We start from the raw sequence: 137,180 nt of genomic DNA, 5'->3' as shown, positions 1-137,180 counted from the left end.
TATTGAACCTCTAACATTACTCGATTTTTCCACGAACTCAAGTTCAAGAACCTAGCAGCCACCATGAGAATTAATCAATTAATGTATTTAAGACCTGAGAAGGGATCTTAATTTTAGTGATAACCCAAGTTTTAGATTGTATTCTTGCAATTTTGTGTTGGTGAAGTTTGCAGAAAAAGCAAGCAATATTTAACTCATAACTCATCAGGCAGCAAATCATAAGTGCAAAAGCAGGCCAATTTAATATCATAACAATACTAGTTTTTTGTGACATAATATTAATCTTTAAAAAAAAATAACACAATTGATGTTCCTTAGCGACACACCTTGACATGTTTCTGAATGACTGCAATCGTATTACCTTAGTAACAACACTTCTATTTGTTCTGCACTGCTGTTTACTGAAGCAATAAAGGGTGTTGTTGGTTGTGAGACTTCTCAAACAACTCAATGTTACTGCTGCATTTGTGACCGCATTGTCTGATCCCCATTCCCAGTCTGACCTCTCTGTCATGGGCCTCCTCCAGTGCCATAGTGAGGCCCGCCGGAAATTGGAGGAGCAGCACCTCATATTTCGCCTGGGCAGTTTGCAGCCCGGTGGTATGAACGTCGACTTCTCCAACTTCAGATAGCTCCTCTGTCCCTCCCTTCCCCTCCCCCTTCCCAGATCTCCCTCTATCTTCCTGTCTCCACCTATATCCTTCCTTTGTCCCACCCCCGACATCAGTCTGAAGAAGGGTCTCGACCCGAAACGTCACCCATTCCTTCTCTCCCGAGATGCTGCCTGACCTGCTGAGTTACTCCAGCATTTTGTGAATAAACCCCATTCCTAGTTTCCGCTTTTCTTGAGGTTTCAAACAATGTGACCACAGAATAACATTTAGCTCTGGAGACTCATTGAATCTTCCTCCAGCTGCTGCCACATCATCTCTGGATCTTTTTGTTGTTCTCTGCAGTTAGAAACATAGAAACATAGAAAATAGGTGCAGGAGTAGGCCATTCGGCCCTTCGAGCCTGCACCGCCATTCAATATGATCATGGCTGATCATCCAGCTCAGTAACCTGTACCTGCCTTCTCTCCATACCCCCTGATCCCTTTAGCAAAAAGGGCCACATCTAACTCCCTCTTAAATATAGCCAATGAACTGGCCTCAACTACCTTCTGTGGCAGAGAATTCCACAGACTCACCACTCTGTGTGAAGAAATGTTTTCTCATCTCGGTCCTAAAAGACTTCCCCCTTATCCTTAAGCTGTGACCCCTGGTTCTGGACTTCCCCAACATCGGGAACAATCTTCCCGCATCTAGCCTCTCCAACCCCTTAAGAATTTTATATGTTTCTATAAGATCCCCCCTCAGTCTTCTAAATTCCAGCGAGTACAAGCCTAGTCTATCCAGTCTTTCTTCATATGAAAGTCCCACCATCCCAGGGATCAATCTAGTGAACCTTCTCTGTACTCCCTCTAAGGCAAGAACATCTTTCCTCAGATTAGGAGACCAAAACTGCACACAATACTCCAGGTGCGGTCTCACCAAGGCCCTGTACAACTGCAGTAGAACCTCCCTGCTCCTAAACTCAAATCCTCTTGCTATGAATGCCAACATACCATTCGCTTTCTTCACTGCCTGCTGCACCTGCACGCTTGCTTTCAATGACTGGTGCACCATGACACCCAGGTCACGTTGCATCTCCCCTTCTCCTAATCGTTCACCATTCAGGTAATACTCTGCTTTCCTGTTCTTGCCGCCAAAGTGGATAACCTCACATTTATCCACATTATATTGCATCTGCCATGCATTTGCCCACTCGCCTAATCTATCCAAGTCACTCTGCAGCCTCCTAGCATCCTCCTCGCAGCTAACACTGCCACCCAGCTTCGTGTCATCCGCAAACTTAGAGATGTTGCATTCAATTCCCTCGTCCAAATCATTAATATACACTGTAAATAACGGGTCCCAGCACTGAGCCTTGCGGTACCCCACTAGTCACTGCCTGCCATTCCGAAAAGGACCCGTTTATTCCTACTCTTTGCTTCCTGTCCGCCAACCAATTTTCTATCCATCTCAACACTGAACCCTCAATACCGTGTGCTTTAAGTTTGTACACCAATCTCCTATGTGGGACCTTGTCGAAGGCCTTCTGAAAGTCCAGATATAACACATCGACTGGTTCTCCCTTATCCACTCTACTAGTTACATCCTCGAAAAATTCTATAAGATTCGTCAGACATGATTTGCCTTTTGTAAATCCATGCTGACTTTGTCCGATGATTTCACCACTTTCCAAATGTGATGCTATCACATCTTTAATAACTGACTCTAGCATTTTCCCCACTACCGATGTTAGGCTAACTGGTTTATAATTCCCCGTTTTCTCTCTCCCTCCCTTTTTAAAAAGTGGGGTTACATTAGCTACCCTCCAGTCCTCAGGAACTACTCAGTTAGTTTCAGGGCCGTTTTCAGGACCCATTCAAAAGTAAATTATTATGTAAGCAAATTGAGGCTACAATATAGAAACATAGAAAATAGGTGCAGGAGGAGGCCATTTGGCCCTTCGAGCCAGCACCGCCATTCATTGTGATCATGGCTGATCATCTACAATCAGTAACCTGTGCCTGCCTTCTCCCCATATCCCTTGATTCCACTGGCCCCTGGAGCTCTATCTAACTCTCGTTTAAATTCATCCAGTGAATTGGCCTCCACTGCCCTCTGTGGCAGAGAATTCCACAAATTCACAACACTGGGTGAAAAAGTTTCTTCTCACCTCAGTTTTAGTGGCCTCCCCTTTATTCTTAGACTGTGGTCCCTGGTTCTGGACACCCCAACATTGGGAACGTTTTTCCTGTATCTAGTTTGTCCAGTCCTTTTATAATTTTATACGTCTCTATAAGATCCCCTCTCATCCTTCTAAACTCCAGTGAATACAAGCCCAGTCTTTCCAATCTTTCCTCATATGACAGTCCCTCCATCTCAGGGATTAACCTCGTGAACCTACACTGCAGTGCCTCAATAGCAAGGACGTCCTTCCTCAAATTAGGAAACCAAAACTGCACACATTACTCCAGATGTGGTCTCACCAGGGCCCTATACAACTGCAGAAGGACCTCTTTGCTCCTGTACTCAAATCCTCTCGCTATGAAAGCCAGGATACAGAGGCACCGACTGTCATCACCATCGACGACGATGAACTCGATGCCGTCCATCAGTTCACGTACCTCGGCTCCACCATCACCGACAACCTCTCCTTGGACACAGAGATTAACAAGAGGATCGGGAAGGCAGCTACAACTCTCACTCGCCTCACAACTTGAATGTGGACCAACCCAAAGCTGACAGTGAAGACAAAGATAGCAGTCTACAATGCCTGTGTTAACAGCACACTGCTGTATGGCAGTGAGACATGGACTACATGTGCCAGACTGGAGAGAAGACTCAACACCTTCCTCCTTAGAAGCATCCGCCGTATCCTGGGTATATCCTGGCAAGACAGAGTGTCCAACGCCGAAATTCTGTCTGGCGCTGGCCTTCCGAGTATGTACTCTACTCAGGCTGCGGTGGCTGGGCCATGTCCACCGCATGGAGGATGGCCGTATCCCAAAAGACATCCTCTATGGAGAGCTGACATCTGGGAGGAGAACCATCGGCCGCCCCCAGCTACGTTACAAGGATGTCTGCAAGAGGGATTTGAAGGCGCTCGACATCGATGTGGAGTCCTGGGAGAGCCTTGCAGGTGACAGCACGAGGTAGAGAGGTACCCTGAACCAACGTCTCAAAACGGGGGAAGAGAAACTGATGAACGCAGCGGCAGACAAGCGAGCACGCAGAGAGGAACGCAGTAACTTCAACAGACCAGAGACCACACACAAATGTGACCTTTGCCACAGAGACTGTCACTCCCGCATTGGTCTCTTCAGCCACAAGCGACGCTGCTCTAGCCGAGGTGTGGAGCAAGCAGCCAACTAGGATGCATCACCCATGGTCAGCCATGACCGAGGGGGGCCTAAGAAAAAGATGAAAGTCAACATGCCATTAGCTTTACTGCCTGTTGTACCTACACGCTTACTTTCAGTGACTGGTGGACAAGGACACCCAGGTCTCGTTGCATTCCCCCTTTACCTAATCTGACACCATTGAGATAATAATCTGCCTTCTTGTTTTTGCTGTCAAAGTGGATAACCCCACATTTATCTACATTATACTGCATCTGCCATGCATCTGCCCACTCACTCAACCTGTCCAAGTCATCCTGCAACCTCCGAACATCCTCTTCGCAGTTCACACTGCCACCCAGCTTTGTGTCATCTGCAAATTTGCTAGTGTTACTTTTAATCCCATCATCTAAATCATTAATATATATTGTAAATAGTTGCGGCCCCAGCACCGAGCCTTGCGGCACTCCACTCACCACTGCCTGCCATTCTGAAAAGGACACGTTTATTCCTATTCTTTGCTTCCTGTCTGCCAACCAATTCTCTATCCATGTCAATACCCTACCCCCAATACTTGCAGTACAAAAGATCTGAGTTTTCTAGTGCATGAAATGCAAAAGGTTAACCTGCAGTTAGATAAATTATTAAACATGAAATGAAAAGCGAATGAAATGTGGGCTTTTATTGCAAAGGTTATGAAATATGAAAGTTGGAAAGTTTTGATGCATTTTGAGAGTGTTTAGTATGCTGCCAACAGTATTGGTCCTATTTAAGGAAGGATGCACATTAATTGGACGCAGTGCAGAGAAGGTGTGCAGGGTTGATTTCTGGACCAAGGGACCACGTGAGAAGTGGTCGAGTGGCATGGGCATCCATTTTTAGGAGTTCATAGGAATGAGAGGCAACCTTATTGAAATGTCAAAGACCTTGAGTTAGATTGGGTGTGTTGATGTTCAGGTAATGTTTAGGTTTAAACCGAAGATAGGCACAAAATGCTGGAGAGTATCTCAGCGGGCCAGACAGCATCTCTGGATAGAAGGAATGGGTGATGTTTCGGGTCGAGACCCTTCTTCCGAGGCATAATGTTTAGGCTCATTGTTGTCATGTGCGCTGAGGTACAGTGAAAAGTATTTGTTTGAATGCTGTCCGGTCAAATCGGAAAATTGTACATGAATCTTTCTCTTCACTCTAGAGGGTGAAGAGAAAGATACATTACAGAATGTAGTTCTCAACCTTGTAGTGCAACAGTTCCAGAGAAAAACTCCTGGTACAATAATGAAAGAGTAATAAAGCAGAATCGACCTTCATACCAGTATAAATTAAAAATATATATATATTAAGTTGAAAAGCAGCACAAAAGGAAACCTAATTGAAAAATAAATGAAATCGTAATCTTTAACAATGATTAACTCAGTAAATAATCCAATAATCCCATTTTATTGGTGGGAAAGGTGACTTTATTTTCTTACTGCACGGTTGTGTAACTAACTGAGGGGCAAACTATCGAAGGCTATGTGGCGCGGTGGCGCAGCGGTAGAGTTGCTGCCTTACAGCAAATGCAGCGCCGGAGACCCGGGTTCGATCCTGACCACGGGTGCCGTCTGTACGGAGTTTGTACGTTCTCCCCGTGACCTGCGTGGGTTTTCTCCGAGATCTTCGGTTTCTTCCCGCACTCCAAAGACGTGCGGGTTTATAGGTTAATTGGCTGGGTAAAATGTAAAAAAATTGTCCCTAGTGTGTGTAGGATAGTGTTAGTGTGCGGGGATTGCTGGGCGGCGCGGACTCGGTGGGCCGAAGGGCCTGTTTCCGCGCTGTATCTCTAAATCTAAATCTAGAGGGCAACTCATCGTCACGAGAAAGCCAGAAATAATATTTTGTTTTGATTACAGTTGAGGCTGAGGGGCCTGACTTTATTAGTTCATGAAAGAGTAATGAGCTGTACGTGTTACCGTGTTAGCTCACTTCCCGTGATGTCCACATTTCCTCAACCACAATTTCTGAAGATTGGTTTTGCAATTCCCTGTTGCTTGATATTCACCGTGGTTTTCCGTGCACATCTGGATAGTTATAACAAAACTTCCCCAACTGTTGTTGCATGACATATTTTATTGTTGGGAATGTGCCATTTTTCTTTGCATTCAATACCTGTCAGTGACACAAATAGCGCGCAGGCTTGCTGATGCCTTGATCCACCGTCTGCAGTGCTCCTCTGGTCATTTTTGTTGTAAATCCTAATGCAGCATCGCCAGTCAAGGTTATATCAACAATTTTGAAAAGAATGTAGAAGGAATCCTCTTCTTCTTGCGTTTGAGGCAGCAGAAGTTATGAAGCTGCTTTTGCTTCTGCTGTCTCTGTTTGTTGTCGGGCGCCTGACTGAGGTCGGTTGACAGGGCTCACCACGGGGAGGTCGACAACGTGAGCCCCTAGAATGAATGATTCAGTCCGAAGAAGGGCCTCGACCCGAAACGTCACCCATTCCTTCTCTCCAGAGATGCTGCCTGACCTGCTGAGTTACTCCAGCATTTTGTGATACCTGCGATTTGTACCAGCATCTGCAGTTATTTTGCTTATAGAAGGAATGATTAGTAAGTTTGCAGATGACACAAATGTGGGTGTTATCATAGACAGTGAAGATGGTTATCAAAAATCACAACAGGATCTTGATCCGTTAGATAAGTGTGTTGAGGAACGGTTAAGAGAGTTTAATGCAGACAAGAGCGATATGTTGATCATCCAAAACTAATAACCCGTTCCTGCTTTCTCCCCATATCCCTTGATTCCGTTAGCCCTAAGAACTAAATCTAACTCTTGAATACATTATACGATCAATAAAATTAATCAGGAGGACAGTGGAACGAGAGAGAGAGAGAGAGAGAGAGAGAGAGAGAGAGAGAGAGAGGGGGGGAGAGGGGGAGAGAGGGAGAGAGGGAGAGAGGGAGAGAGGGAGAGGGGGAGAGAGAGAGAGAGAGAGGGGGGAGAGAGAGAGAGAGAGGGGGGGGGAGAGAGAGAGAGAGAGAGAGAGAGAGAGAGAGAGAGAGAGAGAGAGAGAGAGAGAGAGAGAGAGAGAGAGAGAGAGAGAGAGAGAGAATTTTGGTTTTAGAACAAGCCTTAAAAACAAAAGAAAGTGGCAGAAAGAACACCTGGGAGCATAAGCTAGTCTTTCAGCTTTGCTTTTCTCCAGAGAGGCAGATTGCAAACAGCTGCCTTAACAACGTTTTGATTTTTCAGATCAATCATACTCTGAGGTTTGTCCTCACAGCCAGTCTGTCATTTCCTGGATCATTTCCAAAGAAAGTAATACATATAATACAAAGTATAATATAGATACAAAGTAATACAATATTGGCCCGCTGTGAACCTTTCACCGTCCGACGCAGCCTGAAATAGGCCGCAGGATTTTCTCCGCCCGGCGGGGGCTTCAATGTCGGGAGCCACGACTGCCCCGACGTGCAGCGGCGGCGTCTTCGCCAGCCCCGGATCGCAGGGCTCGGGTCGGCCCGCTGCGGACCTTTCACCGTCCGGCGCGGCCTGGAACGTGGCAACTTCAACAGCCTGACCGCGGGAGAAGACGGCAGGGGAAGAGAAAAGACATTCTGGCCTTCCATCACAGTGAGGAGGGGACTGGAGGAGACTCACTGTGATGGATGTTTCTTTTTGTTTTTGTTCTGTGTGGGTTGTGATTGTGTGTGGAATTGTTTATTTTTATTGCTCTATTGCTGGACTCTGGGTAACCTTTCATTTCACTGCACATCTTGTGACAAATAAACTTGACGACTTGATTTCTGTACTTATTTTTCAGAAACTCGAAGACCTTTCGAGAAGCTGCGATTGAGTGCAAATATAGTTTGGGGTGGCAGGGAGCGGGGGGGAGGGGGGGGGGGGGGGGGTGGGGGGCGTGGGGGAGTGAGAGGAGAGGTTGTCCTGTAAGGACAGGGAGAGAATTGAAGTCATGGGTGCTTCAGAAAAAGCAGTCATGTGCAATCTATTTCGTATTCCAGAAACACACCCTGCATCCTGCAACTAATGTAAGATCTTTCTTTTTGAACGAGCTGTATTGCATTGTCCCTGTGAAGGAGTGCAACAGGGAGTGATTATCGTGTCCCATCATGACATCTGGAGAATATACCCCTCGGATATATTATCGAGGTCAGGTCTCTCAGATGCCTTTGAATCTAATCAGTGCAATGAGCCGTTCTGCTGCCCTGACTTCCCGCTGTCTGATACAGCTGATGACTTTTTCTCTCTCCCACAAAGTCATGGGATTTTGACAACGCAGAATGCACCCGAGGTCTCTGCGTCTGATAAACTAATCCCACCGTCCCACACCACATCTGCAACTCAATGCATTTACACTGCGATGGTGATTTCTGCCTCCCCGGACATTTTTAGCAGTGAGTTGCAGACCCTCCTCTGGTTGAATAATATACCCCCTTCCCACCCCCCCCCCCCCCCCCCCCCGACCCACTAATCACTCTTCCAATCAATGACCCCCCCCCTTCACCAGTTTTTGACTAAGGAAATAGTTCCTTCCTATTTACTCTGCCACGTTCTCTCACAACGATATACTCCTCGATTAAACCTCCCTCAGCTACTTTAAATCATCCTTTCTTCAGAGTTGGAGTCAGTCCCAGCAGTACACCCCGCGCACTTCCTGACCAGAACTGTAAGAGGAACACAAACTGTGAGCTAACCAGTGTTGCGTACAACTTTAACTTACTCTCATTAGTCTATCATACCTTCTGTTTTTTTCCCCTAGCCCCCCTCGGTCATGGCTGACCATGGGTGATGCATCCTAGTTGGCTGCTTGCTCCACACCTCGGCTAGAGCAGCGTCGCTTGTGGCTGAAGAGACCAATGTGAGAGTGACAGTCTCTGTGGCAAAGGTCACATTTGTGTGTGGTCTCTGGTCTGTTGAAGTTGCTGCGCTCCTTTCTGCGTGCCCGCTTGTCTGCCGCCGCGTTCATCAGTGTCTCTTCCCCCGTTTTGAGATGTTGGTTCAGGTTACCTCTCTACCTCGTGCTGTCAGCTGCAAGGCTCTCCCAGGACTCCACATCGATGTCGAGCGCCTTCAAATCCCTCTTGCAGACATCCTTGTAACGTAGCTGGGGGCGGCCGATGGTTCTCCTCCCAGATGTCAGCTCTCCATAGAGGATGTCTTTTGGGATACGGCCATCCTCCATGCGGTGGACATGACCCAGCCACCTCAGCCTGTGCTGCCTGAGTAGAGTGTACATACTGGGAAGGCCAGCGCCAGACAGAATCTCGGCGTTGGACACTCTGTCTTGCCAGGATACGGCGGATGCTTCTAAGGTGGAAGGTGTTGAGTCTTCTCTCCAGTCTGGCATATGTAGTCCATGTCTCACTGACGTACAGCAGCATGCTGTTGACACAGGCGTTGTAGACTGCTATCTTTGTCTTCACTGTCAGCTTTGGATTGGTCCACACTCGAGTTGTGAGGCGAGCGAGAGTTCTAGCTGCCTTCCCGATCCTCTTGTCAATCTCTGTGTCCAAGGAGAGGTTGTCGGTGATGGTGGAGCCGAGGTACATGAACTGATGGACGGCATCGAGTTCGTAGTCATCGATGGTGATGACAGGCGGTGCCTCTATATCCTGCCCCAGGACGTTCGTCTTCCTCAGGCTGATGGTCAGCCCGAAGTCCTTGCAAGCCCGATAGAAGCGGTCCATCAGTGACTGTAGTTCCTGCTGGGTGGGGGACACAACTGCTGCGTCATCGGTGAACAACATGTCTCTGATGAGAGCTTCACGTACTTTTGTCTCGGCTCGGTGGCGGGTGAGGTTGAAGTGCTTGCCGTCTGGTCTAGTACGCAGGTAGATCCCCTCTGTTGCGGTGCCGAAGGCATGTTTCAGGATCAGAGAGTGTGGAAGCGAGGACGCAGTCATGTTTGACGCCACTGCGGATGTCGAAGGGCTTCGAGAAACTGCCATTGAACTGCACTGTCCCCTTGGTGTTGACGTGGAATTATACCGTCTTGGTTAATAAAGAAGCTGCATGCTTTATTAATCAACGTGTCAATCTATCCTGATATATTTATCAGATCTATGGGTGTACTTAGAAAAGCCCACTCCATGCACAGGGAGCTATGGACTTTGACCCCAAGATCCCTCTATACATTAACGCTGTTAAGAGTCTTGCCATTAACTGTATACTTCCCCCTTGGATTCAACCTGCCAAAGTGCAATGCCTCAACACTGCTCAGATTCAATTACATCTGTCATATTTCTGCACATTTCTGCGACTGACCAGGGAGGAACTGGCCCTTCGGCCCACAATGTCTATGCCACACATGATGCCATGCTAGACTAAACTGATCTGCTTGTACATCATCCATTCCCCTACATTCCCTGCAGATCCAAGTGCCAATGTAAAAGCCTCTGAAACACTATTATTGTATAGTCTCCATCACTACCTCTGGTAGCCCATTCCAGGCACCCCCCACCCCCTGTATAAATTCACTGGCACCGCTCATCTCCGTCATACTTTGCCCCTCTCACCTTAAAGCCATGCCCTCTAGACTTTGATATTTCCACGCTGGGAGAAAGGTTTTGACTGTCTTCCCTATCTATGCCTCTCACAATTTCATATCCTTTTATCAAGGCTTCGCTCAGTCTCCAACACTTCATCGAAAACAATTCAAGATGGTCCAATTCCTTGTAGCTGATACTTTAATCCAGGAAGCATTCTAGTAAACCTCTTCTGCAACCCCTACGCCATCCTCATGTCCTTCCTGTGAAGGGGCAACCAGAACTCTTACAGGGGCGGCACAGTAGTATGGCCGTAGAGTTGCTGCTTTAGAGTGGCAGAGACCCGGCTACGATCCTCACTGCGGGTGCTGTCTGTACGGAGTTTGTAGCTTTGTAAGACTTACAGGTTTGTGGGTTCATTGGCTTCTGTAGAATTGTCCCGAGTGTGTCGGGTAGAACTATTGTACGGGTGATTGCTGGTCAGTGTGGACGCAGTTAGCCAAAGGGCCTGTTCCCGCACTGTATCTCTAAACTAAACTGCACATCTATATACTAAAACTCTCGTTTGTTTGTTTGTTTGTTCCTGAACTACAGCCAAAACGGTACACGATAGCGCGACAATTTTAGGCCCACCTTACTCACCGTCGTCCCTTTGGTGTTAATGGAAGAAGTTTCATTGAAATCGGAGTTATATTTTTTAAGTTATTCACATTTTAAAGTTTAAATCTATCTCTAAGGGAGGGAGGGAGGGAGGATAAGGGGGGTTGAGGGGGATGGAGTGGAAGGGAGGGGGGGAGGGGAAGGGAGGAGGGGGAGGGGAGAGGGAGAGGGAGAGGCGAGGGGGGTGAGGGGGGGAGGGAGAGGGGAGGGGGAGGGGAGGAGGGCGGTGAGGGGGGGGAGGGAGAGGGGAGGGGGAGGGGAGGAGAGGGGAGGGAGAGGAGAGGGTGCCGCACCAATGCAGGAGAGGTTTGAGCCCAACGGGTCCACTTGGTCTAGTAAAACTCTAAATGCAGCCTACCCAAAAGTTATAAAGCGACATTGTGACTTTCTGACTCTTACTCTGACCACTCCATGCACAGTCAGCTATGGACTTTGACCCCAAGATCCCTCTATACATTAACGCTGTTAAGAGTCTTGCCATTAACTGTATACTTCCCCCTTAGATTCAACCTGCCAAAGTGCAATGCCTCAACACTGCTCAGATTCCTGTCATATTTCTGCACATTTCTGTGACTGATCATTATCCTACTATATAATTTGACAGCCTTCCTCGCAGTCCGCAATCCCAGTAATCCTGGGGTCATCCGCAAACCTACGAACCAACCTGATTACATTTGCATCCAAGTCATTTATATACTTCAGAAAGGGCAGAGGTCCCAGCACAGGTTCCCGAGAAACCCCACTGGTCACGGGCAAGCAACCTGGATATTCCTCTTCCGCCCCAACCCTCTGTCTCCCATTAGAGAGCCAGTTCTGAATCCATACATCCATTCACTGTGAATCCCGGGCATCTTAATCTTCTGGTTCAGCCTGTCATGGAGGACAGTATCAAAAGCCATACTAAAGTTTGTCTATCTTCAATGTTACTCTTCATCCATTTTGCATCTCCCCAAATGCATCACCGTGCTTTCTGATTAAATTTAATTTGCTGTACATCTGCCCAACTGACCATTCTATCTATACCTTCCTGCAGTCTAAAGCATTCCTCCTCTCTGAACCTCATCAGCTACTTTAGCAGGGAGGAAGCCCATGCCTGCTTTTTGGAAAGGGTAGTGTCCTGTTATGGCAACCGCAGGAGATGCAACACCTATCCCTTTACCTCCCCCCTCAACTCCATCCCAGGACCCAAACAGTCTTTCCAGGTGAGACAGAGGTTCACCTGCACCTCCTCCAACCTCATCTATTGTATCCGCTGTTCTAGATGTCAACTTCTTTACATCGGCCGACACCAAACGCAGGCTCGGCGATCGTTTCGCTCAACACCTTCGCTCAGTCCGCCTTAACCAACCTGATCTCCCAGTAGCTGAGCACTTCAACTCCCCCTCCCACTCCCAGTCTGACCTTTCTGTCATGGGCCTCCTCCAGTGCCATAGTGAGGCCCACCGGAAATTGGAGGAACAGTACCACATATTTCGCCTGGGCAGCTTGCAGCCCAGTGGTATGAACATCGACTTCTCCAACTTTAGATAGTTCCTCTGTCCCTCTCTTCCCCTCCCCCTTCCCAGTTCTCCCTCTATCTTCCTGTCTCCACCTATATCCTTCCTTTGTCCCGCCCCCCTGACATCAGTCTGAAGAAGTGTCTCGACCCGAAATGTCACCCATTCCTTCTCTCCTGAGTTGCTGCCTGACCTGCTGAGTTACTCCAGCATTTTGTGAATAAATGTCCTCTTCATTAAATCATTATCAGATCAGAAATGTTCTCTGCACATTTACACTATCCTACACCCACTAGGGACAATTTTTACATTTACCCAGCCAATTAACCTACAAATCGACGTCTTTGGAGTGTGGGAGGAAACCGAAGATCTCGGAGAAAACCCACGCAGATCACGGGGAGAATGTACAAACTCTGTACAGACAGCGCCCGTAGTCGGGGTCGAACCCGGGTCTCTGGCGCTGCAAGTGCTGTAAGGCAGCAACTCTACCGCTGCATCACCATGACCGCTCTATTTCTTTTTTAAAAAAATTTTTTAAATTAATTTTTAAAATATATATATTTTTTAATTTTACACAAATTTACATAGGACACCAATAAACAGTACAGGACATATATACCTCCCTCCCCAAGGCTAAAAAAACCTAAGAAGTCTTTGTGTTCAAATGTTACATGTTAGCAACAGCAGCGTACAAATATAAATAAATGATTATGACTGTGTAGACAATATTTTCAGTTAAAGAAAAAATCTTTAATAAAATCTATAAAAGGGTTCCAGGTCAGAACGAAGTTTCCGCGGGCCTTGCACCGTTTATACCTGATCTTTTCCAGGGGTAAAAAGGAGAGCACCTCCTTTAACCACTGCAAAATGGATGGAGCTTTTTTTGACTCCCAGTTAAAAAGAATAAGCCTGCGAGCGAGCGATGATGCAAATGCTGAAGCATTTGCTTGTAAATTTGTAAGCTTACAGTTTGGGGGTGCTATTCCAAAGATAGCTGTGTGCAAATCAGGATTTATAGTCTGCCTGCAGATATGGGAGAATACCTCAAATATATTTCCCCAGTAGCTGTTGAGAGAGGGACATGTCCAGAACATGTGTCCTACAGAGGCTGGGCTATGGCCACATCCAGGGCAGCCAGGGTCTGTGATAGAAAAGATGCTGGCAAGTTTGTCTCTTGAATAATGAAGACGGCGAAGCACTTTAAATTGGAAGAACCCATAGCGTATACACAGCGACGAGGTGTGTATACGAATCAAGCTCTCTCGCCACGCCTCATCAGAAAGCTCTACACCCAGGTCCCTCTCCCATGCCGTTTTTGTTTTGTCCCAGGTTATCTGTTTTAATTCCTGCATTAATGTGTAAATTATTGAAACACGTTTCCTGTCAAAGGGGTCCAGCTCCAGAATAGTGTCTAATTGGCTTATTCACAAAATGCTGGAGTAACTCAGCAGGTCAGGCAGCATCTCGGGAGAGAAGGAATGGGTGACGTTTCGGGTCGAGACCCTTCTTCAGTCTAATTGGCTCTTAGTGGACAGATGAGGAAATGAGGGAAACACTGTTTTAGCAAAGCTAGGTATTTGAAGACACCTAAAGAAATGGGATCTGGGTATATTATGGTTTTCAGCAAGCGTTTCAAAGGAAGTAAACGTTCCTTCAGTGAACAAGTCACAAAAATATACCAGTCCATTCCTATGCCAATATGGAAATGCAGTGTCTCGCATGGAGGGTGTAAAAAATGGATTATTTGCCACCGGGAAAAGCCTGCTGATACCTTTCAATCCAAAATATTTCCTGAACTGTAGCCATATTTTAAGCAAGGTTTTAACCACCGGGTTTGTCATTTGTATTTAACGATTATAAGGTAGCGAGCAGGTAATTATCGGTAGAGGATCAGATAAGAGTTCCATCTGTGGCCAGTCTGTGTCCTGTTTACTCTTATATAAATATGTCCAATGTAAAAGTTTTACAATATTTGCAGCCCAGTAGTAATAAATAAAGTTAGGCAACCCTAGAACACCTGCCTTCTTAGGAATTTCCAAGTATATTTTCTTCATCCTGGGATTTGAATTGTTCCAAATAAATGATGAGATTAGTTTATCTAATTGCTGAAAAGTTGTCCTAGGTATAAATATGGGGATCATTTGAAAAAGATAAAGAAATCTAGGTAAAACCGTCATTTTAACGATTTTGATGCGGCCTACTAATGAGAGTGGTAGTGTTGACCACTTTTTGAAGTCCTGTGTTGTTCGTTCTAATAATGATTTAAAGTTATGGCTGTATAAACCTCCCATAGTATGGGTAACTTTAATTCCCAGATAAGTAAATACATTTTTCTCAAGTTTAAATGGGAAGTTTAAGTAGTCGCCGTCAGTGTGATTGATTGGGAACAGCAAGCTCTTTGAGTGATTTATCTTATAACCTGACAGGCGGCCAAAAATCTCTAATATATGCAATAGCTTTGGTATGGAGTCAGTTGTATTGGATATATATACCAGCAGATCGTCCGCATACAGCGATACTTTATGAGATTTACCACTTCGAAAGATACCCCTGATACCATCTTCTGTCTTAAAAGCTACAGCAAATGGTTCTATTGCCAAATCAAATAAGTAGGGAGAGAGGCTGCTGATATTTCTGACAATGACAGATGCATATTGCAGTGGCACAGCTGAGAGAAGCTCTCATAACTCGCTCAAAATCCTTTGAACACAGACACGTCTGTTTTTCCAAGGCTAATTGCTCCGGGCAAGACTGGCATTACATAAGTTTACAGTTCTGCATCATGGAAATGAAACAGTGTAAAATTAGCCCGACTGAATGTTGAATTTATTTGGGGGCTTGCACAATTGTTAAATGATAGAAATGATATGTTTTCATAGTCGATCCTTTCCCAGAAAATAAACTGTCCCGTGGAAGGCAAAGAACAGCTAATGCTGGATGATCTGAAATGACAACTTAACAACATGGATGAGGTGTCCTGTTATGGTGTTAGCACAATGTCCTCTTCATTAAATCATTATCAGATCAGAAATGTTCCATGTTTGACATCTAAATGTTGGACGAGGTAGCAGGTCCGGCAGAATCTGGGGAGAGAGAAAAGGAGTTCGTATTTCAATGATGCAGCCTTTCCTCAAAATTGGGAAAAGTGGGAAACAGCTGATTTTAAGATGCGGAGAAGTGGAGGCAACTAGGAGCAAGCTGTGTAGCAAGATGCCAGCCACTGCCACCACCAGACACATTTTCTTCTCGCTTCCGCTGCCAGCTTTCTGGATAGACCTTTCCCTCCGTGCATTCTTCCAGTTACACGGTAGCGCAGCGGTAGAGTTGCTGCTTTACAGCGAATGCAGCGCCGGAGACTCAGGTTCGATCCTGACTACGGGTGCTGCACTGTAAGGAGTTTGTACGTTCTCCCCGTGACCTGCGTGGGTTTTCTCCGAGATCTTCAGTTTCCTCCCACACTCCAAAGACGTACAGGTATGTAGGTTAATTGGCTGGGTAAATGTAAAAATTGTCCCTAGTGGGTGTAGCATAGTGTTAATGTACGGGGATCGCTGGGCGGCACGGACTTGGTGGGCCGAAAAGGCCTGTTTCCGGCTGTATATATATGATATATGATATGATATGACAACAATAGCTGCTCTTTTTCTCACAGACTCCCCATGCAAGTGTAGAAGAGGCAACTCTTCTTAACCCGTGGAGAGCCAAACTCTTCTTACAGGATTTACCTTCACTCCTTTCAGATTACTGCCGCTATGCATGTGTCAGGCCATTCTAGCGTTCTTTTTGAAAGGACTCTTCTGCGGTTAATCCTGTGCGCCAGTGGCCCACACACGTAAGGGAAAGCCCACGTCACAGCTCCTGCCCATGAACAGATGATTAGTTAGTCCCCATTGCACCGAAGGATCATTTATTTGATTTCAATTGCAAATAAGAACATTGTGTTGAGCCATCTGGCTGGTGGCAGCATGGGGATTCAAAAACACAATGAGTCTTAATCAGGAATTGATTCCAAAATGTACCTTGCAAATGTTAGAAAAACAAGAGAAAAACTTGGCATTCAGCAGGAAATTGTTGCTATACCAATCCAAATGGAATGGTAATCTGCTAAAGGATTTGTCGAGAACATCAAAGCAGTTTGTGCCGCCCAGTTCCATGTGCCTTATATAAGATGCCTTCCCCTGGGTTGTCACCTTGTCGTGGTGGAGAAGCTCGTGTGGTCCTGAGATCCTGAGAGCGATGCCGTCTGGAGCTACGCTCCTGGTAGGGTCACCCATGGCGGTAAGGTCGAGGGGGAGGTCCCTGACAAAGAGCGATCCAACCAAGACCTCAAACGGTGGAACAGGCAGGGAGGATGATGGCTGACTTTAGTGGAGCGTCACAACGGCTGGGAAGGCGGATGAAGGCCGCAGCAGAAAAGGGTCATCTTGGACTTCAGGGGAGGAGGAGGGAGGATAAGGGGGGTTGAGGGGGGTGGAGTGGAAGGGAGGGGAGGGATTGGGGAGGGGAGGGGGGAAGGGAGGAGGGAGGGGGAGGGAGGGGGGGTGAGGAGTGGGTGCTGCACCAATGCAGGAGAGGTTTGGGCCCAACGTGTCCACTTGGTCTAGTAATATTCTAAATGCAGCCAACTCAAAAGCTATAAAGCGACATTGTGACTTTCTGAGCCAGATCTGTCAAGGACCGTGTGGTGGCTGTCTGTCTGTGCAACAGTCTCCCCATGTTAAACAAAGTCACACACAGGCAACCTGCATGAAGACAGTCACACTCGCTTCCAGTGACCACCGATGATGATGACAATATGTCAACAATGGATTTTGAGGATATTAAACATTTAATCTGAGGCTCTAGGATATGTAAACTGATATTGCACTTGGTTTGTACACACTTAATGTGAGTGCAGGACTACTGCTTAGATAGAGTTATAGAGGCATAGAGTGATACAGTGTGGTAACAGGCTCTTCGGCCCAACTTGCCCACACCGGCCAACATGTCCCAGCTACACTAATCTCACCTGCCCGTGTTTGGCCCGTATCCCTCCAAACGATCGCCGAGCCTGCGCTTGGTCTCGCTTCGCTGAACACCTCCGCTCAGTCCGACTCAACCAACCTGATCTCCCGGTGGCTCAGCACTTCAACTCCCCCTCCCATTCCCAATCTGACCTTTCTGTCCTGGGCCTCCTCCATTGTCAGAGTGAGACCCAGCGCAAATTGGAGGAACAGCACCTCATATTTCGCTTGGGCAGTTTACACCCCAGTGTATGAACGTTGACTTCTCCCACTTCAGATAGTCCCTGCTTCCCCTCTCTATCCCCTCCCCATCCCAGTTCTCCCACCATTCTTCCTGTCTCCGACTACATCCTATCTTTGTCCCACCCCCTCCCCTGATATCAGTCTGAAGAAGGGTCTCGACCCAAAACGTCACCCATTCCTTCTCTCCCGAGATGCTGCCTGACCCGCTGAGTTACTCAGGCATTTTTGTATCTACAGCCTACAAATCAGTACGTCTTTGGAGTGTGGGAGGAAACCGGAGATCTCGGATGAACCCACGCGGTCTTGGGGAGAACATGCAAACTCCGTACAGACAGCACCCCACGTCGGGATCGAACCCGGGTCACCGGCGCTGCTTGCGCTGTAAGGCAGCAACTCCACTGCTGCGCCACTGTGCCGCACCAAATGATAACAAGGCAATGAAACTCAATTACTCAGACTATGGAAGATGTGACACAATGATCAATTCTACCATTTCTTTAATTGACAGTCAAAGGACTGCAATTGCTGGAAATCTAAAATGAAAACACAAAGTGCTGGAAATATTACTCACGATGTACGGTGTCCAAGGACAGTGAAATTCTAAGTTAAAAAGCTACCGTCAGAACTGGTGAGAAAACAAATATTTTTTTTATTGCCGGGGGGGGGGGGGGGGGGGAGAGATAGGATGAAAGAATAGAATGAAATATGCATTGTTTCTAATCCAAAACTGAGGGAGTCTTTTAAACATTTTCTATTTTCAATTTAAAACAATAATAGAATATAAAACTCTCTTTTAATCCACTAATGACCAAGTGTATTTCATTATCAAATTGCTCTTTCACTTGCAATTTCTAACCCTTTTAGTTTCGGAAAGCATCAACATTGAACACGACTGGAATATAGCATAAAACAATTATCTATTGTCTGTGGTAGTTTTAAATGCTGAGGAAATGCATTTAAGGGATGAGTTTGGCAGGATGTTGAAATTGTCATTCCATAATTTAAGTTGCTATAAAAAGCTTGTGCATTGTCAACTGGTGTAGAAAATGCAATTTCTAAAATACAATGACCCATCTGTTGTGCGAAGGTTACAGGATATCAATGCCAACAGGCAACTGATGCAATTCTGATGCACATCATCCAGTATAATTTAAGGAATGATTAAGAAGTTGAAAATAAAAATATGGCACTGATGTCTGAAGAAGCATCTCGACCTGAAACGTCACCTATTCCTTCTATCCAGAGATGCTGCCGCCTGTCCCGCTGAGTAACTCCAGCAATTTGCGTCTACATTGTAAACTTGTTCTTGTGATCACCATGTTGAATATTCAAAATCTCCTTGGAAACTCAGTTTGGTTCAGTTTAGTTTCTTGTCGCGTGTACCGAGGTACAGTGAGAAGCTTTTGTTGCGTGCTAACCGGTCAGCAGAAAGACAGTGCATGATTGCTATCGAGCCATTTACAGCGTATGGATACAAGCTAAGGGAATAACGTTCAGTGCAAGGTAAAGCCAGCAAAGTCCGATCAAGGATAGTCAAGGGTCTCCAGTGAGGAACTGATAGATTACTTCTGGGATAAGTATATTGAGCCTTTTGATGACCATTTAATTGCTTTAACAATGTAAAATCTTTGTGCAAGGTGAGGTTGGAGGGAAGGGAGAGAAGGGGGGAAGGGCAGGAGGGACTTGACAACCATCCAGCTGTTGTGTGCAGATGCTGAAAGCATATAAAATAATTTGCTTGATATGTCCCTTGAAAAGCTGCAAATTCGGACTCCTACAACAACAGAAGACCCCACGTGGGGGGTTGAGAACCATGGAGGGCCCGGTTCGGGAGGGGTGCGGGTAAGGGGTGTTGTGTTCATCAGGCTGCTTACCACATGTGGCAGTGGGCAGTAGTTAGGGCTACTTTGGTAACTTTGTCGGCTCTTGTGTACTGCCGTGGTGAGGTCCGCTGTATGATTTTACCGGGTTGCATGCGGAACTAAGCATTTCACTGCAGATAGACACAAAAAGTTGGAGTAACTCAGCGGGACAGGCAGCATCTTTGGAGAGAAGGAATGGGTGATGTTTCGGGTTGAGACCCTTCTTCAGACCCGAAATGTCACCCATTCCTCCTCTCCAGAGATGCTGCCTGTCCCGCTGAGTTACTCCAGCTTTTTGTGTCTATCTTCGGTTTAAACCAGCATTTGCAGTTCCTTCCTACACAAAGCATTTCACTGCACCTAGTAATAAAGTATCATTGAATCTTTGAATGTCGGCAGGCAGCAGATGAGGCGGATATGGCAGTGAGTTCCAGCTGTACAATCAGTCTCAGCTTTTCACTCTGTATCTGCAAACATTCGTGTGAGCAAGCAATGTCCTTGTGATGCCCAGTAAAATCACAGATTAGAGTAATGTAAAAAGAGGAAGGTGTAGAGGAAGCTCGTGTAGGGCTTTGTATGTGAATAGGAGGAGCTTGAAGTTGATTCTGTACTGTACTGGGAGCCAGTGGAGAGAGGCCAGAATCGGGGTGATGTGGTCCCTTTTACGGGCACCCGTCGGGAGTCTCGCTGCGGCGTTTTGGACCAATTGCAGGCGGGACAGGGATGATTGGCTGATCCCAGTGTATAGGGAGTTGCAGTAGTCTAGGCGGGAGGAAATGAAAGCGTGAATGATTTTTTCAATGTCGTCAAATTGGAGGAATGGTTTGATTTTAGCTATTGATGTTTGATGTTAGGATAAAGACACCAGCCAAAGTTGCAAGTCCAGAACTTTTCAGATTGTGGACTTGTTTGGCGTGCAGACCAATGAGTCAGATATTCAATCTAAATGGTTTCTCATGCTGGCCTTAATGTTCAAGGGATTGTGCGCAACAGTTGTCAGAATGGAGATGCTCCTTAAAAACATTGGCATTTTCACACAAGGCACAGTTCCAAATTGATAAAGATCTCCAGGTCAAAAGTGATAGGAGCAGAATTAGGCCATTCGGCCCATCATGTATACTCTGCCATTCGATCATGACTGATCTATCTCTCTCTCCTAACCCCATTCTCCTGCCTTCACCCCATAACCCCTGACATCCACAGAAGCCCACGTAAAGCACACAGAGACAGTAATCATATCATATCATATCATATCATATATATACAGCCGGAAACAGGCCTTTTCGGCCCTCCAAGTCCGTGCCGCCCAGCGATCCCCGTACATTAACATTATCCTACACCCACTAGGGACAATTTTTACATTTACCCAACCAATTAACCTACATACCTGTACGTCTTTGGAGTGTGGGAGGAAACCGAAGATCTCGGAGAAAACCCACGCAGGTCACGGGGAGAACGTACAAACTCCTTACAGTGCAGCACCCGTAGTCAGGATCGAACCTGAGTCTCCGGCGCTGCATTCGCTGTAAAGCAGCAACTCTACCGCTGCGCTACCGTGCCGCCAATGGAAGCAGAGTTTAATTTATTATCATTCCTGGGACAACCAAATGCTGAAAGTGAGTTTGTTGGGAAACCAGTGGGTCACATGAGTGCTTAAGGTACAAACAATGTGTAGGCAGACGGAATTAGTTTATACTTGCACCGTGGTCAGCATGGGCCGAAGGGCCTGTTCCTCTTCTGTACTCTGTTCTGTGATATGCGTTCAAGTATCCAAATCCTTGGAACTTGACTTTATTTTAGTTTAGTTTAGCTTAGTTTATAGATACAGTGCGGAAACAGGTCCTTCGGCTCACCAAGTCCGCACCAACCAGCGATCCCCGCACATTAACATTGTCCTACACACACTAGGGGCAATTTCCATTTACACCAAGCCAATTGACCTACAAACCTGTACGTCTTTGGAGTGTGGGAGGAAACCGAAGATCTCGGAGAAAACCCATGCGGTCTCCAGGAGAACATACGAACTATGTACAGACAGCACCCGTAGTCGGGATCGAACCCGGGTCTCCGGCGCTGCAAGCGCTTTAAGACAGCAACTCTACCGCTGCGCCACCGTGCCGCACGTATCGTTGTGATTATGAAACAAAGGCAGGTTTTGCTTCACTGGTTGCCGACAAAATACTTATATTGACTCAGCCATAAATTACTCCTTGAATTAAATGGAGATGCCGGGGGTTGAAATTCATCCTCTTTTATTGCTAAGTGCACAATGAAGTAAATAATGACTGGTATAAATCACAACGGTTGCAAAGATGGAGATGGGGCAGGTGAAAGCATGCATTTAACTCTTAAATAATTCCAGATTTCTCCTCTCAGCTACATTCCCCAGAAGGTAAATCATTCTTTATGTCAGGTGATGGCTCCTAAAACATGCAGGATAACGCTCATTCACTTTACATCTTGGTCTGAAGTCAAGATTTAATTTAAAAGATTACTTAGGATTAGACTTTCCCACTTCGTAACTCTGACCTACCTCTCCATTCACCTCCTCTCGTGGCCAAACAGTACGTGTTATTGTCTCTTAACTAATCTATATTTTCTTGTGTAGGAAGGAACTCAGATGCTGGTTTGCACTGAAGATAGACACAAAAAGCTGGAGTAACTCAGCGGGACAGGCAGCTTCTCTGGAGAGAAGGAATGGGTGACGTTTCGGTTTGTTTCGAAGTCTGAAGAAGGGTCTTGGTCCCAAACATCACCCATTCCTTCCTTCTGTATTTTTTGTGCATCATTTCTAGTTTGTAAAACTCCTTTGTGCAATAAACACAATACGTTCTGCCTGAGCACTGAGCTCCTGCCTACCCGTAGCTCTGCTGATAAGAACAAAATACCTAAGAGTATCTGAAGAAACAGGAGAAGATGAGGCTGTGTTGCTTTTCAATAAATCACGGCTGATTTGATTTTTGCTTCAGGTCCATATTTCTGCTTGTCCTCCATAACCTATGATTCCTCCTGCATCAAAAGCTATATTTTACGTGAATGTCTTGAATGATTCAGCTGTCAGAGTCCTCCAGGGTAGAAAGTTCCAAAGATTTACATTTCTCTGAGAGAAGAAATTTCTCAGCCTTGAATTCTTGATTTTAAATCCTTTATTTGAGTCATGGGCAAGCTACCCTTCAGAGTGTAGATTCGCCCACCAGGGGCATTGTCACAACATCTACCCTGGAAATCGTCCTCGGAAACTCATATGTTTCAATAAGATCAAATAAGACGTGGTGGCACAGCTGGTGGAGCTGCTGCCTTACAGCACCAGAGACCCAGGTTCAATCCTGACTTTGGGTGCTGTCTGTGTGGAGTTTGCACGTTTCCTCTGGGCGCACCAGTTTCCTCCCACATCCCAAAGACGCGTGGATTTGTAGGCTAATGGCCTCTGTAAACTGCCCCGACAGTGTAGGGAGTGGATGGGAAAGTGGGATCATGTAGTGTGAACAGGTGATCGATGGGCAGAAGCACCAGATCCCATGCCGTGTCTTTCAATCAGTCAATCTTTCAATCACGAATGCTCAACCATTCCTCATAAGCTTGTTCCCCCTCACTTCAGGAATTAACCTCATGAACCATCTTCTTATCGAGTCATAGAAACATAGAAACATAGAAACATAGAAAATAGGTGCAAGCGGAGGCCATTCGGCCCTTCGAGCCAGCACCGCCATTCATTGTGATCAAGGCTGATCATCCACAATCAGTAACCCGTAGCCAACTTCTCCCCATATCCCTGGATTCCACCTGCCCCCAGAGCTTTATCTAACTCTCTCTTAAATTCATCCAGTGATTTGGACTCCACTGCCCTCTGTGGCAGAGAATTCCACAAATTCACAACTCTCTGGGTGGAAACATTCCTTCTCACCTCAGTTTTAAATGGTTTCCCCTTTATTCTAAGACTGTGGCCCCTGGTTCTGGACTCTCCCAACATTGGGAACATTTTTCCTGCATCTAGCTTGTCCAGTCCTTTTATAATTTTATATGTCTCTATAAGATCCCCTCTCATCCTAAACTCCAGTGAATACAAGCCTAGTCTTTTCAATCTTTCCTCATATGGCAGTCCCGCCATCCCAGGGATCAATCTCGTGAACCTACCCTGCACTGCCTCAATTACAAGGATGTCCTTCCTCAAATTAGGAGACCAAAACTGTACACAATATTCCAGATGTGGTCTTACCAGGGCCCTATACAACTGCTGAAGAACCTCTTTGCTCCTATACTGAAATCCTCTCATTATGAAGGCCATCATGCCATTAGCTTTCTTCACTGCCTGCTGTACCTGCACGCCAACTTTCAGTGACTGGTGTACAAGGACACCCAGGTCTCGCTGCACTTCCCCCTTACCTAACCTGGCACCATTGAGATAATAATCTGCATCCTTGTTTTTGCCGCCAAAGTGGATAACCTCACATTTATCTATATTATACTGCATCTGCCACGCATCAGCCCACTCACTCAACCTGTCCAGGTCACCCTGCAACCTCCTAACATCCTCTTCGCAGTTCACACTGCCACCCAGCTTTGTGTCATTCGCAAACTTGCTAGTGTTACTTCTAATTCCTTCATCCAAATCATTAATATATATGGTAAACAGTTGCGGCCCAAACACCGAGCCTTGCGGCACTCCACTCTCCACTGCCTGCCATTCTGAAAAGAGTCCACATAACAAGATTTGAAATTGTTCAGCTAGAGCTGAACACACTTCTCGGCATCTGCAGACAAGGGCGTCTTGCGCTTCTTGCGCTTCTTGTGAGTGGTGGTGGAAAGATTGGTGGACACAGGGCTGCAACGTGAACACGCTTTCTTTGACCCCATGAGCCTTCTGATTTGCCCCCAATGTAACAAAGACCCTCCTTAAATAAGGAGACCACAATGTCAGCATTCTCCAGGAATTATTCACAATTACCCTGAAAAGACTTCCACGATTTGTTATTTTATTCCCTTTGTAATCAGGAATACATTTAGTTGGTCCATTTACTTTCCTGATAACTGACTGCACCTGCGTCCTAATTTGCTGAGTTTCAAGTGCAAGGTCACACAGATCCTCCTGTACAGTCGGTCTGAAGAAGGGTCGCGACCCGGAATGTCACCCATTCCTTCTCTCCAGAGAGGCTGCCTGACCCGCTGAGTTACTCCAGCATTTTGTGTCTATCTTCAGCGTAAACCAGCACCTGCAGTTCCTTCCTACACAGTCGGATTCTGTATTCCCTTTCCATTTAAACAATATTCTGGTTTACAGTTCTCCTTACCAACATGAATAACCACATATTTTTCCACATTATGCTCCATTTGTGCCTATTGCCTTAAATCTGTCTCCCATTTTAAGCTCTAAGTGCCCTCACAATTTACTTTGCCATCTATGCATAATCTGTTTTTCTGCAATACTTTTGTTCCCTTCATCTCACACATGAATATCAATTACAAATGGTTAATAGTTAATATTAATAGTTGCGTGACACCCCACTCCTGTGACACCCTGCTAGTTACAGCTTGCCAACCTACGAATAATACATTCTGGAAATAAAGAATAGGCACAAGGAACTGCAGGTGCTGGAACCTTTGCGTAAAACACAAAGTGCTGGAGTAACTCAGCGGGTCAGGCAGCATGTCTAGAAGACATGGATAGGAGATGTTTTGGGTCCCATCCTGCTGAGTTATTCCAGCGCTTTGCTTTCTTAAAATAAAACTCTTTTACCTTTATCATGGCAGTCAAAGTCCTTGAGATACTACCGGATGGTACCATGGTCATTCTGCAGTGACTCAATTTTCTCTCATTATTAATCAGGAATGGGCAATTAATATTGCTGTCAGCAACATGGAATTTAAAAAATGAATCTGTAATGGTGATTTATAAAATATCTAACTGTCTTAAACAATAGTCCTTGAGGGAAGAATCTCACAAATGCCCTGAAAATACTTAATAAGACTTCTATGGCGAGTCCGGAAACTTGTTCTTTGTTGAAGAAGTTTATTGCGACAGCAATATTCGAATACAAAGGTTTAACAATAAGATAACTGACAACCATCAAAAACTCACTGTCTTCTTCGAAGACGTCTCCGAACTAACTCTTTTCTGGCGCCAAAAGCACACATGACAACGCTGTCCAATCAGCGATGTCACTCTCTGGACCAATCCCTACGGTCGCGCCCACACGTGACCTTGCTGGCCAATCTGAGGGTTCGACGACCAGGACCACTCTCTATGGTCGCTACATGACCCCCCCCAGAACCCGAGGTACGGAACCTAGCAGGGAGCCGGATTTCGCGACCAGAACGAGTAAGGAGAGGGGCAGCCTGAACCACAGGAGCCGGGGATTCCGGACTTGGAGGAACAGCCGGAGCGGGGGGTCCTGGACTGATCGGAACTGCCGGAGGCCGGCCTCTCCTAGGGGGTTGGCCGACCAGGACTGGTTGATCCGGATCCAAGTGTGCAGGTTTAAGCCGGGACACCGAGACGAGCTCACTCCTGCCGCCCACGTCTAAGGTGAAGGTAGCCGTCCCCTTACGCAAAACCCGGAACGGCCCTTCATAGACCCTCTGCAACGGGGCACGATGGGAATCCTTTCGCAAAAATACAAACTCACAGTCCTTCAGGGAAGGCGGTTCGTGTACCATGGGACACCCATGACGTGAAGTCGGAACTGGGGCCAGGGAACCCACCCGTGCCCGGAGCGATGCTAAGACTGATGGGACTGGAGGCAGCTGGTCGGAGGGGTCCGGAAGCAAATCCCCGGGTACTCGAAGTGGCGAGCCATATACTAGCTCCGAGGACGAAGCACCGAGATCTTGCTTAGGAGCAGTCCGGATGCCCAGAAGGACCCAGGGGAGTTGGTCTACCCAGTCCGGGCCTTCAAGCCTCGCACTGAGGGCCGCCTTGAGTTGACGGTGGAACCTCTCTACAAGCCCATTTGCCTGGGGGTGGTATGCTGTAGTGTGTTGTAACTGGGAACCGTACAGCTCGGCTAGCGTGGTCCAGAGGGACGAAGTGAACTGCGGCCCCCTGTCGGTGGTAATAACCGCCGGAACCCCGAAACGTGCTACCAAATGGAGGGCCAAAGTCCTGGCACAAGAGGCTGCCGAGATATCGGACAATGGGAAAGCCTCTGGCCACCGGGTGAACCGATCCACCACCGTGAGGAGATGGGTGTAGCCCCGGGAGGAAGGCAAGGGCCCGACTAAATCCACGTGAATGCGGAAAAAACGAACTGCTGGGACCTCAAACTCCTGTACGGGGGGCTGGACATGGCGCTGGACTTTAGCGGTCTGGCAGGGAACGCAGGAACGTGCCCAACCAGCTACCTGTTTACGCAGGCCATGCCAGACAAACCGAGCGGCTACTAACGCAGAGGTGGAGCGGATGGACGGGTGCGCCAGCCCGTGAATGGCATCGAAAACCCGGCGCTGAAGGGAGGGCGGCACTACCGGCCTGGGACGGGGAAGGGAAACATCACACCAGACTTTTGTGCCTTCCGACCCGCAGGCTACCTGAGCCAACTTCAACCCCGAAGTGGTGGACTGGTATGCCGAGGCAGTATCCGCCAGAAGCTGTGCCTCCGCAAGCTCCTGGGGATCCACCTCGCGGTCCACCGCCGAAATGGGGGAACAAGCAGGCCTAGACAGGGCGTCAGCAACGGCATTAAGCTTACCCGCGACATGGCGGACATCGGTGGTAAATTCGGAGATGGCAGTCAGGTGCTGCTGCTGGTGGGCCGACCATGGGTCAGACAATTTGAAAAATGCAAATGTTAATGGTTTATGGTCCGTAAAGACCACAAATGGGCGGCCCTCAAGGAAATACCTGAAATGACGAACAGCTAAATAGAGGGCCAGAAGCTCTCGGTCAAATGCGCTATACTTCAGCTCGGCCGAACTCAGTTGCAGGCTGAAAAACGCCAAGGGCTGCCAAAGGCCACGACCTGCTGCTCCAAAACCCCACCCACCGCCACGTCAGACGCATCAACCGTCAGGGCCGTGGGGGCGGAGGGGCTCAGGTGGACCAACATGGTGGCGTCTGCCAAGGCTGCCTTAGCTGCTGTAAAAGCCGACTCTGCGGCCGGGGACCATATCAACTCTACCGGTTCACCCGCAAGGCACTGGAAGAGCGGGCGCATGACCCGCGCAGCTGCCGGAACGAACCTATGGTAGAAGTTAACCATACCTACGAACTCCTGCAGCCCTTTCACTGTGGTGGGCCTGGGAAATGCCCGGATAGCCTCCACCTTCTCGGGCAAAGGGGTGGCGCCGGCAGGGGTGATTCTGTGCCCTAAAAAATCAAGAGAAGAGAGGCCGAATTGACACTTGGAGGGTTGGATAATGAGCCCATGGTCTTGGAGCCGCTGGAACACAGTCCGCAAGTGGACCTGGTGTTCCTGCACTGAGGGGCTGGCGACCAGGATGTCGTCTAAATAAATAAACACAAAGGGTAAACCCCGACCCACACGGTCCATCAGTCTCTGGAAAGCCTGTGCCGCGTTCTTTAAACCGAAAGGCATGCGCAACCATTCGAACAACCCGAACGGAGTAATCGTGGCAGTTTTCTGTATGTCCTCCGGCCGCACAGGAATCTGGTGGTATCCTCGCACCAAATCGATTTTGGAGAACACCACCGCCCCTACCAGCCCAGACGAAAAGTCCTGCAGGTGCGGTATGGGGTAGCGATCAGCCGTGGTGACAGCATTGAGACGCCGATAAGCGCCACATGGTCTCCACCCCCCAGATGCCTTGGAGACCATATGCAACGGCGAGGCCCATGAGCTGTCGGACTGACGGACAATGCCCATTTCCTCCATCTTCCTAAATTCCGCCCGCGCCACCACCAGTTTGTCTGGCGGTAGTCTCCTGGCCCGAGTGAAAACGGGAGGGCCCTCAGTGCGAATGTGGTGGACCACGCCAAGCTTGGCCGAAGGGGCGTCAAAATGCTGGATGAGCAGCTCTGGAAACTCCGCCAGGGCCTCAGCATACGTCAGGGGCCGCGACGACGGCCTGGACAGTAGGGCTGAGCGGGGAGGCGATTGTCAGAGCGACAGGCTCCTCGCTGGCGGAGGGTCGGAGGTCGTTACCGCGGACATCAGGGACCAGTGAGAAGGCCCAGAAAAAATCTGCGCCTAGGATCACTTGTCTGACGTCTGCTATAATGAATGGCCATTCGTACGTGCGGAGGCCTAACACAAGGGACATCTTCCGCGTACCGAACGTGCGGATGGGGCTGCCATTAACCGTGATGAGGGTAGGACCTGTCTTACCCGATCTGGTCTCAAGGTCGGTCGGCGGCACTATACTGACAATGGCTCCCGTGTCCACTAAAAATTCTGTGTCCGTGAGTCGATCTCGGACGTGGAGGCGTCGGTTCTGGCCAATCGCAACTGCCCCTATGTACGATCGGCTGAGGCATTTCCCGCGAAAGTACAAGGTGAGCGGCAGTTGCGGGATTCTCTACCCCATCGTAGATGATAATAGCACCAGCCGCGCTTGTGCGGATCTTTTTGGCGGGCTTTTGGAAGACTGGCGGGAGACGTGGCGCCATCTTGATGTCGCTGTGGCGTGGTCACTGATGTCGAGACCTTGTTGATCGAACCGCTTCCCTTCGATTTGGCCGCTATGAGCGCATCAGCTTTTTCTGCATATGCTTCTGGGTCCTTAAAAGAACAATCCGTGAGCAGAAGTCGGACATCTTCGGGAAGCTTCTCTCGGAATGCCTGCTCGAACATGAGGCAATCCGTATGTTCACCGGCCAGCATCATCATCTCGGCCATGAGAACGGACGGCAGTCGATCTCCGAGATCCGGTAGGTGCAGAATTTTTTTGGCGCGATCATGCATATGGAACCCGGAAGTTCGTAGTAACAGTGCCTTCATGGCCTCGTACTTGCTTTCCGCAGGAGGATTTACGATGAACCGCATCACGCATGTGGTCGTCTCCGGTGATAGAGCGCTGACGAGGTAGTAATATTTCGTCGCGTCTGTCGATATGTTTCTTAAATGAAACTGGGCTTCGGTGTGGACAAACCAAGATTGTGGTTGATGTGTCCAAAACGACGGAAGGTGAACGCTTACTGCGCTTAACTCCGGTGTGCCATGCGCAGCATCCAACAACGGGGCGTCGTGTTCGTCCATGGTCGGTGATCGCCCAGATCACGTCGGGGTCACCAATATGGCGAGTCCGGAAACTTGTTCTTTGTTGATGAAGTTTATTGCGACAGCAATATTCGAATACAAAGGTTTAACAACAAGATAACGGACAACCATCAAAAACTCACTGTCTTCTTCGAAGACGTCTCCGAACTAACTCTTTTCGGGCGCCAAAAGCGCACATGACAACGCTGTCCAATCAGCGATATCGCTCTCTGGACCAATCCCTACGGTCGCGCCCACACGTGACCTTGCTGGCCAATCTGAGGGTTCGACGACCAGGACCATTCTCTATGGTCGCTACACTTCCACGATTTTTTACTGTATTCCCCTTGTAATCAGGATTACATTTAGTTGGTCCATGTTCTTCCCCTGTTGGCTGTTATGTGATTTTAGACCCACAATGTAGATGACTCTTAACTGTCTCTAAAGGGTTCAAAAGCAATTAGGCACGGCATTGAATGCTGCTGCTGTTGCTAACGCAATTTGCAAAGTGGAAATGAATAACAAAGGGAAACTGGTTCTGTGTGATATGGATTCATTACATTTCATTACTTAAATTCTCTTTGCACTCATTTTTCATCTTGGAAGCAAAGGTGTCAAAAATAACATTGATGGAGCACATAGTTTGTCACTAAGGCAGATTATTGGAACCGCATGAAATGAATTACATCTCTATCAAGTTTCCTATTCCCCTCACAGTTCAATGAAATTCTGACACAAGAGTCAGAAAAATGTCTCAATTATAAAGTGCACATAGCGACTGGGGAGGAATGGAGACTTTCCATTTAATTCCGCATGGGGAAATGTCCTCACTTTCATTTCCACATGTACCAGTGAGGTATTATTGTACACGGAACAACCGTGTTAATCAACTTAATAGTCCATTCTAGTTTCAGAAAAATCAATAGCAGGATCTCATTTGATAAGTTTCACAGTCTGTAAATACACATTTGGTAATGTTTAAATCAAAAAAGTTTCACAGGCTTCAGCAGTTGAAAAAATTTCATGCTTTTGTCTCACTTTTATTACTTCATCCTAGCTGAAAGAAAATATCTTTTACTCCTGGTGAATACATCAGTAATAATGAATTGCTCCTCATTGCAACAGTAAAGGTTAAAACTAAAGTGAGTTTGGGTAGTTTAAGTACAACTGGAACCACATTAATTGATCAGATTTATTATTTATTCATTGTTACACAGCTGTGGCACTATTTAGTTTAGTTTAGAGATACAGCGCGGAAACAGGCCCTTCGGCCCACCGTGTCCGCACTGACCAGTGATCCCCACACATTAACACTATCCTACACACACTGGGGTAAAATTGTACATTTATACCAAGCCAATTAATCTACAAACCTGTATGTCTTTTGGGGTGTGGGAGGAAGCTGAAGATCTTGGAGAAAAACCACGCAAGTCACGGGGAGAACGTACAAACTCCGTACAGACAAGCACCCATAGTCAGGATCGAACCTGGGTCTCTGGCGCGGTAAGGCAGTAGCTGTACAGCTATGCCACCGTGCCACCCTATCCTGCACACTGTTTCCTTTCTCTTTGCACTGTCGATTGTACCCATTTGTGCAGGAAGGAACTGCAGATGCTGGTTTAAACTCAAGATAGACACAAAAAGCCGGAGTAACTCAGCGGGACTGGCAGCAGGCAGGAATGGGTGATGTGGTGTATTTGCCATTTGAGTTTTTGTGTTTTGACAGCTGAGCCTTGCCGTAGTTCCGGGTATAAAGCATTGTGGGATACCTGTATTATCTCTCTGGTGGTGTTGAAGTAAAGCGGCCATATGTTGTATGCTAACCCATCTCACTCGTCGATTCTTATCATAATACACCACAGTTAAAGTTGGCGACGAGGATAAAACAAGCAGAAAATGCCTATCATAGGTTCCAGAGGGGAGTTCGCCCCGAAGACGGAGTCTTGGTCGGCGTATGTGGAACGTTTAGAGCAGTTTTTTGAGGCTAACGACATTGCAGTGGAGAAGCAAGTGGCTACTCTGTTAAGTGTGATGGGAGCATCTACATATGGTCTGTTAAGGAACCTGATGCAGCCGCTGAAGCCAAAAGATAAGTCCTACGATGACATTGTGAACATTTTAAAGACTCATTTTGAACCCAAGCCGTTGCTTATTGCGGAGAGATTCCGCTTTAACCGATGCAACCAGCGGGCGGTCGAGTCTGTGACCAGTTACGTTGCGGAGCTGAAACAGTGTGCAGTTAACTGTGAGTTTGGAGCGACGTTGAACGAGACGCTTCGGGACCGTTTTGTCAGTGGGATTTGTAACGAGGCAAGCCAGCGCCGGCTGTTGTCGGAGTCCAACCTGACTTTTGCACGGGCATTTGAAGTCGCCCTCAGCATGGAGACTGCGGAGAGAGACACGCAGCAGCTGCGGGGACACGAGGCGCGTCTGAACCAAGTGCATAAAGTGGATGCGCACACGGCTAAGCAAACAGGGAGGAACTGCCATAGATGTAACGGCAGAAATCACAGCCCACAGGTGTGTCGCTTTAAAGACGCAAAGTGTTACAACTGTGGTAAAACCGGGCATATTAAAAGGGCATGCAGAGGAAAAGTGGCGGCAGCACCGACACAGAGCAGATATAAACGACAGACTGATAAAAACACAAAGTATGTGGAGGCAGAAGAAATAGTGTTGCCCATGTTTTCATTAGTAAATGGCAACAACTGTAAACAAGCATACCGGGCGTGTTTTGTGGTTAATGGCAAAGAAGTCAAACTAGAAATTGACACCAGAGCTGCCGTGAGCATTATCTCAGAGGAGCTGTTTCAGACCACCTTTTTAAAGCAACCACTTGGGCTTGCTGAAGTCACACTGAAGACATACACAGGGGAGGTTATTCCTGTGTTGGGACAGTTTGAAGCCACTGTCAGCTATGAGAGTCAGAGTGAGCAGCTACCAATGATTGTGGTAAAGGGAGCAGGCCCAGCTTTGTGTGGAAGGAACTGGTTAAAAAAGCTCACCTTAAACTGGAAAGAAATTAAACATGCCAGTGACAAGTCTCATCAGGAAGACATAAAGCATATTAAGGAGATGCCTCACCTGACATCAATACAGGATGTACTGGAGTTACACTCTGAAGTGTTTAAAGATGAACTTGGCACTCTGCGTGATGTCAAAGCAACAATTCTGGTGCCCAAAGTTTTGCAAAAGCCGCCCACTGCCATTTGCCATGAAAGCACGAGTGGAGGCTGAATTAGACCGACTGGAAAAGGCCAACATAATTACTCCAGTCAAACATAGTGAATGGGCAGCACCCGTTGTTCCTGTTGAAAAAAAGGACCATCCCATTCGTCTGTGTGGAGATTACAAACTCACTGTAAACCAAGCTGCCACCACAGAGACTTATCCCTTGCCACGGATAGAGGAGCTGATGGCAACCCTCAGTGGAGGAAAGGTGTTTTCAAAGATCGACCTCGCCTCAGCGTACCAGCAGGTACTTCTGGAGGATGAATCAAAAAAACTGTTGACCATTAACACACACCGAGGCTTATTTGTCTATAACAGACTGGCTTTTGGTGTGAGCGCAGCACCCTCCATCTTCCAAAGAATCATGGAGAACCTCCTGAAAGAGCTGGATGTAGTGGTGTATCTGGATGATCTCCTCATCACAGGAAAAACTGAACGAGAGCATCTGCAAAACCTGCATAAAGTGCTACAGAGACTGCAGGAGAGCGGACTGAGAGTCAGGGATGCAAAGTGTGAGTTTGGAAAGAAACAAATCGAATACTTGGGTCATGTGTTAAACAGCCAGGGCATCCAGCCGTCACCGGAGAAAGTCAGAGCAATAAAGGATGCACCAGCCCCCACCTGTGTGAAAGAGCTGAGAGCTTTCTTGGGACTAGTGAATTATTATGGACGGTTCATGCCCAACCAAAGCACCGTGCTTGCTTCCCTGTACAGGTTGCTGAAAGACCAGGTGTCGTGGGAGTGGAAAAGGCGAGAGCAGAAAGCTTTTGACAAGTGCAAATCCCCTGCTCACAAGTGACAAGATCCTGGTGCACTATGACCAAAAGCTCCCTCTCACTCTGGCCTGTGACTCCTCAGTGTATGGCATTGGAGCTGTCATACAACACAAAATGCCTACAGGGGAGGAGCGCCCCATCGCCTTCTCATCACGCACATTATCCCCTGCTGAGAAGAAATATTCTCAGATTGAGAAAGAGGGACTGGCGCTCATTTTTGGTGTAAAGAAGTTTCACCAATACCTGTGGGGGAGGAAATTCAAACTTGTGACTGATCACAAACCCCTGCTAACACTGTTTGGAGAACACAAAAGCCTGCCCACCATGGCTGCAGCTCGAATCCAAAGATGGGCAATAATTCTCTCTGCCTATGATTATCACATTGAGTACTGTGCTTCAGAGAAACATGGTAATGCAGATGGCCTCTCAAGAGTTCCGCTGCCTGACACAAACGACGCAGGGACCACAGCCGTCACTGACAGCGTATACACACTGTTAACTGAACATCTTGAGCAGGCTCCACTGAACGCAGACCAAGTGGCACGTGCAACATGCACAGACAACGTGTTGTCAAAGGTGCTGAAATTTGTCATGGACGGCTGGCCTGCTGAAGTGAATGAGACTCTGAAAGCTTTCCACACGCGTAGATGTGAACTTTCAGTAGAGCGAGGATGTGTCCTGTGGGGCACCAGAGTGGTGATTCCTGAAAAGTTGAGAAAAACTGTGTTAAAGGAGCTGCATTCTGGCCATCCAGGAATTGTGAAAATGAAAGCACTAACACGCAAGTACGTATGGTGGCCTAAAGTTGATGCAGAGGTGGAGCAAGTTTGCAGAGCATGTGAGTCATGTCAATTGGAGCAAAGGATGCCTCGTCAGGTGCCTTTGCATCCATGGGAATTTCCTGGCCAGAGCTGGAAAAGACTACACATAGACTTTGCTGGTCCATTTTTGGGACACACTTTCATGTTGGTGGTGGATGCTTACTCCAAGTGGTTGGAGGTGTTTAAAATGTCTAGCATCACATCACAAGCCACTATCACACGACTGAGAAGACTGTTCGCAGCTTATGGATTGCCGGAGCACATTGTCACGGATAATGGAACGCAGTTCACGTCAGAGGAGTTTAAAAACTTCATGCAGCAGAATGGAATCCTTCATTCTACAAGTGCTCCTGGTCACCCTGCCTCGAATGGCCTGGCAGAACGGTACGTTCAGTCATTCAAGGGTGGAATGAAAAAGCTGACACACACCGCAATGGATGTGGAGGACAGGGTCTCCCTCTTTTTGATGCAGTATCGCACCACACCAAACTGCACTACTGGTCAGTCACCTGCTGACCTGTTTCTGAACAGACACGTGCGCACCCGTCTGGATTTCATCCGTCCGGACACAGCAGCCGCTGTTCGTAAAAAACAGTACAAGCAGAAGTTTCACCATGACCTCCGTGCAGCAGACAGGTGTTTCTCAGTGGATGACCCAGTGTATTTATACAATACGGCTGGGGGAGGACGCAAATGGATTCCTGGAGTCATAGTGGATCAAACAGGACCGGTGTCTTACAAAGTACAAGGAGGAGACACCGACATCACCTACAGGAGACATGGAGATCAGCTGAGATTCAGAGTCATGGGAGATGGACTGGATCAGGACACTGAAAACTCAACCACTGACACTTCTGCACCGAGCCAACCCGCACAGCCGGAGGACATGTCATCATGCAGCGAGCCAGGGACTGTGGACCGTACAGCTGCAGCTGCTGTGCCGCTGAGTCCACGCCGATCATCAAGGGTCAGGAAGCCTCCAGACCGCTATGTCCCTTAAGCTTCATTAAAAAAAAAAAAGGAAATGTTCGGCATGAAGGACTGTTTAGTTGTTTAAGTTGTTTTCATTAATATGAACAGACAGTTGGACTGAGACATGTTAAAACTACAAGAGGGTCTCTAGTGATAACAAGTAACTTTGCATAGTAGTAACTTTGAGAATGGTTATTGTCAGTAATAAGGCTAATTTCAGTTATTTATGATTACCTTCATTTTAAAAAGGGGGTAATGTGGTGTATTTACCATTTGAGTTTTTGTATTTTGGCAGCTGAGCCTTGCCGTAGTTCCGGGTATAAAGCATTGTGGGATATCTGTATTATCTCTCTGGTGGTGTTGAAGTAAAGCGGCCATATGTTGTATGCTAACCCGTCTCACTCGTCGATTCTTATCATAATACACCACAGGTGACATTTCAGGTTAAGGCCCTTCTTCAGACTAGTTAGGGAACAAGGTAACGAGGGATATAGATGATGATGTAGAGAGATAAAAAACAATGAATGAAAGATATGCATAAAAGTAACAATGATATAGGAAACCGGCCATTGGTAGCTGTTTGTTGGGTGAAAACGAGAAGCTGGTGCGACTTGGGTGGGGGAGGGATAGAGAGAGAGAGAGAGGGAATGCCAGGGTTACTTGAAGTTAGAGAAATCAATATTCAACTTGAAGTTAGAGAAATCAATATTATGTTTTTTTTAAACCTGGATAACATGCAAAAGAAAGATTTTCATTGTTTCTTTGTACAGGTGGTAATAACACCACTAGTAATACCAATAGAAATTGGTATGCATAAACAAAGTGTTCAGGGTGGGTGAGAAGACGATTCTTCTTCTTTCATGTCCGTCATCTATGTTTCAGATGTTGGGCCAGGCTCTTGCACAGTGGACAACCTTCTGGTTTGCCACCGCGAGATCTTCCAGGCAGCATTGCTCACCAGGAAGTGGGCATCTTAGTGGGTGTGGCCTGGATTGTACAGATGTTCCACATTCACATTCTGTGTCTGCCGCATCTGCACAGCCCCATTTGCTCATATTGGCCCATCCCTGTACGAAGCCAATTGAGGGACTCCCAGGACTTCCAGTCACACCTGTGACCAGGTGGTAGCTGGTCCTTGGTTGGGATTGGCAGCTTCTCGTGATGGTGGTTTTCACTGCGTTTCTTTTCCCACAAGGCTGGTCTGGTTGCTTCGGGAGACCGTGGCAGTGGCTGGACTGTGTGAGGGAGCTCTTCCTCGACTTCAGGCGGTTTGGGGCTGGGTGAGGGGAGTGGCAGGAATGGCGGGTGTCCCCAACTTGCCTGCTACGTTCAGTCCTACCGGCACCTGATTCCTGGTGGAGCAATACCGGCCAAGACATGCAAGCTATCCACATCCGTTGGTTTTAGGCGGCCAGTGATGCATCTGCAGCTGTCATTAAGGGTGGCATCAACTTTCTTCACATGAGATGATCTCTCCCAGAGAGGACAAGCATACTCTGCAGCAGAGTAGCACAGCGCAAGAGCAGTTGACCCTAGTGTGGATGCATTGGTGCCCCATGACGAGTTTGGCAGCTTGCGTAGGAGGCTGTTTGATATGAAGACTGGAAATATCACGCTGGTATGTTAGTTTTCACTGCAGTCTCGGATTTTACTTTACCTCTCAATGGGAGCAATTTTGATCGGGTGACAATGAATAAAAGGTTAATATTTTGGCCTCTCTGAACACTGAACATGAGACTGTCCCCATTATAAATTCTTTCTTGATCGTGAGAAAGGTCCAATCATGGCTAATGAGACAGTGGCTGTTTTTCTCAATCAACACATTCGTCCCGCCTCTCCAGTTGCTATAAACCCAAACAACTCAAATGAGGGAAAACAAAATAGGTTTCAGCATTGAGCATGGTTTGATATTTCAGCAGCAGTCTACGTTAAGGCAACTTTAACTACTTTAGGTTGAGTAGCCTGGGATGCTATTCCTTGGATGAGGGGTAGTCTTATACAAAGGATATGCTCAAAGTCATGAGAGGAATAGATCGGGTAGACGCACAGAGTCTCTTGCCCAGAGTAGGGGAATCGAGAACCAGAGGACATAAGTTTAAATTGGGGGGGGGGGGGGGGAGGGGTAGATTTAATAGGAACCTGAGGGATAACATTTTTACACAAAGGGTTGTAGATGTATGAAACAAGCTGCTGGAGGAGGTAATTGAGGCAGGTACTATAGCAATGTTTAAGAAACATTTAGACAGATACATGCATAGGACAGATTGTGGTTGATATGGGCCAAATGCAGGCAGGTGGGACTAGTGTAGCTGGGACATGTTGGCCAGTGTGGGCAGGCTGGGCCAAAGGGCCTGTTTCCACACTGTATCACTCTATGACTTTAATTTTTCTAAACAGTTGAGTTGGAAATGACTTTCAATTAAACTGCATTGAATATTAATGAACTATAACTTTACAGAGGTTGCACATAGAGCATATAATTACATTAATGTTTCATCAGTGAATATTGAAAAAATTGCCTTTAGAATGTACTAGAAAAGGGTGGACCCGTTGGGTCCAAACTTCTGCATTGGTCTAGCACCCTCCCCTCTCCCACTACCCCCTCCCCCCTCCACCCCCCCCTCACTCACACCCACTCCATCCCCCCTCAACTCCCCTTCCCCCCTCCTCCCCTCCCCCTTACCTACTCACCCACAACCACCATCCCCCCAACCCCCCATATTCCCCCTCCCCCGCTCCCACTCCATCCCCCCTCAACCCTCCTTCCCCCCATCTCCCCTCCCCCCTCACCCACTCCATCCCCCCTCTACACCCCCCTCCTCCCCTCCCCCTTAACCACTCACCCACTCCATCCCCCCTCAATCCCCCTCCCCCCTCACCCACTTCCCTCCCCCCCTCAACCTCCCTTATCCCCCTCCTCCCCTCCCCTTCCCACCCACTGCCCCCATCAACGCCCCTTAAAGCTCCCCCAAACCTCTCCTGCATTGGTCTAGCACCCTCCCCTCCCCCTCCTCCCCCTTCCATCCCACCCCCACTCACCCACTCCATCCCACTTCGACTCCCCCTTATCCCCCCCTCCCTCCCCCCACTCACCCACTCCATCCCCCCTTATCCCCCCTCCCCCTCCCCCTCACCTACTCCCACACTCCATCCCCCCTCAACCCCCCTTATCTCCCCCTCCTCCTCCCCCCCCCTCCTCCCCACCCCCCCTCACCCACTCACCCACTCACCCACACACCCACTCACCCACACCATCCCCTTCGATCCCCCCCCAGATTTGGTAGAGTTTCCATTTTTGAACAAAAGGACTACATTCATTCAAAATCATTTAAGCTTGGATAGTTTTGAGGAAATGTCAATTTGGTGCAAAGAAGGGAATTCAAATTGATAGTTTTTTTTAATAAAGGATAATAGATTTCAAAGCGTGTGGAGATAATGAGGGTGTATTCCTTGTATCCTACCTGTCTGTGTATTTCCTTCGAGATGATCAATTCTGTTCTGAGTGTACTTACTGTCCAACCAAGGTATAGATGCCAGAGAACTGAAAATGTGCATGGTTATGTGTTTTATAGAATAAAGAACTGCAAAATGGTTTGTTACAAATTGATTTACAGTTTCATTACACCGGAGAGTTCTTCTCTTCATTAAATCAAAATCCAACCAAAGAAACTCTTTGGGGATCTTTGTTTATTATTTCGTTTCACTAAGAAGGCGCACAATGTTCCATTTGGAGTATTGTGTGCAGTTCTGATCACTGTACTGTTGGAAAGATGTGATCCCATAGCAGAGGTGCTGTAGGGATTCACCAATCTGCTGCCTTAATTGGTATGTTTCAGTTATGAGAGGTAAGTGGTGAAGCTCGGTCTGTTTTCCCCAGAGCGGAGGTTGTTAAAAGAACACCTAATTGAATTATATAAATTATGAGGGGCATCGATAGGGTAGACTGTGGGAAACTGTTTCTGTATAGGCGACAAATAAAATTAGAGGACATGGGTTTAAGGTGAAGAGGTTTAGAAGGGATTTTTGGGAAACCTTTTTTTTCACCGCCCATGACGACTAGCTGGAATACATTGCCCGAGGGAGAGGTGGCAGCATTTAAGAAATGTAGAAACATAGAAAATAGGTGCAGGAGGAGGCCATTTGGCCCTTCGAGCCAGCACCGCCATTCATTGTGATCATGGCCGATCATCCACAATCAGTAACCCATGCCTGCCTTCTCCCCATATCCCTTGATTCCACTAGCCCCTAGAGCTCTATCTAACTCTCTTTTAAATTCATCCAGTGAATTGGCTTCCACTGCCTTCTGTGGCAGAGAATTCCACAAATTCACAACTCTCTGGGTGAAAAGGTTTCTTCTCACCTCAGTTTTAAATGGCCTCCCCTTTATTCTTAGACTGGGTCCCCTGATTCTGGACTCCCCCAACATTGGGAACATTTTTCCTGCATCTAGCTTGTCCAGTCCTTTTATAATTTTATACGCCTCTATGAGATCCCCTCTCATCCTTCTAAACTCCAGTGAATACACGCCCAGTCTTTCCAATCTTTCCTCATATGAGAGTTAATACTGTGGAAGACATTTTGTGATGACTATGACAGACATTTTAAGCTGAATATGCTATTATACTAAAAACAGGTCTTTGCAAAGTCGACCTTCACGGTACCAGACATCTGCAGATAAGAAGTTGTTCTTCAGGTTTATCGGGGACTGGACATTCCAATGTTCTGAACTAAACCCTACGGTGCCTCGCTAATCATATTAGCTATGCAACTCCCCTTTACTCCTGTTTGACTCCCTAACACAATTAAAGGAACTCTACTATGTTATTGTTAAGACTGGCTTATGTCAAGTAACCATGGAAAATTACTGAATGTGCTTTGAGTTGCTTTGAGCTGTATAAATACTACCTGTAATCTGGGTATTCTTTGAGAGGATGGAAGCAGGCGTCTGAGTGAACAACAGTACACTCAGGTCTTTGTGTCTTCTCCCACCTTGGTGTAAAAGTAAAAAGTTTTAGCTGAGTCTTGTGCTTTTTGAATTATTTCATAGTTAAGTCTAGGCGATTATCACATTTGGCGTAGTCAGCAGGATCTCGTTGGGACCGTCGACAAGGGCGAATAAGTGGAAACTTCGGAGTGGGATTCTGTGCGCAATCCCGGCCCCTCGAGTCGGGTCCCGGACATCCGACTCACTGGAACATTGTGGTCCCTCGCCCGAGGTTGATCTGGTTCCCAACCGAGAGTCCGAAACGAACAGGAAAATAAGGGAATTGAGGCGAGTGAACCGCCTAAGAGCCTTTATCGCATGAGTTTAGGTCAATTTAAGATTAATATTATAATGTGGTATAGTGATCGATTGTCAGGCCAGGAATGGGACAGGCTATGGATAAGAGCGACGGTGGATCGCCGGTACAGCACAGGTATTTTTTGGATCCGGGTAAAAGTAAAGATTTCAGACAATTGTCAGCGTTTCTGACTAAGCGACTAGGTGATGAGGCCTGGCCGGCAGGGGGAACATGGAACGTTGAGACTTTAAAAAGGGCAGAACAATTTATTTGGGAGCACGATGCGGGAAAGAAATGGAAAAAGCCTATTAAAGAATGGAAGGAGGAAGTGGTCAAACGCCATGAGGAAGCGGGAGATCGGAGTTGGATGAGCAATGCATATATCTGAGGGACTGCGGTGTGTGGCCCCACAGGGGCTAGGAAAGGTTGGGAGGTATTACAAGCCAATTTGACTTCATTGAAAAAATCATCCAGCAATTCATTCCCTCCCGCCTAGACTACTGCAACTCCCTATACACTGGGAACAGCCAATCATCCCTGTCCCGCCTGCAATTGGTCCAAAATGCCACAGCACAACCCCCTGCCCCACAACTAGCCCACAATTTGCCACCACCATATTCGGCAGCCACAGGTTCTGCCGCTGCCACGGCTTCTCCTGCCTCAGCTCCCCTTTCACCCACACCTCCACAACTGTACAAGGCACACATTACCGTAACCCTGCAACAGACCATTGGTGAAAGAATTAAAAATCGCACTGACAGAAAACAGACGATGCAATTCGGTACAACTAGTACTGAATACCCCCTGCGTATGATGCGTAATCCTCAGGATGAGCAACCTCCCATTCCACTGGCTGTCCCATAGAAGCCGGCAGATATGGCCCTCATGGTCCGGAAGGCCCCTGATTAGCACACACAGGGAGCACAGTTCACAGATTACTTTGCCACAATGAAGCGAGTTTACTCAGCCAGCCCTGAAGACCATTTTACGGCCCTCCCCGCACTATTAGATAACCTTGCCCGCACAGCTAGCGTCTCCCGTGGCAACCATGCTGCTGATGTTGCAGCACGCCGGGCTTCTACTGCGCGGACCCTTGTAGTGCCCCCCGGAGAGCTAAGTCTTTTCCACTCAGTCCTTGCCTTACCAGGCAACAGGGAAATCTTGAAAATGCAGGGGACGCCCCAGCAAGAGAAATTACCAAACGGCGCCAGGCGAATTGCCGACAACGACCATCCGACTCCCTAGGGGTCACCCCGACTGGCAAAGTTTGCGTTCCCGATGTTTTGTTACCTATTTTGCTACACTATGTACACTCCCTTACCCACGGAGGTAAGGGGGGAATGTTGGGTAATGGTGGCACCCACAGTTAACAAAAGCGGTATGAACATTGTGTCCCAATGTCAGATTAGCCAAAGGCACAACCCTGGAAGAGCCATGCGGACCGAACCAGGACGTACACCAGGACCACACCTTCAGTGCATACAAATCGATTTTATTAAGCCTACCTGGAGAGTGCAAAATTACAAGCATTGTTTAGTCATTGTAGATCTTTTCAGTCGATGGATTGAAGCAGTCCCTACTACTAATGCAACAGCCCAGTCTACTGTTGCTGTTTTACTACGCCAGATAATACCGAGGTTTGGACTGCCTGCTGTTATCAGTTCAGACAATGGGCCACACTTTACCGCCAAAGTAAATGATGAAATGTGTAAACAATTGAATATACAACAGCAATTTCACTGTGTTCACCACCCGCAAGCTGCAGGAATTGTGGAACGAGCAAATGGAACATTGAAAAACAAGCTTGTAAAGTTAACGGAGGAAACCAAGCTTAAATGGGTCCGTTCTTCCCATGGCCCTTTTTGCTCTGCGTGTTACTCCCCATTCTACTACACAGTTAACCCCTGCGGAAGTCATGTACGGAAGACCCCTCAGGACTCCCTGGGGGGCCTGGGAGAATGTTGAAATAATCCATGCCTTAGATGAGCGCCTGTTAGCGTACATGCAATTATTAACAGATTCCTTGTCAGTTTTGCATTCACAGGTACGCGGAGCCCAGCGGCCCATGGACGAGACGACTAAAGAAGGACGATTACAGGCCGGGTTATACGTCCTATAGACAATAGACAATAGGTGCAGGATGAGGCCATTCGGCCCTTCGAGCCAGCACCGCCATTCAATGTGATCATGGCTGATCATTCTCAATCAGTACTCCGTTCCTGCCCTCTCCCCATACCCCCTGACTCCGCTATCCTTAAGAGCTCTATCTAGCTCTCTCTTGAATGCATTCAGAGAATTGGCCTCCACTGCCTTCTGAGGCAGAGAATTCCACAGATTCACAACTCTCTGACTGAAAAAGTTTTTCCTCATCTCAGTTCTAAATGGCCTACTCCTTATTCTTAAACTGTGGCCCCTTGTTCTGGACTCCCCCAACATTGGGAACATGTTTCCTGCCTCTAACGTGTCCAACCCCTTAATAATCTTATACGTTTTGATAAGATCTCCTCTCATCCTTCTAAATTCCAGTGTATACAAGACTAGTCGCTCCAGTCTTTCAACATATGACAGTCCCGCCATTCCGGGAATTAACCTAGTAAACCTACGCTGCACGCCCTCAATAGCAAGAATATCCTTCCTCAAATTTGGAGACCAAAACTGCACATAGTACTCCAGGTGCGGTCTCACTTGGGCCCTGTACAGCTGCAGAATGACCTCTTTGCTCCTATACTCAACTCCTCTTGTTATGAAGGCCAACATTCCATTGGCTTTCTTCACTGCCTGCTGTACCTACATGCCTGATACGGAATTGGGAGCGGAAGAAGTTGGGTGACCGCTGGAAGTGTCCACATCTAGTGCTACTCACCACTCCAACAGCCGTTAAGGTAGAAGGACACCCTCGGTGGATAATTACTGAAATGTGCTTTGAACTGCTTTGAGCTGTCTAAATACTACCTGTAATCTTTGTATTCTTTGAGAGGACAGAAGCAGGCGTCTGAGTGAACAACAGTACACTCAGGTCTCTGTGTCTTCTCCCACCTTGGTGTAAAAGTTAAAAGTTTTAACTGAGTCTTGTGCTTTTTGAATTATTTCATAGTTAAGTCTAAGCGCCTATCACAGTCCCTCCATCCCAGGGATTAACCTCGTGAACCTACGCTGCACTACCTCAATAGCAAGGACGTCCTTCCTCAAATTAGGTGACCAAAACTGCATACAATACTCCAGATGTGGTCTCACCAGGGCCCTATACAACTGCAGAAGGACTTATTTGTTTCTGTACTCAAATCCTCTCATTATGAAGGCCAACATGCCATTAGCTTAATTCCCTTGAAGTATCAAAGCAAGTGCCTGGATCGCCTTGGCATGTAAGACGATGGGCCAGGTGCTGGAGGATGGGATCAGTACAGATGGGTGGTGTGGACATGGTGGGCCGAATGGCCTGGTTGCATGCTGGACAAACCTCAGACCGGTTGACACTATAACGATGTGAACTATTGCTTCTTATCTGCTGGGTTGTGAAATCGTCCTCTTTCCATGCTGGGAAGGACTGCAGAGCTTACACACAGTAACAACAGAACACAAACTATGCTCAAAATAGATCCAAACTCAGGGACAGCTGCTTGGCAATTTGGAGAAGGACAACAGGCCAATAAGAGACCATTTTTAAACTGCTCCTTTTGAGAAAAGAACAGTTTAGTTGTCTAGAAATTCTCATGCACCTCTTGGATTGGCGGGAACGAGAGTAATCAGAGCCTGGTTGTTGGACTGTTGGGGATGAGGGAGATGGGTCAAGGTTGGCAGTGTGGGGTGATGTTAGTGCATTGGGACCCATAGAATCAGCAGTTCCATCTGGTTTAGTTCAAAAGTGTCTCTCAACACCCATCATTCAGTTCTAAGATTCACATCTGTCAGGGGGAAGCAAAGACCAGGTACCTTTGAGTCATAGTTACACAGTGTGTGGATAGGATTGTTGCACCATTGAAGGCATCTTCCCCCTGGAGTATATTGGCAGCGGTAACACGTTCATTATCGTAAGTAACACTTGGAAATCTATGGGCCCGCTCCACTGCAAGGGGAGTCTGGATCTTGCCTTCCCCTGTCCTTGGAGCAATCCAGTAGTGGGAGGATTTCCATGAAAAGTTTGGTCAGGTGGGAAACATTTTTCTGTCTTCCTGCTGAGATACAAATGTGGTTACATCTCCATTTATAAACACAAAGAAGGACTTTGCTAGTGTTAGGCAACCTATCAGAAGCCTGGAGGAAGTGATCACCTATTCAGATGACAAGTAATAGGCAATTTGAACTCTGCTTTCTCTTGATCCCTAGTTATAATCAACTCCAAATTTTATGACTAAAGACCGAAAGTTTGATGTAGAATCTTTAGGAAATGATAAACTCTTACGAGAAATTTGAAATAAAAGCCTATTCAAGATAAGGAAACAGTGTTATCTCACATTATCTAAATGTTTAAAGAGGAGTCCTTGTAGAAATTCTTTAATTACTGGAGATAAGGAATGGGTGAGGTTTTGGGTTGAGATCCTTCTTCAGGTCACCCATTCCTCCTCTCCAGAGATGTTGCCTGTCCCGTTGAGTTACTCCAGCATTTTGTGTCTATCTTCGGTGTAAACCAGTGTCTGCATTTCCTTCCTACACAATCTTTTAATTACCCAGGATAACAGATGGCCCATGATTCAATTGTGTTTTGTTCATTTGATTATCTTGTTTTCTAAAGCTAATCAACCCCTGTCATCCTCTTAGCCGATAAACCAGGAAACCATACACTCCTGCTTTAAATAATGAAATGCCAACCTTGAAAATAATATTATAATTTTACAAATTACATCAAGATATCTCTGGGAAAGCAGATGCCATAACTATCTTTGTGCTTGTGTTGCTAACTATCTCTCAAACCAGTCTATTATCTATGGAAATGACAGCACATTCAAACTGGCTGCTATGGAGAGGAGACGGTGTCCCACCTCTTCACAGAGTGTGGATTTGCCAAGAGAGTCTGGAGAGTTTTGCAGGGGTCCCTGTCACGATTTATTCCGAGCAACTCCGCCACAGAGGACTCTGTGATCGACGGACTGTTCCCAGGGACGCATTCAGAGACTGACATCGAGTGCTGCTGGAAGGTCATCAACTCAGTGAAAGACGCTCTTTGGTCTGCCCGATCCTTGTTGACCTCCCAGCGGAGCGAGCTGTCCGTCGGGGAATGTTGCCGTCTGGCCCGCTGCAGACTGCAGGAGTACTTGCTGAGGGACGCACTGAAGCTTGGTGCAGCCAACGCCAAGGCCCTGTGGGGGAGGACCACAGTCTAGGGTCCTTCCGCTGTTGGACATGGGGGGGCAGGGTGTGGTGGAGACGCCCCTCCAAATAAGGGATTCTGTGTAAATTTCTGTGTAAATTTGGAAATGAATATCTGCAATGAATGTGTAACCTCCGGAAATGTCGGATGGAGTTGCTGAAAAGAAGATGTTTTGTAAATATTTATTACTTGAATAAAGTCTTTTTTGATATATAATTTTTAAAAATTCAAACTGTGCTGAAACCTAACATTGGCTTTTCACTCTAATAAGGAAATAACACATGTTAGGAATAATAAAGAAAGGAAGACGATTTTGAAAAAAATAATCTACGACTGTACATCAGTATTGTTGGTTTATTCATTATTGTAGCTTCTACAACTATTTAAATATATGTGCATTTACTTTATTTAAATCGAATATTTTCAACGTGAAAACATTTAAGAAACACACACAAGATTAACAGAATTATTCAGTTTGGGAAGGAAAAGCTTTTGCAATATTCCACACTTGAACATAACCAAAGGTTGCTTCATATTGTCAATGTGAAGGAACATTTTCAGTCTACTTTGCGTTTAAGCAAATATAAATGTTTTGGATATAAGCCTCCTGGGCCTAGAAATTCTGACGTACCGAGTGAAATTCAAGTACAACACTGGAAACACCTAGAGTGCTTGAAATTCAAGACTTCAGGTGCTACTTGGCAAAAATATGTGGGGGGCAAGGGAAAGATGGGTCGAGGGAGAAACACTTGGTGACTAGAGTCCTCAGATTAGGAAGATGTGCAAGGAAAGTGGTTTACGGATGGGGGTATCTCAAGGAAGAACAAGGCAAGAGAGCTAGGAGAGGTTGATCTGCTGGATGGATTGGGACTGGTAAGTTGTGCAAGACCTGGAATGCGGTGGAGGTGAAGATTGATCAATCTGATCAAATGACAATATAGGCAACGCAAAACTGGGCAGTAGAAATAGACGTCACCCAAATATGCCCTACGTATCCGTTGCCTCACCATTTCCACGAAGTCAGGGGATCATCCCTTGTTCAATGAGCTTTGCAGAAAGGCCAGCTGAGATAACTAACTGGTGATGATTTAAAATAGGATTCCTGCCACGGAACAGTAACGTCATGCAATGGACAGAGCTGATTGACCTTACAACCATTGGATCAGATCAGAACCCAGCAATGGCAGGACCCAGCAGGTGGGTGCTGGAGCTGGTGTACTTGCAACCATGTGCAGCTGGGAATGCTGAGAGAATGACCCATCTCTTCCTCCAGAGATTCCCTCCATTGCAGACTTTGAAAATAATATTGCAATTTTGCAAATCACATCAAGATATCTCTGGGAAAGTGATATTTGTGCTTCTGTTGCTAACTAACTCTGCTCTCTATAAAAATGACAGCACATTCAAACTTTGCTGCAACCTATCAGCTAGAACAATCAACACCATCAGGAAATGGCTGAGACCATTGGATGGAGCAAATGGCCCCAGACAACATTCCAAATTCAGCCCTGAAGACTTGCACTTCAGAACTAGACATGCCTATGATCAAGTTGTTCTTGTACAATTGCAACACGGGTATATTTCAAACAAGACAGGAAATAGACCAAAAAGCGAATGAAATCCAATCTGGCTAATTACAGTGTCTGAAAGAGGGTCTCGACCTGTCACCCATTCCTTTTCTCCAGAGATGCTGCCTGCCCCGCTGAGTTACTCCAACATTTTGTGTCTATCTTCGGTGTAAACCAGCAACTGCAGTTCCTTCTTACACTGACTGCCCAATTAGTCATCACTCGATTAACGGCATTGTGATGGAAGGTATGGTCGACAATGCCATGAAACATCTACTCACTGGTAACCTCATCGATGCCCACTGCGGGTTTCACCAGAACCATCCGGCTTCAACCCTCATCGCAGTCTTGGTCTAAACAAGGACTAAAGAGCTGGTCCAGAGGTGAGGTGAGAGTGTCAGCCCTTTTAGATGGAGGCAACATTTGAATGGGTGTTTCATGAACGAGCCTCAGTAAAACTGAAGGTAACAGACATCATAGCAAATGCACCCCAATGGTCAGAGTCCACCTCCCTCAATAGAAGGTGGTTTTGTTCGTTGGTGGTCAATCCTCCAAGCCAAAGTTCATCACTGCGGGAGTTTCTTTGGTCTGTGTGCTCTCAGCCCCAACCATCTTCAACTGCTTCACCTATGGCATTCCTTTCATATCATATCATATCATATCATATCATTAAAACAATCAGATGTGTGGATATTTAATAATGATTGCCCAATATTCAATTCCATTTTTAACTCTTAAGTCAAAAGAAATGAAGCATACATGCACTCAGCAAAACCTAAACCACATTTAGGCAGAGGCAGTTAGCTAACCCTAAAAATACCAGCCAGTGACCATCAATAACAAAACCAGATTCTAATCATCGATTCATGCCATTCAATGGCAATACCATAAATTCCCCTCCAACTTGTTCATCGGCCTGTCTTAGAGATATACAGTATTTCCATCCTTTCATTGTTCCTGGTCTGGAACTCCCAGTGCAACCCTGTTGGGCCAGGGCATCTCAAGTAGGAGGCTCAAGGATAATTAAGGGCAAGCAATTAATGTTAGTTTGGCTAGCAATGCCGAGATCTTCCGAATTGAACAATGAAATGATGGCACGTGTTGGGAGTTTGTGTACGCCATCATGGACCTGGGCTCTGGGAGGCTGGAAATGAGATTTGGGATAGGGTGGTCGGAGTAAGGGTGGAGAGAAAGTAGGATTCATATTGTATTTGGTTGTTGAAGGGAACGTGGTTGGTGGTGGGGGTGGGGGGGGACGGGGGGAAGGGGGAAGGGTTTGCCTACAGATCACAAATGTTGCTAAAACATGCTTGTCCCAGGAGAGCCCAATGCCAGGGCATCCAACCTGTTTCAATGTTCCCACATTGTCCCAAATAACCCCAGCATGGAAAATCATCCCATTCATGAATGGTGAAGAAAATGTGCAGACATGCCATTGTGAAGCACCCTGGTTGCATTCCTAGAGTGACACAAAACGCTCCTAAGATGGTTGTCTTTGCATTTCACTCTGCTGTCAGTTATGAAACATTGAAAAGCAGTGTCAAGCAATTGAATATCGAGGCCACATTTCTCTACATTTGAAGAATATCAAGCAAAAGAATCAGTCACAGAGCTGTCCCACTGATCGGTGTGCTTCAGTTTTAATGTAAAAATATCACTACTGGTAAGAAATTTACATGAACAATGTAAATCTGTGATTTTACTGGGCACAAATTTAATGGAAAATGGGATCTGACCTCTATTTTAGCAATAATTTCATTACGGTGGTTAGGATTAAGGGAGATTAAATGTTAAAATCCCAACTACCAATATCTTTAATTAGTAACATCTTTCAGACTTAATTTAGCAAGTCAAAATTCTGAGAAATGCTCTTCTGAACTCGGTGTTGAAGGTAGTGTAGATGATGGGATTTATTGCACTGTTGACATATCCAAGCCAAGTGGTAGCACTGTAGAGTTCTAGTGACACGTGGCATTGCTTGCAGTGGGTGTTCAGAATGTGCGTGATAAAAAATGGCAGCCAGCAAATGAGGAACATACCTGTGAGCAGAAGAGATATCATAGCATGAGAACAAGCATTCACAAATATTCCTTAGGATAGACCCAAAAGTTGGAGTAACTCAGCAGGACAGGCAGCATCTCTGGTGACGTTTCGGGTTCGACCCGATATTTAGAGTATTGTGTTCAGTTCTGGGCACCATGTTATAGGAAAGATATTGTCAAGCTTGAAAGGGTTCAGAGAAGATTAATGAGGATGTTGCCAGGACTAAAGGGTCTGAACTATAGGGAGAGGTTGAGTAGGCTGGGTCTCTATTCCTTGGAGCACAGAAGGATGAGGGGTGATGTTATAGAGGTGTATAAAATCATGAGAGGAATAAATCAGGTAGATGCATAGAATCTCTTGCCCAGAGTACGGGAATCGAGGACCACAGGACATAGGTTCAAGGTGAAGGGGAAAAGATTTAATGGGAATCTGAGGGATAGCTTTTTCACACAAAGGGTTGTGGGTGTACGGAACAAGCTGCCAGAGGAGGTGGTTGAGGCTGGGACTATCCCAACATTTAAGAAACAGTTATACAGGTACATGGATAGGACAGGTTTGGAGGGATATGCACCAAACTCAGGCAGGTGGGACTAGTGTAGCTGGGACATGTTGGCCGGTGTGGGCAAGTTGGACTGAAGGGCCTGTTTCCACACTGTACCACTCTATGACTATGACTCTTTTTCAGTCTGAGAGTCAGGGGAGAGGGAGACTAGAGATATAGAAGGGGAAGGTGTGAAAATGACAGATCAAAGCAGATGATGCTCAAGGAAGCGTAGTGTGGTTCATTGTTAGCTATGGGGATGGTGACAACAAGGCAATAGTCAGTAAATTTAATCAGCTCAGTGAAACTAATTGGAAAACTAGGTTGGGGAAGGGACAGAGAGAGAGGGAAAGCAAGGGTTACTTGATGTTAGAGAAGTTAAAGTGGTTGCTGAACACTTTAACTCCCTGTCCCGCTGAGTTACTCCAGCATTTTGTGTCTATCTTAGGTGTAAACCAGTATCTGCAGTTCCTTCCTAAATATTTCTTAGGTGCCGTCCTTAACTGATTGTCGCTAAGCATTTAATTAAAATCCCTTTATTTCACCCCATACTATTCCCTACATGTAATCTGCAATCATGCACATCAACATTTTCCAAGACTGTAAAGGATGTTCCATCAATGCACGATAATTATGAGAGTACATGTGATAATTTCTCCGTCCTACATTTGGATTTGGAGTGTTAAGAAGACACGCGTAGACTTGGAGAATCAAGGAATTTGATTCTTCATTATGATAGCAATCACTCAGCTAACATCCACCAGGTGACATGCAATGCAGGTTCCTAAAATAGTGACAGTGACAGTGTAAAAATACTGAGTGATCACACTTTACATTGGTCAATATAGGTAGGTTATACCCACATCCATGTCAGTTTGGCTGACAGTGGTTGTCCAGAGAACAGATGACAAAGGGACGCAGGTTCAGGAACAGAAATTACACAGGCAACTCCCAATCACTCTCCAAAAATCTGAGAATTTAAGTGAGAAATAAATAAATAAATAAACAAAATATGAAAAAGCAGCAACAATGGCCCTTTTAATTTTAACTCACAAGCCCTAACTATGGGTGCTGTCTGGAAGGAGTTTGTACATTCTCACTGTGACCCGCGTGGGTTTTTCCTAGGATCTCCCGTTTCCTCCCACACTCCAAAGACGTGCAGGTTTGTAGGTTAATTGGCTTGGTATAATTGTAAATTGTTCCTAGTGTGTGTAGGATAGTGTTAGTGTGGATCGCTGGTCAGCATGGACTCGGTGGGCCAAAGGGCCTGTTTCCACACTGTATCTCTAAACTAAACTAAACTAAACTAAAACTAATGCATATCCTATTCCATGCACAAAACGGCTGAGTTTATAAAACTATACAGATTTGAATGCCTCTTTTATAGAAAATAAAATTAAATTTGGGACCTGAAGATGTCAAATCACATGGAGCATCAAATGGAAGACTGGCCTACACAGCTAAAACTGTGCAATAGTCAGCAGATGCTGCACCTCAGTTCATTTAGATCACGTCTTAAATGTTCTGTTCCGTCCTGCTGAGACTTTTGAAGAGACAGGACTGAGAAACTTGCAAAACTGATCTTTGACATTAGAGGGCTGAGTTATGAGGAAAGAGTGTTATGATATCCAGAGCTTCTCTTCATTAAAAGGTATTAAGCGTATGATGACAGTAAAGAGACAACATGCAGAAAATGGCATTGATAAAATTCCCAGCACCTTTTCATAATGGATCACAATAGAATCAAACTGATGTGAATTAAGAGCAGGATTTTCATACAGTGATTTATTCTTTAATGATCTAATAAGCAATTGTATTAGTGTGATTATAAATAACCATCTTCCAGATTCTCTTGAACACTTCCATTAAATAATAACAAAAGTAATATAAATTGTAGCTGTCACAATGTGTTCACTCCCTGAGCCTTCTAATATTCGTTTAGTAAAGCGTACAAACCATACAGGTCAAAGATATGGAATGGACCTACAACAGAGGCAAGCAAATTGGAATGAAGATATCAGTCTTACTTCTGATGTAGAGTCTTCAACCTGAAACATTAACTCTTTATATTTTTCCAGCGATGCTGCCTGATTACTGCGTGTTTCCAGTATTTTTTCCCCAGTTTTTATTGCACTGGGGAAGGGGATGGGGTTATAGGACTGTAGAAGCTAACTTTGGGGAAACCATTTTGTGGCAACTTTGGAAGACATTTTGGGCTGGGAAGTTCAAAACCTTAGCAGCTTGTGGGAAAGTTCTGTACAAAATCTTGTTTTGGGTATTGTAATGAAAACAGGCTTTTGCTAGATAGTCCTTCACAGTCCTGGACACCTGCAGATAAGAAGTTGCTTCCCAAGGTTTAGAAGTTGTTTTTCTGGGTTAGTTGTTGAGTTCTGGACATTCCAATGTTCTGAACTAGATGCTATGGTGCCTCCTTATCGCCTAACGGTGCCTCTCTAATCATCTTAGCTATGTGACTCCCTTTACTCCTTTTTACTCCCTAACACAATTAAAGCAACTCTATTATGGGAACTACTATGTATCTGCTGAGACTGCTTTATGCTATGTAACCATGGAAAAATTACTGCATGTGCTTTGTGCTGCTTTCAACTGTATAAATACTGACTGTAATTGGTATATTCTTTGAGAGGACAGAAGCAGGTGCTTGAGTGAACAACAGTACACTCAGGTCTCTGTGTCTTCTCCCACCTTGCTGTTTCAGTAAAAGGTTTTAACTAAGTCTTGTGTTTTGCGTACTTATTTTAATGATAAATCGAGTCAACTTTCACAGGACTGTGCTTGGAGGACTGGGTCAATGACAAGAGGAAGTCCCTGTAAGGGATTTCCACACAACACTTCCCTGAATATCTGGGTGAAGTCAAACATCGTGGAAGCAAAACCAAATGGAACCTATTCTGATGTATTTGGAATGTTTCTATAGTTGCACAGAAATGTCTCCCTTTTTTGCTTGTGAATAATTTAAAAAAAATGCATACACTAAGTAACTACAAATAGTATCTGTGGCCATGTGCTACACAGCTTACACGTATAAATCCATGCCACTTGCTCACATCATGTACATACATAAATCAGTCCTGGATATTTCTTTCCATTTATTGCAATTGAGAATTTGAAATTGAAACATACAAAATTCATAGGCTACATACATTGGCCTCCGTAATACATGTTCGTTTGGGCTACAGCACTGCATCAGTTTCAATGTTGTAGACAGAACATCCTTCTCGGTACTTTCCATCCTTGATGTCTTTACATCTTTAATTCATTTTCTAAGAGGGGAAGTAAATGACTGGACACTTACCCAGCACAACAACCAGCATCCGTGTAACTTTCCTCTCTCTCGTGTGCACATTCCTGTGTTTTAACGCTGGTCTCAGGGAAGTGGCAGTTTTTCCGCTGGGCATGTTTTTCACTTCCGATGCACGCTTTGTTGAACAAGCGCTCTTCTTGTCCGAATTCTCAATTCCATTCTCTGAATGTGCAAACAAAGCCTGGCTGATGGTGCAGTAATTTGCAATTCCCATGGGGGAATGCAGCTCGTTGTTTGGGGATAGACCTGTTCGCTTGCTAACGTTCAAACAGGCCAATGAATGCAATCTTTTGGGAAAATGCTCTTTCTTTTCCTAGTAATAAAAAAAAATGTCAGATTTAAATAAATCATCTAGCATCAATAATTTAAAATGGTCTCAATTAAAGCAGAAAACAAAAGCCCAACACCAAATAACTAAATAACTAACAAACTAAATAAATAAATAAGCAGAAAGTAGTCTTGTTGGATATACAGCATTGCAATGCTTATTGCTGAGAAATGCATGGAAACACAACCAAGAACATTAATGTGACTTTATTTATATTTACAAACCTATTGCTTTTCTTAATTTTTAGATCAAGGATGTCAGGGACCAATTTCACCCTAAAAACTCAAAATAGTTTCCATTTTAGCGCAACATTTAACTTTTATTTTTACTGTACAGTGTTCCGAGGGAAAGTGCTCTTCATCAAGGGCTAAAATAATAGCAGACGTCAGCAACAGTAAGAAGACGAGGTAATACTTGAAGCCAAGACAGACACATTCTTTGGATCATTTGAAAATAAAAAACTTTATAGAGCAGTTCCCAAGATTTCAGGATGTCTCAAAGCTATTCAGAATGGATATATGACTGCAGTAACAATTTCCATTAACATACATCACAACTTAAATGTTCTGTGCCAAAGTGGTTCATGGTACGTTCGACAAACAAAGAAAACTGACATTAGCCCCTATGAAGAGCCATTAAGGTAGATGAACTAATGCCTAGTCAGAATGGTTATTTTTGAAGCATTTTAAAAGAGAGACAGATAAATATTTAAGGAGGAAACTTTCAACCTCAAGTCAGCCAAAGGTATGGTTGTTAATGGTAGCAAAATAAATTCTGGAAAGATCAAGACTCTTGAAGTAGATGAGCATGAAATATCTTGGAGAATATAAGACTGGAGGAGCATGAAAGCAAAGGCAGCATGAAAAGGTTTGAAAGCAGGAATAGTTCTACAACTTCACCCCCTTCCCAATTGCAATGGAGATATTTTGAAATCCCTTAAAAGAGCAATCAAACCCTTCCTCTAAGTTTTGAACCTGGAATAATTAATTGTCTGCTCTCTTCAGTGCTGCCTTAGGTGCTGAATATTTTCTTTTCAAAATGGCTTCCATTGATGAGTTTCTCTTCCTGGTGGGGTTGGAGTGATTCAGTACACATCTAACCGCAGGCCTAGCTGCACACTGTTTAGTTTAGTTTACAGATAGAGCGTAAAAACAGGCTCTTCAGCCCCGCGAGTTCATGCTGATCAACGATGGCCCGTAGACTAATTCTCCCCGACACACGAGGGACAATTTATGGAAGCCAACTCACCAACAAAACTGTACGTCTTTGGAGTGTGGGAGGAAACCACAGCGACAAAAGAAAGCTCATGCGATCACATGAAGAAAGTACAGGCTCTGTACAGACAGCATTCTTAATCAGGATTGAACCCGGGTCTCTGGCGCTTAAGGTAGCAACTCTACCGCTGCACCACTGTGCTGCCCAAGTTGCTTAACCAAGCTAGTCCCACTTGCCTGCACTTGGTCATCTCCCCCCAAACCTTTCCTATCCATGTACCTGTCCAAATGATGTTTAAATGCTGTAAGTGTACCCACCTCTATCACTTCCTCTTGCAGCTCATTCTATATACACAGCACCCTCTCTGTGAAAAAGTTGCCAATCAGGTTCCTATTAAATCTTTTCACTCTCATCTTAAATCGGAGCCCTGTAGTTTTTGACTTCCCTACCTGGGGAAATGACTATGGGTACTTATATTAGCCCTCAGCCTCCTACACTCCAAGGAAAAAAAGAGCCAGCCTATTCAGCCTCTCCTTTTAACACAAACCTTCCAGACCAACAACATCCTTGTAAATCTCCACAGCTTCCTTTTCAGCTTAGTGATATTCTTCCAATCAGTGTGACCAGGCTCCAAATGGAGGGAGTACTCCAAATGTGACCTTACCAACATCTTTTACAGCTCTAACATGACACAAGGTCATAATAGGAACAAGATTAGGCCATTTGGCTCATCAAATCTACTCCGCCATTCAAACATGACTGATCTCCCTCCTAACCCCATTATCCTGCCTTCTCTCCATAACCCATACTAATCGAGAATGTCTCTATCTTTGCCTTAAAAATATCCATTGACTTGGCCTCCACAGCCTTCTGTGTCAAAGAATTCCACTGATTCACCACCCTCTGACTAAAGAACCCAGACTAAAGAACTAAACTTTCCAACACCTGTACTCAATGGCCTAACTGGTGAAGTCAGTTGTGCCGAACGCCCTCTTCACTACCCTGTCTACCACTGTCTCCATTTTCATGGAACCATGCCCCTGCACCCTGACGTCTCTCTGTTCTACAACACTCCCCAGGGCAATTACATTTAATATGTAAGTTCTGCTGTGGTACGTCTTATCAAAATGCAACAACCCACATTAAAAATCAAATTAACTCCAGTTAATACTCCTATGAAGCACCTTGGGATATGTTCGCTATGATACACTATTAATAGAAATGGTTGAACATTCTGAAGAATTAATCTTTCATGACCTGAAATATTTCCTGGTCTTTTCATTGCTGTCAACATTTCTGCTTTTGTTTCAACCCAAGATGAACAATTCTCCCTTTCTAAACACTGTATACTAATACATGTGCAAAAATAATGCTCTATTGCTGCCTTTCTGTGCCTTCGGGGAGAAAAATAGCTAATCTAAAAACTAGGACAATCAATAGGTTTGTAGATGAAATAAAATCACATTGCTGTTCCTAAAAGAGATTAAATTATCTTCTATATGCATTAGCACTGCAGCATATTTAACAAAACTATTATTCAATAGCATTTTCCCTCTGAGCAATTGGATCAATGTAACATTTAATAACCAAGAGCATCGAGCAAACAAAGAAATCACTGTGCATTAAATTGTGGATCCAGGGTTTGAATTGTAAAGCGTGTGTTCAGCATTGTGTAGTCTTTACAAAGTAACACAAAACGTTAGTTCTCAGTTTCACATGAACTTTACTAACACCTGCTTTACAATGGCCCTCATATCTTGGACTAACCCTTGATAGGGAGCTAAGGTTACGAGAAGCGAATTTTCTGCCTAATTTGTTTAATACAATATCTTACAAATGCTTCTATTTGCCATGAATTCTACACACTGCCCCCTTTCTTTGTAGGACTGAGGTAACTGTGTATCAATTGCACATTTAGGTGTTTAAGCCAGCCAACTGTGTCAAACATAGTGTATCACTGCAAGAGTTGTAAATGTGTTGGTGGATAAGGCCGTCATCAACCTGAAGAAGGGTCTCGACCCAAAACGTCACCTATTCCTTTTCTCCAGAGATGCTGCCTGACCCGCTGAGTTAGTCCAGCTTTTTGTGTCTATCATCAATCTACCCTGATGTCCAGAATTGCACACTGGAAAAATGTTAATTTTCCATTTGTACATCAACTGTTCACATTTGCACAGATAAGTCATGGAGTCACAGCGTCAAAAAGAGAGACAACATCCGGGAAACAGGCCCTTTAGCCCCACCGACCCACACTGAGCATCAACCACCCATTTACAGCAGTTCCACATTCCTCCCATCAATTCCTCCCATATTCTACTAACCTACATACTAAGAGTAATTTAGTGACCAATTAACTTGCCAACCTGCACACCTTTGCAATGTGGGAGAAAGCCAGAGCTCCTGGAGGAAATCAATGCAGTCACAGGGAGAACATATAAACTCCACACAGACAGCACCTTAATCATGATTGAACCAGGTCTGTGGCACTGTGAGGCAGTGGCTCTGAGAGCTGCACTTGTGGAACATCAAACTCAGGGATCTTATATTATGCTATATGTTTGTTAGTGAATTTCTTTCACATCCATTCAGCTTTCCAAGATTTCTTACAGTTTGATTTGATTTGCTGCATGGGGTCACATGGCTTGCTGATATGATGGCAAAGGATGTTGATAATGTTCCTATAGACAGGCAGGTCTTTATTTTCCCCTGAGCTGGATTTCCCAGGAGTCGGAATGGTAAATGCTGGAGAGGATGAGGGTTCAGCTGATACCATTCACTGGTGTGGGTCTGGTCAGGGTTACTGAATGCACAAGGGCCATCACTGATGACCAAGGTCTTCTCAAGCATGTGTGCCTTCATCGGCGATGTAACTCTCTGAGGTTAACACTATATTCTGCATGGCTTTATTGTATTCATGTATAGTATAATTTACCTAGATAGCACACAAAACAAAATTTGTCTGTATCTCGGTTCACATGACAATATTAAACGGATACCAATATCAGAGGTGGGATCTACTCAGGTTCAGAAAGATCCCTCACCAATCAATCAGGTGCTTTCTATACATTCTCCATATATTTGTTGTTGTTTCCAAATTTTCTCCTTTTGTCCTCTCTTTCTATCTGCCTCAACTTTTACAATTCTCTCACTTTGTGGGTTGGCATGGGTTGCACTTCATACTTTTCCATTTTTGCATGAATTAATTATTCTTATTTTCTAAACAAATTCAATCATATCACTCCAGCATTTTTTTCCACCTTTTGTCTATCTTTCTACTACTAACAAATTGTGATTCAATTTATTCACCTCCCTTCGTCAAGAAAAACTTGCTGCCTAGAAATGTAATCCTGGTCGGTCAGTTGCTTTAAATAACATCACAAGAAAGTATGGACGTGGTATAATTGAAAAACCAAAAAAGAAACTGCATGTGCCAGAAATCTGAAATCAGAACAGGGAATATTGGAATTACTTTGGAGATCAGGCAGTATTTGTGGAGACAGAAATAGAATTCGCATCCAGGTCACTGATCTTCCAACAAAACATTGCTTGCAAAAGGCCATTGGCCTGGGAAATTATCTCTGTTTCTCCCTCCTGTTGCTGCCTGACCTGCTGAGTATTTCCATAATTTTTCTTTTTTATTTCTGCTTTTGAACTTCAGTTAGATGGAAGTCAATGGGATTGAATTTCAGAAGTGCCATGCACTGTCGCTGGAATGTAGCGCTGAATATTGATTAATATCTTGAAGATTCCAATTCTTTTTCAAGACTTGGGTAAGTAAACTAGGCTGCATTGCTTGTGGCAAGGTTCTTCAGATAAGATGTCAAACGTCAGTGCCATCTAATCTTCCCATGCACCAGGCAGCACAGTGTAGACTCATAGTCTATTTAAAGAATATTTGGCCACTCTCCAGGTGTCCTTGAAAACAATCCCCTCCCATCTTACACCAAAAGCTAATTACCAGGACTTGAATCTTATTGTCTGTGATAAATGGCTCTTGGTATCAACTTCTCTAAGCAACAGTCCCAAACAGACATCTCGAGTCCTGAATGAAACACTTTATTATGGCGAGTCCGGAAACTTGTTCTTTGTTGAAGAAGTTTATTGCAACAGCAATATTCGATTAAAAAGGTTTCTTAACAAGATAACGGACAACCATCAAAACTCACTGTCTTCTTCGAAGACGTCTCCGAACTAACTCTTTTCGGGCGCCAAAAGCGCACATGACAACGCTGTCCAATCAGCGATGTCGCTCTCTGGACCAATCCCTACGGTCGCGCCCACACGTGACCTTGCTGGCCAATCTGAGGGTTCGACGACCAGGACCACTCTCTATGATCGCTACATGACCCCCCCCAGAACCCGAGGTACGGAACCTAGCAGGGAGCCGGATTTCGCGACCAGAACGAGTAAGGAGAGGGGCAGCCTGAACCACAGGAGCCGGGGGTTCCGGACTTGGTGGAACAGCCGGAGCGGGGGGTCCTGGACTGATCGGAACTGCCGGAGGCCGGCCTCTCCTAGGTGGTTGGCCGACCAGGACTGGTTGGTGCGGATCCAAGTGTGCAGGTTTAAGCCTGGACACCGAGACGAGCTCACTCCTGCCGCCCACGTCTAAGGTGAAGATAACCGTCCCCTTACGCAAAACCCGGAACGGCCCTTCATAGACCCTCTGCAACGGGGCACGATGGGCATCCTTTCGCAAAAATACAAACTCACTGTCCTTCAGGGAAGGCGGTTCGTGTACCATGGGACACCCATGACGTGAAGTCGGAACTGGGGCCAGGGAACCCACCCGTGCCCGGAGCGATGCTAAGACTGATGGGACTGGAGGCAGCTGGTCGGAGGGGTCCGGAAGCAAATCTCCGGGTACTCTAAGTGGCGAGCCATATACTAGCTCCGCGGACGAAGCACCGAGATCTTGCTTAGGAGCAGTCCGGATGCCCAGAAGGACCCAGGGGAGTTGGTCTACCCAGTCCGGGCCTTCTAGCCTCGCACTGAGGGCCGCCGTGAGTTGACGGTGGAACCTCTCTACAAGCCCATTTGCCTGGGGGTGGTATGCAGTAGTGTGTTGTAACCTGGAACCGTACAGCTCTGCTAGCGTGGCCCAGAGGGACGAAGTGAACTGCGGCCCCCTGTCAGTGGTAATAACCGCCGGAACTCCGAAACGTGCTACCCAATGGAGGGCCAAAGTCCTGGCACAAGAGGCTGCAGAGATATCAGACAATGGGAAAGCCTCTGGCCACCGGGTGAACCGATCCACCACCGTGAGGAGATGGGTGTAGCCCCGGGAGGAAGGCAAGGGCCCGACTAAATCCACGTGATTGTGGAATAAACGGACCGCTGGGACCTCAAACTCCTGTACGGGGGGCTGGACATGGCGCTGGACTTTAGCGGTCTGGCAGGGAACGCAGGAACGGGCCCAACCAGCTACCTGTTTACGCAGGCCATGCCAGACAAACCGAGCGGCTACTAACGCAGAGGTGGAGCGGATGGACGGGTGCGCCAGTCCGTGAATGGCATCGAAAACCCAGCGCTGAAGGGAGGGCGGCACTACCGGCCTGGGACGGGAAAGGGAAACATCACACCAGACTTTTGTGCCTTCCGACCCGCAGGCTACCTGAGCCAACTTCAACCCCGAAGTGGTGGACTGGTATGCCGAGGCGGTAACCGCCAGAAGTTGTGCCTCCGCAAGCTCCTGGGGATCCACCTCGCAGTCCACCGCCGAAATGGGGGAACAAGCAGGCCTAGACAGGGCGTCAGCAACGGCATTAAGCTTACCCGCGACATGACGGACATCGGTGGTAAATTCGGAGATGGCAGTCAGGTGCCGCTGCTGGCGGGCCGACCATGGGTCAGACAATTTGAAAAATGCAAAAGTTAATGGTTTATGGTCTGTAAAGGCCACAAATGGGCGGCCTTCAAGGAAATACCTGAAATGACGAACAGCTAAATAGAGGGCCAGAAGCTCTCGGTCAAATGCGCTATACTTCAGCTCGGCCGAACTCAGTTGCAGGCTGAAAAACGCCAAGGGCTGCCAAAGGCCACGACCTGCTGCTCCAAAACCCCACCCACCGCCACGTCAGACGCATCAACCGTCAGGGCCGTGGGGGCGGAGGGGCTCGGGTGGACCAACATGGTGGCGTCTGCCAAAGCTGCCTTAGCTGCTGTAAAAGCCGACTCTGCGGCCGGGGACCATATCAACTCTACCGGTTCACCCGCAAGGCACTGGAAGAGCGGGCGCATGACCCGCGCAGCTGCCGGGACGAACCTATGGTAGAAGTTAACCATGCCTACGAACTCCTGCAGCCCTTTCACTGTGGTGGGCCTGGGAAATGCCCGGATAGCCTCCACCTTCTCGGGCAAAGGGGTGGCGCCGGCAGGGGTGATTCTGTGTCCTAAAAAATCGAGAGAAGGGAGGCCGAATTGACACTTGGAGGGTTGGATAATGAGCCCGTGGTCTTGGAGCCGCTGGAATACAGTCCACAAGTGGACCTGGTGTTCCTGCACTGAGGGGCTGGTGACCAGGATGTCGTCTAAATAAATAAACACAAAGGGTAAACCCCGACCCACACGGTCCATCAGTCGCTGGAAAGCCTGTGCCGCGTTCTTTAAACCGAAAGGCATGCGTAACCATTCGAACAACCCGAACGGAGTGATCGTGGCAGTTTTTGGTATGTCCTCTGGCCGCACAGGAATCTGGTGGTATCCTCGTACCAAGTCGATCTTGGAGAACACCACCGCCACTTCCAGCCCAGACGAAAAGTCCTGCAGGTGCGGTATGGGGTAGCGATCAGCCGTGGTGACAGCATTGAGACGCCGATAATCGCCACATGGTCTCCACCCCCCAGATGCCTTGGAGACCATATGCAACGGCGAGGCCCACGGGCTGTCGGACTGACGGACAATGCCCATTTCCTCCATCTTCCTAAATTCCGCCCGCGCCACCACCAGTTTGTCGGGCGGTAGCCTCCTGGCCCGAGCGAAAACGGGAGGGCCCTCAGTGCGAATGTGGTGGACCACGCCATGCTTGGCCGAAGGGGTGTCAAAACGTTGGATGAGCAGCTCTGGAAACTCCGCCAGGACCTCAGCATACTAGTCAGGGGCCGACGACATTAGGCAGGAAATGGTTTTGGGTAGACTGATGGGACTGAAGGCTGATAAATCCCCAGGGCCTGATGGTCTGCATCCCAGAGTACTTAAGGAGGTGGCTCTAGAAATAGTGGAAGCATTGGAGATCATTTTTCAATGTTCTATAGATTCAGGATCAGTTCCTGTGGATTGGAGAATAGCAAATGTTATCCCACTTTTTAAGAAAGGAGGGAGAGAGAAAACGGGTAATTATAGACCAGTTAGTCTGACATCAGTGGTGGGGAAAATGCTGGAGTCAATTATAAAAGACGAAATTGCTGAGCATTTGGATAGCAGTAACGGGATCGTTCCGAGTCAGCATGGATTTACGAAGGGGAAATCATGCTTGACAAATCTACTGGAATTTTTTGAGGATGTAACTAGGAAAATTGACAAGGGAGAGTCAGTGGATGTGGTGTACCTCGACTTTCAGAAAGCCTTCGACAAGGTCCCACATGGGAGATTAGTGGGCAAAATTAGGGCACATGGTATTGGGGGTAGGGTACTGACATGGATAGAAAATTGGTTAACAGACAGAAAGCAAAGAGTGGGGATAAATGGGTCCCTTTCGGAATGGCAGGCAGTGACCAGTGGGGTACCGCAAGGTTCGGTGCTGGGACCCCAGCTATTTACGATATACATTAATGACTTAGACGAAGGGATTAAAAGTACCATTAGCAAATTTGCAGATGATACTAAGTTGGGGGGTAGTGTGAATTGTGAGGAAGATGCAATAAGGCTGCAGGGTGACCTGGACAGGTTGTGTGAGTGGGCGGATACATGGCAGATGCAGTTTAATGTAGATAAGTGTGAGGTTATTCACTTTGGAAGTAAGAATAGAAAGGCAGATTATTATCTGAATGGTGTCAAGTTAGGAGGAGGGGGAGTTCAACGAGATCTGGGTGTCCTAGTGCATCAGTCAATGAAAGGAAGCATGCAGGTTCAGCAGGCAGTGAAGAAAGCCAATGGAATGTTGGCCTTCGTAACAAGAGGAGTTGAGTATAGGAGCAAAGAGGTCCTTCTACAGTTGTACCGGGCCCTGGTGAGATCGCACCTGGAGTACTGTGTGCAGTTTTGGTCTCCAAATTTGAGGAAGGATATTCTTGCTATGGAGGGCGTGCAGCGTAGGTTCACTAGATTAATTCCCGGAATGGCGGGACTGTCGTATGTTGAAAGGCTGGAGCGATTGGGCTTGTATACACTGGAATTTAGAAGGATGAGGGGGGATCTTATTGAAACATATAAGATAATTAGGGGATTGGACACATTAGAGGCAGATAACATGTTCCCAATGTTGGGGGAGTCCAGAACAAGGGGCCACAGTTTGAGAATAAGGGGTAGGCCATTTAGAACGGAGATGAGGAAGAACTTTTTCAGTCAGAGGGTGGTGAAGGTGTGGAATTCTCTGCCTCAGAAGGCAGTGGAGGCCAGTTCGTTGGATGCTTTCAAGAGAGAGCTGGATAGAGCTCTTAAGGATAGCGGAGTGAGGGGGTATGGGGAGAAGGCAGGAACGGGGTACTGATTGATAGTGATCAGCCATGATCGCATTGAATGGCGGTGCTGGCTCGAAGGGCTGAATGGCCTACTCCTGCACCTATTGTCTATTGTCTATTGACAGTAGGGCTGGGCGGGGAGGCGATTGTCGGAGCGACGGGCTCCTCGCTGGCGGAGGGTCGGAGGTCGTTACCGCGGACATCGGGGACCAGTGAAAAGGCCCAGAGAAAATCTGCGCCTAGGATCGCTTGTCTGACGTCCGCTATAATGAATGGCCATTCGTACGTGCGGAGGCCTAAAACAAGGGACATCTTCCGCGTACCGAACGTGCGGATGGGGCTGCCATTAACCGTGATGAGGGTAGGACCTGTCTTACCCGATCTGGTCTCAAGGTCGGTCGGCGGCACTATACTGACAATGGCTCCCGTGTCCACCAAAAATTCTGTGTCCGTGAGTCGATCTCGGACGTAGAGGCGTCGGTTCTGGCCAATCGCAACTGCCCCTATGTACGATCGGCCGAGGCATTTCCCGCGAAAGTACAAGGTGATCGGCAGTTGCGGGATTCTCTACCCCATCGTAGATGATAATAGCACCAGCCGCGCATGTGCGGATCCTTTTGGCGGGCTTTTGGAGGACTGGCGGGAGACGCGGCGCCATCTTGATGTCGCTGTGGCGTGGTCACTGGTGTCTTGACCTTGTTGATCGAACCGCTTCCTTTCGATTTGGCCGCCATGAGCGCATCAGCTTTTTCTGCATATGCCTCGGGGTCCTTAAAAGAACAATCCGTGAGCAGAAGTCTGACATCTTCGGGAAGCTTCTCTCGGAATGCCTGCTCGAACATGAGGCAATCCGTATGTTCACCGGCTAGCATCATCATCTCGGCCATGAGAACGGACGGCATCCGATCTCCGAGATCCGGTAGGTGCAGAAGTTTTTTAGCGCGGTCATGCCTATGGAACCCGAAGGTTCGTAGTAACAGTGCCTTCATGGCCTCGTACTTGCTTTCCGCAGGAGGATTGACGATGAACCGCTCACGCGTGTGGTCGTCTCCGGCGATAAAGCGCTGACGAGGTAGTAGTATTTCGTCGCGTCTGTCGATATGTTTCTTAAATGAAACTGGGCTTCGGTGTGGACAAACCAAGATTGTGGTTGATGTGTCCAAAACGACGGAAGGTGAACGCTTACTGCGCTTAACTCCGGTGTGCCAGGCGCAGCAGTCAACAACGGGGCGTCGTGTTCGCTCATGGTCGGTGATCGCCCAGATCACGTCGGGGTCACCAATATGGCGAGTCCGGAAACTTGTTCTTTGTTGAAGAAGTTTATTGCGACAGCAACATTCGATTACAAAGGTTTCTTAACAAGATAACGGACAACCATCAAAACTCACTGTCTTCTTCGAAGACGTCTCCGAACTAACTCTTTTCGGGCGCCAAAAGCGCACATGACAACGCTGTCCAATCAGCGATGTCGCTCTCTGGACCAATCCCTATGGTCGCGCCCACACGTGACCTTGCTGGCCAATCTGAGGGTTCGACGACCAGGACCACTCTCTATGGTCGCTACATTATTAGTTTTATTATCATTCGTGTCGGTTTGGGCTCATGCAAGTTTATTGACTGTTCCATCAGCCATTTTTTTAAACAGTTAACTTTTAAGCATCTGCTGCATTCTTGCACATATAGAGTCATAGAGCCACAGTGTGGAAACAGGCCCTTCGGCCCAACTTGCCCACGCCGGCCAACGTGCCCCAGCTACACTAGTCCCACCTGCCCGCGTTTGGTCCATATCTCTCCAAACCTGTTCTACCCATGTACCTGTCTAACTGTTTCTTAAATGTTGGGATAGTCCCAGCCTCAACTACCTCCTCTGGCAGCTTGTTCCATACACCCACCACCCTATGTGTGATCATATCTCCAGCTATTATCCTGCTTTAATGTTCAAAGTCCTATGTTTATAAATGTAGAACACTGTTGACCATTGTTCAATTATAAAGAAACATTTCTGATTAAATCTACCAGTATTTTTCATTCACAAAATGCTGGAGTAACTCAGCAGGTCAGGCAGCATCTCAGGAGAGAAGGAATGGGCGACGTTTTGGGTCGAGACCCTTCTACAGACTGATTTTTCATTGTATTTTACAAATAATTATTCATTCGGTGCACAATTTCTTTGTCAGCCTTCCGGTATTATTAGATTCCCCACTGCAATAATAGTTTACTTATTTCCATACTGTTTGTTCCAAAATTATATCATGATCATCTTTAGATTACATTTTTTTAGCCTTTGAACATAATCGTTTCAAGTCCTTTACAATCTCCACTGATAACATCAGGTGATGACACTAATTTCTGCTTGAGTGCCCTGCAGCATTTATAATGATTCTTATGCCACCATATTTTTGGATCTGATATGCCACTGCTGTTTCCGATGATGGATAAATCACCCTTAAGGAAGCTATGTGTGCCAATACTACACAAGTCTGTAGCATGAATGTTTATATAATCAAGTACCGTCCCATAATTACATGCTGGAGAGTGGCATTTAAAGGAAAAGTGACAATTAAGGAACTTTGCGGTAAGCAGATTGACAATTTCCACAGACTTCAGAAAAGTTCCAAGGACAGCTGAACACATTAGCAGAGATTTGCAGGGATAACACAAGCATACATGAAAATAAGGGAAGGAGGGGGTCTTCTGCCCCTTCAAGCCTGCCCTGCCCTTCAATATCACCACGACTGATCCACTCAGGGCCTCAGCTCCTCCACTGTGCCAGATCCTTAGAGTCCCTATTTCCCTAGTCTGTTCAGCTCCACTTTAAATTATTCCAAAGATCCAGCCTCCACAACTCTCTGGTGCAGAAAATTTCAGGGATTCGCCACCATCTGCATGAAAAAATGTTGACAGACCTCGGTGTTAAATAACTTGCTCCTTATCTTGAAACTACATCCTCTCCTTGAGACCCACAGTGAAAACATGTCAGTACCCACCCTATAGTGGCCCTTTAGGGTCTTATATGTTTCAATGAGATCACCCTTCATTCCTCTAAACTCCAAACCTCAAGTAGTGACTAACACATATGAAGAAGAACAAATGGAAAGTCTAAAGTCAAAACAGAATAATCTGAATATCTGAGCAAGTCCAGCAGCATCTTAGGAAAAAGAAACCCGAGTTCATAATTTTGTTTGATAATCTTTCTTCAGAACTGGTGGCAAGGGATTGCTCACTTGAGATGATGCTATTTTCCATGTCATTGCAGCAAACCGATAAAGTTGTCTCCAACCGCCTCTATGGATTTGTGGTTGCTTAAGGACAAAGCTGGCTGATTATGTCATCGCTATACCAGTTCGCAGTCAATGCCAGTTCTTGCAGCTGGTGCCAGATGCAACAATATCCCCCTCATTTGTCTCACTCACTTCAAACTTCGGCTTTAGTTTAGTTTAGTTTAGTTTATTGTCATGTGTACCGAGGTATAGTGAAAAGCCTTTGTTGCGTGCTAACCAGTCAGTGGAAAGACAATACATGATTATAATTGAGCCATTCACAGTATACAGATACGTGACAAAGGGTATAACATGAATAACGTTTAGTGCAAGATAAAGCCAATAAAGTCTGATCAAAGATAGTCTGAGGGTCTCCAATGAGGTTGAAAGTAGTTCAGGACTGCTCTCTAGTTGTGGTAGGATGGTTCAGTTTCCTGATAACAGCTGTGAAGAACCTGTCCCTGAATCTGGAGGTGTGCGTTTTCACATGTCTATACTTTCTGCGCAATGGTGGTGGGGAGAAGAGGGAGTGACCAGGGTGCGAGTCGTCCTTGATTATGCTGCTGGCCTTGCCGAAGCAGCACGAGGTATAAATGAAGTCAATGGAAGGGAGGTTGGTTTGTGAGATGGACTGCACTGTGTCCACAATTCTCTGCAATCTCTTGTGGTCTTGGATGGAGCAGTTCCCAAAGCTGGAATGGGAGATGTTTTCCATGGATATTTGATCCACTTCATGACTGGGTGCAGCACAGTGATGAAGCAGGGCAGGGCAGCTGCCTCACAGTTCCAATGACTGGGTTCAATCCTCAGCTCCAGTACTGCCTGTGGTGGAGTTTGCATGTTCTCCCTATGACTGCATGAGTTTCCTCCGGCTGCATTGTTTTCCTCCCACATCCCAAAAATGTATGGTTTAGTACGTTAATTGGCCAATTAACCCCAGTGCTTTGGTGCGTGAAAGAATCCGATGGGAGTCAATGGGAGTTAGAGTTATTGAGAATAAAATTGAATCGGTGTAGGATTAGTGCAAGTGGGTGCTCGATGGTCTGCAGGAACTTGTTGGGCCAAAGGGCCTGATACCTTGCTCTGCAACTCTACGACGCACTGGGAAAAAATGCTGCCTATTTCAAAGAATTTAAAGAACAGATTCCACTGTATAATTAAAATTTTCTTTCAGCTGAATTACCTGCCTCTGTGCTGCAACTTCTGTAGCCATGGTCGCACTGTTCTGTCGTAAAGTGATACGCTTCCTTCTCTTTTTCAGTGCAAAATAAATACGTATATACACCAACAGTGTGATTAAAAATGGCAAGTAGAAGGAAACAATTGACGAATACACAACAAAATCTGGATTGGATATCGAACATAACCTTGGGTCATCTGCAAAATAATAGCAAAAGGTTAGTGGTGCTATTAAGTTATTAAATGTCATTTGGTAATGTATTGTGGATCTAAGCATTCAAATAACTCATTTAGAGATAACAGCAATATGTAAAAATAACCTAAAACTCAACAACTTTTGCATTAATACTGCACTGGATGTCCAATGCAATAGAATTAACATTGCAGAGGAAAGCACACTGCCTGGCCCAATCAGTCGAAGACGGTATATATGTTCCACTGGAGGAAGTGAAAGTTGCACAAGACACATAATGAGTATTCATTGATACCCAGATATCAGTCTACACAAGTAAAAGGCTTGGATAGAGTGGATGTGGAGAGGATGTTTCCACTAGTGGGAGAGTCAAGGACGAGAGGTCATCGCCTCAGAATTAGAGGACGTTTCTTTAGGAAGGAGATGAGCAATTTCTTTAGTCAGAGGGTGGTGAACCTATGGAATTCTTTGCCACAGAAGGCCAAGTCAATGGGTATTTTTAAGGCAGATAGATAGATTATTGATTAGTACAGGTGTCAGGGGTTATGGGGAGAAGGCAGGAGAATTCGGTTAGGAGGGGGAGATAGATCAGCCATGATTGAATGGTGGAATAGACTTTATGGGCAGAATGACCTAATTCTGCTCCTATCACTTATAAACAGTGTGAGCATCCATGCCATTCATAAGCAGTGGTTGTTTAAACACATTTTTTTAATCAAACAACATCAGAATGTGAAGGGTATGCAGTCTGATTTCATTGCAAATGGTGTTATCCAGAAGCATTCAAGCTTACGACTGATAACAATCATTTTCAGCCTGGGTGATTAACTGAGGAGGAGTGCAGCTTGTAGAGCCGTTTAATGTTGACTTTGGGTGCTGTCTATGTGGAGTTTGCATATTCTCCAATTGACCACGTGGGATTCTTCCTGTGCTCCAGTTTCTTCCCACATCCCAAAGCCGCGGGGGTTAATTGGCCACTCTGATTTGTCCTGAGAGCAGAGGTGAATGGCAGAATCCAGGGAGAACTGATGAGAATGTGGAGAGAATATAAATAGATTTAATGCAGGATGAACCCGGTGGACGGTAGGAACTATTTCCCTTCCGTTTGTTCCCCTGTCTTTGTGAGTAAGAACTTGGCCTTTTGCTTCTTTACTGGTCAATGGGTGATGTCAAGCCTGGGGTGCATAACTCAATCCCTGTTCCAATAAGACGACATAATAGAAATCCAGGCATTGCTACTTATCACCCTGAGTTGGTCCGTGTTATCAATATTTATCAAACTGAACAAGATTTCTGAACTGAGGTTCCTTAATCATTATGAACATGTTCTAAGCGTGATATGACTATTTCATTTCAAGCAAAAAGATTGTACCTGTTGTATTGAAACCGAACAGGAGAGGACAAGATACTGCGAAAGATAATATCCACACGGCAATGATCATTCCAGTCACCCGCCTCCTGGAACTGCAATTTGTATTGTATTGGATTGGCATCACAACAGCTGTGTACCTGAAACCAAGAGGAAACGAGCTTCAACCAGTGTACTGAAATGGCCATTCAGTCCCAGAACAACAAAAATGCTGAGGGTGTTGCTCAGGGCAATAACTAGCATTGACTCTGATAGCATTGACAACACGTTGATATAGTTTCTGTCTGGAATGGTTGAGGGTAAAAGTGGAGGGAGACAACACAGAGAAATCGAACATTTCTCTTGAGCCAAGCACCTCTGGCATGTCAAGGGAAATGTACTTTTTTTTGTAGGAGAATGCAGAGTGGTTTGTTTTTGAATGGATTTGAGGCAGCAACATCAAGGTTGTTTATTGTACATTGTTCACTGTTCAGTGTACTAAAGCAGCCAGAAGAATATCCAGAAATTAGGTTCTGTGGTGTGTGGGCATCCATGTGAGAAGATTCTGATTTTTCCCATCATTGGCTTCCTACCAATTTCTTAGCTTTATCCTCTCAACTGCAGTCATAGAGTCATACAGCATTGAAAAAGGTCCTTCGGCCCAACTTGACCACGCCGACCAACATGCCTAATCTACACTAGTCGCACCTGCCTGCATTGGGCCCATATTGCTCTGAGCCTAAATGTATAAACCTCTCTAAACTGTAAGACAACAGAATGCTGAAGGGCAGGAAAAATTGGCTGTGTAGAGTTGTTGATTGGACACTACATGTGCTGATCTGTGTCCAACATTGCCTGTGATGTGTAATTATATCCTTTTGTTCAGCGGGGGGAGCGGTAGAGTGGAATGTACCTACGCACCTGAGGTGTCTGGGGAGGCAGTTTGCAGCACAATAATCCAGCACCTGCATTGTCCACATGGCAGGACAATAATGCAGTTAATGCCAGTGTATCCACTACACATGGAGGATTAGCATTCAGCAGCAGGAAGGACCCACTGCTTGTGCGATGTAAAAGGAATCATCAATCACTTAGAAACATAGAACATAGAAAATAGGTGCAGGAGTAGGCCATTCGGCCCTTCGAGCCTGCACCGCCATTCAATATGATCATGGCTGATCATCCAACTCAGTACCCTATACCTGCCTTCTCTCCATACCCCCTGACCCCTTTACCCACAAGGGCCACATCTAACTCCCTCTTAAATATAGCCAATGAACTGGCCTCAACTACCCTCTGTGGCAGAGAATTCCACAGATTCACCATTCTCTGTGTGAAAAAAAACGTTCTCATCTCGGTCCTAAAAGACATCCCCCCCTTATCCTTAAACTGTGACCCCTTGTTCTGGACTTCCCCAACATCAACTTGAATGATCAATCATATCATTCCTGGGACTATTAGTTTCAGTAAAGCAATACTTGGTGCTTTCAGGCATCTTCAGAACTTGCGAAAATTGTCAAGAATGGTACGTCAGAAATACATGGATTTTCTGCTGAATTCAAGACCTCAAAAATTGCCAGCTGCTTCCGTCCATGAGAAACCATTCCTTCCAGACTGGAAGACCATGGAGAGAGCCAGAGTCCCATTCCTGAATGATCAACTAGTAGCTGGCCCTATGCAGAGCCATACAGGTTAATGTCCAGCAAGAGGTCATGCAGTGGTTTAACATGTATGAAGAACAGACTTACCTGTCAATGCTGATCGCGCAGAGGTTTAAAATACTTGCGGTGCACATCATAACATCCAGTGTCACAAAGATGTTACAGCTTATTTGACTTAATCTCCACACCTTTACCACCTGTGGGGAAATGAGGTTCATATTACAATCTTTTGGTGAGATAATAAAGTTATGAAAGATGCATAAAATGAGAAATGGAAAGAAGCCCAGGTACCTTGCTTACTTTCATTTCTTCTCACAATTGCTGTGTTAAAAATTGGTAGAAACATCCTGCAAGGGGGTGGTTTCTACATTCTTGTCGGTATAAATGAACTTTAAACATCATTTTCCTCAGCTGGATGGACATCCAGTGCATATCTATTCTTTTTGTAAAACTATGGTGTTTGAAATTATGTAGCACCAGCCAAGGTACTGACCTAGCAAATACTGGATTATATAGAAAACATGACTTCAGAAATTGTGTCTTGATTAAGTTAAGTTAGAAGATTGAGGGGGGATCTGATAGAAACTTACAAAATTCTTAAGGGGTTGGACAGGCTAGATGCAGGAAGATTGTTCCCGATGTTGGGGAAGTCCAGAACAAGGGGTCACAGTTTAAGGATAAGGGGGAAGTGTGGCGGATCAGGCCACTCCTCGGGTCAGCCCCCTCGTTACGTGACGGACAGGTGAAAGGAGTTAAAAGCCAGACCAAGGGAAGGCGTGGATCATCCCTTGGAGAACTACGCTGTGGGCACCAGCTCACAGCCTAATAAAGAATCTATTAAACACTGCCTGGCGTCTTGCCTTTTCTCTGGCCTCCGCCAGGCCACTACATTGGTGACCTCGACGGACATCACACGTAGTGATGTCGAACAATGGACAACCCGGTCCTGCCGCCCTCGCGCAACCCGGCCCTGCCGACCTCGAGGCCGTCTCCCTCAAACTCCCGACCCTGTGGACCGAAGAGCCTGAGGTCTGGTTCCAGCAGGCAGAGGCACAGTTTGCTGTGCGAGGGGTAACCGTCGACTTGACGAAGTACTTTTACGTCGTCGGCGCCCTGGACCAGGCGACAGCAAGGCGAGTAAAGCCCTACCTTAATGACCCCCCCGCGGATGACAAATATAAGGGCCTGAAAGACCTCCTTATCAGGAGGTTCGGCCTCAGCGACGCCGAGAGGGCAACTCGCGTTATGAGCCAGGTGGGGCTCGGGGACCGACGGCCGTCGGCCCTTCTGGAGGACATGCTCGCCCTTATGGGCAACCACCCGCCCTGTTTCTTATTCAAGCAGGCCTACCTGCGGCAGCTCCCCGTCGACCTCCGTTCTCAGCTCGCAGAGGACCCCTTCACCGACACGCAGCGGCTGGGCGAGCGCGCTGACCAAATTTGGATGTCCCGTCGGGAGGACCTGGCAGCCCTAGCCGTCTTTTCCGCGGCGTCGGAAGGCCAACAGCAAGCTGGGGCCGCCGTCGACCCCGTTTCAGGACGACCCCCGCGGCGAAATCCGGCCGCCATCGGGAACCCCGGTGCCGGCACGTCCTTCTCGCACGGCCCGCCGACAATTCAGCCAGACGCCATCAGAGGTCGCTGGTGGTCGGCCCAAGCAGCACCACCTCCAATACCGCTGGAGACCACCGGAGGTCGCTGGTGGGCATCCCAGTCTGCACCACCACCGGACACCAGCAAAAGCTGGTGCTATTATCACCGTCGTTGGGGACCCAACGCAAAGCAATGTCGCCTACCCTGTGCCTTTCCGGGAAACGCGAGGGCCGGCCGTCAGTGATCCCTTCGGCGGCCGGCCAGATCCATCGTGTGTTCGCTCGGGATCGCCGCACCGGGGGTCGGTTCCTCGTCGACACTGGAGCGGAGGTGAGCGTCCTACCTCCTTCCACCGCCGATATCCATACGGGCAAACACGGCCCCCTCCTCACTGCGGCGAACGGTAGCCCCATCAACACTTACGGGGTCTGCCAGCTCGCCCTTAACTTCGGCGACAGCTGGTTCACGTGGCAGTTCATCATTGCCGATGTTTCCCAGCCGCTGCTGGGCGCCGACTTCCTGCGGGCGCATTCCATGCTCGTGGATGTCGGGCGGCAGCGCCTGGTGCACTCCAGCACGCTGAGGCCGGTCTCCCCCAACGTCGGACACCTGTCGTCCGTGGATGCGACGTACGCGCGCATCCTGGCGGACTTCCCGGACATTGTGGAAACCCACTTCTCCTCCTCCACTCCCAAGCACGGGGTGCAACATCACATCCCCACCACCGGGCCACCCGTGCACGCCCGAGCGCGGCGTCTCGCTCCAGACAAGCTCCGTCTAGCTCGAGAGGAGTTTCATCAGATGGAGTCAATGGGCATCGTGCGCCCTTCCGATAGCCCGTGGGCGTCACCACTCCACTTGGTCCCTAAGGCGGACGGGGGTTGGCGACCGTGCGGGGACTATCGGCGCTTAAATGACGCGACCGTTCCCGACAGGTACCCGGTTCCGCACATCCAGGACTTTAATGCCCACCTGGCCGGAGCATCCGTGTTCTCCAAGGTGGACCTTGTGCGCGGATATAATCAAATCCCGGTCCACCCCGATGACATCCCCAAGACTGCCATCATCACCCCGTTCGGCCTATTCGAGTTCCTACGGATGCCGTTCGGGTTGAAGAACGCCGCACAGGCCTTCCAACGGCTTATGGACTGTGTGTGCCGTGGCCTAGAATTCGTCTTTGTCTACTTGGACGACGTACTCGTGGCCAGCCGCTCGAAGCAGGAGCACTGCACCCACCTCCGCCAGCTGTGTAAACGCCTCAGCGAGTACGGTTTGCCCATCAACACTTCCAAGTGCCGTTTTGGGGTGACGGCCATCGATTTCCTCGGCCATCGGGTGACCCCACAAGGGGTGGTACCTCTTCCGGACAGGGTCGAAGCTGTCCGCCGTTTCCCCCGACCGACCACTGTCAAGGGCCTGCAGGAATTCGCTGGGATGGTCTCGTTCTATCACCGCTTCCTGCCGTCGGTAGCCCGAACTATGCGCCCACTCTTCCACATCATGGCTAGTCGCCGCAAGGAGGTCGAGTGGGACGACGAAGCAGGAGCGGCCTTTGAGCAGGCTAAGGAGGCCCTGGCCAGGGCCACGATGCTCGTCCATCCTAAGGAGGATGCCCCAACCGCCCTGACCGTGGACGCTTCGGAGGTGGCGGTCGGCGCGGTGCTAGAGCAGCACATCGACGGGTGTTGGCGGCCACTCGCCTTCTTTAGCAGGCACCTCAGCGGGGCCCAACGGCATTACAGCGCGTTCGACCGGGAGCTCCTCGCCCTCTACCTCGCGGTACGCCACTTTCGGTACTTCCTAGAAGGGAGACCCTTTACCGCGTTCACAGACCACAAGCCACTCACATTTGCGTTCGCCAAGGTTTCGGATCCGTGGTCTGCGCGGCAACAGAGACAATTGGCTTATGTGTCGGAATATACCACCTCAATTCGGTTCGTGGAGGGAAAAAACAACAGGGTGGCCGACGCCCTGTCTAGACCCGCGATCCACGCCGTCCTACAAATGGCCGGGGGGATCGACTATTCCGCCCTAGCAGCCGCACAGCTGGGGGACGAGGAGATGGCTGCCTATCGTACAGCCGTGTCTGGCCTGCAGCTGGAGGACATTGTCTGTGGCCCCAGGGATACAACACTGTTGTGCGACACCTCCACTGGCCTGCCGCGGCCCATCGTCCCTGTCGTCTGGCGTCGCAGGGTATTCGAGGTGCTCCACGAGCTGTCTCACCCCTCCATTCGGGCGACGGTGGCCCTTGTATCCTCCCGTTTCATGTGGCACGGGCTGCGTAAGCAGGTCGCACACTGGGCACGTACCTGCATCCCGTGCCAAACTTCAAAAATCCAGCGACACGTGCGTGCGCCTCTGCAAGAGTTTCGTGTCCCTCGGCAGCGCTTCGACCACATTCATGTAGACATCGTGGGGCCGCTGCCGCCGTCCCGGGGCATGACCCACCTCTTCACTGTGGTAGATCGCTTCACGCGGTGGCCGGAGGCCATTCCGCTGGCAGACACCTCGACGGCCACCTGCGCGCGGGCCTTGGCGGCGCACTGGATCGCCCGGTTCGGGGTGCCACTGGACATTACATCCGATCGGGGGCCACAGTTCACTTCGGAACTGTGGTCGGCCATGGCACGGCTCTTGGGTGTCAGCCTACACCACACTACGGCGTACCATCCACAGTCGAACGGGTTGGTGGAACGCTTTCACCGCCAGCTGAAAGCTGCCCTGAAGGCTCGGCTCACGGGCCCAGACTGGGTGGACGCCCTGCCGTGGGTTTTGCTGGGGATCCGCACCGCACCCAAGGAGGACTTGGCCTCCTCCTCCGCCGAGTTGGTGTACGGGGCCCCCTTGACGGTTCCCGGGGAGTTCATCCCACCAGCGCACGGTCGAGTGGAGCAGCCTTCTGACGCCCTGCAACGTCTTCGGCAGACGGTGGGCAGGCTGGCACCTGTGCCCACATCACGTCATGGGACATTCCAGCCACACGTCCCTGCCGCTCTGGAGGACTGCCAGTTTGTGTTCCTGCGCAGGGACGCACACCGATCACTTCTCCAGCGGCCGTACGAGGGCCCCTTCCGGGTCCTACAACACGGCTCAGCCACATTCGTTCTGGACATGGGGGGTCGCAGAGAGACTGTTTCGATCGCACGGCTGAAGCCGGCACACGTGGACATTGATCGGCCGGTGCCGGTTGCACAGCCCCGCCCGCGCGGTCGCCCCCCGTCCAAGCTACCCCCTCCAGTGTCTGCTACGACCCCTCCACCTGTCGGTCAGTCGCCGGTCCCTGCGCCGGTCATGGTGCGCACCCGGGCTGGTCGCCTCGTGCGCCCTCCTGTCCGTTTTGTACCTCCGGTTCTTGGGGGGGGTCCTGTGGCGGATCAGACCACTCCTCGGGTCAGCCCCTCGTTACGTGACGGACAGGTGAAAGGAGTTAAAAGCCAGACCAAGGGAAGGCGTGGATCATCCCTTGGAGAACTACGCTGTGGGCACCAGCTCACAGCCTAATAAAGAATCTATTAAACACTGCCTGGCGTCTTGCCTTTTCTCTGGCCTCCGCCAGGCCACTACAGAAGTCTTTTAGGACCGAGATGAGAACGTTTTTTTTCACACAGAGAGTGGTGAATCTGTGGAATTCTCTGCCACAGAAGATAGTTGAGGCCAGTTCATTGGCTATATTTAAGAGGGAGTTAGATGTGGCCCTTGTGGCTAAAGGGATCAGGGGGTATGGAGAGAAGGTAGGTACGGGATACTGAGTTGGATGATTAGCCATGATCATATTGAATGGCGGTGCAGGCTCGAAGGGCCGAATGGCCTACTTCTGCACCTATTTTCTATGTTTCTATGTTTCTAAGTCATATTTAGCAGATTTGGAACCTTGTATCTTAAATGAAAACAATTTAGATCCCAAAAAATGATTATTGAGTAGCAGCAATCAGCAGCACAAGCAGCAATCAGCAGCAGTAGCAGCAATCAGCAGAAGCAGCAGTCAGCAGTAGCAGCAATCAGCAGAAGCAGCAGTCAGCAGCAGTCAGCAGCAGCAATCAGCAATCAGCAGCCAGCAGCAGCACCAGCACCAAGCTGTGTTGCTTGGGAAGTATTGTGTGGAGTTAGTAAGGAGTAAGACCTGTGTGATCTCCCGGACAAGTTTCGATCGCCTAGCTTGGGGTCGGAGAGGAATTTCCCGGATTTTTTTTCCCAAATTGGCCTGGGTTTTTAATCTGGTTTTTCGCCTCTCCCAGGAGATCACTCAGTTCTTTTGGGTGGGCGGTTGGAGCGGTTGGAGCAGCGGCCGGGCGATAGGTTTCGAAACCGAGCACGAGGCTTTGTTTGGGGAGTATGAGTGCCAGGGCAGTTTATTCTTCTGGGTGTCGGATGTGGGGAATCTGGGAGTCTGATAGTCTTCCAGACATCCACATCTGTGCCAGGTGCGACAAGATGGGACTCCTAAGGGACCGTATTAGGAACCTGGAGCGGCAGATTGATGACCTCCGTCTGGTCAGGGAGAGTGAAGAGGTTATAGAGAGGAGTTATAGAGAGGTGGTCACTCCAAGACCACGGGAGGTAGACAAGTGGGTCCCGGTTAGGGGGGGCAAGGAGCAGAGGCAGGGACTAGAGAGTACCCCAGTGGATATACCCCTTGGCAATAAATACTCCTGTTTAGGTGTTGTTGGGGAGTACAGCCTACCTGGGAGTAGCTACGGCGCCCGGGCCTCTGGCACGGAGTCTGGCCCTGTTGTTCAGAAGGGTAGGGAAAGGAAGAAGAGAGCGATAGTGACAGGGGACTCTATAGTGAGGGGGTCAGATAGGCGATTCTGTGGACGCAGTCGGGAGACCCAGATGGTGGTTTGCCTCCCTGGATGATGGTGTGGCAAATTGGAGTAGTAAATATGCAGATGATACTAAGATAGGTGGTGTAGTTAATAATGAAGTAGAGTTTCAAAGTCTACAGAGAGACTTGGGCCTTTTGGAAGGGTGGGCTGAAAGATGGCAGATGGAGTTTAATGCTGATAAATGTGAGGTGCTGCATTTTGGTAGGACAAATCAAAATAGGACGTACAGGGTAAATGGTAGGGAATTGAGGAATGCAGTGGAACAGAGGGATCTGGGAATAACTGTGCATTGTTCCCTGAAGGTGGAATCTCATGTGGATAGGGTGGTGAAGAAGGCGTTTGGTATGCTTGCCTTTATAAATCAGAGCATCGAGTATAGAAGTTGGAATGTAATGTTAAAATTGTACAGGGCATTGGTGAGGCCGAATCTGGAGTATGGTGTGCAGTTCTGATCGCCAAATTATAGGAAGGATGTCGACAAAATGGAGAGGGTACAGAGGAGATTTACTAGAATGTTGCCTGGGTTTCAGCACTTAAGCTACAGAGAGAGGTTGAACAGGTTGGGTCTTTATTCGTTGGAGCGTAGAAGGTTGAGGGGGGACTTGATAGAGGTTTTTAAAATTTTAAGAGGGACGGACAGAGTTGACGTGGTTAGGCTTTTCCACTTGAGAGTGGGGAATATTCCAACAAGGGGACATAACTTCAGAATTGAGGGACAAAAGTTTAGGGGTAACATGAGGGGTAACTTCTTTACTCAGAGGGTGGTGGCTGTATGGAATGGGCTTCCGGTGGAAGTGGTGGAGGCAGGCTCGATTTTATTATTTAAGAGTAAATTGGATAGGTATATGGATGAGAGGGGATTGGAGGGTTATGGTCTGAGAGCAGGTAGATGAGACTAGGTCAGAGAGAGTGGTCGGCGTGGACTGGTAGGGCCGAACGGGCCTGTTTCCGTGCTGTAGTTGTTATATGGTTATATGAATTCTTAAATTATACCAGATCTCAGAAAACCACCAGCTGTCGGAAAACACACTGTAGGAACAAACCAGTTCATTTATGTAAAATTGTGTTGTGTAATGAGAATACCGAGCTCCACTTAAATTCATCATAACGATTATCTTTCAGGACTAGCCTGACACAGAGTCAGTGTTTGGTGATTTCTACCTGTATCATTGTTAGTTGTATATTATTTTCTTTACTCTCACCTTGAATGGAATATTTTTTGTATTGAATTGTTTATCCAATTCCCACTTCCTTTCAATACAATACAATACGATATATCTTTAGTGTCATTGCACAGGGGTACAACGAGATTGTTAATGCGCCTTCCATACGATGCAATAATTAATTAGCTAATCACCAGAAATTTAGACAACCCAGAGAAACAAAATTAGAAACAGTTAAAACAGAATAAAGTGCAAGTAGATCTGTGCCGGTTCACTGTGCGATGTGACCATCCGACTCAGCAGGGCTGGTTCATAGCAGCTATGGCCCTGGGAATGAAGCTGTTCCTGAGTCTGGAGGTGCGGGTGTAGAAGGCCTTGTAACGTCTGCCCGATGGTTAAAGTTCGAACAGACTATTGCAGGGGTGTGAGGAGTCTTGATGAATGCTGGTGGCTTTCCTGAGGCATCATGTATTGTAGATGCCCTCCAAAGCCTGTAGATGCCCTTCAGCCTGATGAAGTGTCTCGACCCGAAACGTCACCCATTCCTTCTCTCCTGAGATGCTGCCTGACCTGCTGAGTTACTCCAGCATTTTGTGAATAAATGCCCTCTAAGGCTGGTAGCTGTGTCCCGATAATCTTCTGAGCTCTGTAGACTACCCGCTGAAGAGCTCTCCTCTCTGCGTCCGTGCAGCTGAGGTACCACACAGGGATGCCATGCGTTAGGATGCTCTCTATGATGCAGCGGTAGAAGGTCGTCAGCAGCTGTTGGGGCAGACCAGTCTTTTTCAGTGTTCTCTGGTAGAACAGTCCACGTTCTACCTTGGTTAACTTGTCATAATTCATTCTAAGATAGGCCGCGGGATATTTCTCTGCTGGGCGGGGGCTTCAATGTCGGGAGCCACGACCGCCCCGACGTGCAGCAACAGCGGCAGCAGCAGCGTGTTCGCCCGCCCCGGATCGGACTTATCATCGGCGGAGCTGGCCGTCTTCGGAGGCTGCAGGAGCGGCTGCGACTCGCCTTAGGCTCGGCCCGCTGCGGACCGTCCGGCGCGGCCTGCAACCACAACAACCTGACCGCGGGAGAGGACAGCAGGAAAAGGGAAAAGACATTGTGGCCTTCCATCACAGTGAGGAGAGGACTGGAGGAGACTCACTGTGATGGATGTTTTCTTGATGGATGTTTCTTTTGTGTGTTTTGGGGGTTGTGTAATTTTAATGCCTATTTTGATGCTTTTGTTGTTGGACTGTGGGTGACTGAATTTCGTCCAATTTGGATGACAATAAAGCTATCTTGAATCTCTTGAATCTTGAATCTTGAGATGAAAAGACAAAAGACTGTGAGATAAGGAGATGAAATAGGAAAGATTATAGGTGGAGGTGGATGGGAGATTGGGAAAAGGGGAAAATGTATATGCACCAGGGAGGGGCTCGGGGAAGGGAGGAGAAACTGGGGTGGGGGGATTTGTTTGTAGGTTAGTTACATACAATTGGAGAATTCAATGGATATCCCATTGGGTGAAAAGCTACCCAAGTGGGACATGAGGAGCTATACTCTCCACTAACACTCTCGTCTGCCTGGCGGAACTTGTCGTCACCCTCAACAACTTCTCTTTTGACTCATCTCACTTTCTTCAAGTTAAAGATGTTGCCGTGGGCACTCACATGGGCCTCAGCTAGGCCTGCATTTTTGTTGGTTACCATGAACAGATTCCTTGTTCCCAATGTACACTGGCACCATCCCACAATGCTTTCCCTGCTACATTAATGGCTGCCTCCTGCACCCCTGCAAAACTCCTTGATTTCATTAACTTTCATTAACTTCACCACTAACTTCCATCCAGCCCTGAAATTCACTTGGACCTCCTCGAACACCTGTCTCCCCTTTCTTGATCTCTCTATCTCCATCAAAGAGGACAGACTATTGACTGACATCTAATACAAACCCACCAACTCCCACAGTTATTTAGATAACACCTCCTCCCACCCTGCTTCTTGCAAAGGTGCCACCCCCTAATCTCAATTTCCCTTCTCCAATGCATCTGTTCCCAAGATGAATTCTCTATCCCTCCCCCCTAGAACAGGTAGAGTCCCTTGGTCCTCACCTTTCATCCCATTAGCTTCTGCACCCAACACACCATTCTCCAACATTTCTGCCGCTTTCAGCATGATCCCACCCTCAGTTACACGTTCCCATTCCCACTCCTTTTCGCTTTCAGCAGGGTCCATTCTCTCTGCAACTCCTTGATTCATTCACTCCCATCCCACCCAAACCAACCCCTCCTCAGCAAATGTAGTACTTCAAGAGTCCAGAATGTTTTTTTCAAAAAATATATTCCGAAATGGAACAAAGAAATTCTTACCTGCAGCAGCACAACAGATATGTAAACATGGCACTCAGTAGTTTTAGAGCTTTAGACATACAGCGCGGAAACAGGCCCTTTCGGCCATCGAGTCCGTGCCGACCAGCGACCCCTGTACTGGGACAATTTACAATTTTTACCGAAGCTAATCAACCTACAAAATCTGTACGTCTTTGGAGAGTGGGAGGAAATCAGAGCACTCTGGGGAAACCCACATGGTTATGGGGTGTGGTGTTGGTTGTGATTGTGTGTGAAATTGTTTATTTTTATTGCTCTATTGCTGGACTGTGGGTGACCTTTCATTTCACTGCACATCTTGTATGTGTATGTGACAAATAAACTTGACTTGACTTGGAGAACGTATAAACTCTGTACAGACAACACCCGTAGTCAGGATCAAACTCGGCAGCAGCTCTACCACTGCAACACTATGATAAAGATCACAAAGAAGTTCAATATATAAAAACAATCTGGTGCAAAGACAAAAACAGTGCCCTCAAGTCCTTAGTGTAATTAAGGCAGCTTGTTGTTCGGAGTTGAGTTGGAATTCGTGGTATTCAATCACCTGATGGTAGGTAGGAAGGAGAATTGAACCTGGACGTGACAGTTTTCAGTGCCCTATACCATCTTCCCGATGGCAGGAATGAGATGAGAGTATGGCCAGGATAGACAATAGACAATAGACAATAGGTGCAGGAGTAGGCCATTCAGCCCTTCGAGCCAGCACCGCCATTCAATGCGATCATGGCTGATCACTATCAATCAGTACCCCGTTCCTGCCTTCTCCCCATACCCCCTCACTCCGCTATCCTTAAGAGCTCTATCCAGCTCTCTCTTGAAAGCATCCAACGAACTGGCCTCCACTGCCTTCTGAGGCAGAGAATTCCACACCTTCACCACCCTCTGACTGAAAAAGTTCTTCCTCATCTCCGTTCTAAATGGCCTACCCCTTATTCTCAAACTGTGGCCCCTTGTTCTGGACTCCCCCAACATTGGGAACATGTTATCTGCCTCTAATGTGTCCAATCCCCTAATTATCTTATATGTTTCAATAAGATCCCCCCTCATCCTTCTAAATTCCAGTGTATACAAGCCCAATCGCTCCAGCCTTTCAACATACGATGGTGTGGGTCCCTGATGATGCTGACTGCCGTGCCTCCTATGGATCCCATTGATGGTGGGGAGGTAAGTATCTGTGATGGACTGGTGATGTTCACTACTTTTTGAAATCTACTTCAATCTTGGGAGTTCAATTTGCCGAACCAGGACGTGATACAGCCAATCAATATGGGCTCTACCATACCCCTGTAGAGGTTCAAGAGAGTATTAATTGACACACCAAATCTCCTCAATCTTCTGGCATAGTAGAGGCATTGATGGGCTTTCTTTATGATTGCATCAATGTGCTGGGTCAAGCATAGATCTTCCGAAAAATGCATATCCAGGAATTTAAAGTTTTTGACTCTCTCCACTACCGTCCCATAGATGAAGACCAGTTTGTGGATCCAAGGCCTTCCTCTTCTCAAGTGAACAATCAGCACCTTGGTTTTACTGACGTTGAGAGGAATGTTGTTGTTCTGGCACTATTCATTCAGACGATCAATCTCCCTCCTAAACTCTGACTCGACATTATCTGTAATTCGTCCAACAATGGTGGTGTTGTTGGTGAATTTAACGATGGAGGTGAAACGGTGTCCGAATCTGTTATGGACTTGGAGTGAGTAGAACAGGGGACTGAGCACATAATCAGCACATAATTAAGGTGATGGTTATCGAGGAGAAAGTGTTGCTGCCAATTTGAACTGATTGTGTTCTGTTGATGAGGAAGTCGATGATCCAGTTGCAAAGGGATGCACAGAGACCCAGTTCCCTGAGCTTAGTAACAAATTTGGAAGGGATGATGGTGTTGAATGCTGAGCTGTAGCCTCCGATCAACAGCCAGATGTCTGTGTTTTTTGTGACCAAGTGGTCCAGTGCAGAGTGGGGAGCCAGAGAGAGCACATCCTCCATTGATCTACTCTGGTGGTAGGTAAATTGCAGTGGGTCCAGGATCCAGGTTCTTGTTGTTTGTTCCTATATCTCCTCTCTCACATCCATCAAGGGGATGGGGCCACAGTTTAAGAATAGGGGGTAGGCCATTTAGAACAGAGATGAGGAAAAACGTTTTCACTCAGAGAGTTGTAAATCTGTGGAATTCTCTGCCTCAGAAGGCAGTGGAGGCCAATTCTCTGAATGCATTCAAGAGAGAGCTAGATAGAGCTCAAGGATAGCGGAGTCAGGGGGTATGGGGAGAAGGCAGGAACGGGGTACTGATTGAGAATGATCAGTCATGATCACATTGAATGGAGGTGCTGGCTCAAAGGGCCGAATGGCCTACTCCTGCACCTATTGTCTATAAGGCACCTCAGCAGCCTTTCCAGGTGAGACCGAGGTTGACATGTATATCCTCTAACCACATCTACTGCAGTCGGTGTTCCTGATGTGGTCTCCTTTACATCGGCGAGAACTAGGTGACGTTTTGTTGAACCTGTGTTGGTTCACAAAGGCCAGCTGGATCTCCCAGGTGCTAACCATTTTAATTCCCTTTCCCATTTCCATTCTTACCTTTCTGTCCTGGGCATGCTTTATTGAGGCTAAACACAAACTGGAGGAACAGCATTTCATATCCCCCTTTCTTCCTTGTGCTTACCCATTTCTCCCTCTCTCCTTCCACCCCCCATCCTCTAACACTCATATTCCTTCCTGTGGCTTTGCATCTCACTCCTCTTCTCTGCATCTTCCTGATTAGCAATGAGGCAGCATGATTTCCAAGCAAAAAACAGACTTCTGAAGGAACTCAGCAGATCCGGCAGCATCGGTGAAGGGCAATGGACAGAGGATGTGTCGGGTAGGGACCTTCTCTGGAGGTCTACTGAGTTCCTCCAACAGTTTGTTTTTTGGTCAAGGTTTCAGCAAATACAGCCTCAAGTGTCAACATCAATTTTAAGTCTGTTGAAAAGCTAATGAGGGAGAATTTGGGGAGCGTCTAAAGGAAGATAGAAATCAGTTGGCACGTAGGCTTGGTTATTCATTATATTTAAAAATAAATGAGAGACAGACATGAAGGAAAATATTCAATAGTGTAAATAAAGAGCAATCAAACAGAATTAAAATATCAATAAAGTCAAAAGCTTCCACTGTGTTTCATCCTGTCTATTTAATCTGACTGAGTTGATTAGTAAATGCTTTGCTCCATTTTGTTTTAAAAGCATGTCTGCCGGAAGAACTGAGGATGAAAATGGTTGCCACACCTTTTGATATTATTTGACGCTAAGATCTTTTCAGTCTGTGACAGTTGCTGGAATCTAACAGCTCCACTAATGATTGGACGGTGTTTGTTTTGACAAATCTGCTTTACTTTTGCTTCCAGAGGTTACAAAGAGGAGCTCCTTGTTCATCTGTGGCTTTCCCTGATTTAACATCTAGATACTAAAACTCTCGTTTGTTTATTTGTTTGTTCCTGAACTACAGTCAAAACGGTACACGATAGCGTGACAATTTTGGCCCACCTTACTCACCATCGTCCCTTTGGTGCGAATGGAAGAAGTTTCATTGAAATCAGTTATATTTTAAAAGTTATTCACATTTTAAAGTTTAAATCTATCTCCTAGGGAGGGAGGGGGTTGAAGGGAGGGAAGGGAGGATCAGAGGAGTTGAGGGGGATGGAGTGGGGGGGTGGGGGAAGGGGGGAGGGGAGGGGGAGGGAAGGGGGAGGGGAGGGGGGAGGGAGGGCTGAGGGGATGGGGAGGGAGGGCGGAGGGGATGGGGAGGGAGGGGGAGGGAGGAGGGGAGGAGAGGGTGCTGCATCAATGCAGGAGAGGTTTAGGCCCAACGGGTCCACTTGGTCGAGTCAGTTCTCAGGAGATTGATCAAAAACACCTTAAAGTTGTTCCACTCATGATTGAAAACATCAGATCACGAAAGCCGAATGTCTCCCTAAACTTTCCCTTCAGGGCACTATCAGATCTGGCCATCAGGAGTGGCTACATGGTGGCTCTATGTGCCTGTGACCCACAGGCCCACTTAAAAGCTGCTGTATCGTGTTTGCTAAAAGATCAAAAGAGGAATAGCAAACTGTTTGTTCCTAGTTCCTACCATCTATATTCACATATTCCAATGGATTTGTTTCAGCAAACACTGAAACCGATACATTAGCGTTGTTTCCAATTTATTTTTGGTCTAAGGTAATTGGCTGAAGACCAAAAGAGGAATTGAGAATAATCCCTTTCATGCAGCATGATGATCAATTGGAAGGAATTGTCCAAACAGAAGATGAAAGCTGATTTAACAGTTCTTTATAAAAGCAAACTGTACATAAATGTGAAAGGGAAGAATGCTCAGGGATATAGGGAAAGAGCATGGTGGTGCAAGGGCGTATCTATTGAGGGCGTGCAGCGTAGGTTTACTAGGTTAATTCCCGGAATGGCGGGACTGTCGTATGTTGAAAGACTGGAGCGACTAGGCTTGTATACATTTGAATTTAGAAGGATGAGAGGGGATCATCGAAACATATAAGATTATTAAGGGGTTGGACATGTTAGAGGCAGGAAACATGTTCCCAATGTTGGGGGAGTCCAGAACCAGGGGCCACAGTTTAAGAATAAGGGGTAGGCCATTTAGAACGGAGATAAAGAAAAACCTTTTCAGTCAGAGAGTTGTAAATCTGTGGAATTCACTGCCTCAGAAGGCAGTGGATGCCAATTCTCTGAATGCATTCAAGAGAGAACTAGATAGAGCTCTTAAAGATAGCGGAATCAGGGGGTATGGGGAGAAGGCAGGAACGGGGTACTGATTGAGAATGATCAGCCATGATCACATTGAATGGCGGTGCTGGCTCGAAGGGCCGAATAGCCTACTCCTGCACCTATCGTCTGTTGTTTATTGTCTAATAGTGCCTATGGCAAGCAGTGAAATTGTGCCCCTGTCCAAACATCTGACATGGACCAGGTAGGGCCCATCCTGTGCGTGTTTGGGGGTTTAGTTTAGAGATACAGCGCAGATACAGGCCCTTTCGGCCCACGCCGACCATCGATCCCCGCACATTAACACTATCCTATACCCACTTGGGACATTTTTTACATTTACCAAGCCAATTAACCTACATACCTGTACGTCTTTGGAGTGTGGGAGGAAACCGAAGATCTCGGAGAAAACCCACGCAGGTCACGGGGAGAACGTACAAACTCCGTACAGACAGCAACCGCAGTCTGGATCGAACCCGGGTCTCCGACGCTGCATTCGCTGTAGGGCAGTAACTCTACCGCTGCGCCACCGTGCCGCACACAGGTCCTACAGGTGCTACTGGTCCACCGCTGATTTTCCAGCAACCGATGGTCCAGCCCCCCCCCCCCTTAATCCGGACAGAGAGCACACTTGAAATCTCCCCCTGGAAATCTGGGTCCTCCTCCCCCCACCCCCCAGAAAATGTTGTGCCCAGGCTGGGTGAGGCGGGACTTCCGTGCCAATTGGCGAGTCGAATTTGCTCCCTGCGGCTGGGGCTCTGGAACTCCAGCCCGGCTGGAGCCAGCAGATCTGTCCCCTTAGCCAACTTCTGAGGCCGGCTTTGCAGGCCAGTATCTCGGCCCCATAAGACCGTGACCTCGGTTGTTCTGACAAAACGGATAATTTGGGAAGGCTCTGGAACCAAGGGTGCTGGAAAATCGGTGTTGGACCTGCATTCCAACACCAGGCTAGATCAGAGGCCATCTGCTGTCTGTCTGTATGGAGCCTTTGAGGTCTATATGTGTATAACTGTGGAGTGGAACAGAACCTCCAGTTACAAAGCACCATTTAATATTTTACTATGACTTGCGTAAAGGGTTAATGGTATCGCAGATCAGTTGGACTAACGCACTCATTATCGGCAGCGTAGCGGTGGAGCTACTGCCTTACAATCCTGACTACCGGCGCTGTCCGTACGGAGTTTGTACGTTCTCCCCGTAACCTGCATGGGTTTTCTCTGGGTGCTCCGGTTTCCTCCCACACTCCAAAGGCGTACAGGTTTGTAGGTTAATTGGCTTGGTATAAAATGTGAAATTGTCCCTTGTGTCACTGGCGCCCATGGCACGCGCCATACCCTAGATACGCCACTGCAGTGGTGAGAATCGTCACATAGTCCATTCAAAGAGCAGGTACCGTTGTAATGTGCCAATGGTCATATCTGCATGTCCCCCCACTGAATATTTACTGTGGCCCAAACGGGCACAGCAGTACCACATGGCAGAGATCCTCACGTGAGAGGATGGAGGTTAACATCACCACCACAGAAGGTCTTATCACAGATCCTTCAGTCTATCTTCGTGCCTTCAATCTACCACGCTGCCAGTCGTGAACAGATTCCAGATAGGGCAAAGACTTCCACTAATGGGGTCTTTACAACAACCCAGACTGTAACTACAGCAATACATAAAGCAAGTTTCACACTGTCAATAGCAGCCCACACACAGACTTACGTTCAGCATAAGTCTGAACGTAAGTTATGAAGCACAAGGACCATGACTGACCATTGAGGAAGGTTTCACCTAGTTTATTAATTGAGAGCATGCTGAGTGAAAATCATTTATTTATGCTTTAGGTTGCTGTAGTCTCCCACCGCTTTGTATTGGATGCTCCCAACACCTAAATATATTATTTGCTGAAATAGAATTGTGGCCTGAAAGGATTTTTATTCAGTAAATAATATATTTAGGTGTCCTCCAGAGATGCTCTTTGACCTGCTGAGTTACTCCAGCACTTTGTATTCTACCTTAAACCCTTGTTTATAAAGCATTCATATTGCATTTTTTATAACAGTATCATCGGCCAATTTGTTTTCAATCCATTAATGTTCTGAATTAACAAAGCTGATAAAGAAACTGCAAATTAATGTGTTATAAATTCAGCTTGAAATTTTCACACAACATACATCAGTGCCTGTCCAGCTTAGGCGATTCTTTAGGCGACTGCTGGCGACTGTCATAGTCGTAGCAGGTCGCCGAAAAAACGGCGACTGGACCCCCCTACGACAATGTCTATGACAAGCTACAACAACCTACCACCTAGTCGACCTCAAGCTACGGCAAGCTACCGACAACCGGCGACCCAATCGTCGCGAATTAGGACGTCCACCTACGACTGCACCTACGACAACCAACAACCACACAGGCGACAACCTATAAAAACTGAAGTCAACCTACGTCTATCCGCGACAAGCTACGACAAGCTATGACCCTGTCGGCAACAACTGAAGTCAATTCACGTCATTTTTGCCTTCGGTTTTGACCCCGGTACCTGTCGCCGGTTGACGTTGGTAGTCGCCAATGGAATTCACCGAAGTCAGTACCGGTGACAACCTACGTCACCTGGCGACAACCTGGCGACAACCTACAACAGCGCCTATGTCAGGAGACGTCAAGCTACGATCATTGGCGTCAAACCAACAGTCGCCGAAAATGTTTAAACATTTGAAAATCTAGTGGCGACCAGAAAAACGCTACGACTCTTTGGAGACGACTCACGACCGTACAGGCGACTCCCCAGCGACCGTGTGGCGACAGCCTAGTCGCCTGTAGTCGCCTAAAAAATCACCTAAGTGGGACAGGGGCTTAAACCTGAACTGAAGATTCTACAGCTATTGTTTAGTTTAGTTTAGTTGAGTGTCACGTTTACCAAGGTACAGTGAAAGCCTCTAGGAGAGAGGGAATGGGTGACGTTTCTTCAGACTGAAGAAAGGTCTCGACCCAAAACGTCACCCATTCCCTCTCTCCTAGATGCTGCCTGACCTGCTGAGTTACTCCAACATTTTGTGATACCTTCGATTTGTATCAGCATCCGAGGGTCACCAAAGAGGTAGATAGTAGTTCAGCACTGCTCTCTGGTTGTGGAAAGATGATTCAGTTCCCTGATAACAACTAGGAAGAGACTGTCCCTGAATCTGGTGGTGTGCATTGTCACACTTCATTGTACTGTGAAAATTGCAAATCTTTGTCTTTCCTTAAGATTTATTATCTGATGATGATTCCTGATCATTAAGTTCATGAATCGAATGAAATAAAGTGAGAGAGGTTCTTGTTTTTAATCTTGATACCACTGTTATGAGTGCATTATCACATTTAACACAAATATTAATAGCCTGGACATTTCATTTTCAATTCACAGTATGGGGGAGATCTCATTTAAAGCACCGAAGCTTCTTCGACCAAGATTTTCCTTCCTTAGTTTGTACACCACTCCTATTAACAAGATGGACGGTGAATCATAGAGATTCTTGTGATTAGGATGACGGATCTCCATGAAATTGTGGCATTTCATTGTTCAAACAAATATGATGAAAACTACCCGAAAAAAGAAAGAAAAAAACTTTTCATGGTACCTCAGTACATGTGACAATAATAATAAACAAAACTAAATTAAACTAAACTAATTGCAAGCAAGGTGTTGGATCCAATCCTCATGAGAGTTGATTTACTTACTGATTCTACTTTTGTCAATGGCCTATCAATGCCTAATTCCGTAAATGTGGGCAAAATGAAATCATTCCAATTTTTTAACGGAAAATAAACATGTATAAGAAACGTGATGATCTCAAGACAGCTTAAAGTGCTTTGCAGCCCCATCTGAAAGCTAGTCAACGTTGTGATGCAAGAAAACGTTGCCAGGTTGTGGATAGCAAGCCCTTACAGGCTCTAATGTGGTAATGGACAAATGCTGTTACATGATGTTGAATGACAGAGCAGATTAGCAGTTCAGAAAGTTTTCCATTGCACTTCTTCTAAATAGTGTATGGAATGTTTTACAACAGAACGAATCTCCATGTAATATCTCCTTCAAATGGCAGCAGCTGAGCAGTGCCTTATTTCATCACTGCCATTGCTAGTGGCATAACATGTGGAGCTGCTGCCTCACAGCTCCAGTTACCAGGGTTGAATCCTGACAGGAGTTCTCTGTGTGGGATTGGCACATTCTCCCTCTGACCGCATTCTTTTCCTGCTTCTGTTTCCCTCCACATCCCCAAAAATGCGTGGGTCGCTAAGGTTTATTGGCTGCTGTAAATTGCCTCTAGTGTGTAAGTATGTGATGGGAATGTGGGAACAATAAACGTAGGGTTGGTGTGGGATGAGTGTGAATGGGTGCCTGACAATTAGTGTGACAAAGGACAGGTTTGCATCTTGTACAACTTTATGTCTCACCGGAGTATCAGACAAGATGGTGTCCCCTTACCTCTGGATTGTGTTATGAACTCACAGTTTTCTGACTTAAGATATGTCAAAGGGAGAGAAACCACCAATGAATCAAAGATTTACCCTGTAAATATCTCAATCCCACTTGACAGCATGTCCTTGGTTGGATTGATATATTACAGTTAGACAGATTTAGGACAGGAAACAGTAGCACCTTAATATCATTGAGAAGCTAAATCTCCAGAATTTGAACTTTTATTTTCCAATTTATACTGTGCAAAAATTGTAAATGTTTATTATAAAATGTCAACTAAGTTTGAAAGGGTATCCAAAAATGATCAAATTTGAATGATTAAAAAATGAATGAAAATAGACTAAGCAGCAAAAGGGGTTTGTTATAACAACCTCTACAGATATGAACCAAATGCAAACAAATGGGACCAGCCCGGACTGCCAACTTTGTCGGAACGGACAAGGTGGGATGAACAAGGCCTGTTTCCACACTGTACAGCTTGAAGAATCTCTGACTTTAAATCATTGTAAATGATTAGAAATGGTAAATTATTAATCACTCTGATAGAAGACCATAACCAAAACACAGACCTAGTATTTGGGCAGCAAAGTGGCACAAGTGACAGTGTTGCTGCCTTACAATGCAAGAGACCCGGGTTCGATCCTGACTACCGGTGCTGCCTGTATGGAGTTTGTATGTTCTCCTTGTGACTGTGTGGGTTTTCCTCAGGTCCTTCTGCAGTTGTTAGGAGCAAAGAGGTCCCTCTGCAGTTGTACAGGGCCCTAGTGAGACCGCACCTGGAGTACTGTGTGCAGTTTTGGTCTCCAAATTTGAGGAAGGATATTCTTGCTATTGAGGGCGTGCAGCGTAGGTTTACTAGGTTAATTCTTGGAATGGTGGGACTGCATATGTTGAAAGACTGGAGCGGCTAGGCTTGTATACACTGGAATTTAGAAGGATGAGAGGGGATCTTATCGAAACATATAAGATTATTAACGGGTTGGACACGTCAGAGGCAGGAAACATGTTCCCAATGTTGGGGGAGTCCAGAACCAGGGGTCACAGTTTAAGAATAAGGGGTAGGCCATTTAGAACGGAGATGAGGAAAAACTTTTTCAGTCAGAGAGTTGTAAATCTGTGGAATTCACTGCCTAAGAAGGCAGTGGAGGCTAATTCTCTGAATGCATTCAAGAGTTAGCTAGATAGAGCTCTTAAGGATAGCGGAGTCAGGGGGTATGGGGAGAAGGCAGGAACGGGGTATTGATTGAGAATGATCAGCCATGATCACATTGAATGGTGGTGCTGGCTCGAAGGACCGACTGGCCTCCTCCTGCACCTATTGTCTATTGTCTATTGCTTCGGTTTCCTCCAACACTCATTGAGAAGCTAAATCTCCAGAATTGGGATCTTTTTTTTCTAAGTTACACTGTGCAAAATTTGTAAATGTTTATTATAAAATGTCAACTAAGTCCCACACTCAAAAGTCGTAAGGGTTTGTAGGTTAATTGGCTTTGGTAAAATTGGAAATTGTCCCTAGTGTTTAGGATAGTGCTAGTGCACAGGGTCGGCGCGGACTCGGTGGGCCGAAGGGCCTGTTTCCGCGCTGCATCTCTAAACTAAACTAAATTATTACATTGTGTGTTTAGAACGCAGCTAAAAATCGGGCACAGATTGCCAATGTAGCCGACTGAAAACATGAACTAGTATTGAGAGCAGAGTAAATTCTGTTCCAGAGTTGGAGATTAAGCCGTAGTGAATCTGAGGATATACGTCAATCTCATTACAACCAATCTCTCTGTGCCTATCAATTGAAATGCCAAAATGTTAAGGATTCATAAAGACTGCATTGCGTTAATGTAAGTTTTGAAAAAATGAGCTTACCTCCAGGTACACAACCCATGGCATCACCAAAGTAGCAACCAGCATGTCTGCTACTGCTAAGCTGACAACAAGGTAGTTCGTAGTTGTTTGTAAAGATTTTTCTTTCAGCACTGCAATGCACACCAACGCATTCCCAAAAACAATGGCAAAGATCAGCAGTGTGAGGAACAGGGCAAAGTAGTTGCGTGAATGGTCGCGATCAGTTGAATTAAGCCACCCAAGCAGAGGGTCCGTCGTGTTGACAAATCTAAATACCATCGCAAAGGAGGCCATCAGGAATCAAAGTCCAGAGAACTGACAAAAAAACAGAAAGATCATACAATACAATACAATACAATACATCTTTATTGTCATTGTACAGGGGTACAACGAGATTGGGAATGCGCCTCCCATACGATGCAATAAATTAATTAGCTAGTCAGTTTTAATCTAAACAACCCAATGAAACAAATTAGAAGAGTTTTAAACAGAATGAAGTGCAAGTAGGTCTGTGCCGGTTCGCTGTACGCTGTGACCATCTGGCTCAGCAGGACCGGTTCATAGCAGCTATGGCCCTGGGGATGAAGCTGTTCCTGAGTCTGGAGGTGCGGGCGTAGAAGGCCTTGTATCGTCTGCTCGATGGTAGAAGTTCGAACAGACTGTTGCAGGGGTGTGAAGATTCTTTGTGGATGCTGGTGGCTTTTCTGAGGCATTGTGTGTTGTAGATGCCCTCCAAGGCTGGTAGCTGTATTATAATTTGGTTTCAACATATCCTTTGAACTACACTTTGAGGAATTTGTTATACTTCAATGACTAATCTGTAAATGTCTTTGTTTGCGTTGGCCATGGTTACATTGCTGGGATTTATGCTTGCTTTTCTCAGGAGTGATCGGATCAGATACCTGTGAAATCTTCTTCTAACTGCTTAGTGAAGGGAGGGATTATTTCAAATACTTCACAGGGCCAAGCAGCAGTCATTAAATGTCTAATTAATACCGAAAGGGAATTGGACTCTATGGCAATGACAGAAGTTTACAAAGAGAAGGACTATGCCATATTTTGCTGAATTTATATAAAGGGATTCAGACATTAAAAATGTCTCCATTCAACTGTTAACTTCAAGTGGTTGGGAGTAGTAAGGTGAGAAATTCTAATTGATCAGGCCAAAATATGCCAGGGGCGGTGCCAGATGACTGAAATCCCACAATCTAAATACTAAAACTCGCGTTTGTTTGTTTGTTTGTGCCTGAACTACAGCCAAATCGGTACATGATAGCGCAACAATTTTAGCCCCACCTTACTCACCGTCATCTCTTTGGTGCTAATGGAAGAGGTTTCATTGAAATCGGTGTTATATTTTTTGTTATTCTCATTTTAAAGTTTAAATCTATCTGCTAGGGAGGGAGGGAGGGAGGGAGGGGAGGAGGATAAGTGGAGTTGAGGGAGGGGGAGGGAGGGGGAGGGGGAGGGAGGGGAGGGGGAGGGGAGGGGAGGGGGGGGAGGGAGGAGGGAGGGAGGGAGGGAGGGAAAGGGAGAGGGGAGGGGGATGAGGGTGGAGGGAGGGGGAGGAGAGGGTGCTGCACCAATGAAGGAGAGGTTTAGGCCCAACGGGTCCACTTGGTCTAGTTGTTTCCTAAAAGGAGAAAACAATTATAGCAAGCCTAAGCTAGTCAGTTTCTTGTGGCGGTGAGGACTTTGAGAGAAACGACTCTGGAGAAAATAAATCGTCAGTTGGGGAAGTATGGACTAATGAGGCATGACCAGCAAGGAGTTAATGAGCACAACTCATGTTCTACTAACCTGGCAACGCTTTTTTGAAAAGCTAATGGATGCAACATAATGTAGAGAATACAAATATTGAGTTTGTAGCTATAACATGAAAATATCATTCACAAAGTTAATGCCCAATGGATTAAAAAGCTGGCAGCAAAATACATGCACACCTGGCTGGTGATGGTAGGGAGACAATAAAGGAGAAAGTTGTTGTCTAGATTGGAGGTAGGTAAGCCGTGGTGTGTTTAGGGTCCAGTTGAAAGACCACTGGTCATTGTGATATATGTTAGTGACTTGGACAAGGGGTGTAAGTTACAGATGATGCCAAACTGGGGAAAGTTAGGAAATGGAGAGGAAGATAATAGCAAACTTCTAAAAGGCACACATGGTTGGTGAGATGCCAGGAACACTTCAGTACTAAGTGTTATAATTTAAAAAGGGGTGAAAGAAGAGAGCCCTGAGGTTATTTATGCAAAAATCTTTTAAGATTTAGCATGGGTTAAAAGTAAGCAGTTGATAAGGCATTTGGAATTCAAGGCTTTATAAACAAAACAAAAAAGAATTTGAAGGCTAGAAGTCATAAAAAGCACTGATTCGGCTCAGCTGGAGTATACTGTCCAATAATGGACTTTGGGAACTCATCAAAATAATAAACAAAGTAAAAATATACAGAAGTATCAGCCTCAAAGCAACATCCGACAATGAGGCTATGAGCGGCACGGTGGCGCAGTGGTAGAGTTGCTGCCTTAAAGCGAATGCAGCGCCGGAGACTCAGGTTAGATCCGGACAACGGGCGCCGTCTGTACGGAGTTTGTACGTTCTCTCCTGCGTGTTTTTTCTCCGAGATCTTCGGTTTCCTCCCACACTCCACAGGTGTGCAGGTTAATTGGCTGGGCAAAAATGTAAAAATTGTCCCTAGTGGGTGTAGGATGGTGTTAGTGTGCGGGGATCGCTGGGCGGCGCGGACCCGGTGGGCCGAAGGGCCTGTTTCTGCGCTGTATCTCTAAATCTAAAAAAAATTAAAAATCTAGACCATGAGGAATCTGAAACAGTATAAATGATGGTAAACTTTTAAACTGAACAGCCTCCTTTGCTTGATCTTGCATACTATTAGAAATGGAATGTATTATTTAATGCACAGACATATTCAAAAATTTCTTCTCACTTTGGTGATCATTTAAATGAAGTGAAAAATCATTTCCGTATTTTTGGTTAAAAATAAATCCGACCTCACGTAATTGAGTGAATTTGATCCCTGCACTTTTGAGGAGCACAATCTAAGCGATGGAGCACCAGCTCAATATAGTCCGTACTGGAAAATGATCTTCATAGTGTGGTCAGAAACAGGAAGCTAGTTCTTTAGTGGTGGTAAGAGGATAATCCATTGTTTGTTGAAGGACACTGAGGAAGACAAGATGCATTGATTCAGCCATTTCACTGCACATCTGACAGCATTAAAGGTGCTTGTAAGGATTAATGGAATACTCTGAGTTTCAAATGGTGCCCAGTCAATTGTTGGAGATTATGTTCCCTATTCCTTGAATATTGAATCAGAAAGTAATCTTAAATGGTGTCATACTGTCATAAATTATTGAATAAATTGGGCAATATGTATAAATAGTACTGATAAGTATATCATTTACATTTGTTTAAATAATCTATAATTGATTAATTAATCTGTAATAAGAATTTTAATGTGTTTACACATGATTCTGTTCTCTGCCAGATTACAAAGCCTTTGTTAGGAAAGCCTGGCATTTTGCCTTCTCTTGATCTTGCAATATATCGTCATTTAGATTTAGAGAGATACAGCATGGAAACAGGCCCTTCGGTCTATTGAGTCTACGCCAACAATCAATCACACATTCACAATAGTTCTATGTTATCTTATTTTCTCATCTACTCCCAACACACTCAGGGCATTTTATAGAGGCCAACTAACTTACAAACCGGCACATCTTTGGGATGTGGGAGGAAAATGAAGAAAACCCATGTGTGAACTCCAAACTGACAGCTCCCAAGGTTTTAGATTTAGATTTAGAGATACAGCGCGGAAACAGGCCCTTCGGCCCACTGGGTCCGCGCCACCCAGTGATCCCCGCACACTAACACTATCCTACACACACTAGGGACAATTTTTTTAAACATTTGCCCAGCCAATTAACCTACATACCTGTACTTCTTTGGAGCGTGGGAGGAAACCGAAGATCTCGGAGAAAACCCACGCAGGTCACGGGGAGAACGTACAAACTCTGTACAGACGGCGCCCGTAGTCAGGATTGAACCTTAGTCTCCGGCGTTGCATTCGCTGTAAGGCAGTAACTCTACCGCTGCGGCACCGTGCCGCCCTAGGATCGAACCTGTAGGTCTGGCAATGAGGCGGTGGTTCTACCAGCTGTGCCACCACAGCTATGCTACTGTTTTATTTATAATGAAATATTTCTCATATAGAAATATTACAATTTCCTCTCTAAACAAACTTGACATCGTCTAATAAGTTGTATGCAATTTTTGTAGGTATGAGTTACCATAAAATATTTCAAAACCATTACCCTAAAATCAAGTCATAGAATGTGGCAAATGTAATATTCTCTAAATTTGTGACATGCTGCAAGACGTTGCAGCCATCTTCAGCTCCATCCTAAAATAATTACATGTGTTCCTGTGTGTATTCGAAATCTTTAGTGAATGTTTGATTCCAACATAAGCATCAACACGATCCTTGCCATTCAAGTCAGTGACACTAGGCACACTGACAATAAAATACATTGATGCCCATGGTTTTTTATTGGTTTTCCGACATGTCTGTTTGCAGGCAAGTGATTCTTTCACATACTTTTCTTCATGAAATAGGTATCCTTCTGATACCTATTAAATATTTTAACCAAAGCAGAACAGGATACAATTGTGTTTCTTAGCATTTTCAATGGCAATGTAGCTTTGGGAGTTCTTTAGTCTTAATCTTGGACATTTGTTAGAGTCATGGGATTATACAGAGTTGAAACAGGCCCTTCGGCCCAACTTCCGATCAACATGTCCTATCTACACTAGTCCCACCTGCCTACGTTTGGCCCATATCTCTCTAAACCCATCTTATCCATGCACCTGTCTAAATGTTTCTTAAACATTGCAGTGTTCTTTAACACCTTGGTGTCTTTTAGGCTGCACATCACTTAGGCCATTTAGTTCATCGAGTCTGCTCTGCCATGATCAAATCTATTTTTCTCTCTCAACACCATTCTCTTGCCTTCCACCTGTAACCTTTGATGTTCTTACTAATCAGGAACTTATCAATCTCCATTTAAAAAATATTACAAATATTCCAATGTGTGCCTGGGCAGCATCTTATAAAGCCTTGCCTTTATATTCTAGTCCTCTTGAAATGAATGTTAACATTGCATTTGCCTTCCTTACTACAAACTCGGCCTGTAAATTAACCTTTTGGGAATCTTGCACCAGCACTCCCAAGTCCATTTGCACCTTCAGTTTCTGAATCGTCTTCCCATTTCAAAAACATTCTGCTGCTTTATTCCTTCTACAAAAGGGCATCCCCGCACACTTTGCTCTGCTGTATTCCATCTGCCACTTCTTTGCCCACTCTCCCACCCTGTCCAAGTCCTTCTGCAGAGTCCCTGCTTCCTCTGCACTACCTGCCCATTCACCCATTTTCGTATCGTCTGCAAACATGGCCACAAAACCATCAATTTCATCACCCATGTCATTAATATATAAGGTGAAAAGTAGTGGATCCTGCTGAACATCACCAGTCTCGAGAAACCAACCAGAAAATGCCCCTTTTATTCCCACTCTTTGCCTTCTGCCAGTCAGCCAATCTTCTATCCATGCTAGTACCTTGCCTCTAATACCATGGGCTCCTATCTTGTTTAGCAGCCTAAAAAGTGCTTTAGGCACAGTTAGGAATGTTTGTATCCAGTTCTGGTGAAGGTGCTGCCTATTAAAAATTAGATCAAGCACATTTTTTGCAATTCACCCATTTCTTTATAGGTCCATAAGTCATAGGAGCAGAATTAGGCCATTCGGCCCATCGAGTCTACTCCGACATTCAATCGTGGCTTTTCTATCTTTCCATCTCAACTCCATTCTCCTGCCTTCACCCCTTAACCCTTGACACCATTACTAATCAAGAATCTGTCAATCTCTGCCTTAAAATACCCAATGACTTGACCTCCACAGCCAACTGAATTCCATAGATTCACCACCCTCTGACTAAAGAAATTTCTCCTCATCTCCTTTCTAAACGTACATCCTTTTATTCTAAAGCTATGGCCTTTGGCCCTCGACCCACTAGTGGAAACATCCTCTCCGCATCTTATCAAACGCCTTCTTGAGTATCCACTCTAACGTTATTGGCTGTATAACTTTCATTTCCCCTACCTCTCATCCTCCATTCACAACCTAAATTCACTTCCATGTCATAATTGCACGAATCCCTGGTATCTGCACTAACAGTCTAGGATAAATGATCTTACAAAGACCTTGGAAAGTGGGGAGAGTAAATAAAATGGGATTAGTGTAGAATTTGCATCAATAGTTACATGATGGTCAATGCAAACTGGATGGGTGACCCGGGCTGTCACTCTCTGACTATAACATGGGCCTGGAATCAAGAGGGATTTCATGTGCCCTTTTAACCTCATCCACAAGGCAGGAACCGTGCTGGATCTGATAACAATGATGATATTCTCCACTGATTCATTAGAGAGCAAGGCCAGGCTGCCAGTGACAGCAATGTTATTCCAAGCCCATTAATTTCCTGATTAATCTAAAAATATTCCTTACCTGTACACTATGATTTCTTAGACAATGACGGGCAGAGACAGAATGATCTGAATTTGTGCTTTCTTCTAGATCTTTCTGTGCTGTGCGCTGACATTGATGGGTTGCCAATGTCTTGGTGCTTTATTTTTAACAGCAGTACAAAGACATTTATGAGCAATTGGATCCGATGTTTAAATTAGCTGCCAATGATCTATCTAATGTGGTTGGAAGTAGATTTGTAATTCTGATGCAGAATTACACTGAAAAAAGGAATATGCATTTAAACTTTCCCACAGTTGCCTGAAAGATAAAACTTTGAGGATAATTGATATCATTGTTCTGGCCTGTAATTGAGCAAATATTAAATTGGTTATTGGGGGCATTTTATAGGTTCAGAGACATGGAATAATAGTATTATAACTCACCACAATTCTGGTTGTTTCCAAGAACAATGCGCACCAATGATGGGAAAGTGGTCTGGAATTCGTTAAAATTTTCTTGTGCAAAATATGCAGGACATTAGATCAGTGACTTTTGAGTCTTTGATCTGCTTTGACCTTTAAGTAGTAAACCGTGAAGAGAATCTTGTGATTAAAACATCTTAAAAACTACCCATAATACCGGTGGGACAGTGACTCCGCTACGAGAACTGCTGCCCCACAGCTCTCATGACCGGGGTTCGATTCTGACCTTAGGTGCTGTCCATGTGGAGCTTGCACGTTTTCTCTGTAACTGTGTGTGTTTCCTTTGGGGGCTAGTTTCCTCTCATCTCCCAAAGATGTCCAGGTTGGCAGGTTAATTGGCCCCTGTAAATTGCCCCTTGCGCAGGGTTGTGGGTAGAATCTGGGGAAGTTGAGGAAAATGTAGGTAGGATAAAATGGAATTGACGTGTAAACAGCACTTGATGGTCACTCAGTGGATCATTTAGTCTATTTCCTGCAATATAGCTCTACAACAAAGAACTGAGGTAGGAAATGCAATTATAAAGGGAACTGATCCATTATTTATGTACCTTGTATTGTGTACAAGAAATTATTTGGAAAGGGAAGGACATATGTTTCATTCTGTATCGCATGGGAGAGCTATACCTTTCATGAAGTAAAATAGTGTCTGTAGACTTTGAAACTCCTTCTATATCTGTTTCTGAATTGTTGATGATGCTGACTTGTTTGGTTCCCTCTTTTCAGACAGCTGAGGATGAAATAACTGGGAGGTCTAAACAAGAATATTAGAAATTAGAAAAGCAGGGGCAGGCCATTCAGCTTTCATGTCTTCTGTAGTCAATATAACTATGGCTGATTCTTTATCTCTCCAACATTTCCCTCACTAGCCTCGAACCCGAATTCTCCTCATTTAAAAAAAACCTATCCATTTCTGTCTTGAACATATTCAGTGGCTGAACCTAAACAAAGGACCTGGGTGATTCCAGAGATTCACCACCGTCTGGCTAGGAAATATCTTTTCACCCCAGTCCAATCCATTTTTTTGGGGACTGTGAACACAGATGGGGCAAACATTATCTCTACATCCATCCCAATGTATGTTCGTATGCAATTAACTCATTCTTCTCTAGTTCCATTCAGTTTAATCACTAAAAGTAACTTAACATCACTCCTACTCATCCACCCTGATTCTATAAATCACTGAGGTGAATTTGTTTTGCACCTCCCCTATAGTAAATATTTCCTTCCTTAGTTGGTGGAACCAAAATGTTCACTATATTCTAGGACCATTCTTGGTAGGGTCCAATATAAATGTACTAACATTTGTTTTTAATCTTGCACTTAATTCCTTTTCCAATAAAAACCAACATGCCAATTGCCTTCGAAACTGAATGTTAGTTCTAAATGATTCAAAGAATATTTAGGTCTCTCTGAACACTTTTAAATCTTTGAACATTTAAAACAAAATCTGTCTCTCTTGGGCATTAATTTAGCTTATCTAAATTGCATCTGAGACCTCTGTGTCACTCTCACAACCCACGTCGCCACTCAGCTACGTATTATCAGCTGTGTATATATGCCGCAAGCTGCAGATCTTACACATGACCCATCATCAGCACCATTAATAATACTTGTGAACAGCTGAAGTCCCAGCACTGATTCTTTGGGGCATCACACTTATCACAGTCTACTAAATTGATTATGACCCAAATTTTCCTACTCTCTAGTCTGTTTATTTACTAAATTCCAGTCCACCTTTACTAATGTTGTACCCATCCATATGCTTTTTATATATTATTATTGTACCTGCCATATGACTGTCATATGTTGAAAGACTGGAGCGACTAGGCTTGTATACACTGGAATTTAGGATGAGAGGGGATCTAAGATTATTAAGGGGTTCGACACGTTAGAGGCAGGAAACATGTTCCCAATGTTGGGGGAGTCCAGAACCAGGGGCCACAGTTTAAGAATAAGGGGTAGGCCATTTAGAACTGAGATGAGGAAAAACTTTTTCAGTTAGAGAGTTGTGAATCTGTGGAATTCTCTGCCTCAGGAGGCAGTGGAGGCCAATTCTCTGAATGCATTCAAGAGAGAGCTAGATCGAGCTCTTAAGGATAGTCAGGGGGTATGAGGAGAAGGATAGTCAGGGGGTATGGGGAGAAGGCAGGAACGGGGTACTGATTGAGAATGATCAGCCATGATCACATTGAATGGCGGTGCTGGCACGAAGGGCCGAATGGCCTCCTCCTGTACCTATTGTCTATTGTCTATTGTCTGCTGAACTACTTCGTCTGTCAGTTCATTTTATATACTGACCATACTCTGCGTGAAAAAGTTACCCCTCAGGTTCCTATTAAATATTTCCCCTCTCATGTAAAACATATGCCCTTAGACACTGTGCATTCACCCTGTCTTTTCCCCTCATGATTTTATACACCACGAAAAGAGCACCTCAAAGCCTCCTGTACTCCAAGGAATAAAGTCCTAGCCTGCCCAACATCCTATAGCTCAGGCTCTTGAGTCCTAGCATCATCCTTGTAAATCTTCTCTGCACTCCTTTCAGCTTAATGGCATTTTCCCCATGGCAGGATGATCAAAACTGAACACGATACTCTAACTGTAGCCTCACCAGCATCTTGTACAACTGTAACATAACATCCCAACCTCTAGTAACATAAGAAACTGCCGGTGCTGTGTTACAAAATAAGACACGAAGTGCTAGAGTAACAGGGGGTCATGCATCATCTCTAGAGAACATAATTAGATGATGTTTCAGGTTGGGACCATTCTTCAGACTCCCCCGACTGGAAAGTACCGAGGGAGGAGGGGGGGGGGGGTGGTTTGGTTGGGAAGAGATTAGTGAACCAAGGAGTTGCAGGGAGAGCAGTCTCTGTGGAAGGCAGAAAGGGGCGGAGATAGGAACATGAGACTGGTGGGAGTGAGAGCAATACTGTGGGATACCGAGTTGAGGAATCCATCTATGACAGCAGGGGGGAAACCACATTTACTAAAGAAAGAGGACATTTTGGATGTCCTATAATTGAAAGTCTCATCTTGGGAGCAAATGCAGCGGAGATCGAGGAGTTGAGAGTAGGGGATAATGTCTTTGCAAGAGACAGGGTGGGAGAAAGTGGAGTCCAGATAACTGGGAATCGACAGATTTGTAGTAGATGTAAGTCAATAGTCTTTCCCTGTGATGGAAATATGGAGATCAAGAAAAGGGAGAGCGGTGTCAGGGATAGTTGCGGTGAATTTGAGGGCAGGATGGAAATTGGTGGTGAGGTTAATGAAATCCACGAGTTCTGCACAGGTACAGGAGGCAACTCTGATGCAGTCATCGATGTAGTGGAGAAAGAGTTAGAGGATGGTGCTAGGGTACTCCTGAAATAAGAACTGTTCGACGTAACCCACAAAATAGCAGACATAGCTGGGGCCCATGCGAGTTCCCATGTGATAACTTTATCTTGGGGAAAGTGAGAAGTGTCATAATTGAGGTGGTTGAAGGTGAGGACAGGTTCCGCCAGGCTGAGAGGAGCGTTAGAGTGAAATTAATTGGCCCTCTGTTCGAGGAAGAACAAGAAAGCCTTAAGAACTTTCTGGTGGTGGTTGGAGGTGCAAAGGGACTGGACATCCATGGTAAAGATGAAGCAATGGGGGCCTGGAAATTGAAAGCTATGCAAGAGTTAAATGGTGTGTGAAGTGTCTTGGATGTAGGTAGGAAGGGATTGGACAAAGGGGGGGATAGGATGGGATCAAAGTATGTGGAGATGAATTCAGTGGGGCAAGAGCAGGCAGAAACAATGTGTCAGCCAGGGCAGTCCCGTTTGTGGATTTTAGGGATGAGATCGAAGCGGGCAGTGCGGGTCTGGGGAACTGTGGAGGGGAGATTGCCAGAGGAGATGAGATGAGAAACATTTAGAGAGATAATGGCCTGGTGTTCGTCTGTGATGTCATGGTCAAGGGGTAGGAATAAGGAAATGTCTGAGAGCTGGCGCCTGGCCTTAGCACAATAGAGGTCAGTCTGACAGACTACTTCATTCCATAGATGTGGGGCATTATTTTTAAGAGCAGAAAGTAAGCTGTGAACCACCCTCTTCCATTACATAGTAAAAGTAAGAATACTTAGATAAACATATTTCTGAAAAAGCGATGGCCATTATTGCTTCAAAATCCTATGTTTCATAACTTTTGTCCTAATCGTACATTACATTAGTGTACACATGGTTCTGAATCTTGCTTTATTACCATGATAAGTACTTTGTCATCTGTACGCCAAAATGCATATCAGTGATGTGCAAATGCTTTGATGGTTATTTAAGAACTGTGGCAATAGTGATCTGGCACATGCAAAAATATAACAAAGCAGGAAATTCCAATTGTTCACGATGTATATATACTTTCAATTTTAATATAAGTTGCATTTCTCCATGCTTGTGACTTCCAACATTCAAAATCATCGTAACTGCATTTTCTTAAGCAGGTCCTGGAACACATTTGATTTATTAATGTAAATGCTGTAACTCAATTCCTGCAATAATGGAAAATCAATGTACAGTGCCCTCCATAATGTTTGGGACAAAGACCCATCATTTATTTATTTGCTTCTGTACTCCACAATTTGAGATTTGTAATAGAGAAAAAAAAATCACATGTGGTTAAAGTGCACATTGTCAGATTTTATTAAAATGTATTTTTACACATTTCGGTTTCAGCATGTGGAAATTACAGCTGTATTTATACATAGTCCCCCCCATTTCAGGGCGCCATAATATTTGGGACACATGGTTTCACAGGTGTTTGTAATTGCTCAGGTGTGTTTAATTGCCTCCTTAATGCAGGTTTAAGAGAGCTCTCAGCACCAAGTCTTTCCTCCAGTCTTTCCATCACCTTTGGAAACTTTTATTGCTGTTTATCAACATGAGGACCGAAGTTGTGCCAATGAAAGTCAAATAAGCCATTATGAGACTGAGAAACAAGAATAAAACTGTTGGAGACATCAGCCAAACCTTAGGCTTGCCAAAATCAACTGTTTGGAACATTATTTAGAAGAAAGAGAGCACTGGTGAGTTTACTAATCGCAAAGGGACTGGCAGGCCAAGGAAGACCTCCACAACTGATGACAGAAAAATTCTCTCAATAATAAAGAAAAATCCCCAAACACCTGTCCGACAGATCAGAAACACTCTTCAGGGGTCAGGTGTGGATTTGTTAATGACCAATGTCCGCAGAAGACTTCATGAACAGAAATACAGAGGCTACACTGTGTAATGTATTCATGCATATTCATGTGCCATGTTAATGAGTGGGTGTTCCTTTAGCCGAGAACGCTGGGTAAATAAAGGCTGGCGCGATTCAGGCAACGAACGTGTGAGTGTACTTTATCTTTATGCCGTGCTGAACATAACAAAATTGGCGACGAGGACGGGATTGTGGAGGAGACAGTTTGTTTTGCATAGCTAGCATAGCTTTTGTACTGCTAAGTTTTAGGTGCTTTGCTACACCAGAACAGGCAGGAAATCTGAGCTTGTGCAAGGAAAAAAACTCTCCTCGTTCCTTTGTTTAAAAAAAAAGAGAAGGACAAAATGGCCGCGTCCACGGGCTACATCGGAAGCCTGGGCATCTTTGACAAAAGTAGAGAGCCGTTCAGCTCCTATATGGAGAGAGCAAACATGTTCTTCATGGCAAACAACATCACGGAGACCAGTGGTGAAGGAGAGGTAGTGGCTACGACAAATAAGGCCGTTTGTGAATGCATGAAAGCGATTCTGCTCACGGAGATCGGACCTGAAGTGTACGGCACACTCGTGAATATCCTTGCGCCCATAAAGGCAAAAGATGTGCCTTTCAGTGACATTATAAAGAAGTTGGAGGAGCACTTCAACCCAAAGCCTCTGGAAATTGCAGAAAGCTACAAATTCGGCACGAGAAACCAGAAGCAAAACGAGACAATCAGTGAGTACATTGTTGCCTTGAAAAACTTAATGTTGCACTGTAACTTAGGAACCTTTCTTGAACGCGCACTACGCGACAGATTTGTTTGTGGTCTTGTGGACGAACGAATTCAGTCCAGACTCATGAGCACTCCTGATCTTACATTTAAGATAGCATGCAAGATTGCTACTACAATGGAGATGGTATCAAAGAATGCTCGCGAGTTTCGTTCACCACATACTGCAGTGGCCGTGTACACACACAAAGCAGCGCCTATGGCCAAACCAAAAGGGGCCAAACTGAAACCGAAATATGGCGGGGAGCCGAGTGTAGCCAGTTGTTATCGTTGCAACGGTAATCACCCATCCCAATCCTGTCAGTTCAAAACAGCTAAGTGCTATAACTGCCAGAAGAAAGGCCATATCGCCTCAGCATGTCGGGCCAAGCTTACAGTGGGAAACACACGACAACACCAGAAAAGAGTTCACAACTTAGAGATGAACCCGGATGATAATGAACTTGGGTTGTACATCATTCATGCAACTGCTGTCAATAAGCCTACAACCAGCCAAGACAAGGACTTTCGAATTAAACTATTGGTTAATGAACAGTTAATTGATATGTGCATTGACACGGCAGCAGACTGTTCGGTCATGAGCAAAGACCTGTATGAAACAAAGTTCTCACAGACACCATTGTCCGAGAGTAAGGTCAAGCTGAGAACCTACTCGGGTGAAGCCTTGGAGACGTGCGGACAAATGAATTGTAAAGTTCAGTGTAATGGACAGTCAGTAACACTGCCCATCATAGTGGCCAGCTACAGAAATAAACCAACCCTCCTTGGAAAGGATTGGCTGAGTAAAATAAAATTAGACTGGAAGAACATTTTCAGCATCGATGCGTCCAGATCACGTCTTGAAAACGTCATAAGCAAACATGCTGAAATATTTGCTGATGGTTACACGGGAATAACAGGGTACTCTGCACACATTCGACTGAAGCAAGATGTGAGACCTGTGTATTGTCGACCAAGACCAGTACCATATGCGCTAAAGCAACAAGTGGAGGAAGAACTCCACAGGTTGGAGCGGAATGGAGTACTCGTGAAGACAGACCAGAGCAACTGGGCAACGCCAATTGTGGCCGTGCTCAAGGCTGACAAAACTGTTCGACTATGCAGTGACTACAAAGTCACAATCAACCAAGCTGTTGACGACGAACAGTATCCTTTGCCAACCTTGCAGGATCTGTATGCAGAACTTAGCGGAGCAAGAGTCTTCACTAAGCTGGATTTGTCTCACGCTTATGTCCAACTCAATGTTGACAAAGAAAGTCAGCAGTGCCTGACCATCAACACACATAAGGGCTTGTATTCATACACAAAGCTGCCCTATGGTGTGAAATCTTCCCCGAAAATCTTTCAGTCCGTCATGGACAAAATGTTGCAAGGCATTCCGCACTGTGTGTGCAACCAGGATGATCTACTGATATTCACAGTGGGCATGGAAGAACATCTGGAGATACTCGAGCAAGTTCTCACACGACTGAACTGCCATAACGTCAAACTGCGAAAGAGCAAATGTGCATTTGCACAATCAGAGGTGATCTACCTTGGACTCAAAGTAGATTCCAACGGACTGCGCCCTGTGAAGGCGAAAGTTGAAGCAATTGCGAATGCCCCAAAGCCCAACAATGTGTGAGAGCTACGATCATTCCTTGGGATGGTGCAGTTCTATGCACGATTCCTTCCAGATTTAGCAACCGTGCTAAAGCCACTACATCATCTGTTACAAAAGGATGAGAATTGGATGTGGGGAAAGGAACAACAACATGCATACGACATCTGCAAGAAAAACCTGACAAGTGACAAACTCCTTGTTCACTACGACACGACGCGCGAGATGAAACTTGCTTGTGATGCTTCAAGTTATGGTGTAGGTGCAGTGATTTGCCACGTAATGGATGACGGACAGGTTAAGCCTATTGCTTTTGCCTCCCGCACCCTATCACCAAGTGAGCGCAACTATGCACAGATAGAAAAGGAAGCACTCAGCATTGTGTTCGGAATCAAGAAATTCCACCAGTTTCTTCTTGGCAGACCATTCACCCTTGTGACTGATCACAAACCACTACTCACGATACTGGGTCCCAAGTCAGCTATACCTTCCATGGCGGCATCAAGGATGCAGCGCTGGGCAATTCTGTTGTCCCAGTATGACTACAAGGTGGAGTACAGAAGCTCCAAATGCAACGCAGTCGCAGATGCGTTGTCCCGATTGCCCCATGAGAACTCTGATGTGGGAAGCGAGAACTCAATCTACGCACTGCAAGTCGTAGATGAAGACTTTCCAGTGACTGCAACAGAAATTGCAGCTGAAACAGAGATGGACACTGTGCTGAAGAGTGTTTATGAACAGACATTGAATGGTTGGACTGAAATCGAGAGTGGATCAAACTCGGAACTGAAGCCTTTCTATAATCGACGACATGAATTATCATGTGAGCAGGGATGCATAAAGTGGGGTTACAGAGTGGTTGTACCAGAGTCTTTAAGAAACAAGATTATGTACGAACTTCATGCCGAACATCCTGGCATAGTTAGCATGAAGTCAATTGCTAGAAGTTTTGTATATTGGCCTGGTATAGACAGTGACATTGAGTCACTGGTGAGCAAATGTAGCGTGTGTCAAAATTGCCGCAGTAAACCACCAAAAACACCACTGCAACCCTGGTCATGGCCAAGTAGACCGTTTCAGAGAGTTCATGTAGACTTTTGTGAAAAGGGTAATGATAATTTTCTGGTACTAGTAGATAGTCATTCCAAATGGATTGAGGCTAAGCATATGGGGTCAAGCACTACTGCTGAGCGTACCATAGACGAGTTGAGATCGGTTTTTGCATGTCATGGTTTACCAGAAGAACTTGTTTCTGATAACGGACCTCAGTTTCATTCAGAACAGTTCAAAGAGTTCATGCAGCGTAACGGGGTAAAACACACACTTGTTCCTCCATACCATCCAGCCTCCAATGGGGCGGCGGAAAGGTCTGTTAGAGTAGTCAAAGAGGCTCTCAAGAAACAGGTTTTGCAGGGTAGTTCAAAGCTCAGCATGAAACAACGTTTGGCTAGTTTATTGCTGAAGTACAGAACCACACCACACACAACTACGGGTTATTCACCTGCAGAACTGTTGATGAAGAGAAGGCTAAGAATACGCCTAAGTCTAGTTCAACCCAATTTGGCCTCGAGAGTTGAGCAAAAACAGTTAAGTCAAAAACACCACTTTGACTTCCACAAAAAGGAGAGGAACTTCAAGCCAGATGAGCAATTCAGGCAACGAACGTGTGAGTGTACTTTATCATATCATATCATGTCATATACATACAGCCGGAAACAGGCCTTTTCGGCCCTCCAAGTCCGTGCTGCCCAGTGATCCCCATACATTAACACTATCCTACACCCACTAGGGACAATTTTTACATTTACCCAGCCAATTAACCTACATACCTGTACGTCTTTGGAGTGTGGGAGGAAACCGAAGATCTCAGAGTAAACCCACGCAGGTCACGGGGAGAACGTACAAACTCCTTACAGTGCAGCACCCGTAGTCAGGATCGAACCTGAGTCTCCGGCGCTGCATTCGCTGTAAAGCAGCAACTCTACCGCTGCGCCACCGTGCCGCCCTATCTTTATGCCGTGCTGAACATAACACACTGCAAGATGTAAACCACTGGTTAGCCGCAAAAATAGGATGGCCAGTTTACAGTTTGCCAAAAAGTACTTAAAAGAGCAACCACAGTTCTGGAAAAAGGTCTTGTGGACAGATGAGACAGAGATTAACTTATATCAGAGTGATGGCAAGAGTAAAGTATGGAGGAGAGAAGGAACTGCCCAAGATCCAAAGCATACCACCTCATCTGTAAAATATGGTGGTGGGGGTGTTATGGCCTGGGCATTTATGGCTGCTGAAGGTACTGGCTCACTTATCTTCATTGATGATACACTGCTGATGGTAGTAGCATAATGAATTCTGGTGTATAGACACATCCTATCTGCTCAAGTTCAAACAAATGCCTCAAAACTCATTGGCCGGCGGTTCATTCTACAGCAAGACAATGATCCCAAACGTACTGCTAAATCAACAAAGGACTTTTTCAAAGCTAAAAAATGGTAAATTCATGAGTGGCCAAGTCAATCACCCGATCTGAACCCAATTGTGCATGCCTTTTAAAGAGAAAACTGAAGAGGACTAACCCCCAAAACAAGCATAAGCTAAAGATGGCTGCAATACAGGCCTAGCAGAGCATCACCAGAGAAGACACCCAGCAACTGGTGGTCCATGAATCGCAGATTTCAAGCAGTCATTGCATGCAAAGAATATGCAACAAAATATTAAACATGACTACTTTCATTTACGTGACATTGCTGTGTCCCAAACATTATGGTGCCCTGAAATGGGGGGACTATGTATAAATACTGCTGTAATTTCTACATGGTGAAACCAAAATGTATAATCTGACTGTGTACTTTAACCACATGTGATTTTTTCTTTAACAAATCTCAAATTGTGGAGTAAGGAGGCAAATAAATAAATGATGGGTCTTTGGCCCAAACATTATGGAGGGCACACTGTACATGTTGATATATCTATGCTGCTGCTATATTGGATTCAAGAAATGGTTCCCCTGACATATTCTATTTCAGTATTCCCCAACTCCAGTGAAGCCTTAAGCATTACTGAGAAAATTGGTTAAGCATTTTGAAGAAAGGATGGTGTAACTGATTTACTGTTATCCTGTCATCTGGTTTTAACTATATATTTCTTGCAGACTTGATAATCTTCTTGCTAATCTTCTTGAATTTTGTAAGATTCAGAGATTCCAGGATGTATATTTTGGTATTCTTCTTAAAATTCCTTGCAGCAAAGTTTATAATTTTGATGTAATTTGTAATCTAAACAGAGGTCGAACACTATCTGGTCTGACCTGCATGGTTTTCCGTATTTGATATTGTTTCTGCTCTCTACTTATGCTGATCTGTATTGTCACAAATTCATGGTCTTTATGAAGCAGACCTTTGCCTAAAAATATATTTATGAATGTGATGCAATTTAACATCTACCTGAAAACTGATTTGTTGCAAACAATAAAGCATGTTTTATATGGGAGTGTGGATCACAAGTGCTGAAAGACCTGATTTTAACTGAAAATAAACTAAGGCTAATCTTAACGGAAAATAGATGACAAAATCATATAATGCAATATGTTAAATAATTGCTGAAGACCAATCCTTTTAATCAAATATTAAATATTTTTCAAGATTTAACCTTGCACCTGTGAAAAACAACAGTCTCTGCAAAAAATCAAAAATATGCACAAAAAGCATAGATGCTCCCATCTTGAAGAACTATGATCAAATTGGTGGGCAGGGTTGGTTTCCAATTTAATTACCCATCCATGTTCTCCAGAGATGCTACCTGACCTGCTGAGTTACTCCAGTGCTTTGTGTCATTTTGTGTATTAACCAGCATCTGCAGTTCTTTGTTTCTAGATTCAAATAAAGAGTGATGCAAGAATGATTAAATTGACACACATGTGCGACAAGAATGAAACAACAGATTACAAATCCAGTTAAGCACACATGATGATACAAGGAACTTGAGATGCCGATATCTTGAGCTAAACAAAGTGCTGGAAGAACACAGTGGGTCAGGCAGCATCTGTGGAGGGAATACCCAGGTGATGTTTCAGGTCAGTCTCAGTTAATAAACCAGGTGACTTGACAAAGCTACAACTGTCATCAAGTTCTAACAGGGCTGTGAAATATTTTTTTCATCCAAGGAGAAACTATTTCATTCAGAGTCAGTATTTTATTTAATATTCTGGGTAAAACTTGTTTCTCACTAACTAGGAATATTCAGACTTAAATGTTTACATAGCTTAATTCTGTTAAATCTTGCAAAATTCCTTGATGAAATGACTCAGGCTGCTTTATGCTTGGACTTGATTCTGGGTAAAACGTTTTTCTCACTAACTCGGAATATTCAGACTTATATGTTTACATAGCTTAATTCTGTTAAATCTTGCAAAATTCCTTGATTAAAATATTGCAGGCTGCTTTATGCTTGGACTTGATGTTTTAGTAAAGTGCAGAGAACAACTTAGACGATTCCAAGACTAACATCTCATTTACAGTATAGCTAATTATCAAATTTGAATGAATCCATATATATATATATGGATATATATATATATATATATATATATATGGTTATAAAACTGGTGCTGTGATTTGCTTTTTTTCACAATTGTGGTTTGTTTCTGTAACAATTGCATGTTTGTACAAATTAAAGGATTAAAGTTAGGATTATATTAAAATGTTGTGTTGTGTGATTATTTGTTCCAGCGTTTAAGTTCTACTTGGCTTCTGTACTGAATCACATTAAAAGTATCGGCCAAGCATTTTTTGGCGACTATAGAAGGGACAACAGAAAGAAATCTGCTGGTTGAGACACCGGCATTCATCCTATATTATTTTCCCTCGGGACATCAAAGGAATCATAAAAACTAATGGCACTGAAAGCAGCTTCCTGTAGTCCACATCCAGAATGAGAAATACCTATTTAATCTTCCAGTTCTTGGTCTGCTGCCCTGCAGCTTAAGGGCCTGTCCCACTTCGGCGGTCTTTTAAGGCGACTGCCAGCGTCTGTCAAAGTCATAGCAGATCGCCGAAAAACAGGCGACTGGACTCCCCCTACAACAATGCCTACGACAATGTCTACGACAAGCTACGACAACCTACCAGCTAGTCGACGGCAAGCTACTGACAACCGGCGACCCAGTCGTTGCGACTTAGGACGTCCACCTACGACAGCGCCTACGACAAACTACGACAACCAAAGTCAACCTACCTCCACCCTCGACAAGCTACAACCCTGTCAGGTCACAACTGATGACAACTGTAGCCATTTCACGTAAATTTGGCGCCAAAGGAGTGTGGGTAGGGTTTCCAATCATTCTGCTTCATGACTGCCATGGAGCAACATATGATGGCATTGCTCTTACAAGAAGAACAAGTCCTGCTGCTTGCAGCGGCCCTAGTGCTTAAAATTCTGCAAGACAGAAGGACAAGAAAAATGGGGAAGAAGAAGCCCAAGAAGAGGTCTGTGTGGTTGAAGCCCTTGTCTCTGAAGAGACCCAATGCAGTGCAATGTCAAAATAAATGAAAAGAGTTCTGTTTTCAATGCAGTGCAATGCTTGTGTTTGTGTTTGTTTTATTGGTCAAAATAAATGAACTTAAAATATTTGAAAGAGATGCCAGGAGAAACTACTCTGAAATACAATAATTTCAAACATCAATCTTTTGTCAAAATGTCCAAAATGTACTTTATTTCAAACAAACAAAATTCTTATAAATGGTGGATAACTGTCGTCAGCACCGGCGACAACCTAAGTCACCTGGCGACACACTAGCGACAACCTACGACAGCGCCCACGACAGGAGACGACAAGCTACCATCATTGGCGTCAAGCCAGCAGTCGCCAAAAAGTTTTTAGCAGGGAGAAAATTCCACTGCGATCAGTAAAAAGCTACGACTCTTTGGAGACTACTCATGACCAAGCCTGCAACCCCCCGCGACACACCGGCGACCGTGCGGAGACAGCCTAGTTGCCTGTAGTCGCCTTAAACACCGCCAAAGTTTCTGCAGGTGCTGTTTTATGTCTTTTGAACAACTGTCCAATAAATATAATTTGGCTAATTCACATTTTTATAGGTATTTGCAAATTAGACATTGTTTGAAGGCTACATTACCCTCTTTTCCATTATCACATCAAACTGAAATTACAGATTTTTTTTTACACTTGAATCCTTATCAGAAAGGTTTAATATCGGCTATCTATGAGTTGATTTTGAAATTACAAGTAGGCACATCTGATAAAATTAAGAATGATTGGGAAAGAGAACTTCAAATTTCTTTACCTATAGAGAAATGGGAGAGGATTCTTCAATTAGTCAATACCTCTTCAATGTGTGCAAGACACGCTCTGATACAATTTAAGGTGGTTCACCGAGCACATATGTCAAAAGATAAGTTAGCGCGTTTTTATGGTCATATAAATCCTACTTATGATAGATGCAAGTCTGAGGTGGCTTCGCTGACTCATGTTTTGGTCTTGCCCACTTTTGGAAAAATATTGGAAATACATTTTTGATACTATTTCTGTAGTTTTAGGTATTGATTTACAACCTCATCCATTATTGAGTAATGAGGAAGGGTTAGTTAGCAGTCTTGTTGTGCGAGGCCCCTTGGGCAAGAGTGATCCTAATATGGTGGAGTTCTTCATTAGGATGGAGAGTGACAAAGTCAATACAGAAACAAGTGTTCTGAACTTAAAGAAAGGTAACTTTGAGGGTACGAGGCGTGAATTGTCCAAGATAGATTGGCAATTGATGCTGAAAGGGTTGACGGTGGACATGCAATAGAAGGCATTTAAAGGTCGCATGGATGAACTACAACAAGTGTTCATCCCAGTTTGGCAAAATAACAAACCAGGAAAGGTAGTGCATCCGTGGCTAACAAGGGAAATCAAGGATAGTATTAAAACAAAAGATGAAGCATACAGATTAGCCAGAAAAAGTAGCATACCAGAGGACTGGGAGAAATTCAGAGTCCAGCAGAGGACAAAGGGCTTAATTATGAAAGGGAAAATAGATTATGAGGGAAAACTGGCAAGGAACATAAAAACTGACTGCAAAAGCTTTTATAGATATGTGAAGGGAAAAAGATTAGTTAAGACAAATGTAGGTCCCTTGCAGTCGGAAACAGGTGAATTGATCATAGGGAACAAGGAGATGGCAGACCAATTGAACAAATACTTTGGTTCTGTCTTCACTAAGGAAGACATAAACCGTCTGCCGGAAATAGCGGGGGACCGGGGGTCTAATGAGATGGAGGAACTGAGGGAAATCCAGGTTAGTCGGGAAGTGGTGTTAGGTAAATTAAATGGATTAAAAGCAGATAAATCCCCAGAGCCAGATAGGCTGCATCCCAGAGTGCTTAAGGAAGTAGCCTCAGAAATAGTGGATGCATTAGTGATAATTTTTCAAAACTCCTTAGATTCTGGAGTAGTTCCTGAGGACTGAAGGGTAGCTAATGTAACCCCACTTTTTAAAAAGGGAGGGAGAGAGAAAACAGGGAATTATAGACCAGTTAGCCTAACATCGGTAGTGGGGAAAATGCTAGAGTCAGTTATTAAATATGTGATAGCATCACATTTGGAAAGTGGTGAAATCATCGGACAAAGTCAGCATGGATTTACAAAAGGCAAATCATGTCTGACGAATCTTATAGAATTTTTTGAGGATGTAACTAGTAGAGTGGATAAGGGAGAACCAGTCGATTTATTCACAAAATGCTGGAGTAACTCAGCAGGTCAGGCAGCATCTCGGGAGAGAAGGAATGGGTGACGTTTCGGGTCGAGACCCTTCTTCAGACTGATGTCGGGGTGGGACAAAGGAAGGATATAGATGGAGACAGGAAGATAGAGGGAGATCTGGGAAGGAGGAGGGGAAGGGAGGGACAGAGGAGCTATCTGAAGTTGGAGAAGTCGACGTTCATACCACCGGGCCGCAAACTGCCCAGGCGAAATATGAGGTGCTGCTCCTCCAATTTCCGGCGGGCCTCACTATGGCACTGGAGGAGGCCCATGACAGAGAGGTCAGACTGGGAATGGGAGGGGGAGTTAAAGTGCTGGGCCACCGGGAGATCAGTTGCGTTAATGCGGACCGAGCGCAGGTGTTCAGCGAAGCGATCGCCGAGCCTGCGCTTGGTTTCGCCGATATAAATAAGTTGACATCTAGAGCAGCGGATGCAATAGATGAGGTTGGAGGAGGTGCAGGTGAACCTCTGTCTCACCTGGAAAGACTGTTTGGGTCCTTTGATGGAGTTGAGGGGGGAGGTGAAGGGACAGGTGTTGCATCTCGTGCGGTTGCAAGGGAAAGTGCCCGGGGTTAGGGTGGTTTGGGTAGGAAGGGACGAGTGGACCAGGGAGTTGCGGAGGGAACGGTCTCTGCGGAACGCAGGGAGGGGAGGGGATGGGAAGATATGGCCAGTGGTGGGGTCCTGTTGTAGGTGACGGAAATGTTGGTGGATGATATGTTGGATCCGCTGGCTGGTGGGGTGGAAGGTGAGAATGAGGGGGATCCTGTCCTTGTTGCGAGTGGGGGGAGGGGGAGCAAGAGCGGAGCTGCGGGATGTAGAAGAGACCCTAGTGAGAGCCTCATCTATAATGGAGGAGGGGAAGCCCCGTTTTCTGAAAAACGAGGACATCTCGGAAGCCCTAGTCTGAAACACCTCATCCTGGGCGCAGATGCGGCGTAGACGGAGGAATTGGGAGTAGGGGATAGACTTTTTGCAGAGGACCGGGTGGGAAGAAGTGTAGTCCAGATAGCTGTGCGAGTCGGTGGGCTTGTAGAAAATGTCCGTTACTAGTTTTTCTCCTGTGATGGAGATGGTGAGGTCCAGAAACGAGAACCAGTCGATGTGTTATATCTGGACTTTCAGAAGGCCTTCGACAAGGTCCTACATTGGTGTACAAACTTAAAGCACACGGTATTGAGGGTTCAGTGTTAAGGTGGATAGAAAATTGGTTGGAGTAGGAATAAACGGGTCCTTTTCGGAATGGCAGGCAGTGACTAGTGGGGTACCGCAAGGCTCAGTGCTGGGACCCCAGTTATTTACAGTGTATATTAATGATTTGGACGAGGGAATTGAATGCAACATCTCTAAGTTTGCGGATGACACGAAGCTGGGTGGCAGTGTTAGCTGCAAGGAGGATGCTAGGAGGCTGCAGAGTGACTTGGATAGATTAGGCGAGTGGGCAAATGCATGGCAGATGCAATATAATGTGGATAAATGTGAGGTTATCCACTTTGGCGGCAAGAACAGGAAAGCAGAGTATTACCTGAATGGTGAACGATTAGGAGAAGGGGAGATGCAATGTGACCTGGGTGTCATGGTGCACCAGTCATTGAAATCAAGCTTGCAGGTGCAGCAGGCAGTGAAGAAAGCGAATGGTATGTTGGCATTCATAGCAAGAGGATTTGAGTTTAGGAGCAGGGAGGTTCTACTGCAGTTGTACAGGGCCTTGGTGAGACTGCACCTGGAGTATTGTGTGCAGTTTTGGTCTCCTAATCTTGCCTTAGAGGGAGTACAGAGAAGGTTCACTAGATTGATCCCTGGGATGGCGGGACTTTCATATGAAGAAAGACTGGATAGACTAGGCTTGTACTCGCTGGAATTTAGAAGACTGAGGGGGGATCTTATAGAAACATATACATATACAATTCTTAAGGGGTTGGAGAGGCTAGATGCGGGGAGATTGTTCCCGATGTTGGGGGAGTCCAGAACCAGGGGTCACAGCTTAAGGATAAGGGGGAAGTCTTTTAGGACCGAGATGAGAAAACATTTTTTCACACAGAGAGTGGTGAGTCTGTGGAATTCTCTGCCACAGAAGGTAGTTGAGGCCAGTTCATTGGCTATATTTAAGAGGGAGTTAGATGTGGCCCTTTTTGCTAAAGGGATCAGGGGGTATGGAGAGAAGGCAGGTACAGGTTACTGAGCTGGATGATCAGCCATGATCATATTGAATGGCGGTGCAGGCTCGAAGGGCCGAATGGCCTACTCCTGCACCTATTTTCTATGTTTCTATGTTTCTATGTTTCTATCACTGCAATTTTTGGGCTACCAATGATAGATTCTATTCATCTGTCCCTTTCAGCCCGTCAGTTGATTGCTTTTACTACATTAATTGCCAGAAGATCTATTTTATTTCAATGGAAAGACTCTAATCCTCCCACCACACTCCATTGGTATTCTGAAACGATATCATGTTTAAATTTAGAAAAAATTAGGAGTGATATTGTTGAACCCTCGATTAAATTTGATATGACTTGGGGAAGCTTTATTCAATATTTTCACACAATATAAGTTGTTCCCTCTCCAGCCGTTATAATAATTTTTTACCTTTATTTGGTGGAACAGATTTAACGACAAACAGGGGTCTAAACTGTTGACATTTTTTTTTTGCAGCCCAGATTCTGTTTTGTTTGGGTTTTTTTTGCTTGTTTGCTTATTTTAGTTTAGGGGGGTAAAAATTTTTTTTGTTTGTTTTGTTTTCTTTTTATCTTTAAAAAAAATAAATATATATATATATATATAAGTTCTCTTTTAACCTTTTATCTATAATTACCTAGAGACTGGGAGGTCTATACCCTATATGTATTTTGAAACTGGATTTATATTAAGGCTACATTTGTTGTTAATGTAATCCTGATCCCTATGTATCAATATCACTGTTATGCTTATCATTTTTTGAAATTTAATAAAAAGATTTGGAAAAAAAAATCGCCAAAGTGGGACAGACCCTTCATAGTCCATCTAGTGCTTCTGCAGGTGTTTTTTCAATGAGAGAAGGGTTTCTGCCTCCACCATCTTTTCAGACCCTATCATTCCTTGGCTAAGAGGAATCCTTTCAATTCTTCTCAGTCACTTCAATGAACCATTGAATGTACCAATCTAACAATGTACTAATGTAATCAACCCTTGCATCCCCCTCTCTCCATCCCTCCCCCACCCAGGTTGTACCAGCTTCATCGTCATCTTGTTGAGTCTCATTGTCTATACAATGGCCTATTTCCTTCATCATCGTTACTTTTTTGCATATCTTTCATTCATTTGTTTTATATTTTTCTGCCTCACCGTCTATATCTCTCATTTCCTTTTCCCCTGACACTCAGTCTAAAGATGGGTCTCAACCCAAAATGTCACCTATTCCTTTCGTCCAGAGATGCTGTCTGACCTGCTGAGTTACTCCAGCTTTTTGTGTTTATCTTTGGTTTAAACCAGCATCTCCAGTTCCTTCCTACCAATCGATATCTCCTAGTTACCTGCCTCTCTGTTAGAGGATACAGCTCCTTCTCTTTCACCCTTGATAATATTATGCACTTGATTTCAGTCTCCCAAATCTCTTCCTATGTTCCAGCCTAACCAGTCTTACCACATAACTGAACATGCCCAATCCATAGCATGATTCCTGTAAAATGCTTCTGTACCTTCTTTACCATTGGAGCCGGTGGATGTGGTGTACCATGACTTTCAGAAAGCCTTCGACAAGGTCCCACATAGGAGATTAGTGGGCAAAATTAGAGCACATGGTATTGGGGGTAGGGTACTGACACGGATAGAAAACTGGTTGACAGACAGAAAGCAAAGAGTAGGGATAAATGGGTCCCTTTCAGAATGGCAGGCAGTGACTAGTGGGGTACCGCAAGGCTCGAAGCTCGGACCGCAGCTATTTACAATATACATTAATGACTTGGATGAAGGGATAAAAAGTACCATTAGCAAATTTGCAGATGATACAAAGCTGGGTGGTAGTGTGAACTGTGAGGAAGATGCTATGAGGTTGCAGGGTGACTTGGACAGGTTGTGTGAGTGGGCGGATGCATGGCAGATGCAGTTTAATGTGGATAGATGTGAGGTTATCCACTTTGGTGGTAAGAATAGGAAGGCAGATTATTATCTGAATGGTGTCAAGTTAGGAAAAGGGGACGTACAACGAGATCTGGGTGTCCTAGTGCATCAGTCACTGAAAGGAAGCATGCAGGTACAGCAGGCAGTGAAGAAAGCCAATGGAATGTTGGCCTTCATAACAAGAGGAGTTGAGTATAGGAGCAAAGAGGTCCTTCTGCAGTTGTACAGGGCCCTAGTGAGACCACACCTGGAGTATTGTGTGCAGTTTTGGTCTCCAAATTTGAGGAAGGATATTCTTGCTGAGGGCGTGCAGCATAGGTTTACTAGGTTAATTCTCGGAATGGCGGGACTGTCATATGTTGAAAGACTGGAGCGACTAGGCTTGTATACACTGGAATTTAGGATGAGAGGGGATCTTATCGAAACATATAAGATTATTAAGGGGTTGGACACGTTAGAGGCAGGAAACATGTTCCCAATGTTGGGGGAGTCCAGAACCAGGGGCCACAGTTTAAGAATAAGGGGTAGGCCATTTAGAACGGAGATGAAGAAAACCTTTTTCAGTCAGAGAGTTGTAAATCTGTGGAATTCTCTGCCTCAGAAGGCAGTGGAGGCCAGTTCTCTGTACGCATTCAAGAAAGAGCTAGATAGAGCCCTTAAGGACAGCGGAGTCAGGGGGTATGGGGAGATGGCAGGAACGGGGTACTGATTGAGAATGATCAGCCACGATCACATTGAATGGCGATGCTGCCTCGAAGGGCTGACTGGCCTCCTCCTGCACCTATTGTCTATTGTCTATTATCTGTTGCAACAACCTTTCCATAGCACGGTGGCCTGAACAGAATGCAGTGTTCAGAATGTGGCCTGACTAATGTTTTATACAATTCCATTGTGAAGAGTCACCTCCTGCACATATATTCTGTGTCTCAGAAAATGAAGGAAAGTATCTTTGTGAACACAAAAGAGGCTTTTTAAGCTGGAATCTCGAACACAAACAAAACGCTGGAAGAACTCAGTGGGTCAAGCAATGTCTGTGAAAGCAAAAGAAAGCTTCGAGTTGAGTCCATGCATCAGGACTGTGTAGGGGCTTGACACATAATGTCAACTGATACCTTCTGCCTCCACAAATTTGTTGGGTGCTTTTTAACTGCCTTACCCACCAAAGATTGTTAAATATTTTCTCCAAGGCATCTTTGCTCCTCTCCACTTTTAAGTATGTTACCATTTATTATATTGGCCAATGCCTTGATTTTCCAAACACAATAATTCATAGAGACACAAGGAACTGCAGTTGCTAGTTTGTAGAAAAAGCACAAAGTGCTGAAGCAACTCACTGGGGTCAGGTAGCATCTCCGAAGGTCTGAAGAAGGGTCCCGACCCAAAGTATCACCTATCAATGTCCTCCATCCTCCACTAATGCTGCCTCGCCAATTGAATTGCTCCCACACTCCTGTTTTCTTGCATTAACAGATGGGTCAGTAACTAGGACAGGTCCAGTCTGGTGCTGGGAGTTGAGTCATGTTGGGCCACTATAATTGAGTTGCTTGCCTAGTCATCTTGGGCTACCACTCCCAGCAACAATGGGTGCAACCCCGATCAGAACTCATAGGCACCCCCACCACCTGATATGAGTCAACCCTCATCTCAATCCATCACAAATCCTTCACCCTCTTCCCTTTCTCCTGGCCTCTCACCACCATGATCTTCTGGACCCAGTCCCAGCCCTGGACATCCATTTGTACCTCACCATTGCAGTGGGTCAACCCTATGCATCCCAAATATACTTTTTGGTCCGCTATGTCCACAATGCCAGTTGTGAATCTTTTTGTTCGTTTTGCAAAACTCAACTGTTACATTAATGAAAACTGTACCTTGCAGTTGTTCTCAGTGTTATTTTCTGGAAGTAGTTGCCGTCAATTATCAGATGTGGGTATTGTTTCAACAATATGACTGCTGTTCATGGTTGCCAATCAACCTCTGCACCAGAAAATAACTCAGTGCATGTATAAGATAACCCAGGAAATGCTGGGAGCATTCAGCAAGGCGGGCTGCATCTGTGCAAAGAGAAACATATTTCACTTTAGTGATCACTCATCAGAAGTGGGAAACAGAGACTTTCTTTCTCAGTTCCGACGCTGGGTTTTCGACCTAATATGTTGACTATTTCCCTTTCCAGGCATGCTGCCGAGTTTTGTTTTCCAGCATTTTCTGTTTTATTTAATGTTACATTTCCAGAGTGGACAGTCCACCCCCCCTTCCACCCTCCCCCCTTTTTCTATTAGAAGTGTTACTTCTTCAGCTGTGGTTGTTCTAGATCTTTAACAATGTCATCTTTTTTTTCGTTTTAATTCTTTTTCCAAACCCTTTCCATAATCCAATTTCTCAACCCTCGTTTTATTTCTCTGACGCTACATGCACACATTGCGCCTCCTTTTCTCTTTAATTTCTTCAGTTAATCGGGCATCGATGATCTTGTTTTCTTTGCCAAACTGTTATAGGTTTGCACTTTTAACAACTGTGGCAACAAAGGTTTTCACAAAGCGGTCTAATTTGACCTGCCGGACTGTATAAGACCATTCGGAAAATCCCCTCCCGTCTTCTCAGATGTAAGTTTAAACAATGAATAAAGTTTCACAGAAAATCGCAGAAAAAAATGCTCCTTTCCGCGCATACACTCAACACTAATCGCATTTAAAAAAATTAATTCCTTACATTCCCACCAACCCCTCAGATTTTACCCCTCGCCTACACATTGGGGGCAATTTACAAAGGCCAATTAACTTACAAACATTGCACGTCTTTGGAACAGCATCCGAAGCCGGGATTGAACCTGGGTCTCTGGCGCTGCGAGGCAGCGGCTTTTGTCTCTCTCTGTGCCGCTCAAGTGGCTTCCACGGGTTAACACATGACATTTACGACTGTTGATAGACTTCGTTGAAACGATCAACGAATAGGCTACCAACGTATTAGTAAAGTCCTGACCGGTAACGTCGTCTGCCAATACTCTCCCCAGATAGACACAAAAAGCTGGAGTAACTCAACGGGTCAGACAGCATCTCTGGAGAGAAGGAACTGAATAAGGATCCCGAGTCCGATCTGAAACGTCACCTGGTCATTTTCTCCAGAGATGCTGTCTGACCCGCTGAGTTCCTCCAGCTTTCCGTGTGTTTATCTTCGGTTTAAACCAGCATCCGCAGTTCCTCCCTACACATTCTCTCTCCAAATGTTGCCTGACCTCCTGAAGTCCTCTAGCACTTTGTGTCTTGTTCATTGTATAGACTAAGAGGGTTAGGGCGCCTTAGTATAGTTGGGTACCAATATAAAGTACATCGAGCTTAATCTATTTGCTTCTTCACTTTCCGAGTTCTAATAAAATATTAAAATCCTGAAAACTTGATCGTTCTTGCTTGCACAAAGCAGCGAACAAGGACAAACGTATAATTATATCATTGCTAAAGTGAGGACAATATAAGGCGCGATTAACAGTGGTTTTCGCAACCAATGAGAATAATTGGAACGGGTTCTCTCACATTTATCTGGCGGTAAAAGATTAAGAGTGAGGTTCGGGCGGTAAAAATCCTTTAAGATTGTGAGTCCTTACCTTCTATAGAGAGGCACATGCAAAGGAACGAGCGGCCAGTCGCATGTCCCCAGGGCTGTTAGCGCCGCTCTTCAGCGCAATAATAAATCCCGAAGCACCCCCCAGTTCTTTCACTTCAGCACCTAGTTCGCCAGATATGCCCCGGGAGCATAAGGTCTAACCTGTGGCATTGACAGCCGGAGTCGTGTCGCTCATCGTGGCTCAGACCTGACTGGCCGCCTGCCCGCTGTCTCTCTGGAGGATGAAGCCTGAAGGAGCCAACAGTTAAGCTGGCTGTGAATGAGTGCAGCGGATGCAACGATGAAGAGAGAGAGGGGAGGGGGGGGGGGGGGGGGAAAGGAAGGGGTGTGTGTGAATCGGGGGCAAAAATGGAGAAAGGCAAAGGATACACCTCATTGAAAGGATAATTGAATTGAATTGAATACATTTTATTAGCCAAGTATGTAAACATACAAGGAATTTGCTTTGGTGCTTTGCTCACAACATGACATGCAGTAAACGATTAAGAATAAAACACAAAAACATTAAGAATCAAACATTATAGTTTAAACATGTGAGGAATGAAATAAAATACCAGAGCAAAAGAAGGCTACAGACTTTTGGTTGTTGAGTAGAGCTACTGCTCATGGGGGAAAAAAGCTGTTTTTATGTCTGGCTGTGACTGCTTTGACAGTCCAGAGTCGCCTTCCAAAGGGAAGTGCTTCAAAGAGTTTGTGGCCAGGGTGAGAGGGGTCAGAGATGATCTTGCCCGCTCGATTCCTGGCCTTTGCAGTGTACTGCAGTCACTGAAAGGAAGCATGCAGGTACAGCAGGCAGTGAAGAAAGCAAATGGAATGTTGGCCTACGTAACAAGAGGAGTTGAGTATAGGAGCAAAGAGGTCCTTCTACAGTTGTACCGGGCCCTGGTGAGACCGCACCTGGAGTACTGTTTGCAGTTTTGGTCTCCAAATTTGAGGAAGGATATTCTTGCTATTGAGGGCGTGCAGCGTAGGTTCACTAGGTTAATTCCCGGAATGGCGGGACTGTCGTATGTTGAAAGGCTGGAGCAATTAGGCTTGTATACACTGGAATTTAGAAGGATGAGGGGGGATCTTATTGAAACATATAAGATAATTAGGGGATTGGAGACATTAGAGGCAGGAAACATGTTCCCAATGTTGGGGGAGTCCAGAACAAGGGGCCACAGTTTAAGAATAAGGGGTAGGCCATTTAGAACGGAGATGAGGAAGAACTTTTTCAGTCAGAGAGTGGTGAAGGTGTGGAATTCTCTGCCTCAGAAGGCAGTGGAGGCCAGTTCGTTGGATGCTTTCAAGAGAGAGCTGGATAGAGCTCTTAAGGATAGCGGAGTGAGGGGGTATGGGGAGAAGGCAGGAACGGGGTACTGATTGAGAGTGATCAGCCATGATCGCATTGAATGGCGGTGCTGGCTCGAAGGGCTGAATGGCCTACTCCTGCACCTATTGTCTATTGTCTATTGTCTACAGTTCGTCAATGGGGGGTCGGTTACAGCCAACAACCTTCTCGGCTGATCAAACGATGTGTTGCAGCCTCCGGATGTCATGCTTGGTGGTTGAGCCAAACCAGACCATGATGGAGAAGGTGAGGACAGACTCTGATGGCAGTATAAAACTGGACCATCATTGCCCGTGGCAGATTGTGTTTTCTCAGCAGCCGCAGGAAGTACATCCTCTGTTGGGCCTAGAAGACAGATGGGGTAGGACAAAGGCTGCCACGTGATAGGTGGATACAGGTGGAGTGGTGTGATCAAAAATCATCCTTACCTCTATCCACCTTTCATTTGCCAGACTTTGTCCTGCTCCCACCTCCCTTCCAGCTTTCTCCACCCCTCTCTCCCACCACACCCAGGCTGAAGAAGGATCTTGACCTGGAACATCACCTATCCATGTTCTCCAGAGAGGTTGCCTGACCCGCTGAGTTACTCCAGCACTTTGTGTCTTCTACTGAACATGGTTCATTGCACCAGGCAATATCCTTCATTCATTTTCTCCCTCCCTCCATTGTGTTGCATCTTAATTATTTTTCTCTCTCTTCATCCTTTCCTGCCTGTTGCTGTTAGGGAATCAATCCCAGTAGATGTGATTCAATAACAAAGGATTATATCATCAACATACAATACCGTACAACACCAGTCTCATTTTATTGTCTCCAGATTAATTATTGTTGCCTTTAAGTATGTTACTGCATTTAATTTTAAAAAGGATTGGGGCCCCGAAGAGCGAATGGTAACAGGGAATATGCTCTGGCAATGGTGCAGAACAAGAACTATTGATGCAAAAACAGATGTAACACTAAGCTCATAAAATAAGCCTCCAACAAGGCCGAGCTGCACAATGCATGTTCAATCGCTAATCTGTGCATGATTAATAGACTGTGCTCAACAGACCATCTCCTTTTCTGGGAGGGCAAAGGAGCACAGAACAGGAATGAACAGCTGCATTTGGGAAGGCTTGGACGTCGTTCATGAGGCAATGTAGGGTGAGATCAGAGCAGAGCCACGATCGTCTTCCTGGTTTTCATTCACTAACTCAGGCTTGAAGTCAGATACCAAACAACATAACAACACCAGTATAACATTACTTTGGCAGTATTTTATATAAGTGTTCTTCCAGTCCTAATAGTGACAATAAAGATTGTGGCTAAACTTTCAGTGCCTATGAAGAGGACTGAACTGCTTGTTTTGTAGAACGCACTGCGTGACATGGTGCTCTTACAACATTTTGAAAGTAACTGGCAGAGTATCTATTTTGCCAAATGTTAGTACATGGAATTAGTATAGAAGGGTATTTAATGTTTGGCATGGTCTGGGCATGTTTCTCTGCTGTATGATGCTGTGGCTCCATGACTTTAATCCAATGCCACTCGCTTTTCCTGTTGAAAGCATATTCACTCAAGGGTATTTACATAGCTTTGAAAATCAAAACATAACTGAACTGCACATGTAGTGGGCGGTAGAGATGCTACCTTACAGCGATTGCAGCGCCAGAGACCTGGGTTCAATCGTGACTATGGGTGCTGTCCACACAGAGTTTGTGCATTCTCCCCGTAACCGGGTGGGTTTTCTCCGAGATCCTCGGTTTCCTCCCACACTCCAAAGACGTACTGTTTGTAGGGTAATTGGCTTGGTGTAAATGTTTAAAAAAATTGTGTAGGATAATGTTACTGTGCGGGGATCGCTCGTCGGCACAAATTCGGTGGGCCGAAGGGCCTGTTTCTTTTTTTTTTTTTTTTTTGAATAAATTTTTTATTGGAGATAGGTACATAACCTGTTTACATCTTTACAGTCATACATTTTTAAATTGATAATATTGTCAATTATTATTATATTGTCTCCAATACCTTTTGCCCCTTTTTTTTTAAAACTAGATAGAACTAAAGAACTAGATGAAGTAAAGAAAGAAAAAAGAGAGAAGAAAAATAAAAACAAAAACAAAAACAGATTATAAAGATAAGGAAAAAGTTAGTTAAAGAAGAGTGGAGAAATTTATTAAAATAACAAAAACTTCATTCGAGATATATTCGTACATTTCAAAGTATAGCATTTCATCCATTCTTTAGTCCGAGTGCTAGTCAGGTTCCTGTGCTGAACCATTCTGACCCTTTAAGTAATCAATAAAAGGAGACCATATTCCAATAAATAATTCCTGTTTATCCAACAGGGAAAATCTGATTCTTTCCACGTTTAAGGTCTCCGTCATTTCTATAATCCACATTTTGATTGTGGGGGACGTAGGGCCTTTCCAAAATTTTAGAATTAATTTTTTTCCTGTTATTAAACTATAATCCATAAAGTTTCTTTGTGTTGTTCTAAATGTTTGATTTAATTCTAATATTCCGAGTATAATTAATTTTGGATCTGGGTCCAATTGTGTGCTGGTTACTTTAGATATTATGCTAAAAATATTTACCCAGAATTTTTTTAATTTTTATACAGTTTGCAAACATATGAAATAATGTAGCTTCTAAATGTTGACATTTATCACATTTAGGTGAGATATGTTGGAAAATTTTATGTAGTTTTGTTTTTGAATAGTGTAACCTATGTATTACTTTAAATTGTATTAGAGAATGTCTGGCGTTTAGTGAACACTGATGTATATGTTGCAAACTTTCTTCCCAAGTATCTTTCGTAATTACTTGGTTTAATTCTTTTTCCCATTTTTGTCTGTATAAGTCCGTGGAGGGAATGTCACTGTCTAATAAGATATTATATATATAAGATATTAATTTTTCTGTATTAGGATGTTTGTTCCAACATTCATCAAGAATTTCTGAATTTCTAATTCGAAAATTTTGGGAGTTCGATTTTACATAATCTCTAAGTTGAAGATATCTGAAATAATCATTTCCACGAAGACCATAAGTCTGTTGCAACTCCTGAAATGTCAGAAAAGTGCCTTCCTTATAAAGTTGTCCCATATTTTTAATTCCATAATCCTTCCATTGTGTAAAACCCCCGTCTACCCATGAAGGCTTAAACAAAGGATTATTCACAATTGGAAGAAAAAGTGATAAATTATCTAATTTTAATGTCTTTTTTAATTGTTTCCAAATTCGTATAGCACTAAATATTATAGGGTTTTCCCTATAAATTTTTTTGTTTAATTTAGACGTAGCAAATAATATCGAACCAATATCAAAAGGTAAACAATCTTCCTTTTCCATTTTTAACCAGTCTGGTTGATGATCTATTTCTTCCAACCAGAAATTCATATTTTTAATATTAACTGCCCAGAAATAAAACAAAAAATTGGGTAAAGCCAGGCCTCCATTTATTTTTGATTTACACAAGTGTCTTTTGTTTATCCTATGATTCTTATAATCCCAGATAAAATCATTAACAATAGAGTCCAATTTTTTAAAAAAGTTTTTTGTCAGATATATCGGAATTGTCTGAAAAAGGTATAATATTTGCGGTAAAAAAATCATTTTTATGGCATTAATTTTGCCAACCATTGAGATAGGGAGTGTTTTCCAATATTGAATATTCTTATGTAGTTTGTTCAGTAATGGGGGGAAATTTGCTTTAAATAATGATGTATATATCTTAGTTACATAGATACCTAGATATTTAAATTTTTCATTTACTATTTTAAATGGAAATTGTTGTATTATCTGTTTATTATGTTCCCTTATTGGCATAATTTCGCTTTTATTCCAATTTATTCTGTATCCTGAAAGTGAACCAAATTGGGTTATTAGCTTTAATAAGTTTGGAATACTAATTTCTGGTTTTGTAATGTAAATTAATACGTCATCTGCGTATAGAGAAATTTTATTCACTGTGTCCTTTGTGTTATATCCATGTATTTCCGGATGCCCCCTAACTCTTTCTGCCAGTGGCTCAATAGCAAGCGCAAATAATAATGGGGATAACGGGCATCCTTGTCTACAACCTCTAGATAGGCTAAATTTCGATGACAACCTTTGGTTTGTAAATATTCTGGCCGTGGGATTTGTATATAACAGTTTTATCCATGTACAGAATTTCTCCCCTAGCTGCATATTTTCCATCACCGAAAATAAATAAGACCATTCAACCTGATCAAATGCTTTTTCAGCATCAAGTGAGATTATTGCTAGATCTTCATTAATAATTCTCTTGGAATATATAATATTAAATAATCTTCTTAGATTATAGTATGAATATCGTTTCTGAATGAAGCCTGTTTGGTCAGGGTGTATTAATTTATTCATCACTGTACTTAATCTATGCGCTAGTATTTTAGTTAAAATTTTTTGATCTGTATTTAAAAGTGCAATTGCTCTGTATGATCCCGGGTCTTCCGGATCTTTATCAGCTTTAGGAATAAGTGTTATTATAGATTCATTTAGAGTATCTGGAAGTTTCTGTTGAGTATATATATACTCATACAGTCTATGTAAACGTGGGCTAAGCAAATCATAAAATTTTTTATAAAATTCGGAGCCTAAACCATCTGGTCCTACTGCTTTACCATTTTTTAAAGAACCAATAGACTCCTCAATATCCTTTATCGTAATCTCCCTTTCTAGTACTTCTCTATCTTTTGAATCTAAACCTTGTAAATTACATTTTTTTAAAAAGTCTGCTATTCCTTCTGATTGTGCTACGGTTTTAGTTGAATAAAGGTTCTGATAATATTGGAGAAATCTATCATTTATGTCCTTGGGCATTTTTAATAATTCTCCTGTCTCTGTTCTAATTTTCTGAATTATTTTTTCCCCTTCCATTTTTCGTAACTGACGTGCTAATAGTTTTTGTGGTTTGTCTCCAAATTCAAAATGTAATTGTTTTGTTTTTTGATAAAGTTTTATTACTTGTTCTGAATACATTTTATTTAGTTTATATTTCAATACAGCAATTTTATTATGTTTTAGAGTAGATGGCATTCTCGCATTTTCTATATCTAGTTGTTTAATTTCACTTTCCAATGTTTGTTGCTTAATCCTGTTCTCTTTATTATAAAAAGCTTGAGCAGAAATTAATGTACCTCGAACATACGCTTTAAACGTTTCCCACATAAGAGAAATAGGTGTGTCGGGGTTGTCATTTACTTCAAAAAATATTTGAATCTGTTTAATAATATATTCCTGGCATGACTTTTCGTTCAAAATTTGTGGGTTAAATCTCCAATATGCTTGTTTCTCGGACATTCCATTTAATTTAATCATGAATGTTACCGGTGCATGATCTGAAATTATAATGTTATGGTATTTTGAATTATAAATAAATGGAATAAACGTAGAGTCAACTAAAAAATAATCTATTCTTGAGTATGTTTTGTGTACTGGTGAGTAAAATGAATATTCCCGTCCAGTTGGGTTTTCTATTCTCCAAACATCCTTAATATTAGTGGTATTAATAAATGAATTTAGAAATACACTTGATTGAGATTTTACTTTTTTTTGCATTGATGATCTATCTATCGAAGGGCCTGTTTCTGAGCTGTATCTCTAAACTAAACTAAACTAAAATCTGAAATAAAACAGGACTACTTGGCAGGTCAGCAAGTACCTGTGGAGACTGAAACCATGTTAGTGTTTCAGTCATCGACTCTTTTGAGGAAGGAGTGGGGTATACATAGAAAGCTTCAAAGAGCAGCAAGCAGTATGTGATTGTGGTATTGGAGGCGTGGGTTTGATTAAGCTCATGCAAATTCTGATTCTACTCTCATAACCTGAGCATTTGAGTTAGTTATGGGTGAATTCAAAGCACCCAACAAAAGTTAATAACATCTTTGAAACAGTCAACAATAATGATTATGAAGCTTTGTGTAAAAGCTTATTGGAACTGCCCTTTGCCAAGAGCTCTTCAGTACATGTACCCGGGAAGGTTAAGAGAGCCATTATAGAGGCTTTTATGTTTCTCAATGCTACTAAAAGATTGCTGTGTGCAGTGTTTAATAGGGACATTTGGGAGCATGGCTTAACTTGGGATGGATTAGAAGACACTGGATTTAAGCAGCGCAGTAGCTCAGCTGGTGGAGCTGCTGACTCACAGTGCCAGAGACCCCGGAGACAGTTTGACCTCAGGGTGCTGTCTGTGTGGAGTTTGCATGTTTTCCCTGTGACTAGGTGAGTTTCCTCCAGCTGCTCTGGTTTCCTCCCACATGCGCAGGTTTGTAGGTTAATTGGTCTCCATAAATCGTCCCTAGTGTATAGAGAGTGGATGAGAAAGTGGGATAACAGCATTAGCAAGAAGAGTGATTGAAGGTCAGCATTGACTCGGTGGGCCAAAGGGCCTGTTTCCGTGCTGTATCTCTAAACTCTAAGAGCAGATGCAGGTGCAATTTTTTCAAAGTGTGCTGCAAACACCTTCAAATTTTTCTCTCTCCCATTTCACCAGATCTGCAGAGAGCAGTCAGGACAATCCATTTCAGTACTTGCAGTATCGTGCCTTGACTCACAACAAGGACATACAATATATGGCATTAAGCGTGCATCTACTGATCCCAGCTTGTTCCTGCAGCACAATATTATACTCTGAATGACAATACTACGTTTGAACATCTTTGAAATGATTGTCTTTTCAAGTGTATCCACGGGTTTTTGTTTTCCGATGCTTCATTATGAGCCAGAGGCAGTCCAGCTGATGATAGTTGAGTTTGTGCAGTTTGTGCTGCTTGACAAGAGTGCCTTCGGCATAATTAAATCCAGTGCCTCCATATGTCGAGGGTCAACATCTCACTGTGAAAAGAGTCTTGACTGTGCAGACATTTGCTGCTGATGGTTTGAATTCACCCATAATTAATTCAAATGTGTAAGTTATGAGTACTGAATCAAAGTCTCAAGAATTTAAATAAACCCACACCTCCATTGTCACAAGGACATACTGCTGCTCTGTTAATCTTGCTGTTTTGTACATTCATGCTTCTGTCCATGATTGAAATTCTCTTTGCAAAGTCATCAACCTGAAAGGTTAATGTTGTTTCTCTCTGCAGATACTGCCTGTCATAGAGAATATTTCCAGCCTTTTCTGTTTATATGCCAGATGTTTGGAAGCTGCACTATTTCCCATTTGTTATCCAATGAATTGCTATCTCCGATCATGTTTTAGATCTTCAAGGGAAATATGTGTGGAATACAGTGACAATCTGGGAGGTTCTGGTAAAGCTTTACTGTAAAACATCTTTGATATGGAAAAGTTGTTATCATCTCATCCTTTCTGTAGCGGCCAGCTTCTCGTCTATCTCAATTAGCTCCCAAGCTGCCACTTGCATAGACCGGGTCAGCGATAAGCGTAATAACTCGAACAACTAATAACAGAGATCCTCCCAGACGTTTAATAGTTAGTCTTCTTTATTTGAAGGTGCAATAAACATATTGGCATATCTCTTGTCATCGACTGGTTATTAATTGCTAGGTAAAATTCCATATCTTACCACAGTCTATGCGATCGTTACGAATTGCCAGATATAACTTCGACACAGGTTGTATTAATCTTCTTGTTAATAAAACTTACAGGCGATTACATCATGGCTGATAGATTTTTTGGCGGAGCTTCTAGCTGACCCTCTGTCAGCACCTCCCAGCTCCCACACTCTGCCAGCACGTACCCAACTGCTCGTACTCTGGCTCCGCCCAACCCCTATGTAAGCATTGCATTAACTCTATAGTGTCCAAACTACAGCAGAATACAAGGTAATGATATCAATAAGCAAAAATAACTAATAACTGCAAAATGGCTCCTACACTTTCCATAGATGATCCCAGTTTGAAGTGCCGCCACTGTATTATTCCTTATTTGATATTTCTATCCATTGCAAGAGTGATTGTTTAATAGATTGATATTTTATTATCACATGTGATATGTCACAGTGAAATTCTTTGTTTTGCATTCCATACACAAAGTATGCAAAGAGGGCGCTGACAAAGTTACAAAGTGTTCAATGTAGTCCCCGATGGTCCTTTTTTGTTCTCGGCCACCACCCCATGCCGGGTCCCGCTTTGTTCTCTTGGCGGCCTCCCAACACCTGGTCCCCCTTTGTTCTCTTGGCGGCGCGTCCTCTTCCGACCTCCGGCACCCTCCACATGCCCTTCCAACCTCCGTCACCCACCACGGCCACCGATGATATTAACCAGAATTAAGAAACAAAACTATCGTTCCAGTGTGATGTCCAGGAATTCACGCTCAGACAATAATCTTAAAGTTATAAAGATGTGAGCCTTTCATGAGAAGCAAATGTTGAATAATGCCCTTCTACGTTTATGAAGTGCCATGTATGAAGTAGAACATCTCAAGCCTCATCATATCTGTGATAATCAAACAAAATTCAATGTTCGGTAAGTTGAACCAAGCATCTTTGTTCGTTGTTGACAGAAACTGTATATTATTCAGAATTATAAGGAAGCATTGCTTATCCATTCCTGATGCTGCCTAACCCAAGTTACTCCAGCACTTGGGTTAGGCAGACTCTGATAAACCTGCACCCTCTCCAAAGCCTTCACATTCTTCTTGTAATGGGATGAAGAATTGCATACAATATTCCATATGTGGCCGAACCAAATGAGAGGGGAGGGAGCCCCATGGTGACTGAGCGCACTTTGTAGTTGGCAGCGGCCTGAAGAAAACACTAATCTCAGAGACTACAACGTGAGCCACAACAACAGCCAGTGTAAGAAAATAACTGCAGATGCTGGTACAAATCGAAGGTATTTATTCACAAAATGCTGGAGTAACTCAGCAGGTCAGGCAGCATCTCAGGAGAGAAGGAATGGGTGACGTTTCGGGTCGAGACCCTTCTTCAGACTGATGTCAGGGGGGCGGGACAACGGAAGGATATAGGTGGAGACAGGAAGTTAGAGGGAGAACTGGGAAGGGGGAGGGGGGAAAGAGAGGGACAGAGGAAGTAGCTAAAGTTGGAAAAGTCAATGTTCATACCGCTGGGCTGCAAGCTGCCCAAGCGAAATATGAGGTGCTGTTCCTCCAATTTCCGGTGGGCCTCACTATGGCACTAGAGGAGGCCCATGACAGAAAGGTCAGACTGGGAGTGGGACGGGGAGTTGAAGTGCTCAGCCACCGGGAGATCAGGTTGGTTAAGGCGGACTGAGTGAAGGTGTTGAGTGAAACGATCGCCGAGCCTGCGTTTGGCTTCGCCGATGTAAAGAAGTTGACATCTAGAGCAGCGGATACAATGGATGAGGTTGGAGGAGGTGCAGGTAAACCTCTGCCTCACCTGGAAAGACTGTTTGGGTCCTTGGATGGAGTTGAGGGGGGAGGTAAAGGGACAGGTGTTGCATCTCCTGCGGTTGCAGGGGAAAGTGCCCGGGGATGGGGTGGTTTGGGTAGGAAGGGACGAGTGGACCAGGGAGTTACGGAGGGAATGGTCTCTGTGGAACGCAGAAAGGGGAGGGGATGGGAAGATGTGGCCAGTAGTGGGGTCCCGTTGTAGGTGACGAAAATGTTGGAGGATGATTTGTTGGATACACTGGCTGATGGGGTGGAAGGTGAGAACGAGGGGATTCTGTCCTTGTTACGAATGGGGGGAGGGGGAGCAAGAGCGGAGCTGTGGGATGTAGAAGAGACCCTAGTGAGAGCCCCATCTATAATGGAAGAGGGGAAGCCCCGTTTCCTGAAGAATGAGGACATCCCTGAAGCCCTAGTGTGAAACACCTCATCCCGGGCGCAGATGCCATGTCACTGGATGGTGCAGCAACTGGTTAAGAAAGGCTCGCTGGTGCCGACCAGCGGCATTGTCGCCCAGTTTGAAGGTGAAATTACATAAAGTGCTGGAGTAAGACTGAATCAGTCTGAAGAAGGGTCCTGCATCACCTATCCATTCTCTAATGATGATGCCTGATCAACTGAGTTACTCCAGCACTTTGTGTTCTTTTGTGTATTAAACTTCATCTGCAGTTCTTTGTTTCAACGACATATGATGATAATACCTTACTCCGTTACAATAAACAATCACAAGTAACGGACACCATTCCCCTTCCCCTATGATCCGTTATAATGAGGGTTTACTACATATACTGTGTTTACAAATTTTATGTATTGCTGCAAGAAAGAATTTAATTAGTCCGTTTTGGTACATATGATAATAAAATTCTCTTGACTTTTTAGTCTTGATGCTTGACTGATTCTTGTATTCATAGCCCCTATCATCTTTGGATATGGACATAGCGGAGTACAATTCTACCACTGCTTTCCCATCACACGGTGCCAAACCTTGCCAGGTTATCAGTATTCCAGACCATCAGAGGTCACATAATGACAATTCGACAATATACCTTTGATGCACTAATTATACCCCACCCGTGTATCTAAAGCACCATGGACTGCTAGAAACTTAAATAAAACAAATATGAAACTTTAAATTGAATTTCCAAGGAAACGTACAATTCTTGACGGGCAGCCCGGATGCCATTTAACGAATTTCCTTTGGAGGCCCCGATGAGGATCAGATTGGCGGCTGCCTGCGGGACCGAGGCACTGCTTTCCTGGAAGGACTCCCACTGACCTGCGATTTTCCAAATTTACCAAAACGCGGTAGGGCGGGCCCTGCAGTTCGACGCGGGCCTCCGAGAGGAGTCAAATGGAACCAGAACTATCTACCTAGGCTGACGGGGGGGCCGAGATAGCCGTTTGCAAAGTCGGCCTCAGAAGTCAGCTATGGGAACAGATCTGCCAGCTCCGGCTAGGCCGGAGATCCACAGACCTATCTGCAGGGGGCAACTTCAACTCACCAATCAGAGGAGGGCGGCGGCCCAGGCGTGAGAGCAGCCGGCCCTTGTCCCGCCCCGCCGGGTGTCGGGGGGGCTCAAACGTGTGGAGTACTTGCGGCTGAGCAAACCCCTGCTCAACCGGAAGTACTCGTCGGACCCAGGCACCGTAATCCTTCCCGGGAGCCGGTCCCACATAACATGAGCCACATTTCCCCAACACCCTTCATCTCCCTCCAAGACGCAGGGAGGCGTGTCCTGTATGGGCTCCTCCTCCACACCCTGCACTTCCTCGCCCTGGTCCACCGTCTGGACACTAAGTGGCGGTTGGTGTTGCCTTCCAGTCACGAGTGGGCCCCGCGGTGGGGGTCCCTCTACGCAGGGATTCTGCCCCCCTCAATCGGGGACCTCGGGTGGAAGATATTGCACCGAGGAGCTCCCTGCAACCTGTTCCTCGCGCGGTTCACAGACTCGCCAGCCGCCTGCCACTTTTGCGGGTTGGAAGAGTCTGTGTTCCACGTGTACATGGAGTGTGTGAGGTTGCAGCCCCTGTTCCAATATCTAAAGGGGCTGCTCCTTGCTTTTTGGCTGCACTTTTCACCCACCATCCTCATCTTTGGACACCCTGTGCGTAGGGGAGAGGGTAAGGCCGAAGATTTCCTGGTTGGGTTGCTCCTGGGCCTGGCCAAACTGGCCATCCGCGACTCACGGCGCCAGGCGGAAGAGGGCTCTGCCAGCTGCTACCCTTTTTCCGGGGTTACATCCGCGCCCGGGTGGTGTTGGAGAGGGACTACGCACTGTCCACGGGCACCCTGGAGGATTTCCGGGACCGCTGGGCACCGCGGGGGATTGGATGTATCCTGGATAGGGATTGTAATATAATTGTATAATAGTTTCAATTGGTATATTTGTTTGTATAGTATTCTGGTGATGGGTTCGGTTTTGGTTTTATTGTATGATATATATTATTTTAATATTTGAATAAATATTTTTGATTAAAAAAAAAAATCAGAAGTCTAGTCATGGAAATCCTGATGAGGTGGAGATCGGCCGTGTCAAGCGGTCTAGGCGCCACATAATCGGGAGGACTTCCACGGGGATTTCAATTACGCTCTCGTAATTTTGTCCAGATTAAAGGAGGTGCCGGACCATCAGTCGCTAGAAAATCGGTGGTGTTCCTGTATATAAGATTTTGATATCTACAATTCTTCCAGCATTTAAATGGAGAAGCTATGGCTTATTCAAGCATTCCAACAATCTGGAGTCAGAGGGAGATTGAGAGAGGAAACAGAAAGGCAGAGTGCATGCAGAAGTGCCTCCATGTTTGGAAATGTTGGCACCAAGGAACGGTATACAGAAGAGGAAGTTGAGTTGCTGTTTTTTGACTGATTCATTAATCAAAGGTCCCTTCTGTCCTCTTTGGTGGATTTAAAACTTTCAGAGAGACAGTTCAAAGAAAAAGCTGCATTGTCCCAGTGTTCAACCAGCATTGTTGAAACTAATTATCTTGTTGATCACATGACACGATAGACATTTATGACACTATGACATGTATCACTATGATGTGAGGTGTGTAAGGGGCAGCACGGTGGCACAGCAGCAGAGTTGCTGCCTTACAGCGCCAGAGACCCAGGGTTGATCCTGACTAGGACTGCTGTCTGATGGAGTTTGTACGTTCTCCCTGTGACCGCATGGGTTTTCTCTGGATGCTCCAGTTTTCTCCCACATTCCAAACTGGCTTCTATAAATTGTTCCTTGTGTGTAGGATGGAACTAGAGTATGGGTAATTGTGGTCGGCGGGCTAAAGGGTCTGTTTCCATGCTGTATCTCTAAAAATAAAAGATGCATTTATGTAACCTAATTTGTGGAGGGTAATCCACAAACTTCCGTTAGAAGGCTTAGGAAGTTTTGCATTTCCCCAACAACCCTCCACAACCTCTGCATATATGCCAGAGAAAGCATTTTATCAGTGTACAACCACAGCATGGTTTGGGAACAGCTCCATCCAAGACCGCAAGAAATTGCAGAGTTGTGGACGTAGTCCAGACCATCGAGCAAACCATCCTCCCTTCCATTGACTCCATCTACACTTCCCAGTAACTCGGCAAGGCCTCCAACATAATCAAGGACCAGTCTCACCCCAGTCACTCCCTCTTCTCCCCTCTCCCATCAGACAAGAGGTACAGAGGTTTGAAAACGTATACCTCCAGATTCAGGGACAGTTTTTTCTGAGCTGTTATCAGGCAACTAAACTGTCCTCTCCCCAACTAAAGAGCAGTCCTGACCTCCCATCTGCATCATTGAAGAACTTCCAACTGTTTTTATAGATTCATAAAGTCATACAGTGCAGAAACAGGACCTTCGGCCAAACTTGCCCACGGCAACCAACATGCTTCATCTACACTAGTCCCACCAGCCTGTATTTGGCCCAAATCCCTCTAAACCTAT

General features: G+C 45.5%; 1 protein-coding gene across 1 annotated transcript; it reads right to left on the bottom strand.

Moving 5' to 3' along the window:
* Positions 1 to 49,489: 49,489 nt before the first annotated feature.
* drd3 (dopamine receptor D3) lies at positions 49,490 to 120,949 on the bottom strand. The gene is made up of 7 exons (XM_078408628.1): positions 120,838 to 120,949; positions 92,527 to 92,820; positions 71,579 to 71,688; positions 69,855 to 69,991; positions 68,294 to 68,487; positions 53,681 to 54,002; positions 49,490 to 49,819 (listed from the first exon to the last, which is right to left on the bottom strand). Exons 2-7 carry the CDS (start codon positions 92,797 to 92,799, stop codon positions 49,623 to 49,625), a joined length of 1,233 nt encoding a protein of 410 aa, XP_078264754.1. The 5' UTR covers positions 92,800 to 92,820; positions 120,838 to 120,949; the 3' UTR covers positions 49,490 to 49,622.
* Between the last annotated feature and the right edge of the window lie 16,231 nt (positions 120,950 to 137,180).

This window comes from Rhinoraja longicauda, chromosome 12 (genome assembly GCF_053455715.1).
Source record: "Rhinoraja longicauda isolate Sanriku21f chromosome 12, sRhiLon1.1, whole genome shotgun sequence".
Classification (NCBI taxonomy): Eukaryota; Metazoa; Chordata; class Chondrichthyes; order Rajiformes; family Arhynchobatidae; genus Rhinoraja; species Rhinoraja longicauda.
This window is presented reverse-complemented; position numbering and strand designations above follow the sequence as displayed.

Excerpts from the sequence above, each read along its gene's own strand:
- drd3 (XM_078408628.1), bottom strand. The coding sequence starts at position 92,799 with ATGGCCTCCTTTGCGATGGTATTTAGATTTGTCAACACGACGGACCCT. Across the intron at positions 69,992-71,578 it reads TGCGCGATCAGCATTGACAG|GTACACAGCTGTTGTGATGC; the intron begins GTAAGTCTGTTC and ends TCTTGGTTTCAG. Across the intron at positions 68,488-69,854 it reads GTTCGGTTTCAATACAACAG|ATGACCCAAGGTTATGTTCG; the intron begins GTACAATCTTTT and ends ATTATTTTGCAG.